Source organism: Arvicola amphibius, chromosome 8 (genome assembly GCF_903992535.2).
Source record: "Arvicola amphibius chromosome 8, mArvAmp1.2, whole genome shotgun sequence".
Taxonomy (NCBI): domain Eukaryota; kingdom Metazoa; phylum Chordata; class Mammalia; order Rodentia; family Cricetidae; genus Arvicola; species Arvicola amphibius.
Genome location: NC_052054.1, coordinates 79,308,353 through 79,450,832, shown reverse-complemented (window position 1 = coordinate 79,450,832; position 142,480 = coordinate 79,308,353). Strand labels below are relative to the sequence as shown.

The 142,480-nt window shown below is 45.2% G+C and overlaps 4 protein-coding genes across 10 annotated transcripts; 3 read left to right on the top strand and 1 right to left on the bottom strand.

Moving 5' to 3' along the window:
• Window positions 1-19,330: 19,330 nt before the first annotated feature.
• Window positions 19,331-32,444, bottom strand: Znf382 (zinc finger protein 382). 4 transcript variants are annotated; one of them, XM_038340706.1, is made up of 5 exons: window positions 32,313-32,444; window positions 29,067-29,140; window positions 24,811-24,937; window positions 23,898-23,990; window positions 19,331-21,254 (listed from the first exon to the last, which is right to left on the bottom strand). In XM_038340706.1, exons 1-5 carry the CDS (start codon window positions 32,353-32,355, stop codon window positions 19,861-19,863), a joined length of 1,731 nt encoding a protein of 576 aa, XP_038196634.1. In that variant the 5' UTR covers window positions 32,356-32,444; the 3' UTR covers window positions 19,331-19,860. The 4 variants fall into 4 exon arrangements, with proteins under 4 accessions (XP_038196634.1, XP_038196636.1, XP_038196638.1 ...); XM_038340708.1 differs by having other exon boundaries at window positions 19,331-21,251; XM_038340710.1 differs by having other exon boundaries at window positions 24,811-24,974; window positions 32,313-32,319.
• A 15,983-nt stretch (window positions 32,445-48,427) lies between these two features.
• Znf260 (zinc finger protein 260) lies at window positions 48,428-62,960 on the top strand. 2 transcript variants are annotated; one of them, XM_038340727.1, is made up of 3 exons: window positions 48,505-48,544; window positions 56,251-56,342; window positions 59,401-62,960. In XM_038340727.1, the coding sequence occupies exon 3, from the start codon at window positions 59,813-59,815 to the stop codon at window positions 61,025-61,027; it is 1,215 nt and encodes a 404-aa protein (XP_038196655.1). In that variant the 5' UTR covers window positions 48,505-48,544; window positions 56,251-56,342; window positions 59,401-59,812; the 3' UTR covers window positions 61,028-62,960. The 2 variants fall into 2 exon arrangements, with proteins under 2 accessions (XP_038196654.1, XP_038196655.1); XM_038340726.1 differs by lacking the exon at window positions 56,251-56,342 and having other exon boundaries at window positions 48,428-48,544.
• A 10,894-nt stretch (window positions 62,961-73,854) lies between these two features.
• Znf566 (zinc finger protein 566) lies at window positions 73,855-85,141 on the top strand. 3 transcript variants are annotated; one of them, XM_042055637.1, is made up of 5 exons: window positions 73,855-74,067; window positions 75,247-75,305; window positions 78,263-78,406; window positions 78,525-78,651; window positions 83,829-85,141. In XM_042055637.1, exons 3-5 carry the CDS (start codon window positions 78,362-78,364, stop codon window positions 84,851-84,853), a joined length of 1,197 nt encoding a protein of 398 aa, XP_041911571.1. In that variant the 5' UTR covers window positions 73,855-74,067; window positions 75,247-75,305; window positions 78,263-78,361; the 3' UTR covers window positions 84,854-85,141. The 3 variants fall into 3 exon arrangements, with proteins under 3 accessions (XP_041911571.1, XP_041911572.1, XP_038196647.1); XM_042055638.1 differs by lacking the exons at window positions 78,263-78,406; window positions 78,525-78,651 and adding an exon at window positions 78,715-78,950; XM_038340719.1 differs by lacking the exon at window positions 78,263-78,406.
• Window positions 85,142-91,989: 6,848 nt separating this feature from the next.
• LOC119821592 lies at window positions 91,990-133,698 on the top strand. Its single transcript, XM_042055609.1, has 10 exons — window positions 91,990-93,070; window positions 95,820-95,946; window positions 100,926-101,015; window positions 104,403-105,775; window positions 108,082-108,209; window positions 118,862-119,000; window positions 120,543-120,599; window positions 125,481-125,607; window positions 127,028-127,129; window positions 130,634-133,698. The coding sequence occupies exons 1-10, from the start codon at window positions 93,062-93,064 to the stop codon at window positions 131,995-131,997; spliced, it is 3,516 nt and encodes a 1,171-aa protein (XP_041911543.1). The 5' UTR covers window positions 91,990-93,061; the 3' UTR covers window positions 131,998-133,698.
• Window positions 133,699-142,480: the final 8,782 nt, after the last annotated feature.

Sequence of the window (142,480 nt, the reverse complement as noted above, 5' to 3'; positions counted from 1 at the left end):
TTGAAGGACACGGGTCCCTGCAGGGCAGAATTTGGAAGGGTGATTGGCACAGGTTAACTAGATATTGGAAACAGCCCTGGCTGTCCTAGAACTTTGTCTGTAGACCAGGGTGACTTCGAACTCACAGAGATTCATCTGCCTCTGCCTCCCAAGTGGTGGGATTAAACATGTGCTCCACCATCGCCTGGCTTGAAACACTTTTTAAAGACTTATTTTATTATGTGTATGGGTGTTTTGCCTGCCATGTATGTCTGTGCGCCATATGTGTGCCTGGTGCCCCTGGAGGTTAGAAGATGGTTGTAGGACACCATATGGACACTGGGAACTGAACCTGGGACCTCTGGAAGAGCAGCAAGTGCTTGAGCATCTGTCCAGCCCTGGGAAGGACTCTTATTCCTGTTCCTTTGCCAAAGAATGACAATTCTTTTCTTTGTCTTGATTTAAACGGTAAGCTACTGTGCTCCCGCAGTGACTCAGCAGGCAAAAGCACTACTTGTCAAGCCTGGTATGGGAGTTCAGTCCCTGGAACCCACGTGGTAGAAGGGGAAAACCAACTCCTCTCAGTTGCCCTGACATCCATGTGGATGCTGCGGTACTTGCATGTTCACATACGCACAGACACAGGTTAATATTAAGACTGTGACTTACTGTGAAGTTGCTCTTTGCCTGCAATGTGCACTTGTTCACTGGGAGCCAGAACCTAACGTGTGCTTTCTGGGCTCGGACATAGGAGAGAATATATAAATATAAACCCACAGTCGCTGCAGCACACACACGAGGCACGGTGTCTCACGAGACAGAAAAAAGACGCTGGCTTTACCAGTGATGTAAATTTTCTCCACTTCAGGATGAATGGTTTAGTCGGGCTCTGTCGGCACAGGTGTGCAACCCCAGCTATCTGCAAGGACGAGTCTCATCAGACTCACAAATGTGAGGCCTGCCCGATCCAGAGTGAATTCATAGCCAGCCTGGGCAAATTAATGAGGTGCTGCTCAAAATAACAGGAAGCGTGGCGGGGTTAGTAGCTGACAATGAAAGAATAAATCGCCTGAGAAAGGCGCTCAGCTAATCACTGTGAGACTTGGATACAGTACATAATACACAACTCCAGAAGGCTCTGGAAAGCCACTGAGCCACGCAGAAAGCAGGAAACGTTACTGCTTGACCGACAACTGCAATGACGAGAACTGTTCAGGAAGAAGCGTTCCTGAAACCCTGCAGGTCTCCAGTCAGAAACGGTTTACTTCCTACAGGTGAGACAGCAAGTCTTGAGGGCTGCCATAGTTTCAGGCCCGCCAGGGCTACATAGTGAGACCCTGTCTAAAATGACAACAAAAGTCTACACTCCATAGAGATGAGTTTTCTGAGTCAAACAGAGAAGAGTAGAGTATTCTGAACTACACTCCAGTATCGTGACCTGTGTACAGCTATTTCTTCTGCATTCAATCTCAAAATTACAACAGTTTTTCTTTTTTTTTTTTTTTTTTTTTTAAGATTTATTTATTTATTATGTATACAACATTCTGCCTCGATGTATGCCCGCATGCCAGAGGAGGGCGCCAGATCTCAGTACAGATGGTTGTGAGCCACCATGTGGTTGCTGGGAATTGAACTCAGGATCTCTGGAAGAGCAGTCAGCGCTCTTAACCTCTGAGCCATCTCTCCAGCCCAACAGTTTTTCTTTGTTTTGGAGACAGGGTCTCACTATGTAGCCTTATGTGACCCAACCTCCAGAGATCCATCTGCCTCTGCCTCTGCCTCTGCTTCTGTCTCTGGAAGACTGGAATTAAAGGCCTATGCCTCCATGCCTGGCTAGAATAACTTTAAAAGAATAAGTCTCATGCTGGGCGGTGGTAGCGCACGCCTTTAATCCCAGCACTCGGGAGGCAGAGGCAGGCGGATCTCTGTGAGTTCGAGACCAGCCTGGTCTACAAGAGCTAGTTCCAGGACAGGCTCCAAAGCCACAGAGAAACCCTGTCTCGAAAAACAAAAACAAAACAAAAGAATAAAAGAGTAAGTCTCTGATAGCATTAGTATCCTAGGAAAGATTTTACCGGAAGGCCACAAGCTTCTAGGGACTGTGAGCAACATGGAAGGAAGGCATGGAAGAAACAGGATTCCTGACTCCTCCTCAGGCCTCTACCCTTACATTTAAGACAAAATGCTTCTGCCACTTACTAGTAACATCCTATCGGTTTTACCGTTACCTTACTCAGGCATGTGGATAAGGCGAAAGGCTTCCACATCCTTAGAAACCTTGTAGTCATGGGTGTATATGTACCAGGGTGTCTATGACATGCGTGAGTCAGTTGTTCCTTCTACCACATGGGTTCTGGGAATCAAACTCAGGTCATCAGGCTTGGCAGAAAGTTCCTTAACCTGATGCGCCGTCTCAGTTAGGGTCTTCTGTAGCTCAGGCTGGCCTCAAATTTGCTATGTAACCAAGGATGACCTCGACCCTCTAATCTTCCTGTCTCTACCTCCTGGATGTATATGTCTGCACTACCAGCCACGGGGCTAGGAATCTCCTGTGTTCCTGCCCAGAGAGCATTCATGCATGCTAGCAAGCACTGTATCCTTTTAAGATTTACCTGTGACAGGTTTGTGTGTTCATAATTTTCACTGATAAAAACAAATACATTTTTGTCCCAGCACAGCTTGTGGGAGAGACCAAAGGGGACACACTTCCTGCAGAGAAAGCCTGATGAGACAGTTTAGACAGAAAAGGACAACATCCAAATATCCTCAGAAAACAAGTGGGCGTTGGCAGAGCAAAACTAGCAATTTCCCAAGGAACGGAAACCATTACCTCACCTGAGCCATGGTTTTGAGATCTGGGCTCCTCTTCAGGCAGTGATAGGATACAACCTAAAACAGCAAAGCCAACAAGGGTAAGGGTGGGTGAGAATTTACTTGAGAATTTACTCCCCTTGCAGCTGGCTCTCACCGCTTACATTAACCTAAAACCATCTCTCTGTGTTGGCTCATGTCTCCTTTGTACATCCTAAATGAATGTAATATATTGGAGCTAACGAGCTATTTCATTCCCACATCCAGAGATACAGGCTTCTGGAACACGATGGATCTGGGTAAGCTGCACCCCACCCCAAACAGCCACAGATATGGATAGCTTCTGCTTGCTCCCTGTCAAGGCCAAACCGTGATAACAATGTATGAGACACTGACACAGCGCACACCTGAGGAGCGCCGTGGACACAGACTTCCCTAGGATTATTGAGCAGGCACCAATTCTAGCTGTAATCTGAGTTCTCTACTTATTGGAGAAGAAAAGCTTAAGTTTATAAACAACTCGTTTCTTCCTGCAAATGTGCTCTTATAAATTCATTTACATTTTTCTATTGGGTTACTTTTATTTTGTAGATATGTATTCCTTTGCTTTTTGGGACACTGTCTTATGTAGCCCAAGACAGCCAGAAACTTGCTACGTAGATGAGGATGACCTGGAACTCCTGACCCAACTATCCCCTTTTCAAATGTATTTATTTTATGAGTATGAGGATTTTGTGTGCGTGTATATACATGCACCATGTGCATTCAGAAGACAGAAGATCACAGACAGTTGTGACTTTCCACGAGGGTGCTAGGAACAGAACTCAGGTCCTCAGCAAGAGCAAACACGTGCTCTTAACTCTGCAGCCACCAACTGCCTTTTTAACAGGATGATAACTTCTGCTTCAGTCACAGTGACATCCCAAAGACAGTAAATGAGGCAAATTTCAAGGGTCCTTCACTCAAACCCATAAACCCGATTTTCTCCTCTGTAAAGTTTTGTGTCCATTAATTTAACTCACAACAGGCTGGAAAGTTGAGAATAATACACTTTGTGTGGGTAACCTGCTGCTACTGCTGCTATTACTGTTTTTCAAGACAGGGTTTCTCTGTGTAACAGTCCTAGCTGTCCTGGAACTCGTTCTGTAGACCAGGCTGGTCTCGAACTCAGGTAAGTTGTTTATAGAATATAATTTTCCTGGGGGAATAAAAATGTGTGCTTCCTTTTCATAAGCAAAGGCCTTCCTGTAGATGCCACTAGGAACTAAAGTTGTGAGAGAATGTTTGAGAAAAATGTATGTGACCAGAAGGCAGTAATTCTCACCTTCACACTAGATGAAAACCCCAAGAGTGGTGGCTGCTTGGGCTGTGTTGAATCCTACCCAAGAGGACTCATGGGACAAACAGGAGCCGTCCAGACAAGGGGTCCTGCATGTCCAGGGCAAGAGGAGGCGGCAGTCAGAGAAGTGCTGTACACATGGAATGGAGGCCCAGAAGCAGCATCTCTTGGGAAACAAGAGAAGAGATATGCTAAATCACAGAGTTGCCAGCTATGCTGGCCTTCTATTGTTCTTTAATCTCTGATTTCCTTTTCCCAGCTCCCACTCCAGTTGGCCTGGAGACTTCTCACCTGTAGAAAACACAGAATGGAGATTGGAGCGTTGGGGGATGGGAGGATCATGTACCTTTCACGCTGTAGGCTTTCAAAAGCAAGAAGATTTTGCCTTAAAGAAATAAAACTAAGACCCGTGGTGGCACATGACGTTAATCCCAGTACTCGGGAGGCAGAGGCAGGCAGATCTCTGACTTTGAGGTTAGCCTGGTCTATAAAGCAAGTTCTAGGACAGTCAGGGCTACACAGAGAAGCCCTTACTAGAAAACTAACAAACAAACAAACAAATAAAGAGAAGAGTTTCAGTGGCTGGAGAGATGACACAGTGGTTGGTGCTCTTGCAGAGGACCTGAGTTCAGGTCACAGCACCCACAGCGGGCAGTTCACAACAGCCCGTACCTGCAGAGCCAGGGATCTGATGTTCTCTTCTGGCCTCTGAGGCCACACACTTATGCTCACACAAAAAGCTTAAGCAAGTTTGAGTATCTAAATGACTACCATGTGTTGGACGTTGGACCCTAGAGTCCAATCACGGAGGAGGAATCGCCCCAAGAGACCATCTCTCACACCACAGCTGATGTAAAAACATGAGGATTTTATTAATTCTATCATGACAGGGTCTTTCAGCATTCTAAAAGCCAGAAAGACCCTGAATAGCTGGTACAGGCTACTTTTAAAGGAAAAAGCCACAAAAGGAAGGGGGGTGTCTAGGGGTTGTTTTTCTGAGGAACTGAGTCAATATCCCCAGACCAAGACCCAGGAACTGAGTCAATATCTGTGGGTTATCTTGTCCTGATCCCAGGAACTGAGCTCTATTTGAAGACATTCACAAGGACTCAGGGGAATGATGGAAAGTTCCCACGTTTCAGTACGTGCATGTGTAGCTGTTAGGTCCTTGGTTCCCAGTGGAGGGGGGAGCACTACTGCTGAGAGGCCTCAAAATTGTCTTAAAGTTTTACACATGAAACTTATCTGCCCATAAATGCCCAATATTTTTAGTATCTTAGAATACCTGGCAGAGAGGGCAGAAGCAAGGGGACAGGGAGTTGAGTGTGACCAGGATGCATGATGCAGGATCCACTAAGATTCAATAAAAAGTTAAAAAAAAAAAAAAGCCTTGCAGAAATTATTGGGCTCTCCATGAATTCACATAGCAGTAGGAGAAAAAATAATTCACCTGAACTGAATTTTGAAGTGGCAGTGAAAGGGAGAGGGGTAAGGAGTTCCCTTCTTGTTTATCTGAAGCCCTGGGTGGACGTCCGCCATGTTAAGAAAGTGCTTTACCATACTGAGCTACATGACCTGCTGGCTTTTGTTTCTTTTTATTTTCGAGACAGGGTTTCTCGGTTAACAGTCCTGGCTGTCCTTTCTCTTTGTAGACCAGGCTGGCCTCGAACTCAGAGATCCTCCTGCCTCTGCCTCCCAAGTGCTGGGATGAAAGGCGTGCGCCACTACCACCTGTTTTCTTTCTTTCTTAAAAACCATGTTCTCAAAGGTGTTCCCGCTTATTTCAACATATTGGTCATCATTCAATATGATGTTTCTCAATATACAGTGCTACTCCCTCAAAATTTTATTTTCATGAAAAATAATTAAAACAAAAATCTCAGCACACACTTTTGATCCCAGCATTCTGGAGGCAGAAATAGGTGGACCTCTGCAAGGTCAAGGCCAACCATGGCTACATAGTTTGTCCCTGCCTTAAAAAAAAGTAAAATAAAATGCATAAATAGATCAGCCAGGCAGTGGTGGCACACGCCTTTAATACCAGCACTCGGGAGGCAGAGACAGGGGAATCTCTGAGTTCGAGGCCAGCCTGGTCTGCAGAGTGAGTTCAGGAACAGCCAGAGCTACACAGAGAAACTCTGTCTCAAAATAAAACAAATCTACCTATTATACTTGTTAAATTGCCCACCAAATTCTACAGGCAAATAAAACAGAAAATTAAAAATTCAGAAATATTCAGAAAATTAAAACAATGGCAAGTAGCCGAGACCGAGGTTTTCTCAATGGGCAACTTTAACAAGTCTTAATGGGCTTCGAACACAAACACTTCCAAATTAGACTTAATCCAAGTCGTATTGTTCGTTGTAGTCAACGTTCCAGAGGTCCCCAAGGCAGAGCCTTAACACGGAACATTTCCTCCCTACAATCAAACCCAAACATGGGCATTTCCCCCTCCCTTTCTGGTTAATAATCCGTAAAACATGACAGGAGCACAGAGGCGCACATGTGGAGTCTCGCGGGGAAGAATCCATGAAAGCCACGACTCCTGGCTTCGGGCGCGCGCCAGCCTCGCCCCCCTCCTGGGTGCGCGCTCCCGCTCGCCGCCTCTAAGGCCTGACGGTCTCGCCTCGTCCCTCCTAACCCAGGCTCGCGCTTTCCCCTTCAGCATCCCAGCCGGCCTCGCCCATCTCCCGCCCATTTCTCACGCACAGGGGACCCAGCCGCGCTCACCTCCGACCACTGGCGAGCCGTGCACGCTTGCGCGCTCCGGCGCGGTCGGTCTCTCCCAGGGGTCTCTGCGGTGCGTTTCTGGGGCCGCGGGCTGCAGACGCCTTCCCCACATCCGGGTGTTGAGGACTTTGAACTACATTTCCCACCGACCACCGGGCCACGTTTAAACTTTGCAGTTTTGGGGTCAGTATGACTCTGCTGTCGGTGCGCAGAGGTCTCCCAGGGTGTAGCGGAGCTGAATCTCAGGCTTGTCTGTGCGTGTGTTTGTGTGGTAAGGCCATGATTAGGTGCGTGGTTGGGCTCTGATGCGGGACCTTTTGAGCGACCGTGGTTACCTGTGATGGATTTGAAGTCATGCATCATAAGACGGTGGTGTCTTGAATTTGGTGTGATACTGACTGGGGAATGGGGCAGAGCTTCATTTCTGCAGTTCCAGTTTGTTTTGGAGTCTATTGGAACACTCCCTGAAGACTACAGACTTTAACAGTCGACTTCCAATGAAGCATGGTTTGATTGTCTTCCTCAGGGGACTCCTGGCCTCCACTGCCTGACTAAATACAGCCAGCTAGCTATCAGTAGAATGAGTGCCCGTCTTGATGCCAAGTTTTGGGGTCTTTTGTTGTTATTTGTTTGTTTGTTTGTTTTTTGAGTCCAGTCTCTCCATTATGTAGCTCCTGCAGTTCTAGAACTCCCTGTATAGACCAGGCTGGCCTCAAAGTCACTAAGATCCACATCTCTCTGCCTCCCAAGTGCTAGCATTAAAGTAATGAATCACATTCCTTGACCTTTCATTTTAAATATATCTTATATCTGTGCATTAAAAAATACGTCAATAAATACAGCGTGGTGGCTCATGCCTTTAATCCCAGCACTCGGGAGGCAGAGGCAGGCAGATCTCTGAGTTTGAGGACAGGCAAGGCTACTCAGAGAAACCCTGTCTCTGAAAAATCAAAAAACATACTGTCCATTACTAATTTGCTGCCTTTCAACTCCATCTACTTCCTTGCCTGCTTTGCATTATTGTTTTTAAAGATTTTATTTATTATGTATACAGTGTTCTACCTACATGTACTAGATCTCATTACAGATGGTTGGGAGCCACCATGTGGTTGCTGGGAATTGAACTTAAGACCTCTGGAAGAGAAGCCAATGCTCTTAGCCTCTAGGCTATCTCTCCAGCCCCTGCTTTGCAGTATTGAAACTGGGCTCCATAGGTATTCCTCTGTGCTAGCTGGGACACTGGTAAGTTTTTGTAGAATGGCGGAGAGATGGTGGTGGATGTGTCTCCTTCCTGTTTATTTGCACTCTTGCTCAGCTCCCCCAGTCTTCCTCAGGCAGCACAGCCTTTAGCAACTCACTCTGACATCCACTCAGTCTGTGCAGTAAGCTCTGAGAAAGTAGCGGCAAAGGATCTGAAGACGGCTTCTTCTCTCTGCTCACTGGGTTAGTTTCAAACAAGTCCTCTTCAAGGTTCCACAAACTGCATCCCCCAACTGCAGCAAATGCTGGAAACCAAGTGTTCAGACACATGGACCCGTCGGGTCCCATTTATATTCAAACCATAACGTGAGATCCTGAAGCGAGAGGCTTTGAAGGCAGCCTAGGTGAGTGAGTCGTCCTTGCCTCAAACTACATTAAAGAGAATCTCAGAGGTTATGCGCTGCCAGGATAGAATATGACTCTCTAGGATGCAGGATACACATTCAGCCAGATACTTTTTAAAACAAAAACTTTAAATTCTGTTTGTGTGTGCATATGTGTGGGAGCGTGCATGGAGGAGGTGTAGGTTCCAGGGATGCAACTCAAGACTTCAGGCTTGACAGCAAGGGCCTCAGCCATTTGAGTCATGTCACTGTCCCCAAGTGTGTCCCCAAGTGTGTTCATATTCCTATAACACTGTGTCACACATAATACTGCTGAGAACTAGAGTGAAAGCAGATCAGCCCCACCTAGTGTCATTCCTGGTGATGGAATGCACACTAATGGGCACGCACTGACTTGTAGGCCAGCCACTGGGCTCTTTTAAAAAATGCTCCACAGAACACACACCCCATCATGCTGTCTCACACAGGTGTGCTTCCCAGTCCCCCACCCCACACATGAAGCCTGCCACTCAAGGCTTATCAATCAGACAAGTGTTAAAACTGGGGCCAAGTGCAATGCCTTCCTTGTAGTGTGATGTCAGCTGACTCAAGGACAAGTGTGCTGGTTTAATCAAGAATGGCCCATATAGCCAGGCGATGGTGACGTACGCCTTTAATCGCAGCACTCGGGAGGTAGAGGCAGGCGGATCTCTATGAGTTCGAGACCAGCCTGGTCTACAGAGCTAGTTTCAGGACAGGCTCCAAAGCCACAGAGAAACCCTGTCTCGAAAAAAAAATAAAATAAAAATAAATTTAAAAAAAAGAATGGCCCATATAACTCGTACATTTCATATATTTGAATGCCTTACCAGGGAGGATTAGAAGGATTAGGAGTTGTGGCCTTGTTGGAGGAAGTGTGTCACTGGTGGCAGACTTTGAAATTTCAAAAGCCCATGCTTGACATCTCTCTGTCTGTCTGTCTCTGTGACCCTGTCTTTGTCTCTCTGCTTACAGATCCCAGATGTAGGTCTCAGTTACTTCTCCAGCCCACACCTGCCTGCTATCATGCTCTCTGCCATGCTGATAATGAGCTAAGCCTCTGACACCGTAAGCAATCTCACAAGTAAATGCTTTCTTTTATATGAGTTTCTGTGGCCATGGCATCTCCTCACAGCAATAGAATAGTGTGACTAAGACAAAAAGTCATTATCAAACCACATGGGTAAGGCCAGAATGTGTGGACATGCATGTACAGGATGTATACCCAATACTCCAGAGGCAGTGGCAGGAGGATCATAAGTTCAAGTCTATCTTGGGCTACATTATGTAATCAGATATTTCTGTTCCAACCACCTGTTGCCAAATACCTGGCAGCTACTTCCCAAATTATCGCACAGAGGCTTATATTAATTAAAAGTTTCAGCCAATAGCTCAGGCATATTACTAACTAGCTCTTACATTTTAAGTTAACTCATATTCCTTATTTAAGCTCTGTCATGTGGCAGTACCTTTATTAGCATGGCACGTTCATCTTCTGCTTCCTCGGCGACTGGCTGGTGACTCCTGACTCCTCCCTTCTCCTTCTCATCATCTTTAGTTTGGTGGCTACTGGCCCATCAGTGTTTATTAAACCAATCCAAGTGACAAATCTTTACAGTGCATAAGCTTATGCCACAGCATTCCATGGCCAGTTCCAGGTCAACCAAGCCTACATTGAGGAAATTCAACCTAGAGAAAAGAACAAAACATTCAGAAATCTTTTATTTTGTCAGGGTATGAGAGTGTATAGGGACACAAATAAGAAGGTCCTACTGAGAGAGAAACTAGACAAAATATCTAAAGTTTGTTTTAGAAGACTTACAAACAATGTAATTTATTTTTATGTGTCTATTTGTATTTTATACATGCATACATTTTTATATCTGACTAGAAGAATATGAAGCCATCCCACAACCTCAGAAGATGCCCTGTGCATCCTTTCTGTACCAAGATCCTTCCCTTGTGCCAAGCACTTAACAACTTCTCACTAATCCCCAGGTCTTCAATTTTGCCCTTTTCAGAATGTCATGTAAGTGAAATCACACAATTTGTAACTTTTTAGAGGGCTTCATTTGTAGTAGGAGTCTAGTAGATTCACTGTATCCAGGGTAGACATAAAATGTAACTGTTGTTTCTGACCATATCCAGGGTAACAATCTCATGAATCAGTGTTTGTTGAAAGTAGCCGGACCTTGAAGAACTCATGTAGAGAACAGTGATTGTTTTCTGTGATTTATAGAGTTGGTTTTCTGAAGGCACTATTTATTCATATCTTTGGTCGCAAGACTATCCAGGCACACTTGAAGGTCTTGTATTATTGGGGGCTGCAAACAGCACAGAATAAGGACTAAAGGTTGTAAGGATGTGGTGACTTCTTCAGATAACATACAGAATAAATCAATGGGGCTGTTGACACAAGGAACTTGTACCCCCAACACAACCTTGGTGCACAGCTAATAAACATGCTTCTGAGCAGAGGTCCGGGTTCAGTTCTCAGAAACTGTTCCTCCCTGCTGCCAGAGAGCCTAGGTTACACTCTGGGGTGAGTCTCCTGCTTTGAATGGCCCATACAACACAAAACACCTGACATTCATTCTTCAGCTTGAGACCGTCGAAGCTGATCGATCAGTATTGTTGAATATTTGAGAACTTCAGTATTCTCGTTGCGCTGCTCCATTTTACTCATGTGCTACAACAGAAACACCCACTGAATCGCGCTTGGATCCTTCCCGATTTTGAGTAATTATAAGTGACATTGTCTTTCAGCACTTTCTTTTGTGAAGATGTTTTCATTTATCGAGGCATAAAAAATAAAAGTGAAATTTCAGGGCCACAAGGGAAGTCTGTGTTTCAGCTTTTTAAGAGACTAACAAATTCGTTTCCTGGGTGTCCTGATCATTCTGCAGTTCTTTTAGCAATATGAACAAAGTTATGCCATGACCCTAGCAGCATCTTGCACTGTTCATCCACGGAGGGAGGTGGAGGGTGAAAAGTCCAAGATTATACATTGGTTGCAAGTGACTGAACATCCCAGAGGTATATGTTGGAGACAAAAACAGGGGGTCATAATATTTGTTGTTCTTATTTCTTGTGAAGTGTGGCATTGTAAATCTGTCCATTTGAAACTGCATTAGAAAAGCATCAGCTCACATGATAGGTTCATGTTTAAGGTGCACTGTGCACTGACAGACTGGGGACAGAGAGACATGTTTGTTCTTTTTTTTTGTTTTTTCCAAGACGGTTTCTCTGTAGCTTTGGAGCCTGTCCTGGAACTAGCTCTTGTAGATTAGGCTTGCCTTGAACTCACAGAGATCCGCCTGCCTCTGCTTCCCGAGTGCTGGAATTAAAGATGTGCGCCACCACCACTTGGCTATGTTTGTTCACACATAGCAATTGAGAATGGAGTTAGTTTATAGATAGACTGCAAAACTCTTGTAATGTCTTCATGCTGGAAGCCCCTTCAAAACCAGTTTGATATCAGTGGACTTCAACTCATTACCTGGCTTGGTTGTGGAATTAGAGACGAGAGGATTTGTGCAGAGACTTCCGCTTTGAGCACTCACGTAGCAAAGCTTCATACAGCTTTCAGTCTAGAGACAGCTGTCTGTAGAATGATGACCCAAAGCGCTAAGAACAGCGGGCGGCTTGCGTCTGGATGCTGTGCAGCTGCTGCCCATACCCCATCTTCTCATGCTCTTTGCTTTTAATTAAAACGTGACATGGGTATGTTTCGTGGGATCTTATGTGTCTTTTAATTTAATTTAATTTAAGATTTAGCATATCTTTACAAAGGCTGCTGAGTGACCTTACAAACCTGGTGTGGTGACACACATCTATAATCACAACACTTGGGAAGGGCCGGCAGGAGGATTAGGAGTTCAAGACCACCCTGAGTTATATGACATAGTGAGTTGGAAGTCACCATGTCTGAAACAAACATGTGGGAGGAGGAGGAGGGATCTCTAAAAGCCTGAGAGAAAGAAAAATAAGACACAGCCATGTGGGCTGGCCAGTGTCCAGTCTGGGGGTATATGCAAGCTGCTATGTGTTCTCATGTGCAAAGACTGACCGTTATCTTCCCCTGCAAACCCTGCCTTCTGCTCTGTAAACCCCTTGAGGCACACAAGTGGCCCGGTGCCACCCCTGAGGACCTCCATATGCCAGGTTCCAGCCACAGAACACTCTCACTGTCCTAAGGGCTGCACCCAGCACACGCCATACAGAGTAAAAAGCCCAAGCTCTGGACTTGAAATCCCACCAATCCCTACCTGGAAAGTTCCTCCCCAAGAAATCCTATATAAACCCTGTCTTCTTCACAGTTCTCTGGTTTCTTGCCTAAGCAGAGGTAGCCATCCTCCCTGGTTTTCCCTCCCAATAAATCTCTCGTGTGAGGTTTGTTGTTCAGTGTGACTTTGGCTCCCTCCGGTCAGGATACCTTTCCCCTCAGTGTTGCAACACTCACATTGGTGTTATGACTTGGATAAGCTCTCCTGGTATCTGAGTTCCCCCTTGGGGCGTAAGCTACACCGGGACTCTATCCCTCATCTCCAGTCCACCTGTGACAGGCTCACCTTCTGGCTCTCCAATCGCTGGTACCCCCTCCACCAACAGCAATTAGGTAAGTTTCCCCTTTGGTCAATGTAAATGTTTCGCTGAATCCAGGGAAGTGACTGTTGAGTAGCCAGAACCCCTGTGGTACCCTTGGAGGTGGAGGTACCCCCAGCCACAGTTTTTAAGGCTATGACTGGCCCTCTTCACCCGACCCCATCATCCCGATCTTGAAGCTCAGTCTTGTCATTTCCTTAGGCCCAACTGGGCTACTGTGCGCCTTCCTGCCCCTTCTCTCACCGTCCCTTCAGCGCTGCCTGTGATCACACAGCTCCTCCTGGTCGTTTCGTGACTCCGTTCTCTAATCCTTTCCTTTTGATGAGACCCCCCCCCCTCCTCCGCCCCACTTCTGGAGCTTGGTTTTCATCCTTGCCTTCTGGCCTCCACAGAACCCCTGGTACCAGTCACTGAGTCTCTCCTCCGGCTTAGCCAGGCTGTAAGCATCGCAGCTCAGATGGAAAGGTGTCCTGGCAGTCGGAAGCCAAGTGCAGCCGCTTACAGCTGTGCTCCAGGGAAAGATTTCCCCAATGGAACAACTCTGCTCTGGCGGGGGAGGGCTTCCTCAGGGAAGTTGTTCCAGTTCTGCTCAGTCGTCCCTCCCTCCACCCTCTCTCCATTGTAGCAACTCTGATCCAACAGGTGAAGGTTTCACCAGTAAAAGTGACCCAGTTCTGCTCTGGCTCCAGAGAAATCTCTGCTCTGTTCCTTTGCATGAAAAAAAGTCTCACCCAAACGTCATTCAAGAGATTTATTGGGAGGGAAGAATCCAGAAGGGTGGCCCTGCCAGGGTGGAAAAAGGCAACTCCCAACTGAGCCGGTCTAGGGCTTATAAAGGGCTTCTTAGGGGCAGAGTTTTTCCAGGGTGAAGATTTTCAGGGTGGAAATTGGTTGGATTCAATTCCTGAGTTTGGACAAGCTCAGAGATTAGTTTGGATTTCATGCTCAGGGGTTGGTTTGTTTTCCTGCTGAATTGGTCAGGGGCAGAATGTGTTTCTTTGGCTCTGGTTTCAGGGTCAGGGTGTATTTCTTTGGCTGTCCCTTTTACGCTACAAACTTGACACACGCTGGACTCATCAGAGAGGAAGGAGCCTCAGTTGAGGAAATGCCTCCATGAGATCCAGCTGTAAGGCATTTTCTCAATTAGTGATCAATGGGGGAGGGCCCAGTCCACAGTGGGTGGTGCCATCCCTGGGCACCTGGGTCCTGGATTCTATAAAAAGCAGGCTGAGAAAGCCATGGGAAGCAAGTCAGTAAGCAGCATCCCTCCATGGCCTCTGCACCGGCTCCTGCCTCTAGGATACTGCCTTTTGTGAGTTTCTGTCCTGACTTCCTTTAACGATGAACAGCAATGTGGAGCTGTAAGTCAAATAAACCCTTTCCTCCCTAATTTGCTTTTTGGTCACAGTGTTTCATTGCAGCAATAGAAACCTTAGCTAAGACAGGACCTTTACAAACAGTGCAAGTGATTGGGGAAATGGAGACTCCCCATCCCCTATTTCTCTTTTTCCCCACTCCAAGCCCAAGTTTTTTGTTTGTTTGGTCTTCCCCCTGGTCCCCACAGGGTGCAAATGTCCTGTCTTTTAAGTTACTGTTGATGGATCTGTAAGTTTGTTGTGAGGTAGAAGCTGGGAGTGGGACGTAGCAGGAGGGGAGAAAGCAAAGGAGTAGGCCAGCCTCAGAGTGCACAAACCCCGAACACAGGCCTCGCTGGCTGGTGCCACTCTCAGCTCCCTCCTGCAGCATCCTACAGTCAGGGCTCCATGATTTCCTAAGCCTTCTTTGATCTCAGCTTCCTGGATTCAGGTTTACAGGTGTCTTAGCTATGAGTGGCATTAGACTGTTGTTTTGTGCTGTCCCACTTCAATTAAAAGCTGATTCTGGATTACCTTCCTCTAAACCCAAGCAAGCTTATTTAAAGATTTCCTCCAAAAGCTCTGTCCCATATCAGGCAAGCCACCTGACTATGTGACAGAGAAAGGAGAGAAAACAAAATGAAGGGACAGACTAGTCCCACTGGGGACCATTGCTCCTCATCTGATACTGTTTTGGTTTTGGTTTAACTCTCTAAAACTTTTGCCAACAGGTGACTAAGAGCATCCCTACCCTTAGGGCCAAATAGACTCACTGGCCGTCATAGTGCTACAAACCCAGCAAGGATGAGATTTACTAACAGCAGAGACAGGTGGTCTTTGTCTCTTCCTTGGGGAGGAATGTTGCCGCTATGTTAACCAATCGGGTACAGCAAAAGACAAGATCCAACAATCCAGATGGATCTCCAAACCATAAGAGCTCGATGCCTCTGGCTAGTGGATCATTAACAATCCAATATGGAATTGGATACTACCTTCTTAACCCCTTGTCTCCTCTTTTCCTATTTTTTTTCTTTTTGGCTTTTAGAGACAGGGTTTCTCTGTGTATCCCTGACTGTCCTGGAACTTGATCTGAGGACCAGGCTGGCCTCAAACTCACAGAGATCCACTTGTCTCTGCCTTCCGAGTGCTGGGATTAATGGTGTGTGCCTCCACAACCCGGTTCTATCCTCTTGATATTTTCCTGTTGGCTTAGTGGCTGCACATGAATTGAAAGACCCCTAAAACCCTTACCCCCCCCCCAAAAAAAAATAAGCTAGCAGCAGTAACGCCATTTCGCAGGGCTTTCACAAACGGGGCAGATGAAGGTTAGGGCCCTTAAGCACCAAAAAGATATCTGTGGTCAGCCATCTGGCCCTAAACGGGGAATGGAAAGTCCCTGGGACCCGTTCCACACCCTAGATAGGGCCAAGTCAGCTATTATCTGAGTTCCCTGCATGTCTCCAAGGTGAACCCACCACCCTATTTGAATCCACCAATGACAACCCTGTAACCAGGCATCTGCTTCTGTTCGCGCGCTTTTGCTTCCCCTACCCTATAAAAAGGGGGGTCCCCTTGCCTAGCGGCGCGCAAGTCTTCCGAACGACTTTGTCGCCCGCAGGTACCTGTGACTACCTAATAAACCTCTTGCAGTTTGCATCCGTGGTCTCGGCTAGATCCTTGGGTCCCGGGGTCTCCTCCGGAGGGAAGGTCCTCTTCGGGGGTCTTTCAGAATTATTGATATTTTAATTATCATCTGCTGCCCTACAGTCCCTCACTCAGTTCCCTACCGGCCATTTAGGTGGCAGCCTGGCAGGGCTTTTGGTTCTGCTGCTTGGGTTCGGCAGTGGCAACGGTGTGCCACAATGTGTCTATTTATCAATAAGACTCAGATGTCAAAGGATGCGGTGAAAACCTGCTAGCTCAGAGAGGCTGAGTAGTAACTAGCTGACCTTGTAATTTGGTCAGACGCACCACAGAGTCACGTCTCTTGTCCCAGAACCAAGAGGAAGCTCAAACTCCAGTCCCCGCCCTTTCCTTCCTGTGTGTCTTCTCTATCCACGGTGCTGACTTCTCTATGGCTGATTCTGGTCGGCTAGTCGCTGGCTCAAGGTATAAAGCTACTGGGCAGTCTCAGGAGTATCAGAGTGTGATCAAAATATCCCACAACACCTCCTTTTCTTAATTCTACTAGTTCATCAACTTCTTGTCTAGATTTTTAGACGACTGATCCAAAAGATTTTTAACCAGACTTTTAACCAATTGCTATTAAACGATTACCAGCCCCAACTAAGAAGGCAGAGGCCTGTGGCTCCCAGTTATACCCTGATGGTGAAGGTCAAGTGTGGCCAAAGGACTTTGATGTCCATTTAACAGGAAGTAGTCTAATGATATCACCCCTTCCCAACACTTCAGTGTGCCGGAGACAGCAAAGCATAGCTCCTCCCCTCCATGAGTCATTACTGAGATGCAGGAAACAATTCCCTCCAGGCAACCCAGTGGCAGCTAAATGAGCTTGTTACTTGAGGACCAAGGAGAAAACACCTATCTGCCCCAGGACCGCTTCTGTGGTGTCTGCATACACATTTGGCAATGTTACAGCTGATTCTGGTTAAAGCAATTCTACTAGTGTGCTTGTTCTTCATGTTCTTTTTCTCCTTCCACACCAGTGGCTTCTGAAAATATGGATGTGCTGTACCATATGAGTCTTCCTGATCTGATAGAACGGGCAGGCATTGAAGCTGTAAAGCAGGTCATGGGGAAAAAAATCTGACTGATGAAAGAATTGGGGAAATTTGGGAAAAAATGCAGAAAGTGTTCTTTGCCTGATTATGAAACTTGGCAAAAGAATTGTATTGAAACAGGAAGGAACTTGGCTATGATGAATAAAGTTTCTGAAGAACCTAGGGCTTTAGGGCTGACTGCCTATGGCCTTATAAATTAAAACTGGAATCGTGAGGAACAACAATGGGAAAGGTACGACAATGGAGTAAAACCCACTGAACTACGCTTCTGTAACTGTAAGTAGTTAGCCTCTGAGGTGAAAGCCTCAGAAGTTGTTTTATGATTAACTCAGCTAAGAATTAAGAATATAGTGGCTGGCATGGGGCTTGGGAACTGGGAAAATGTCATAATGAAAATGATGTTCTAGTCTCAAGGGATCTTTGTATTTTTTGTGAACTGCTTTGCCCAGGTAATGATTAACCTGTGACAAGAAAAAAGAATAAATTTCCTTGTGTAAAATTTACAATAAAAGACTGAGGTTCGAGGCTGGAGAGATGGCTCAGCAGTTAAGAGCACTGGCTGCTCTTCCAGAGGACCCAAGTTCAATACCCAGCACCCACATGACAGCTAACAACTGTCTGTAACTCCATTTCCAGGGCACCTGATACCTTCACACCAATGCACATGAAATAAACAAAACAAACAAACAAAAAGACTGAGGTTTGAAGCTCAGGGTCAGAGAGAGAGAGAAGCTCCCCTGCAGCTGATGGCCTGTCAGCTTGCATCAGAATCCTGTGTTCGTGTACTCGCTTTGCCTTCCAATTTCCCAGATTTCAGACCCCCTTCTCTGCTCAGGCTGGTCCCTGGCATTAGTGAGAATGTAAGCCCCTTGAGGCATGAGTGGCCAGGCCCTGCCCCTGAGAACCTCCAGCCACCAGGTTCCACCCACACAGCACTCTGACAGCCCTTACTCAGCCCCTGCGCTAGAGTGAAAATCCCAAGATCAGGACGTGAAATCCCACCAATCCCTGAGCTTGCTGCAAGCTCTGGCCTTGAAATCCCACCACTTCCCAGGTGCTGGGGAGATAGGTCAGCTGGTACAGGGTTTGCCATGCAAGCATAGGACCGAGTTCCATGCCTGAAGCCATGTGAAAATACCAGGTGCAGAGGCGCAAGCTTGTAACCCTGGGGGTTGGGAGGTGAAGACACGTAGGGCCAGGCAGCCTAGCTACTTGCTAAACTCCTATCTGTTGAGACCCTTCTCCATAAAACAAGCTAAAAACAAGCTAGCTTCTGAGAACGGAGGCTGTTCTCTGGAATATACCACAGGCACACACTCTCACACACACTTCAACATTTGAATATGAGCCATATGATACAAGCTGTATTTTTCTACCCACCTCTAATTTCAACTATCTTGTAGATTTTCCTGTGTTGACGGAAGGGAATGCTGAATGTGTCTCTTTCTCTATCTAGTACATTTCAAATTAATGTATTAACGTGGTTAAAGGCAGCCCAAGTTTATTACATACCGGGCTATGGACTATTGTGGCCTTTGTCCACACATCTATTCCCACTTTCCACCATGGTATAGTTAGAATTACCTTCTCACATGACATCTGGGGGGTCAGTGAGTCACTGCTTTGCCTGCTCACCTGTGTATGCAGCCTCATGAATGCCCCGCGCCTGCAGAAGCCAGAGGAGAGCACTGGACCCTCTGAGCTGCAGTTGGAGCTGTTGTGAGTCACCAAGTGGGTGCTGGGAACGAAACTTGAGTCCTCTGCAAGCCTTTCAACCACTGAATGGCCCCTCGAGTCCAGAATCCTGTCGTCTGAACCTCTGTCATACTGGGGATATTTGAAGTTATTTTTCTTCTGAGTAAAATAATCTCATGATATGAAAGTTCAGAATTATTTGGTAGTATCTACTAAAGCTGACCGAATCCTAAGACACAGCAATTCCATCCCATGAATATACACAGAAAAGTGCATACGTGTACATTTTTATTATGACCCTAAGCAGTAAACAAAGTAGAAGTCCATCGATAGCAGAATGGGTAAAAATGATATGCTTATATAATGGAATTCTATACAGAATTAAAATAAATGACCTTCTGCCGCATGCACTCATGACTGGACTCAGAGACGATGAGTGAATGGAGCCGAGTGAACAATCTGTTTTATATCAAGGTTTATAATGTGTAAACCCCAATTACAATGTTACACGTTGAACTGTGGTTAACGTTGAGGAGTTAACAATTTTTACTTCATCCAGACAAGCTGATTTTGGACAGTGGTCTATTACTGATTTACAAGAAAAGCATGTACTTCATGAGATGGGAAATAAGCAAATTTGAATGGTTACAGCTGCTCATCAGAGGTCAGTTTAATCTGCTGAACTCAGGAAGACAAAAACGAAGCCTTTATTTTCCATTTTTGGTCATTTAATTTATCCAGTGGTATTTATATTGTGACAGGTTAACAAGCAGCAAATGTAAGGAATCGAACTTGAAAGCACCCAGTACCAAAAAAATCTGCAGGGCTTGGTGGCGCACGCCTTTAATCCCAGCACTCGGGAGGCAGAGGCAAGCGGCTCGCTGAGCCTGGTCTACGTACCAAGTTCTGGGCCAGCCAAGGCTACATCGTGAGACTCTGTCTCAAAAACATAAAAAACAAATAGAAAAATAAAATCACAGCACTCATTGAATGTTCTCTGCCCTGTGAGTTTTCTGGTGGGCAATGAGGTTTGACTTACAACTGAAGAATTTCCCACACGCCTTACACTCGTAGGGTTTCTCTCCTGTGTGGGTTTTCTGATGGCGGATGAGGTTGGATTTCCTACTGAAGGCCTTTCCACACTGGGAGCAGCCGTTGGCCTTCTCTCCTGTGTGTATTCTGTAGTGCACCGTGAGGATGGCCTTCTGGCGGAAGGACTTCCCACAGTCAGTGCAGATGTAGGGCTTCTCCCCGGTGTGGATTCTCTGATGGAGGGTGAGAGTCGTCTTCTGGCAGAAGGACTTGCCGCAGTCGGTGCAGATGTACGGCTTCTCTCCGGTGTGCGTCCTCTGGTGGACGGTGAGGGTTGTCTTCTGGATGAAGGCCTTCCCACACTCTGTGCACTGGTAGGGCTTCTCCCCTGTGTGAGTTCTCTGGTGGTCGACGAGGTAGGACTTCTTCCTAAAGGCACTGCCACACTGAGCGCATTCGTAGGCTTTCTCGCCCGTGTGTGTTTTGTGGTGTCTGGTGAGGGTTGCCTTCTGGCGGAAGGACTTCCCACAGTCCAAACAAAGATAGGGTTTCCCCTCTATATGTGTCTTTTCATGAAGCGTCAGGGCTGTCTTCTGGCGGAAGGCTTTCCCACACTGGCTGCACATATAGGGCTTCTCTCCCGTGTGGATGCGCTGGTGCTCGATGAGGTAGGACTTTCTCCTAAAGCTGTTCCCACAGTAAGGACACTGGAAGGGCTTCTCCATTTGAGATCTGGGGTGCATAATAAAAACGGACTTTCTGCAAAAGAATTTCCCGTATTTGTTGTACGCAGAGGATTTCTTTTCCAGAAGATTATGTGGATGAATACCAAGGTTTGGCTTTTCTACAAAAGCCATTTCGTCTCTACTGTAGTTGAGGCTTCCGTCTCCTCTGTGAGCTCTGTTATTTGGAAACACCATTCCTCTCGTAAAGAAGGAACTGTCATAGTCATTACATCCAAATGGCTGCTCTGGAAGCTGGGTGTTCTGCTGCGGAGCCGGCTGTTTGAAACTCAGGGCCCTTTCCGCTGGTGTGTGCAGAGTGGCTGCAGGGTGAGCTTTCTCACGCCTGCAATTCGGGATCGATTTCTCCCACCCACTGCCACCCAGCTTCTCCCTTACAGGGGTTACGTCTCTATTAACAAATTCTGAAATATTTTTCAAAACTTTCCCATCAGGGTTATATTCAAGTAGTGTTTTGGAAATAATATGGTTCTTGTCTAGTGTAAGCATTTTTCCATAAATGCTACTTCTCTCCTTAATTAGTTTCTTGTGGTTGATGATTACAATGGATTTAGAATGCTTGTCTTGGCAGTCTTTGAACTTCACCAAAACATCTTCATCTTCTAGAAGAGAATATAATTAATTAGCAATACTTTAAGTCTATATATGTACATATAAAAGCAATGGATATACAATGCATGTGTATATATACATATATATAATAAATGTATATATACATATATATAATAAATCTCTTTGTTTTTGAGACGAGGTCTCATGTAGATGTTGATCTTGAACTTGACATGTAGCCAAGGGCTTTGATTTCTGATTCTACACACACACACACAGTGCATACATGGCAAGCTAAGATTAAAGATGTGTCGCTACAAGAGTGAAGGCAAGCACATCAGGACACCAGTACAAAACTGATGGAATGAGAGTCTCGTAACTGGGCATGGTGGCATCTGCCTCTATGTAAGGAAAGGTGGGTGATTCTAGTCTTCATTCTAGGTTCTGTTACGAGAAGGGGTAAACTCCCTGGCTCCCTTGATCTGGAAGCATTTTTTTCCTAGCTCTTTCTAACTCTGCCTTAGGGTCACCACTGCCGAGACGAAACACCATGCCTGAAGCAGCCAGGGTTGGAGAGGGTTGGTTCAGCTTACACTCCCACAGCACTGTTCCTCACCAAAGGACGTCAGGACGGGAACTCACACAGGGCAGGAACCCGGAGGCAGGGGCTGATGCGGAGGCCGTGGCAGAGTGCTGCTTACTGGCTTGCTCAGCCTGCTTTCTTATAGAACCCGGACCAGGGATGGCACCACCCACCACGGGCTGGGCCCGCTCCCATCAGTCCCTAATTAAGAAAAGCCTTTCAGGCTTGAGTACAGCCCAATCTTATGGAGATATTTTCTTAATTGCAGCTCCCTCCTCGCTGGTGACTCTAGTTTGTGTCAAGTCGACATTACACTATCCGGCACAGTCTCAAACTTGCTATGTAGCCAGAGATGGCCTTGAAGTTAGTTTTTAGAATTATACTTATTTACTTTTGTGTGCACATGCACCTGAGTGCGTATTTGCACATGGAAATCAGAGGACAATTTGTGGGAACTGGTCCTCTCCTCCCACCATGGAGCCCTGGGAGATGAATTCAGGTCCTCAGGCTTGGCAGTCCCTGCACGACCTCGCCCACCCCCTTTCTACTGCTTCCTCCTTCCCCATCCTCTGTCTTGTCTTCAGTTCCCTCGACTCCACCGCTATGTCCCCCTTCACTTCTCTGCCTTTTCATACCGCTATTCATCCATGCGAGAACCCTCTCTACTCCAGCTGCTCCAGGTGACTTCAGGCTCCCTAACCCTGCGGGGGACACTTAAAGAACTCAGGATCCCCAACAGAATTCTTGTGCTGAGGAGAAACAGCTCTTCAGAAACAGTTTTCAAAGCGGTGGGTCCTAGAGAAGACGGCCACATCCGGCTCCTAGGATCGCACGGTGAAAGGAACCGTGCTGGTCCGGCATGTGAGTGCCCTGGGTTCCCTCCCTAGCACCTGACAGACGCTTTCCACGTAACAGAGCAGATATCTGCCATCCAGGAAGGATGGGCACAGTTCTGCACTGTGCTGGTCCCTGCCACCATCTTCAGAGCGAAAGCTGTGAGGTCACTGTGTTGTTCTCCTCTACGTTTCTGCTGCCAGTGTTTGCATCATCCTCACACACATGAGCACGCATGCACACACACACACCCCCCAAAGGAAATGAAAACACTAGTTTGAAAACAGAAATAAAATGTTTTTACTTCAAAAGTGTATTTTATGGGGGTGGAGTAGGTGTGCACATGTTTGTGTGGGTGTAAGTGAGCACATGCGTGTGTGTGTCTGAGTGTAGGCCAGAGGCTGGAACTGGTGTCTTTCTGAGTTGCTTTCTATCTCATTTTGTAAGGCAAACAAACAAAATCCACAAAAGACTTAAACATCAAAAACCATGTATGACTCTTTCAACTATGAAGTTAGATAGAAGAAAATGGTCTAGAATGGATAAAACTAATTCTAGTAAAATTCAAAACTTAGTGGGAAGAAATGCATCATAAGAGATTTGATGGGAATGACTGAGTTAATAGAAATACTCTTTATCTTGGCTGGGGCTCGGAATACATGGTCTACACATCTGTCGGATGAAGATCTATGTGGCAGTCCTCTATTCTATTCTATGTCTAACATACCTACATAATAATGAATTCTTGCTAAAATAGCAGGAGTCAATATTTCTCCCTTCCTCCCTCCCTTTCTTTTTAATGGCTCTTTGAGACAGGGTTTCTCTGTGTAGCCCTGGCTGTTTTGGAACTCACTCTGTAGACCAGGCTAGCCTCAAACTCAGAGAGATCTGCCTGGCCCTGCCTCCCGAGTGAGGGGTTAAAGGTGAGTGTCACCCCCACCTGGCAGGGTTTCAGTTTTGTGACATGACAATGTCTGCAGTCTGACACAATGTGGATGTAGTGCACGCCACTGAACCGTGTGCTTGAGTCGCTAAAGACAGCAAACTGCACCTTACTGCAGTTCTGAAGTTGATACTCCCGACATTCAAAGCCGTCAGATGCTGAGATCAGCTCCTAGAGGATCTCTTGTTTGGGCTTTAGCAGTTGTGCGACCACTCCCACTAGACCCGTTTTCCTGTGAAGCATCAGAGACCAAACCCAGCTCCTGGGTGTCTTAGGTGCGCCAGCACCGAGCTATGTCTTCATCCATCCCACACAAGTTTTCTATCTACGACTTACCTAGACAGCTTTGATTTGGAAAAACTCTCTCTGCCCATAGCTCTTCTCCTTGTTCCAACTTGCGGATCATATCAGGCTTTGTTATGTGAAATCCTGATGATGAAGAAAGGAAGGAAAGGAAGGAGAGAGGGAGGGAGGGAGAGAGGGAGGGAGAGAGGGAGGGAGGGAGGGAGGGAGGGAGGGAAGGAAGACAAAGAGAAAAGTGAGACTTGATCTAAACTACTGAGAAAAACACAACCTCAGGGTGGTACATGGTGTATAAATTAATGTCCTACCAGTTAATAATCATATATTCTGGGACTGGAGAGATGGCTCAGCAGATAAAAATACTGGCTGCTCTTCCAGAGGACCCAGGTTCAATTCTCAGCACCCACGTGGCAGCTCACAACCTTCTTTAACTCCAGTTCCAGGGGATCTGACACATCTTCTGGCCTCTGCAGGCATCAAGCACACACATGGTTCACACTTATACATCCAGGCAAAACACTCATATACATTAAATAAAAGTCTTTAAAAATTGTCTATTGGAAAAGCCGGGCGGTGGTGGCGCACGCCTTTAATCCCAGCACTCGGGAGGCAGAGGCAGGCGGATCTCTGTGAGTTCGAGGCCAGCCTGGTCTACAAGAGCTAGTTCCAGGACAGGCTCCAAAGCCATAGAGAAACCCTGTCTCGAAAAATCAAAAAAAAAAAAATTGTCTATTGGGCCAGGCATGGTGGTGCATACCTTTAATCCCAGCAGAGGCAGGAGGATCTACATAACATCGAGAGACCCTGACTCAAAAACAAAATAGTATATTTTGCTAACTAAAAGAGAGTCACTCTGGGCGGAGGAGATGTCTGTTAGTGATGTGCTTGCTGCTCAAGCATGAGGGCCTGATTCTGGGATTCCTGAAAGGGCATGAGAGGCACTCACCCACAGAGACGAAGTGGCAATAGTTCTCCAGCATCACATCCCTGTAGAGGGCCTTCTGAGCAGAGTCCAGGTGCTGCCACTCCTCCTGGGTGAAGTCCACGGTCACATCCTTGAAGGACACGGGTCCCTGTAAGGGCACACTGTAGCAGTTCATCCTGAAGTTACTGGAAATGGGGTAGAATTAAATGCTGGGGGCTAGTCTGGGGATGATCACTGGTGAACTAGTTTTAAAAATTCTATCTTTTAAAAAGATTTGTTTATTTTGAGGTGTTTTTTATGTTTATTTTATGTATAGAAGTATTTACCGGGATATAGTATGTGTACCACATAGATGCAGTGTCTGAGGAGGCCAGAAGAGGGTGTTAGGTCCCCTGGAACTGGTGTAGACCAGGCTGGCCCTGCCTCTCTGCCTCTGAGGCTGGGATTAAAGGTGTGTGCCACCACCCTGACATCAGCAACCAGTACTCTTAATCCCTGGACCACCTCTCCAGCCCCTTCATTGTTCATTGTGCTGTTTGTGCCTCTCTCTCTCTCTCTCTCTCTCTCTCTCTCTCTCTCTCTCGCACACACACACACACTGTCTCTCACACACACTCACACAGAGACACATCTACACACACACACAAACACACACACTTTCTAAAAGTACATCCAGTAATATTGACTTTTATCTCATGTTAAAAATACAAATAATCTTAGACCAGCCAGTTTTGTCCCGAATATGCTAGTTTACTGGTGGACCGACAGATAAGACCCTGATTCTGTTCATGAGAAGTTACAGAGAGAAGCATAGAAGAAACATCCACCCAACAGGCGTCAAACACACAAGGAGGGGAAATGCACACAGAAAATGCATCACAGAGCAAAGAAAATGTCATGTTGCAGTCTGAAGCTTCATTGAGCACACATAATTCTGTACTTAGATTAAGTCTGTATTATAGGAGTAAAAGGCACTAGGTTTTAAAAACTCATGGGACGCATCTAATCTCAGCACTCGGAAGGCAGAAGCAGGTAGATCTCTATGAGTTCAAAATCAGCCTGGTCTACAGAGTGAGCTACAAGACAAGCCAGTCAAATTTACATAGTCATACTGTCTCAAAAAAACAAAATTTAAATAAATAAAAATTCACAGGAAAAAGAAGATCACTTAGTTAAAAAACAGCAAAAGGGACAGCATCTTAGGAAAGAGTTTTGGAGATGAAAAAGGCAAAGGCTACAGGAAAGCAGGCCATGAGTGCGTCACGGAGTAATACTGGACCACTTTCCTTGAAAGCACTGACCTTAAAAATGAGAGATGGCTCAGTGGTCAAGAGTACTCGCTGCTTTTTCAGAGGATCTGGGTTTGGTTCCCAGCACCTACATTAGGAAGTTCCCAGCTGTCATTAAATGCAGTTCCAGACACTCCAGTACCTTCCGCTGCCCTCCAAGAGCACATACGGTGCACACGCATGACTCACACATGCAAACACACACACACACACAAATTAAAATAACCAAAATTTTAAAATGGACTCAACAGGGCACTGTGGCACATTTAACCCCAGCACTTGGATGGCAGAGTCATCTGTGTGTTAAAACCCAGTCTGGTCTAACAGAGCGAGTTCCAGGACAGCCAATGCTACATGAAAGTTCCTGTCTCAAAAAACTACAAAAACTCTTAATAGTAAAAAATGGACTTGATCACATTTCCAAGATATTCATTGTTATTGATAAACCATCAGCAGGCATGAGTGGCAGTTAACACAGTTAATCACGACCACTCTTGAATGTACACTGTTAGTATTTTTTTCCTTTCCAATACATGATCTTGTATAGTCTACTGGAGTGCACACAGGCCTGACCACAAAGTGGACTGGAGAGATCTCTCTTCTAGAAGACTGGTTTGGGTCCCAGCACCCACATCTGGAGGCTCACAACTACCTCTAATCCCAGCCCACGGGGATTTGCTGGCCTCTTCTGGCTTTAACAGGTACCCGCATTAATGTATACACACACACACACACACACACACACACAAATATAAACTGAACATTAAGAAACATAATAATGTTATGTGGTAACATTCCTTAAAAACAAAGAAAGACACAAACCAGAGTCTGTTTTTTTTTTCTTTTTTTCTTTTTTTTTTTTTTTTTGGTTTTTCGAGACAGGGTTTCTCTGCAGCTTTTTTAGAGCCTGTCCTGGAACTAGCTCTTGTAGACCAGGCTGGCCTCGAACTCACAGAGATCCGCCTGCCTCTGCCTCCTGAGTGCTGGGATTAAAGGCGTGCGCCACCACCGCCCGGCGCTACAAACCAGAGTCTGACTCAGGATTTCCCGCCTCGTTTTCCCTGAAGCTGGCTGGAGGTGTGTGCCACCATGCTGGAGTTAGTATTCCTCAGGTCTGGATGCTGAGGATGCGCTAAGTGGGAGGACCATTAGGTAACCACTGCTGGAGATTATGTGCAGAGATCAGTGGGCTGATGAAGGACCACTGGTTTCCACATGGTGGGGTTTGAGAGAAGTGGTTACAGCCGTCTGCAGAATGAAGAGGACAGGCGCAGTCCTTGGGATCTCTGCATAGGTAGTAAGTATGTGAGAGCTGGGGGTGGGGAAGTGGGATAGGAGCTGTGTAATGGTGCATGTCTACAATCCCGGGACTCAGGAAGCAGATGCAGGATGCTGCAAGTTCAAGGCCAGCCTCGGCTATGCAGTGAGTTCCAGATCACTAGGACTATACAATGAAACCCTGTCTCAAAACAAACAACAAAAAAGAAAGCAAAGCAAAGCAAACCAGGAAACAGGAAATAACAAGCTGGATCACAGGTCATAAAGGAACTGACGAGCATGGAATGGATAGGTGCTGACTGCTATGGGGTCGTTTGTTTCTGAGACAGGGTCTCACGTATTCCAGGTGAGCCTCAGACCTGTCATGTAGCTGAGGATGAACTACGGATCCTCCTCTCTCCACCTTCAGAATGTTAAGATTGTAGAGCCGTGCCACCATGCCCAGGTGCTGTGGTGCTGTGGACTGAGCCCGGAGCGCCATGCCCAGGTGCTGTGGTGCTGTGGACTGAGCCCGGAGCGCCATGCACACTAAGCAAACACTGCCAACTGAGCTACACTCCCAGTCCCTGCATGTTGAACACATGGTTCCGATGTTCTGTCCAGACAGACGTCTAGCACGGACAGAGGGGTCTGATAGTCACAGAATCTGTGAATCCAAAGCGATTCTGACTGTGTATACAGAAAAAGAGGATGCAAAAAAGTGAACCAATTAAAACTTGGGGAAAACCAACACTTTAAAGGTTGGGAGAGGAGGAATATTATGAAAGAAGATAGAAAACAGGACAAGGACAAGGTACCGCCTTTGTTTCAAGGACAAACGACTTCAAGAGTGACTAGCAATACATTTTCTTCTCCTGCAAGCGAATGCAAAATTTTAGGAGACAGATAAAAGACACTAATAAACCAGTAATAGCATTGACTACCGGCGGGTGGTGGTGATGCACACCTTTAATCCCAGAGCTCAAAAGGCAGAGGCAGGTGGATCTCTGTGAGCTCAAGGCAGTCTGGTCTACAGAGAGAGTTCCAGGATAGTTAACATTAAAATCTTAAAATCATGTCTTTTACAAGCCTCACTTTGGAACCCTGCCACGAATCAGGATCCTCTTACCTGTCTCCCTCATGCTGGGATCACGTGCATCACCATGGCCAGCTTTGTAACCTCCGTTTTCTGTACCACTTCATATTCAAATGTCTACCCAGAAACCCTCACATACAGGTCATCTTCCCATAAACTAACCACGTGATCTAACAATTTTACCCCCACCCATATCTGCTTCTTGGGCACTCACAACTTAGATCTCAAGTCAGTGTCAAGATAAAATGGGTTCACTCAAGTACAATAATTTATTTCTCTCAAAATCAATACACTTCCATCACAGCAGTACTGCTGCAGGAGATGGACAAAGAGACAGCGAGCCATGTGACGAGCCAGTCTGCAAACAGTGGCCACAAACAGAAGGCATCCCCCTAGGGAAGTCCATCTGACTGGAATTGGGGAGGCAGGTGAGCCATCTAAAGGGGACTATTTGAGAAGACAACCCCCCAGCACTATAGACGGCGTCACATGTCTCTCCAGCCCAGACCTTAACTAGAGACCCTGGCCCTAACTGAAAATGTTTCATGGTAGCAAATCCTAACATCCAGGCAGCAGAAACGACATTGTTAAGCAAATGTTTTATTTCCTGAAACAAAAGAAAGGAAATATCTCACCTTAGACATGGCTTTGAGATTCGTGAGAGCTGAACCTCGTCGCCTGGGCTCCTCTTTTGGAAAAGGAAAGAGTCCTATGAAGACAAAGATGGAGGTACGTGAGGAGCCAGGAAAAAAGCACGCTCAAATTAGATCTCCTGGAATAACTCGATTAGATCCGCATACATTTCCAGTGTTTCTGCACATGCCTTCTCGGAGTGCACTTCCAAAGCTCAGGACAAAGGTCTATGTAGGAGTAAACAAGTCCTGCATTCTCTCCCAAACCAGAAACCTCGTCTTGCTGAGCTAGGAAGGATTCCGTGGAAGCTGCTGCAGCTTGCAAATGCAACGTTCTCTTCTACCTCTCCCCCCCCTCAATTTCCCAGGGCACACAGGTTTACTGCCCAGGTCTGGGGCTGTGACTCGGGGCACAGCACTTGACAGCACAAGCAGGACTCTGAGTATTGTGCTTGGCCCAAGCCACAACTTCTTCACGTTCTGTCCGTCGACCTGCGCCATCACCAGCAGTACCTGACATTACCTTCCCAAGCCACGATGGATGCAGGTAAAAAGCCCCGAATCTTTATCAGATCTGTACTGCCATCTGAAGGGATCTATTTCTTACTGTGATCAGCTTCCTTTACTACGTTTACCATTTCCCCATCTTGTAATGATGTCTGGTTTGTATACCTCTGCCACGGGTATTTCCTAATTGTTGGCTCCACTTTCTGATTTTTTCCCTTGTGTTCTATCACTGAACTATACTCTCAGATACTATTTTCTGCTTAAGATGCAAATCGTTTTATTAGTTTCGTGTCTTTGGCTTTCATTGTGAACATCTCCTCCTGTAAACTGTTTAGCCATGTTTCATAGTGTATAACTGATGTCTCCTCAATCATTTAAAAAAAAATTTTCAAAACACGGTTACTCTGTGTAGCCTTGGCTGTCCTGGAACTCACTCTGTGGACCAGGCCTGCCTCTGTCTCCCAAGTGCTGGGATTAAAGGTCTGCATCACCACTGCCTGGCAAGTAAATGCCACCTTCATCACATATTATACTTCTTTACATGCTTCAAAAGATCGGATCATGTTGTGTGATCTTTTACTCTTCTGACTTTTGGGGGGCTCACCACCCAGTTCCCAAATAAATCTTACATGGAGGCTTATTCTTAGTTATGACTGCCCGGCCTTAGCTTTGTTTCTTTGAAGCGTGTTTGGAGGTTCTAGCAGGGGAGACGGTTATTCGTGTACCCTTGACCAAAGACTGGTCCTCCTCTTCTGCCGAGTGTGCAACTCCAGGAGGGACACACATGGAGTGGCGATGGAGGAAGGGGACACCCGCCTAGCCAGCCAGATCAGCTGAATCAACCCTGGTGATCAATGGGGTGACAGATGTCGCAGCCAGGTCACCCTCACATCCAGCCTGGCTTGTTTCTTGCCAGCTTTTCTTAACTAATTAACCCATCTACCTTTTGCTTCTGCTTTTACCTTTCTCTTACTTCTGTGTATCTTATTTGCACTCTTACTCCGTGGCTGGCCCCGACATCCTCTTCTCCTTGTTCTCTTTTGCTCCTGATTCTCGATGTTTATTTATCCTCTCTGCCTCCAGCCCCGCCTATCTTCGCTGCTGCCTCGCTACTGGCCGTTCGTCTCTTTGTTAGGCCCATCATGTGTTTTAGACAGGCACAGCAGCACAGCTTCACCGAGTTGAACAAATGCCGCGTAAACAAAAGTCACACACCTGAAAATAATATTCCCCAACATGGTCGTGTGTTACATTTCCCCACAGACAGAAAATATCTGGATTTTCTATTCCCATTTTATCTCCTTATTGATTTCCTTGTGTCGTACTGTTTCAGAAGCATAGTTAGCGGCTGGAGAATGGCTCAGTGGTTGAGAGCACTTGCTGCTCTTGCAGAGGCCTCAGGCTCAGTTCCCAGAACCCACATGGTAGCTGAAAGACACTGGTAACTCTAGCTCCAGTGGGGATAACCTCTTAAGACCGCCGTGGGCATCAGGCACACATGGAGCAATACATTCGTGCAGGCAAAACACTCATGTACATGAAAACAAATCTTTAAAAAGCATGGTTATATAAGCATATATTCTTAAACAAACAATACTTATTACTAATACTTAATTCTAGAAGTAAATACTGTACAACATGTTTTAGTAGTATAGATATGGACACAGAAAGGAAATTGGCCACTCTCGCCAGTTTGCAGGCTCCTATTTGGCTAAGTATGGAGCGCTGTCTGCTCAGTGGAATTCTGGTTGGCAGAGGTACTTTCATGACTAGGACAAGGCTGGTCTTAAAAGTAAAAGTGTGCTAACTATTTTTATAGTTTTCAGCAGAAGAATCCACTTACACAAATACTCGGAAAAGTGGTAGCTACGAGCAGGAAGTGCTACCCCTCCTGCAGGCTCCCAAGCAACACCGTTCATTTTAACATCATGCTGGGCTTCGCCACTGTGGATTATGAAAATCTTACCTATTCCTTTCCAACATGAACGCCATCGTATTTGCTAAGCTCCTACTTAGAAATTCGTGAGGCAGGCTTGCTGGCTACTAATCTGATAATTGAATAGTACATAACTTCCAGGCTTGGTGGTGCACACATCACCTGGAAGCCCAACAGCTGAATACATAAGGAATCTCTGTCTTAAAAAAAAAAAATTACACGGGTGGTCATACAGCATACCACAATCATTGAAATATTAAGGGTACTACTGACATAAAACCATGAGAAACAACAGAAGAATACACACATGCGCTTAGTGATCGCCTTTCAAACATCCTTCAGAAACCCACCGAACTACAGCTTCGCATGTCATTCATGACCACAGAACGTGGTACAATTCCAGGCAAAGTCACTCACAATCACGTTCACAGATCACTTTCAATTATCCTGTCTCAAGTACGAGTCACACCTAATCTAAAAATAGAGGCGTGGCGCAGTAACCCTAAGCAAATCTCCATCATCCGTTTCACACATCCAAGGACACCGCACTCGTTTCCCCACCAAAAAAAGGGGGGGGGACAAACCCCAACATGCGCCCCACATCCTCACAGGCAACGCTCGTGCTGCCCAGGGTCCTGCTCCCAGCCACTGAGCTTCCTTGCACTTAAACACGCCAAGTACCCCTGCGCCTCGGGTCACCAGCAGTCATCCTCAGGGTCACGCCCACGGACCACGCCCGAGGCCCTGTGCTGTGGCTCAGAGTGTCCGGGTCCCGCTTCCTTCCCCCCCCCCCCCCCCCAAATTACCAGGCCCGGCTCGGCCTCCCGGTCTCCTCCCCGGCCTCCCCATCTGGATTTGCTCTCTCTGTCGCTCTCGGGATCCGGAGCATCCACTGCGGTGCGCAGCTTCTTCAGACGCCCCGGGAGCCAGCAGCCTCACCTCCCTGCCGCGGCTCAGCCGTCTGCGCCTGCGCACGCATCCCGGGGGTTCGCACTCCCAGGAGCCTCTGGGGCAGCCCGTTAAATGCTGGGCGCCCCTCTCTCTCTCTCTCTCTCTCTCTCTCTCTCCTCTTCCTCCTCCCTCTGTCTCTCTCTGTCTCTGTCTCTCTCCCTCTCTCTCCCTCCCCCCCTCCCTCTCCCTCCCTCCCTCCCCTCTCCCCCTCTCCCCCTCTCCCCTCTCCTCTCCCTCTCCCTCTCCCTCTCCCTCTCCCTCTCCTCTCCCTCTCCCTCTCCCTCTCTCTCTCTCTCTCTCTCTCTCTCTCTCTCTCCCTGCGCTTGAACCGCTGTCTTCTTGGCTGGTCCTGAATGGCTTCCACCCAGCCCTCAGGCCGGCCCTGGGAGCTCGGCTTCCGGGTCCCCTTCCTCTGTCGTGATCATCTTTTTTCTCTTTCTTTTCCCTGTGTGCTGAGTTGAGCTGACCAGGGTCCGAGTGGAAGTGGTTCTTCCCAGTTCCTGGAACTTGGGACCCTGTGTGGGCTGCTGCTCGTGGGAGTGCGTGGCTGCCTCGGTGTGGGGTGTGCCCAGTGGGAGCGTGTGACTGGCTCTGATTAGGTGACTGAATGGGACCGAGCTCTTTGTGATAATGTCATACTGTGACCACTTGGTCTCGTGACAGCGCTATGCATTGATCAATTTGGGCCCAATGTAGCCCCCATCTCCATTCTTAGTATGGTAGAATTTATTTTAACAGTTCTAAGCTGAAAATTATGGGCAGGAGGTCCTCTTGAGACTGTGGAAGAGACTGCGAGGTGTGGACTGTGTTGCGTTCTCATTTCGGTCTGTACACATTGTCTCCCCCATCGGTAAAACACAGAAAACATTCCAGTGTTTCTGGGGGGCAGTTGGAGTGCAGGCATGCCATCGAGAAGTGCCGTGGTTTCTTGGACTGTGTGCACTGGGGTTTCTGTCACTGCCTCTGTCATTTCACCAGGTAGCCACACAGAATGCAGAGAAATGGCTATTAAAAGGGACGTTGATATTTGGAACCCATAATAAAGGTTCAGACTGAAATACCACAGCCTGTGTTCAGTATGGAGCTCTTAGAATGGGGATTTTCCCCCAAGGTAAAGTGTAAGGAAAGATGGAGTCTTGAGGTTTCAAGAAGAGGATTCCAATGACCGTTTTAGAAGTCCTGTGGTATTTATTAATAATTTTCCAATGATTTATTCCAATATGGTGTATTGATTGGTCATTCAGTGGAAAAAAGCAATGATAAAACTACATTGATTCTTTTAGACCAAACAATATTTAATCTGAAAGGGGTATATAATCCTAATTGTATGTTTTTTGAAAGGAAAATCTTACTATCAGAAATGTATTATATCGATGAAGTATAATTTCTTAAAAATATACAAGATTTTGTAGCTTAATTTAATTTGTTTTTAGTACTGTACTCTGTCATATTTCTAACCTATTCCCTCTAAGTGTTCATTAATAGATTTCTTTCCCAATTCTTTAGAAAAAACACTTTAAATGTATATAGGTTTTACTATGATTTTTAGAGGGGGTGTAATTAATAATCTCACTGAGGAAAATATTCCACGCACAAATTGACCTACATATTTATACTTTTAGCATTATAAATGTCATTAGGCACTGAAGTGCTTGCTGCACAGGTGTGAGAACCTGAGTTTATCCTAACACCCACGTAAGAAACCTAGCATGGGATGGTACAGGCTTGTAATTTCAGTGCTGAAGAGGCAGGCAGGAACATCTTTGGGGTTCACTAGTCAGCGAGCCTAGCTGAGTCAGCAAGCCCCAGACGTCATGAAGGTGAATAGCTCCAGACATGGGACACTCAAGGATGCCAGCCAGCAGGCATACACAGATGTGAGCACACACACAGAGAGAGAGAGACAGAAACAGAGAGAGACTTGTTTTGAGATAGGTCTTGCTATAGAGCTCTGAATGACCTGGAACTCACTTGTAGACTAGTTAGGCTGGCCTTGAACTTGCAGGGATGTGCCTGCCCTGCCTCCCAGGCCATAAGATTAAAGGCATGCACCACCATTCCTGGCACATTTTTAAGAGGCAAAAAAAAAATTTTTTTTGGAGATGGGGTCTCACTGTGTAGTCCTGGCTGACTGACGACGATCTGCCTGCCTCTGCCTCTGGAGTGCTGGGATTAAAGGGAAGTGCCACTATACCTGGCAGGAATATTCATTATCAATGATTTGGTATACATTGCCATTTTTTGTTTCCCCAACCTCCAAAATTCATGTGAATTACTTAAACGGTACCTCCATAACTCTCAGTTGTAACTGGTTTTATTATATTTCAGTGCATGTCAGGAGAAAAATGGAGCACTAATAACATTCAAATGAACCTTTTCAGTATTTACATCTTTGGGAATTATGTGTCAATTATTCATAATTACTAGGAGAACAGGCAGACGGTTATGTGAAACCGTTATATGCTTTTAAATATTGTTTCAAAGATTAAATGACATCCACAAAATAATATTAATCTCCTCAAACCAAATTTCTTAGGAGATATAATAGTGTCAGCAGCATTGTTGGTGCAGGAGAGATGGTTCAGCGGTTAAGGGCACTGGCTGCTCTTCCAGAGGACCTGGATTGGATTCCCAGCACCCACATGGCAGCTCACAGCTGTCTGTAACTCCAGTTCCAAGGACTCTGATGCCCTCTTTGGTCTCTGCAGGCACCAGAAACACAAGTAATACAGAGATATACCTCAAACCAAGCACCCATACTCATAAAAACAAATACAACTTAAAGAAAAATTACATGTTAGCCTGGCAGTGGTGGTGCACATCTTTAGTTCCAGTACTTGGGAGGCAGAGGCAGATGGATCTCTGTGAGTTAGGCTAGCCAGAACTAAATAGTAAGACCCTGTCTCAAACAAAAAGACAACCACACTGTCAAGGTGGATTAATAATTTCTGTTAATAAGATGTTAGTTATTATAAATATGCATAAATATGAATTGAACAGGGAATAAGATTGTTAATATTTTCTTTCATTTTTATTTGTTAATTTTGAGAGAAGGTTGTGTAGCCCAGGCTGGCCTCAAACTGTCTTTGTAGCAGAGGCTAACTCCTGATCCTGTAGCATCTTATCCCAGTGCTGGGATTATAGGTGTATGCCACCATGTCTCTGTTACTATTTTAAATTTGTTACCTAGTCAGCACCTTTGGGGGTTTGTTTTGTGTTTTGTGTATTTGTTTTGTTTTATTGTTTTCCCCTCAAGACAGGGTTACTCTGTGTAGCCTTGATTGTCCTGGAACTTGCTTTGTAGACCAGGCTGACCTACAACTCAGATATCAACCTGCCTCTGTCTCCTAAGTACTGGAACTAAAGGGTGAGCCACCATACCTTGTGTTAAGCAGCATTTTTTTAATCTGTTGTTTTAAAAAAAAATGGGTTTTATTTAGGTTAAAATGTGGAAAAATCACAAATATATTGGTGTGTTTGGGTTATCTATTTTTTTCCTGTCTTTTACTACATATTTTTGGATGGCCTGGAACTTACTATGTCTACCAGGCTGACTTCAAGCAAGTGATCTTCCTTCTGTTGTGGGGTATCCCTCAGAGAAGACTGCTCAGACATGGGTTTAAACCAATAGAAGTTCTTACTAGCTCACCTGTGAACTACACTGGGTATTCGGGATCCCCGTGGAGCCCTGAGTCTTTCTCAGGGTGAGCTTTTAAGTACATAACCCATGTCCTGGGCTGACAGACTTCAGTTAACAAGAACAGTTTGCCAAAAGCAGAACTGCAGAAGCCAAACCACAAGACTAGTACATTTAGAACCTTTCCCAGATTTATAGACTTTGATGGATTAGCTCTTTGTTTTCATTTTGGCAAGGGGTGCTGTGTACATACTGAGTTTTACAGCTGAATGGAGTCAGTTGTGCTAAGGTCTGGGTCCTGTTACACTACAGCTTCTGACTTTTTTTTAAAAAAGATTTCTTTGTGTATTTTATGTATACGGGTGTTTTGTATGTGTGTACTTCTGCACACCAGAAGAGAGCATCAGAAGCAATGGCAGTGCAGTTATAGATGTCTGTGAGCTGCAATATGGGTGCTAGAAACTGAACTCAAAACTCCTGAAGAGCAGACGGTGCTCTTGACGGCTGAGTCATCTTCCTGCCCTCCAGCTCCCGAGTACTGATCCTATAGGTGTGCACCACCTACCAGGAAAGACTGTCTAATCTGCATTAGGAGGATCTCGTCAATGCACTAAAGTTATGACTCATTTTATTTGGATTATATGTTGTGGAATATATAATCCTTTTGTACATCATGAAGATGTGCTGCTCTCATTGTTAATAAAAGCTGATTGGCTGACAGCTAGGCAGGATTGTTGATGCAGAGAGAATGCTGGGGAGAAGGGCAGAGTAGGGGGAGACATCATGAGATTGTTGGAGCAGAGAGAATGTTGGGGAGAAAGTCAGAGTGTGGGGGAGACGTTATGAGATTGTTGATGCAGAGAGAATGCTGGGGAGAAGGGCAGAGAGTAGGGGGAGACGCCTTGAGATTGTTGGAGCAGAGAGAATGCTGGGGAGAGGGGCAGAGTGTGGGGGAGACACCATGAGATACAGTGTGAGAAGGATGGACAGTACACAGATGAGGTAAACAAGCCTTGGGGCAGCACAAAGATTAATAGAAATGGATTAATTTAAATTATAAGATCTAGCTAAAAACAAGCCTAAGCTATCAACCAAGCATTTATAATTAATAATAAGCCTCAGTGTGAATATTTGGGAACTAGTTGTCAGGATAGTAAAGTCTGCCTACAATTATACTCTTTAAAAAAACAAATAGTGCTTGCTAATAAACTTGCCAGGGTATCACCTAGGTTTTGGGACCACTGATTTAATGGGTTGTCCTTATTCCCAAGACTCACACTATGACACTGGTGTCATTCTCAGAGCTCTTTCTCTAAATTTCATAATAGTTACTGTTCACTTACATTTCGAGTTGCTTCCAGTTTGCCTTTTCTGTTTCCTGTGAGTTCTAGTTTGACGACATGTATTTTCCTCTTTACCAACCTGGAGCGCAGGTACGAAACAAAGCGATCATCACAGTGTTGCAAGCAAAGTCCACCAAAGAGTACACATGAACACCTTTTAAAGCTCAATAGAAAGTCTGTATTGCTGAATGGTGGCTGCCAGGGAATTGTGAATCCTTGAATCTTACAGCTCTTTGTATTTAATGCACAAAACCACATGCTGGTTGTCAAACTTCAGTTAGCAAGAAGCAGAACTACAGAAGCCAGAAAGCAAGGTCAATACATTTAAGGACTTTCCTGGAACTATGGATCAGGTCTTTGATGGATTAGGTTTTTGCCACCACTTTGGCAAAAGTTGGGCCTATGTGCTGGGTTTGAAGGTCAGAACGGTGTCCTTAACATGGCATTGGTTGTGACACTTGAAAGGGACACTATTGGAAGCAGTGACTCCTTGTTGGAAACTGAGGACAATAGCAAACTTCTTGGTCTCAAAAGCTCCATATTCAGAAATGACCGCCAAGCTAAAGAAGACTGGCATACACAGACCTGAAGGGGATGTCTGAATCAAACGGAATCAACTCTGATCGAAAGGCCACCTCCAGAGTCATGCATCCCTCAGAGGCGTGATAGCTAGAATGGCCATGAGTCTTCAGCTCTGACTTAAGCTGTGATAGGTTTTAGAAAAGGTGTAACAGCGAGAAAATGAACACCGAGAAATCTTTGACGTAGGTAACTCTGTAGGGTAAAAGGGACAGGTGGAGCAGGAAACCAACCAATCACTGAGCACCTTGACTCCGAACCCAGAGTCAGAGAAAGAAACACACCATGGATCTGAGACCTGGGCCATGGAGAAAAACATTTTTATCCCTGAACCTAGTACTGAAGACATGTGCCCGGGCTCTGACACTAGTGTCAAAGAAACACACTTTGTCCCTAGAATCAGAGCCCGTGAAAGAAACATGCCCTGGTCCTAAGATGAGAGTCAAAAAGCTAAAAAGGAACAATGAAAGAAACACAGTTTGGTTATTAAGTCAGAGCCATCTCTGCCCCGACCAGTTAAATTGACCAATCCCTGAGCAGGGAAAAACCAACCAATCCCCTTCTCCCTGGGAAAACTCCGCCCCTAAGAAGTCCTATATAAGCATCTCCACCAGTTCAGTTAGAGACTACCATTTATTCCTCCCTAGCAGAGGCAGCCACCCTCCTGAACTCCTCCTTCCCAAATACATCTCTTTCTCAAAAGAGTCTTGGGTCATGACCTTTATTGGCCCCAGCAGAGCAAACTAGAAGAACCTGGCTGGGTCATCTCTTAGGGGACTGAGCTGTAAAACCTTGCAGAGAGGGTCCCTAGGGGGTCTCAGCAAGGCAGAGCGGAACAGAACCTTGCTAGGATGCTCTTTAAGGGGGCTGAGCAAGGCCAGACAGGAAAAAGTAACAACTTTTCCCCCAGAGCCGGAGGAGATTGCTACATTTCTGCATGGGCTTCCTATTTAGCAGAGCATTAACAAAGAAGAAACATCTTGAGCCAGAGAACGGAGAAGATAGCTCGGCTAGGAGGTTCTCTTAAGGGTACAGAGCATAACTCAGCTATAGTGGCTCTCCAGGAGAAGAGCAGGATCCCTATGTCCTGCAGGGAGACCATTCCCCACTGCACCCCAGCTTCAGGTAGCCTGGCTTACTGATAGTCAGGACACTTTCCTCCAGAGTTGAGCTGTCCTATTGCAGCTCCAGCCTCCAGAGCTGTCCTATTGCGGCTCCACCCCTCCAGAGCTGTCCTATTGTGATTCTACCCCTCCAGAGCTGTCCTATTGTGGCTCCACTCCCCAGAACTGTCCTATTGCGGCTCTAAGTATAGACTGGCTTTCCGATAAGTCAGGATATCCCTGCATCACTACTGTAACATGTGCTACACCTGAACAGTCACACTGGCATGAAACCTTGTAAGTACATAGAATGTTGTAATGCATTTAGTTGTTGATAATATTACTGTACACTGTAAAATTCATAGTGACGAGGTCTATAAAGTAAGGAAAACAGAAGAAAATTCTCCTCAAAGAACTCATGATGGTGAGTGGGAAACTGTATGGTTGTACATTCTATGTGAAATCGTTGTTTTAAGATTTATTTTATGCATTAACTTATTGCCTGCATATGTGTCTGTGTACAGAAGCCAGAAGAGGGCACTGGAATTATAGACAGTTGTGTCTTACCATATAGGTGCTGGAATTCAAACCTACCTGGGTCCTCTACTAGAGCAGCCAGTACTATTAACCAATGAATCATTTCTCTAGCCCTGGGAAATTCTTTAGATATATGCACAACTTGCTTGACATTAGAAAGTCCATATGGATGACAAACGTCACAAATAAGTAACATGTGACAGGGACTTTAGACGTCACCCATTCCTTACTAAGCATCAGAGAACTCATACTGCTATATAAATGTGTGCAGTGTTAGAGGCTTTTAGAATTAGCTTCCAGCCTGTTGAATACCAGATTTACACTGGTGGATATCAAATCTCAAAGCCTGGGGCAAATGGTTGAGATGTCTACAAAACATGCAGAAGTGAACCTGGCTTCCAGAGTCTCCCAGCAACCCACAGCCCCTACCTTTTACAGTCAGGGTCCTCCTGGATTGATTTCCCCACACCCTGCCCTGAATTTCTCCAGCCCAGGGCCTAGGATGCCCTTTCCCCACCTGCTCCTCTGTGTCTGGCTGGTGACTCCTGACTCTGACCTTTTCTTTCCTATCATCCTTAGTCTGCTTGCCCTGCCTATACTCCCCATCTGACTACTGGCCAACCAGTGTTTTATTAAGCCAATCCAAGTGACAATCTTTACAGTGTACAGGAGGATTATTATATAGCAAGCTACAGATATAGGATTGTTACTAATTGTCCATTTCTAAAATACTTGGAATATAGGTTTGCCTAATTATTACCAAATTAAAATTTTATTATGAGTTTCAGATCTATGTGTTTTTGTTTGTTTGGGGGGTTATTGTTTTGAGGCAAGGTCTCATGTAATGCACACTGACCTCAAACTCTGTGAAGCTGAGGATTACTTTAAATGATTGTGATGGTGAACATTATGTCTTAGATTTACGTTACTGTGTTTTAAGAAGTCTATAAAACAAAACTGCCTCCGGTCTGAAGCTCCACTGGCACAAGGACAGTTGGCCTCCCAAATGGTAAGGGCCATTCTTGTCTTGTACAATTTTAAGGAACGTGTTAAAGAAACTGTCATTTGGGCTGGAGAGATGGCTCAGAGGTTAAGAGCACTGGCTGCTCTTCTGGAGGTCCTGAGTCCAATTCCCAGCAACCACAAGGTGGCTCACAACCATCTGTACTGAGATCTGGCGCCCTCCTCTGGCGTGCCGGCATACATCGAGGCAGAATGTTGTATACATAATAAATAAATAAATCTTAAAAAAAAGAAACTGTCATTTATGTAAGATAATGGTCACAGTGTTAACAATTTAACTGCATTTGCTCCTGTAAACAAAAGCTTGCTAGGTCAATATAAACCAGAACACCCGCAAGACCTATGGCTGATATGGTTGCTAAGGGCTTGTGATTGTACTTAAGTATGATTGCACTTTGCTGAAGACAAGTGCTTTGTAGGTAAATATAATGTAACCTTCTGATTGCAGGATGCATGCCTTTAGGTAAATGAAATGCAATCTTATGTTTCTTTGCCTTTATAAACCCCTGACTCTGTGTGTCTCCATGCTACATTGTGGGACTTTTTATGGCTCCATGCTATATCCTGGGAATCCCAAATGTAGCCACAGCTGGTCAAAATTATTACTGGTCAGACTAGTGAATCTCTGAAGCACCCCAGACCCATAACATCATGATCTTTCTACTTCTACCTCCCAAGTCCAAGTGTAGGATTACAGGTAGCTACCACCATGCCAAATGACATGTGTTATTTATAGGAACTAGCCTGGCTAGTTTTTATGTCAACTTGGCACAACAGTAGAGTCATCAGAGAGGAGGGATCTTCTTTTGTGGGATATATGTACACTTTATGAAAATGTATTACTGTGATTGGTGTAATAAAAAGCTGAATGGCCAAGAGCCAGCAAGAAGTTAGGCAGGACTTCTGGGGAAAGAGAGGACTCTGGGAAAAAGAAGGATGGAGTTGCCAGCCAGACATGGAAGAAGCAACATAGGCAGTATGGAGAGATGAGGTAAGGTGCCATATGGCAAGATGTAGATTAAAATAAATGAGTTAATTTAAGTTATAAGAGCTAATAGGTGGGCTAGAGAGATGGCTCGGAGGCTAAAAGCACTGGCTGCTCTTCCGGAGGTGCTGAGTTCAATTTGTAGCAACCACATGGTGGCTCACAACCATCTGTAATAAGATCTTGTGTCCTCTTCTGTACTGCAGGATACATGCAGGAAGAACTCTGTATACATAATAAATAAAATATTTATTTATTTTTTTAAATATTTATTTATTTATTATGTATACAATATTCTGTCTGCATGTATTCCTGAAAGCCAGAAGAGGGCACCAGACCTCATTACAGATGGTTGTGAGCCACCATGTGGTTGCTGGGAATTGAACTCAGGACTTTTGGAAGAGCAGGCAATACTTTTAACCGCTGAGCCATCTCTCCAGCCCCTAAATAAAATATTTAAAAACAAACAAACAAACAAACAAAAAAGAGATAATGGGACAAGTCTAAGCTAAGACCAAGCTTTCATAATTAATAATAAGTCTCCAGATCATTATTTGTGAGTTGGCAGCCCAAAGAAAAATCTGACTACATAATGCATCCAATGTGGAGGCTCGAATATTCAAACATAGGCCCTGAGGAAGCTAAGAAAAGTTGTGGGCAAGGAGCTGGATGTGTATTCCTAATCCTGCAGTCTCTTAGGCAGGTGGGTGCTCTGTGGAGTATAAAGACCCAGCTCCTAATTGGTGCCTGCAGGATGTAGCCAGGTGCCAGCACCATGGCCAGCACCATGCGCTAACCTGAGCCATGCAGCAGCTGATGTACTTATTCATAAATGGTTTTTAAACATAAAGCAAAGAAAACCAGCCTACAATTCACAATCCCAGAGAACCTAGACAACAATGATGACTCTAAGAGAGACATACCTGGTTCTGACTTACATGGGAAATAGAAAAAGAAAAGATCTCCTGGAGCAAGGGGACCATGGGAGAGAGTTGAAGGGGAGGGGAGAGGAAGGAAGGGGAGCAGGAAAAAAATGTATAGCTTAGTAAAAAAAAAAAAAAAGAAAGAAAGAAAGAAAGAAAGAAAGAAAGAAAGAAAGAAAGAAAGATTTTTCGTGGCCGAAGAATGCTGCAGGTGCTTAGTACAGTTATTGTAAGCAGACATTTCTCCCCCACCTGTCAGCTTCCAAATAACCAACTCAGAGGATGAATATGAATTATAAATGCATGTTGATAGCTCAGGCTTGTTACTAGCTAACTCTTACACTTAACCCATATTTCTTGTCTATGCTTTGCCATGTGACTTGGCACCTTTTCTCAGCCTGGCATGCCCATCTGGCTTCTCTGTGTATGCTGATGACTTTCTTAGACTCTGTCCTTCTTCATCCTAAAATTTTCCTAGTCTGGCTCTCTCACCTAATCTTATCCTGCCTGGTTATAGACCAGTGAGCTTCTTTATTAAACCAATCACAGTGACATATATTCACACAGTGTAAAGGAATATTCCACATATATTTAAATATATTTAAATGTCGCATGGGACATTTAAAAATGTGCTTATACCTGGTCTACAAGAGCTAGTTCCAGGACAGGCTCTAGAAACTACAGGGAAACCCTGTCTCGAAAAACAAAAAAAAAAAAACTAAAAAAAAAATGTGCTTATATACTGGATAAAAGAAAATAGGTATAGACAGTCATAGAAAAAAATAGTTTAAAAACCTTAAAGTCTTTAAAGAAAGAATAAGGTATGTAAAAAGAGTAAATCATATAAAGATGAGAAATGCACAGCCAGTATAGATCCTGTGTGGTGCTTTGTTGACTTTGAATTTTTTGAAAGCTAATGAACAGAGAATGACAGCTGCCAAGAGATAATGGACTGTAGAAGGGACTGCTGAATTAAACCAGCCTATATACTTTAGGGATGGCTTGGCTTTGAAATAGAAGTTGGGAAATGTGTTGCACTGGGAGAATGGTTAAACCTTTATTTCCACAGGAAATAAAAAGCTATGGATTCCTTCAAAATTAATAAAGATCAGATTTGACCAGGGGAGACCTCCTGAAAATCTAGACTACAGTTATAAAAAAAGAAACGACACTGGCTGGTGGTGGCACATGCCTTTAATCCCAGCACTCGGGAGGCAGAGGCAGGTGGGTGGATCTCTGTGAGTTTGAGGCCAGCCTGATCTACACGAGGTAGTTTCAGGACAGGCTCCAAAGCTACAAAGAAATCCTATCTCAAAAAACCAAAAGAAGAAGAAGAAGAAGAAGAAGAAGAAGAAGAAGAAGAAGAAGAAGAAGAAGAAGAAGAAGAAGAAGAAAGACTAGAGTTCAGGTGATGTATAAGCTGATCCCTCTGCTATGATGACAGCTCTGAGAATGGATGAAATATGATAAATCTTGTTGGCCAGAGTCCTCATGACTCATTATCACATGTCATCCTTTCATATGACATGGAGAGAAGTTTGATTGTACAGCCCAAGCTAACTTATAAAGTTGACAAATGTCTTTTACCTGCTTAAACATAAAACAAAACAATCATCTTAGCTGACTTGTACACACCGCACATTCCATACCTTTGTTAATGCAAATATGTATGTTGTCTTTAAAAGTTTGTGTGTTTTCAGAAAAAAGGACCAGACACGAATACAGACAGTAGCCCAGGTGATCTGGCCTCTCAGAATGCCTCTGTTGTAGTTTCCTCAAAATTTTTCATCCAGAACGACTTCAAAGCTGCTGGCCGAGATGGTCCAGCCTCACAGACTATCCAGCACATGCTTCAGATAAGCTCTATATTTTCCCATCACACAGAGACTAAACATAAAGATAACACAGCCAGCTCTCCCAGGACTTGACCATTATCCCAATTTTCTCAGGGTCCCCTGAAGATGCCATCACCTCTGGACCTCAGGATGCAGTCTAGAGAGCACGATGCCCACATTTACAAGAGGTGGGGTGGGTACTTTTTGTACTTTAATGAATTATGGATGTTTAAAATCATTGCTTATTGGGGTTGATTGCAAGTTGTTGTTTGTCATGGTCAGGAAAAAAACTGAATAAAGTAGATTAGATTCAGGGATCCCTTTCTGAAGGGAAAAAGTATATAATGTACAAATTATAGGATAAAAGGGTAGGTTATTAAATCTACTTTTAAACTAAAAAACAACTATTAGTCTTGAATATTTTACATTGGTATGGATTTTTAAATATGGATACAAATTTAAGGGGTTTTTGCTAAACTGTATATATGTTTCTATTCTTGTTTATTGTATCTATGGAGCTCATTTAAAAATGTAATGTATAATTAAGAAATATAATTAAGAAATTATTTATTTATTTATTTATTTGGTTTTTCGAGACAGGGTTTCTCTGTAGCTTTGGAGCCTGTCCTGGAGCTAGCTCTTGTAGACCAGGCTGGTCTCGAACTCACAGAGATCCGCCTGCCTCTGCCTCCCGAGTGCTGGGATTAAAGGCGTGCGCCACCACCGCCCAGCGGATTTAGTTATTTATAATAATTAAATTTGTGGCCATGTTAGGTATGTTTTCAAGGTCAAGCAGAGATACATTTTAAAGATGGTCTTCAAACACTTCAAAGACCAAGAGAATATGACATTTAAAATGTTTTAATAACGTAAGTCTTTTCATGACAGTGAGATGTGTCTGTTCATGGCAGTACCAACTGACTTCAAAAAAAGGATGATGGTTATCATAGAACCATCTTACAGAGTTTGCTTTCAGTGTGTCAAAGTTAGCTTTTTGGGCAAGAAACTGCCCTTTGCCTCAACTGCTGACAATTGTGTCCAAATTGGATAAGCAGGACACAAAATAAGATGACTGCCAAATTTTGCCAAGACAAGGTAGGTGGAACCCAAGTTATCTCCATAAAGAGAACTGGGACTTAATTGGATCCTTAGACTTTTGATTGAGGTGGGAACAGATCTACTTCTCTATTCCTGGAGCACAAAGTCTGGCAATTAGCCACACCTGTTGACAATCACCTTGAGAGAGCAGAACTCTCTAAATCAACATCTAGATGGGGCCTTTGTTTGAGGTAAAAGCACAATAATCTTGTAAGTTCCAACTCTCTGACCTTTGGTCAACATGGAAATAGGCTCATAATTTCGGGCCTCCACAGCTTTCCCCCCTAACTTCCTGCCCAGCTACTGGCCTGTCAGCTTTCTATTAACCAATGAGAATAACACATATTCATAGTGTACAAAACGTTTGTTCCACAGCATTCCCCCTTTTTGTCTAATTAAAAAGAAGGTTTTAATCGTAATATAGTAAAATTATATACAACAAAAACAGTTATTAAGTAAGAATTACAGTAACAATATCTAACCATTTGCATTTGGCAAAATTAGAGAAAATACTTAATTATCTATCTTGTCTTGGTGAGTCTAAAGTTTGTATCTAATTTACTTTCTATTTAACTAAGGAAAACTATAATTAAAACTATTTAGTCTTCAACTCCATCAAAGGCCCCTCCAAGGGTGAAATGTTACCTAATGACAGGAACCTCAATTTGCATGGACAGTCACCCAAAGTTCCTCTGCAACATTGGGGCTTCCAACTCTGGCCAACAGGGTTAGCATATTTTACAGACTTTCCTGTGAAGCAGGGAATTCCGAAGGGCTTTCCTATTTTATCTTGGCAAGGTCTGGAAGTCACCTTTCTTGTGTCCGTTGATTTAGTTTGGACAGTAACTGTCAGCAATTAAGGAAAGGGCAGTTTCTTTGCCTACATGGATAGCTTTTGCCATAAAGAAAGCAACTGAATTCCTGCCCAGCTACCAGCCTGTCAGCTTTTTAATTAACTAATGAGAGTAATTAATATTTACAGTGAAGAACAGGATTGTTCCACAACAACATACAGTGATATTAACAGAACCAAAAGAGCCATTAACTATGTTGATACTTAATTTTTTTTTTGGTCAGCTATGTAATTCTTTAGAGGAATGTTTCCAGTACATATTTGTTAGCATTTAACACAAGGGGAAAACAAAAACTCCTTTCTCTCCCAACTTTTAAGGAAGAAACAAAAATAGTTTATAAGATTGGTGGAGTTGTGCATCCCTTTAATCCCAGTGGGGAGGCAGAGTCAGGTGGAGCTCTGTGATTTCATGACCAGCCTGGTCTACAGTGTGACTTACAGGACTGTCAGGGCTGTGTAATGTTTTCTGGAGACTTCCACTTTCAAAATGTCCAAAGAGTGCTGGGTTACAGTCCCATGGAACTTCATTGAAGAACTCTGGGTCCCCATCTCAACAATCTCAGGAAACATCTAGAACCAGGCCTTGACAACTCCGATGGTCACATTGATGTAGATCTCTACAGAGCCTGCTGGGTGATGGCATCACAGAGTTCAGTGGAATATCCTGGTCTGCACTCTCTCTGAGGTTCGCATGAGGTGCTTGTGGAGATGGTCAGTCAAGCTCATGGCCATCTTGGACATGTCTTGTTGGCAATAAAGGCTGCCTGATTATCAAGATCTCAGCTTTGCCTCCAAGATCCCACCCATTCATGTGAATCAGGAGCTCACTCAACATGAATGTGCTTTCTGTTCTTATTAAACACTGCTTCCACCAGCCAAGCCTTCAGGAACACTGCTTTCCAACTCATCATATACTTAGTGTGGAAACAATTGGGCAACTTGCTATGGTCTCTGAGAATCTCAAAGTCCTTTCTTGGTGGTGAAACTGCAGGAATGAACATATGAAGTATCTTGGGAGTGACCATACTGCATGAGCCTGGCTATAGGAAGTCAATGCAACAGCAAGCCCAACTCTCTCTTTCTTTCTCTTTCTTTGTCTCTCTTTCTCTCCCCTTATAAGACTCCTGTCCCCAGAGGCAGGTCTCTCCTCTTCCTTTCCCCCTTTTCCCATTCACGTTCTCCCCCCCCCCCCCCAAAAAAAAACCTCCCCTGAGCTCTGTTGCATGGTGTCTTTCTCTCTCTCACTGGTTTTTGTAAACTATAACAGCTACTGTCGTGTTTTCCTCGATAAATCTCAAGTGAGGTGTGTTGTGCGGTAGGACTTTGTGGTATTCCTTGACTGGGGACTGCCCGGAAACCTCTTCCTCAGAACCATATTCTAGGGATGCTGCGGGACTTGTGGACATCATCTGCTTTGAGGTGTTCACAGGCACCTGGTTTTCAGACATAACACTAAGGTTACACATTAAGAAACACTCAACAGGATTCCACTATACACCTGCATACTGCTTTTTACATTGTTACGCACAGCCACAATCCCCATTCACAACCCTAGGACCTTCGGTTATATAAAAAAAAAAAAATCACAATTTCACAACATCTTTCTCCTGCCTCTTTCGCCTTAACCCAATTTTCAGTCTCAATTCCCACCTGGCGTTAGTTTGTGTGTCTAGAGTTAACACCAGAGTCTGGTACAACTTTATGGAGAGCTACTAAGTACAAGCCAGAGGCGTGGGGAGGCGCGGTAGCTTCTGGGAAATGTAGTTCTGCACTGTACCACGTCACCAAGATGGCTCCCGCCTCTGTTTTTACGAGAGGGTTACGTGTTATTTGGAATCTCGCCCTGCAGACGTGTAAAGCCTAGTCAGTGAGTTTGAGCTGCCCTTATTATACACGATGGCACACCACCGTCCTTCCTGGTAACAGTAAAAACCGTAGTGTTTGGGTCCCGGTCTCTTATTCCCTACCACTACCTAGACGAGCTGGGAAAAGTTCGCGGGAAAAATTGACTAGATCCCCGAGACTTCTGGGAAATGTAGTCCACAGTCAAAAGAAGGAAGTGGAGAAAGATCCGCTAGTTCAGAGCTCTGTTGGGCAGAGACCTCTGGGCGTGCTGGCAGGAGTGCGCACGCGCAGGCTCCGTGGCTCGCCATCGTCGCCTTTGTCTGCCGGTGAGTTTGATTTGGGGGTCTGTAGGGCCGTCGTTTTCCTGGGCCCGGTCGATCAAAAGAAGCTGTAGGTTAGGGTTTGCTGCTCCTGCAAGGGCGAGGATGCCCGAAGGGGTGAGAATCGCTTACTCTGACAGCGGAGCTGGGAACTTGGGCGGATGGGGGCTGGGGAGAGCCAGGGTGGGTTTGCGGGTGGGGTGAGCTTACGTGTGAGGGTGTTCTTTGGTTGGTTTCAAGTTAGAGAGAAACTAAATTCAAGTTAGTGAGAATACATGAATGGGAATCCACTTGTCACATTTTAAGAATAACGCGTTGTTCTGGAAAACAGGAAAGGGAAAAAATTGAGTCGTTTTAAAGTTTTTTTTTTAATAAAACATGTCAGTACAAAATGAAACCAACGTTCCTTTGAAAAATCTTTGTTTTGTAACGAAGATTTCCAAAAACTTGCTTTTGGGTGCCTACACATCAGGAGGAATTAACTTAGTACTTGGAGAAACTTAGGTCGAGCTTTTTTGAGTAGCCTTTGAGTTTACGGTATAACCCTTGGGAGGTACTTTCCACTGGTACAGATTTGGAATAGCTTTAGGAAGGTTGTCCCCACCCTCGACAGAGAGGTCCAGAAGATATTTAGTACTCAAATACTCAAAGGGCTAGGCTCTTTGCCAAATTAAAACTCTTAAATTTGTTCAGATGTTCCCCATACCGAGTAGCTTTTGTTAAAATACAGTTTTTCTTCTGAATTTTAAAAAAGTATTTTGTCTTTTTTTTTTTTTTTTTTGAAAGAGGGTTTCTCTGCATAGCCCTGGTTGACCTGGAACTCACTTTGTTGACTAGGCAGGCCTCTGCTTCCCAAGTTTTGGGATGAAATGCCCGCGCCACCTTGCCTTGCATGTCACAATTATTTATTTTGAGACAGAATTTCTCTGTGTAGCCTTGCTATCCTGGAACTAGCTCTGTAAACCAGGCTGGCCTCGAACTCAGAGATTTGCCTGCTTCTGCCTTCCAGGTGCTGGGATTAAAGGCGTGCGTCACCACTAGCCGGCTTGTCGCACTTTTCCCCCCTTGGTTTTTTTCACACAGGGTTTCTCTGTGTAACAGTCCTGGGTGTCCTGGAACTGCTCTGTAGACTAGGCTGGCTTTGAACTCACAGAGATCTGCCTGTCTCTGCCTCCTGACTACTGGGGTTAAAGGCGTGGGCCACCACCACCTAGCTTTCGCATTTATTTTTAAAACATGTTTTTCTTTATTTATTAAAGATTTTATTTTTAAAGAGGTGTGTGTGTGTGTGTGTGTGTGTACACGTGTACTTGTGGGCGCGTGGCAGTGCTGATGGAAGCGGGAAGAGGCCATCAGATCTCCTGTGCTCCTGACTGCTGAGCGGGTTCTCCCGCCCATTAGCACATTTTTCTGTAAGTGAAAGGGCTAGTTTCAGGACAGGCTCCAAAGCCACAGAGAAACCCTGTCTCGAAAAACAACAACATCAACAACAAAAAAAAACAAAAAAAAAATTTTTTTTTTAGCCGGTTGGTGCTGGCTCACAACTTTAATCCCAGCACTTGGAGGCAGAGGCAAGTGATGGAGGACTCTCATTGGTTAATAAAGAAACTGCCTTGGCTTTTTGATAGGGCAGGATTTAGATAGATGGAGTAGACAGAACAGAATGCTGGGAAGAAGGGAAATTAGTCAGATGCCATGCCTCTCCTCTCTGGGACAGATGCCATGGAGCCAGCCGCCAGGTCAGACATGCTGAATCTTTCCCGGTAAGACACCACCTTGTGGTGCTACACACATTACTAAATATGGGTTAAAGCAAGATGTGAGAATTAGCTAGTAAGAGACTGAAACTAATGGGCCAGACAGTGTTTAAATGAATACAGTTTGTGTGTTGTTATTTCAGGTGTAAAGCTAGCCGTGTGGGATCTGGGCGGGATGAAAAGCAGGCCTGCTCAGCTCATCACTACAGGCAAGCAGATCTCTGTGAGTTCGAGGCCAGCCTGGTCTACAAGAGCTAGCTCCAGGACAGGCTCCAAAGCTACAGAGAAGTCTTGTCTCAAAAAAAAAAAAATAATAATAATAATAAAAAGAGTCAGTGTCAACAATTGGATATATGAAGAAAAAAGTCATTCAAACTAGCAGGGAAGACATAGCTTGTTTTTCGTGTGTGTTGTGTACATCTGCATGTGGGTGTGTGCATAAGTACTCATGAGTGCACACGTACATGTATGCATGCGTACGCACATGTATGCATGCGTGTGCATATGCATATGGGCGCTATAGGGTAGAGGTAGATGCCAGGCGTCTTGCTCTCTACCTTATTGTGTGAGTCAGGGTCTCTTACTAAGTCAGGCTGTCTCACTGAGTGAGCCTCGCTCTCCCACTGAGCCTGGAGCACATTGACAGCAGCCTGGCTGGTCAGTAAGCTTTGGGATCCACTTGTCTCTGCCCCCTCTTCCATCTGTAGACTCAGGACCTAGTGCCTTTCCTGACCATCTCTCCAGCCCCAACTTGTTCTAAATTACCCTCTGATACCGTCAAGCCTAGGATTGTGGGATTTACCTTTTTTTTTTTTAACCCCTAAGTACTCCCATCTACTGTGGTTTTCTCAGAAACAGATTACAGAGGTCTCTTTTTAAGGAGTCTTTTTCTAATTTTTTTAAACTTTCTTTTTATATATTCTTTGTGTCTTTCATATCACGCATCTCAATCCTGTTCATCTCTGTGCCCCTTCATATCTGCCTTCTGCCCTTGCAACCTCCCCCAATAGAATAAAATTTAAGAAATAAAAAGGAAAAAAAATCTCGTTATGGAAGCCGCACTGTGACACAGTGAATCACATAAGTAAACCTGTTGGTCCATATAGCTTTACTTGGAAGTGTTTATTGCAGAGAATCATTGGTCTGGCTCAAAGCCTCTGATTTTTTCTACACTATCAGTGCTGGGCCCTCACCGGGACTCCTCTTGGATATCCTGTTGTTGCCCAGTGTCATGGAGATCCTGCAGCTTTGGGTCTGGAGGACCGACTCCTTCATGTGCCTCCACAGATAATAGATGAGGTGGGTGTTGGGGTGGGCCAGCTCATAGTCCTGGTTCTGGGCCTGGGTGGTTGCTGATTGGTCAACCCACCAGCTGTCCCCTGTCCTCACCACCAGGGTGAGCTCTCCAGCTTTGACCCAGCTAGTTCACCCCTTGGCAGCAATGAGCAAGGGGCGAGGCCAGTTTTCCTGTTTCCAGGCTCAGGGTCAGCTCTCCCACACCTGGACCACCAGGCCAGCTCTGTGTTGCCCAGGCAAGGTGCAGGGGCCACTGTCCTGAGTGCTGCAGCTGGTGAGGGCAGGCACAGCTCTTCTGCTCTTATGACCCCAGGGTCATCTCTCCCACCTGCCACGGGGTAAGGGTGGGGGGCAATCTTTCACCTGCCCACACCACCAGATGGCAGATGAGGGGCAAGGCTGGGTCTCCCATGCTCATGTTCTCTGGGTAATTCACTGGTACCCGTCAGTAGCTCTTTGCTGCCCAGGTGAAGTGCAGGGTCCACCTTCATGAGTGCTGCAGCTGGTAAGGGGAAGGGTCACCTCCCTTGTCCTCTCCACCACATGGCAGACAAGGGGATGTGACCAGCTGTTCCAATCACTCACTCAGGCAGTTCTACAGTGATGCTCAGGTGAGGGACAGGACCCACTTTCCCGAGTACTGCAGCTGGTTAGGGGGAGGGTCGGCTCCCTCGTCTGCCGCATGTATCGAGGGGTAAAGGGGCATCTCTCCCCGCCCGTGCTCTACATGACAGGTGAGTAGTGGGGACAACTCTCCCATGCCCACAACTTAGAGGTGGACTCACCCACACCTCCACCAACAGGGTGGGCTCTTTTGTGTTGCCCAGGTGAGGTGCAGGGCCTGCTTTCTCCTGAGCGGTGCAGCTGGTGAGAGGCAGGGGCAGCTCTCCTACCTGCCTCAGGCATAGAGGGGTGGGAGGTGGGGCATCTCTTCCTGGCCCATGCCATTATATGGCAGATGAGGGGCAGGGCCAGATCGCTCATGCTCCAGTTCTCAGGGCCAGCTCATCCATGCCTACATGCAGGGTCAATCTCTTGTGCTGCCCAGGAGAGGTGTAGGACCCTTTCTCCTGAGTGCTTCAGCCAGTGAGTGGCGGGACCAACTTGTACAGCCCTATTCTCTTGGCCTTTGGTGGTATCGGGAGTCATGGGCATCAACAGAGACCGCAGCTGCGTCCGAGACATGATCCCAGACATGGGCCTGACATTGGCAATGAAGCCATCCATCTCTGCCCACTCCTCACTTCTTTTGCCTCTTCAGATATGCCTCTCTCTGTCCACAGGACATGAACCATTCTGCCTTTCTCTCTCTCTCCCCCACACCACACTATACATTTGCTCACTGTAATAGTGCCACCTACCTGGTGTCACAGGTGCTGGGTGGGCCCGTGCTTTCTCCTTGGAGCCCAGGACAGACAGACCCAAGCCCACGTGTGGGTCTCCTTGTCTTGCTCAGTCCGTCATGGTGACGGGCAGGACCATGCTTCCTCATCACAAGGAGACCGTAATAGTTGCCATCTGCCTGGCATCTCCTGGTTGGTGAGAAGGTGTTGCTGGAGACCCCTCGTGGACTAGGGCTAGAAAGCCTGGGTTGCATGTGACTGAGTTCTGCCTGCCCCAGCCATATGGTGTGGGGCAGATGTGTGGCTGGGGTCCTCTCGTGCAGGCTCGGGCTCTACATTTTTAATCTGTACGTCCAGCGGTCTAGTGAATGGCTCCATTTGGAGGTTTCAGAAGACCTTCAACCTGACTGTCCTAAAACTCAGTATGTAGACCAGGCTGGCCTGGAACTTGGAGTGTAAGAGAACAAGCCTTGTGTTGCCATACACCACTACAAGGAGAATTCCTCGTAACACAGGATCGATAAATGTTTGCTAAATTCAGGTTGTGCATATAATTACAGAAGCCTAAATTACATTTAATTTCTCCAAGAGTTACTAAACCTAGGTAAAATACTAGACCTGAGAAGGTTTTAAGAGCTGAGTTGTTAGTATTATCCAAATAATTTCCTGTATATTTTGTTTGTATTGTTCATGATTGATAATGACTTTTTCTTTTCTTTCTTTTGTTTTTGTTTTTTGAGACAGGGTTTCTCTGTAGTTTTGGAACCTGTCCTGGAACTAGCTCTTGTAGACCAGGCTGGCCTCAAACTCAGAGATCCGCCTGCCTCTGCCTCGCGAGTGCTGGGATTAAAGGCGTGCGCCACCACCGCCTGCCTAAATTGATGACTTTTAAAAGAAACCGTGTTTTTGTTTTGCTTTTGTTCTTGTTGGGAGTGAACCCCTAACCTTCTCAAGGCAAAACCCTTGTGTGTGTGTGTGTGTGTGTGTGTGTGTGTGTGTGTGTGTGTGTGTGTGTGAGTGTGTGTGTGTGTGTGAGTGTGTGTGTGCGTGTGTGTGTGTGTGTGTGTGTGTGTGTGTGTTTGGGTATTTTGCCTGATTGGATAGGTGAGTACAACATGCACTTGTCTGGTGTCTTTTGGAGGTCAGAAAAAGATGTCACATTCCGTGCATCTGGAATTACAGATGATTGTGAGCTACCATATGGGTTCTGGGACCCTTGCAAGAGCAGGAAGTAGTCTTAACCACTGAGCTTCCTCAGCAGAAGAAGGTCATCTGCAGCCTTTTCTCCCTCTCTCCCTCTCTCCCTCCCTCCCTCCCTTCCTTCCTCCTTTTCTCCTTTCTTTTCTTTCTTTTGAGATTTTAAAACTGATTTTTATTTTATATGTATGGTTGTAGTTGTTTTTTTTATTCTTTGGGGGCCTGTCACCCAGCTCCCAAATAAATATGAATGCCTGGCCTTAGCTTGGCTTATTTCTAGCCAGCTTTTCTTAACTTAGATTATCCCATCTACCTGTTGCCTTTAGGTCTTTACCTTTCTCTATTCTATATCTTTCTTCCCACTTACTCTGTAGCTGGTTGTGTCCTGGGTCGCTGGCCCCTGCCATCCTCCTCTCCTTTTCCTTTTCTCTCTCCTCCTCCTCATCTACTTCTATTCAGTCTGCCTTGCTGCCCTGCCCATTCTGTCTCCTGTCCAGCTATTGGCTGTTCAGCTTCTTACCAAACCAATCAATCAGGTGTTTTAGGCAGGCAAAGTAACACAGCTTCATAGAGGTAAACAAATGTAGCATAACATAATACAACACATCTTTGCATCATTAAATAAATATTTCACAGTATAAATGGTTATAACATATCTTAAACTAATATTCCACAACATACGGGTTTTTGCCTATATGTATCATATGCATACAGTACGCACAGAGGCCAGAAGAGGACACTCAATCTTATAGACCTGGAGTCCTGATGGTTTGTGAGCTGTCCTGCAGGTGCTGGGAACCGAACCTGGGTCCTCCGAAAGAGCAGCCATTGTTCTTAACTCCTGAGCCATCTTTCAAACCCCCTTTCTTTTTTGGACTCAAGATGGGGTCTCACTATGTAATTCTGGCTGTCTGGAACTCACTTTGTAGACCAAGCTGGCCTCAAATTTATAGAAATGTGCCTGCCTCTGACTCCTGATTAAAAGTGTGTGCTACTACTCTCAGCTCCTCTTTAACTTTTTAAAGACAGTTTTTCATGTTGCACAGGCTGGAACTCACTACTTGAACTTCTGCTCCTCCAGCCTCTGTCGCCAGAGTGCCTATACCAGTTTATAGTCTCTCTTTCTTTTTCCAAATGTGTGTGTGTTGTGCATGTGTTTTTTATATATGTTGACACATACTGGTGGTGGAAGCGCATGTACACATGAGTGTGCATGCATGTGGGTGGGTCTTACACTGATGTTAGAATCGCCCTCCGTCTGTTTTGTTTGTTTGTTTTTTTTGAGACAGGGTTTCTCTGTAGCTTTGGAGCCTGTCCTAGAACTCACTCTGTAGACCAGGCTGACCTTGAACTCGCAGAGATCCGCCTGCCTCTGCCCCCGCAGTCCTGGGATTAAAGGTGTACGCCCATGACTGCCCGGCTCCCCCCATCTACTTTTCTCTTTTTAAGGCATTTTCTCTCGGCCACACTCAGCGCCTATGGCTCGTGCTACTCGCCACCTTGCTCTCGGGGTTCCTTCTCTGCCCTCTGACAGTGGATCCTAGGGAGGCGAACACCTCTCTTCATGCTTGCTGTTACAGATACTTTAATCACTGAGCCATTTCTCTGGGCTTCTGTTTACTTTTTTGAGACAGGTAGCCAAGTCTTTCCTCAAACTCTCCATCTTCCTGCCTCGATTTCCAAGTTGCTAGTACGGAAACACATGCTCCCACTCCTGCCTTAAACCCGTTGCGGGGAAAATGATAAGACAGCAGTTTGCCTTCAGGTGGGAGTGAGGCCACCTGTGACACCTGCCCAGACGTCATGGTGAGATGGCAGTTTGGGCAACCTCAGAAAAGTCGGTGTCATAGTTTCTCTGTATAACTTAAATTCTGAAAATGAAATACCTTGTGTTACCCTCGTCCGAAGTACATTTTGGTTTTAAGCAGAATTTTGGGTTTATCCTGAAATGTGCCAACGCTCTTTCCCTTTGCTCGTGGGCCTGACCGCATCGAGGCTCCTAGACGCACGGAACTTGGTTGTTTTCGCAGGCCAGCAGAGCGGAAGTTTGCCTGCCCTTCAAACCTCTTGAGAGTTCTGAGGCCTCAGCCTGACTTGTGGCTGCTTCTTTGATTTCCAGAGATATCAGCGTCCTGAAGGGCTTTCTCTTTGCAAGTTTAGAGTGTACACTTCAAACAGAAACGGTGGGTGGCTGAGAAGTTGAGTCTGCAGGTGAGTGTGTACTGTTCATGTCCTGGTGCAGCAAGGCTTTGCAACCGCCTGTGGGTTTTTAGTGTTTTTTTTTTTTTTTCTATCAGCTCAGCCTCATTAGGAGGGATGATTGCTCAAAGTCCTTTAGACAAGTCAGTGATCCAGGCGGTCCAGACTCTCTGCTTTCCTTTCCTCACCCTCTACAGGATTGGTTGCTCTTCTAAGTTCTCCGTTGCATGCCTGCCCCCCTCCTTCATTTCCAGACCTAATTTTATTTATCAGTCGATCTCATTTGGCCCTTATTTATTACAATCTTAAACATATACGGCATTGTTTTTTCTTTTAACTTTTTATAATATTAGCTATAATGTTTATTTGTTTATCTTCAGTGGAAGGGGTCTATCTTAGTCATTGTTCTCTTGTGTGAAGAGGCATCATGACCAAGGCAACTCTGTACAAGAAAGTGCAGTTGTGGGCTTGCTTACAGCATCAGGGCTAGTCTGTCATCCCATGTGGGGCCACATAGAGGCACGGGGTGTTCACGCTGCTGGAGCAGTAGCTGAGAGCCGTGTTCTGTCTCCAATCTGTGCACTGGGCCTGCTATGGAGCGTTTGAAACCTCAAAGTCCACTCCCCGTCACACTCCTCCTCCAAGAAGGCCACACCTCCTAATCCTTCCCAAACGGTGCTGCCCCCTGAGTGACTAAGCATTCGAATTTATGGGCCTATGAGGGCCATTCCCATTCCAGCCACCACAGGATTAAACCCAGTCTTCCTTAAGTTTGGAATCTTCAGTTGGCAACGTGCTGAGAATACTTTTTTCTTGATATTTACCTTCTAGGTCTTTCCACTGATAAGAGCTGTATTATGGGAGTAGGGATGTAGCTCAGTTTGTGGGTTTCTTGCTTACAGGGACCTTTGAAGTCCTGCCTTTTGTCCCCGGCAGCGTGTAAATCATACACATTGGCACATGCCCGCCTTTGGTCCTCAGCACCCTGTAAATCATGCAAATTGGCACATGCCTGGCACAGGCAGGAGAAGTGGAAGCTGTCAGTCATCCTCAGCTACATGGTGATTTCGGGGCCATCCTAGTTTGCATGAGACCCTCAAAAAGAAACGTGTCAGTTGTTAAGAGCAGGTTTTGCTCGTTCTCAGCACCCTCACTGCATGGCTTACAAAGCCTGTAACTACCTTCCGGGGATTTGATGCTTCTAACCTCCGAAGGAACCAGCACTCATATGCTCATATGTACCCCACATACACAGATACACAGATAAAAGTTAAGTCTTTAAAAAACTGAATAGATAAGAGCAAGAGTTGAGGGTATCAGCTATTCATTTACATTCATAAATATCTACTCTTCCCAAATTATAGTTTATAGTTATCTAGTTATAATTTTTTCTTTTTTTTAATAACTTATTTTATTTATTTATTATTTTTGGGTTTTTTGAGACAGGGTTTCTCTGTAGCTTTGGAGCCTGTCCTGAAACTAGCTCTTGTAGGCCAGGCTGGCCTTGAACTCACAGAGATCCGCCTGCCTCTGCCTCCTGAGTCCTGGGATTAAAGGCGTGAGCCACTACCACCTGGCTTTGGTTATAATTTTTGGCAGGAGGTCTCTGTCTGTAGTCCAGGCTCCCTGGAGTTAGCTCAAGCTAACTTTGGACATGGCTGGCTTTTAAACATGTGGCACTCCTTCCGCCCTTGTCTCCCATTGCTGAGGCTGCATATGTGACTGTATACTCTTTTGTTGAGATCTGTCTCAGATTAAATTTGTCTCTGCCTGACACCTTATTTGCAGTCTTTCTAGTCAAGCTAGTTCAGTGCTCTCTGAGCCTTCAGTTTCCTAAATGCTCTTTGCCCTCTGGTGTTTAGTGTTTATCCCTCCATGCCCTTAGTCCTTTTTATTACCATTTTAGTGGGATTTCAAGAAAACATAGAGAAAAATGCATTTAAAAAATATTGTTAGCCAGGAATGGTGGTGCACGCCTTTAACCCAGCACACTGGAGGCAGAGGCAGGCGGATCTCTGCATTCAGAGGCCAGCCTGGTCTACAAACTGAGTTCCAGGACGGCCAGGATTGTTATACAGAGAAACCCTAACTCGAAAAACAAAGCAAAACAATGTTTGTTTATTTATTACACATTATATGTATATTTATTACATATATCTATCATTTATTTTTTCACCCTGTGATCGTGTGTATTATCAGTCTTAAGTGTTCATCGTGGTGGTTGTCTAGGCTTTTAATGTTTTCTCTTATTTTACTTATTAATGATGTGTGCATTGAAAAACAGTTAAAACTGCACGTATCTGGAAATGTTACTGTATTTCTGCTTTCATATGAAAAGACTAGACTTCAAGAGTTTAGTTTTGCCGGGTGGTGGTGGCGCACGCCTTTAATCCTAGCACTCGGGAGGCAGAGGCAGACGGATCTCTGAGTTCGAGGCCAGCCTGGTCTACAAGAGCTAGTTCCAGGACAGGCTCTAGAAACTACAGGGAAACCCTGTCTCGAAAAACCAAAAAAAAAAAAAGAGTTTAGTTTTTTTGGTCTTTGAGTTAGTTTTCTGCCTTTCTTCCTCTCCCTCCCGTTTTCTCTCCCCCCTTTCCTTCCTTTCGTCTCTCCTTCCTTTTCTTTCTTCCTTCCTTGCTTTTTTTTTTTCTCCCCAAGACAGCCCTGGCTCATCCTAGAACTCACTCTGTAGACCAGGCTGGCCTCAGATTCAGAATCTGCCTGCCTCTGCCTCCCAAGTGCTGGGATTAATGGCATGTGCCACCACCTTCTGAGTGTTAGCCTTGTGTTAAGGAAGAGTCTCATCTGTAGCCAGGCTGGTCTGGAATTCACTGTCTAATCCATGTTGGTCCTAACTGTCAGTGTCCCGAGCTCTGGGTTATGTGACCTACCATGTGTGACTTAAATAGGCTTTTTTGTAATAGCACATTTCTGCAGTTTTATTAGTAAAAATGGGAGAATTCACAGTTTGTTAAGGATGTAATTTATTATTGGATACTTACTACATTCTAGACACCAACAGTTTTACTCTTGCTAATTCTTTTAGTAACTTTTTGTTGTTGTCTTTTAGAAGCAGCCTCTGGTGTTTCTGCACAGATAAGGACACAGGATGAAAGACTTGCGAGTTAAGTCTCATATTTCTCTATAGAAACAGACTAAAAATTTTTTTTGGAAGACCTAGTATACAGAGTACTTTCCTCTGGGCACAGACATTGCATGTGGGGCTCAGCTGAAGAAAATGTGAAGTGTAATTTATCCACATTCACAATTTACTTGTGCAAGTGAGAGCAACTGTAAGAAAGAACCATTAACATAAAGGCGGTGCTGTATTTCTGTCCCTTGTCACCCCATCTCAGGCCACTCATGTAAAAAGTCTCTCGTTATATATCCAGCTTCACTAGATCCTTGTGTATCTAGTGAGTGTGAAAAAGCTTTCATCCTGTCTCAGTAGATGCTAGGAGAAAACCCTTGTGCGTAACAGAATGTTGGAAAGTCTTCATCCTGAGTCCGAGCTTCTGCATGATGAACCTGATTCTGGAGAGAAACTTTATGAATGTAATGAATGCAGAAAAACCTTTAGCCTAAAACAAAGCTTTGTAGAGCATAAGAAAACACACAGTGGAGAGAACTCACATGAGTGTACAGAATGCGGCAAGGCGTTTTCTCGAGTCTCATCACTTACTCTACATATGAGAAGTCACGCACGGAGGAAGTCATATAAATGTGGAAAAGCCTTCAGCCAGAGAGGAAACCTCCTTTCTCCTCAGAAGCAACATGCTGAAGAGAACCCCAATGACTGTGAGAAGACCTCCACTCAGATGACAGCCCCCCTCAGAAATCAGAGACGCACCGGGAGCAAACAGTTTGCGTGTAAGGAGTGTGGGAAAGCCTTCAGTGGCAAAGCGTATCTCAAAGACCATGAGAAAATTCATACAGGAGAGAAGCCATTTGAATGTGATCAGTGTGGAAGAGCCTTCAGCCAGAAGCAGTACCTCCTGAAACATCAGAACATCCATAGTGGAAAGAAACCTTTTAAATGTAATGAGTGTGGTAAGGCTTTTAGCCAGAAAGAGAACCTCATTATCCACCAGAGAATCCACACTGGAGAGAAACCCTACGAATGCAAAGGCTGTGGGAAGGCCTTCATTCAGAAATCAAGCCTCATTAGACACCAGAGAAGTCATACTGGAGAGAAACCTTACACATGTAAGGAGTGTGGAAAAGCCTTCAGTGGCAAATCCAACCTCACCGAGCATGAGAAAATCCATATCGGAGAGAAGCCGTACAAATGTAACGAATGTGGGACGATTTTCCGGCAGAAGCAGTATCTCATCAAACATCACAACATCCATACGGGCGAAAAACCCTACGAATGTAATAAGTGTGGAAAAGCCTTTTCTCGGATTACGTCACTCATAGTACACGTGAGAATTCATACAGGTGATAAACCCTATGAGTGTAAAATCTGTGGGAAAGCCTTCTGTCAGAGCTCCTCTCTCACAGTGCATATGAGGAGCCATACGGGTGAGAAGCCCTACGGCTGTAATGAGTGTGGGAAGGCCTTTTCTCAGTTCTCAACTCTTGCTTTACACATGAGAATCCATACTGGTGAAAAACCTTACCAGTGTAGTGAGTGTGGGAAGGCTTTCAGCCAGAAGTCACACCACATTAGACACCAGAGAATTCATATTCATTAAAGCTCTATAAATGCCTTATATTTAGGAACGCTTGAGCAGAATGTATGGTTGGTAATATATCAAAAGATTTATCTTACATTAAAGTTACACAAATGTAGGAAATCCTTCTATAGTGACTCAAAACTTAAATGTAAAGATATTTAATAAGATGTATCACAGTATTATATACTTCACAGGCTCTCACAATAAAAGTTATTAGTATAATTTTTTTGTTTGTTTTTTTTTCTCTGTAGCTTTGGGGCCTGTCCTGGAACTCACTTAATGGTAGACCAGGCTGGCCTTAAATTCACAGAGATCCATCTGTCTCTGCTTCCCAAGTGCTGGGATTAAAGTTGTGTACCACCAACCACCCAGCTAAGTACTATAATTTTGATACCCTTCTCAATGAACTTAGAGTCCAGTGATTCCAAGTATTATAGTCTCAGAAAGTTTATCAAATGTATTAAGATAATATGAGCAATATAAGTTTTGAAATTAAGAGGTAAAAATATTTTTGACATATGCTTTTCTATATGGGTCATTTGTAAAAATCACTTTTCAAAAAAGGCATTTTGGGACAGGGTCTCCCTGTGTTGATAGCCCAGGGTGACCTTAAACTCACTACATAGCCCAAGGTGGCCTCAAGTCGCTGGTTATTTGGTTACTCAGCCTCCCAGTACTGCAATTACAGATATCCATCACCATGCCAACTCACAAGTCTTTGTTAATAGAAATGAATAAAGTTGAGGCCATGACAGAATATTGAATCTAGAAATATGAATGAATTCATGGAGGATTGGTATTTGATTCTGGCAGTATCCCAGATCAGTACAAAAACCATGGATGACTTAAAAAATAATCTCAGGATAATCAGCTTTTGTGTGGGAAAATAATAGGTCTCTGAAGTCTTCATTTATTAAAGTATTTCTTAGGATCCAGTGTCTTTGCAGAAAGGAAAGCCTTGTTTAAGAACTTTCTAGGTGGATGGTTTTTAATACTTGAGTAGGAAAGAAATTCTAGAATCTTGAGCATTTAGACTTATTCTCAAGAAACTGATGCTCACGTAGGGAGCTGTGCACCAGTCAGTCTTCTCACTGCAGCATAAGTTACGGTAGCAAAAATCAGGTACAGGTATTTGTTTATGAAGTAGATAAATAAAATATGACAATCATACAGTAGAATATTCCAGCAGCTAGGCACAACTGGTTAAATTTATGTATTAACAGCAAAAGAAAAAGAAAAATCAGCATGAAGAAAATTGAATTGATAGTTATATTGTGATGATTCTTGTGTAAATTTGAATAAAACCAACTTGTCAACTCTGGTACTAAGCATTGCTTATGGGAAACACTTTTCTCTAAAACTAGGATTGGGAGGATATGTATTCAGTTCCCAAAAAGTGGCCATTGCTGTTACCGTGCGAATGGAGTTCTATAGAAGCGGAATGTGACAAAGCGGGGTAATTATAGCTACTCCAGGTTTATAGCTAAAAATCTGCTTTTCATTAAAAATAAAGGTTCCAAAGAAATGTAACAAATTGATAGTTCTACGTTGTGGCAACATATATTCTGTGCCATTTTTCTTAAAAAGCTAGCTATGAATGAGATACATATTATTACAAGAGTCCCCATGGTATGTGTGGGTACATCCCACGGTACCTGGTGGATACCTGAAGTATATAGTATTAACTGTTAGGTTTTCCTATGTACATACATGCCTGTGGTAAAGCTTATTAGTACCACAGGAGTCTAACGGCAACTTTTTACACAGCATTGTAACCGCAGCTTCTGACTTTCCCCCCTATTGAGAACATTCATGTCTTCACGGAAGCACAGCTTCCTTGCGCATCAATATTCTTGGGCTTTGGAGCCATTGTTGAGTGAAGGAAGTGTTGTGTAGTTTCTGTCCACTGATTGGATCCAGACAAATAAAATTTGGAGAAGTCCTGCCCTGATCTGGTTGTTTTCTTGTGCTATGGGTTTGATCCTTTTGCTGGGGCCTGGATTTTTTGGTGCTCTAGACCATGCCAAGAGACTGGTGATTCTGTCCTTAGATGTGGTGAGTGGGAAGTGGCGTCATGGTTACCATTACTGACTGGAGCAGGAAAAACCAGAAACCTATAGAATGTCATCAACTTTCATTCTCCCATTTGTCTGACTATATTAAAACTAGAATTTGACCTTTATGTGCCCCCTCCCATCCCTTATCTCTCGTATCTTCCTCATCTCTCTTACACACAAGGCTAACTTTGAATTCATAGCAGTTCTGCCTCAGTCTCGGATTACAAGGGTCAGCCATAATGCTAGACCTCACACTTGGTCCTATGTCTTAGGTGTAAGGTAACTCAAGAGAAGGGCTAACATACCTCCAGCTTTGTCTGAACCCTAGTGTTTCATGTAGCGTGACGTGCTCTAAACTGGCCTCGTGCTTTATTCCATTCCCTGAATAGTAACTTCCATGGGTGATTTTCCTTAGGATTGGAAAAAAAAATCCAAAGAAACTACAGCCTGATCTAGAAGAACAAACGAGAAATCCCTTTACCCAGTTTCTAAAACAAGCTGGGTTGAATACCGAACTTTTGAGAGCTCAAATCTTAGGAGAACGGTGGTTGATGGCCGCTAGAGAAGGCGGAGATTGGGACTACTCTGAAAACGAGTAGTAAGTGGACTCTTCCTGCCCGATCCAAACTACCAGTCTGGCTGTTACACTCAAATTCACTCTCCTTCTATTGGGGATAGAGCGTGATGGTTGTTCTGAGACAGCCTTGGCTGACCTTGAGCTCACAGATCCATCTGCTTCTGTCTCCTGAATGCTGGAATTAAGGACATGTACCACTGTGTTTGGCCCACGTTTTCTTCTAGGGAAAGGTGTGGGGGACAGGGTCTTTCATAACCTAGGTTGTTCTTGAAGCTGCTACATAGCCAGGAATAACCTTGAACATTGCATCCTCTGTCTGCTCCTCCCAAGTTCTGGGATTTCAGACATGCCCTAGTAAGCCCAGATGCTAGGTAAGTACCATACAGACTGACCAGCATTCCAGCTGTCAAACCCATGTCCACGTTCGTTCAGGCCCCTTAGGTGTACTCACATGAAGAAACCCATGTGGGCCTAACTCACCTTGCCTAGAGGGGCCATATTTGGGAGAATGTTCTGCTTTGCAATGTAGCTAAAGACAGACATGATGTCACACACAAGGGGTGAGCTTGCAGCCTCAAATTCTTTTCAGCCAATATTAGTCCATTCATGAGGGCAGAGCTGTTGCAAGAAGGGCTGCTTGTTTGTCCCGGCCGCCCAGAACTGAAATAACCACATGGAAGCTGTATTAATTAAAACACTGCTTGGCCCATTAGCTCTAGCTTTTTATTGGCTAACTCATATTAATTGAATCATTTCTATTAATTTGTATATCACCACATGGCAATGGCTTACTGGGTAAAGTTCCTAGCATCTGTCTCAGGCAGGTCCATGGCATCTCTCTGACTCCACCCTTCTTCCTCCCAGCATTCATTTCCGTCTTCCCCGCCCACATAAGTTCTGCCCTATCAACAGGCCAAGGCAGTTTATTCATTAACCAAGAAAAGCAACACACAGACAGAAGGACCTCCCACACCACAGAGCTCTCCTGGTATGTCTGGGTGTCGTCCCTTACCCCAGCAGACAGGCTCAGTATGTAATCTTGGCTGACCTAGAACTTCCTTTGTCCAGGCTTGCCTGAGACTCATAGAGATCTGCCTGTCTCTGCCTCCTGAGTGCTGGGATATAAGGCGCATATCACCGTGCCTGGCTACGCTTGCTTTTGCAAACTAAAATAACACATTTGTAAGGGGGTACGTTAAATCACAGCAAAGTGCAACTGATTTTGTAGCCTGCAAATTTGGCAATTTATTTCATTTTTTAAAGATTTGTTTGTTTGTTTGTTTGTTTATTATGTATACAACATTCTGCCTCCATGTATGCCCACACACCTGAAGAGGGCACCTGATCTCATTACAGATGGCTGTGAGCCACCATGTGGTTGCCGGGAATTGAACTCAGGACCTCTGGAAGAGCAGCCAGTGCTCTCAACCACTGGGCCATCTCTCCAGCCCCCAATTTATTCATTGTTTACATGGATTTTTAAAAATATTTTTAAGGTTTATTTGTTTTACACGTATGAGTGTTTTGTCTACATATATGTTTGTGCGGGTCAAAACTCAGAAGAGGACTTCAGATTTCTAGATTTTGGAACTGGTGTTATAGACAGTTTCAAGCTCCAATATGTGTTTCGGGAATCAGATCCATGTCCTCAACAAGAGCAACAAGAGTTCTTAAGTAACCACTGAGCCATCTCTCCAGCTACACAGTGGTTCTTTTGTTTGTTTTCAGACAGACTCAGTAACCAGGGTAGCCTACAATTCACAGTTCTCAAGCCCCAGGCTCTCTAGTGTTGAGCCACGTACTGCCACACTGAGCTAGATAGAAAGCACTTCCTTAATACTTGATAACTGTGTGCTTGAGGGTGAAAATACTAGAAAAGTCTGCAGTGGAGTAATTTTATGAATTACTGGGATTGGTCAAATAAAAGCCTTCAGTTTTCCTATACCTCCTGGATGTGTATTGGTTAGACACCTCTATAGATCCAGAGGCTCTGGCAAATCTCAAGGCCTTTGTTACTCAGTTGGTCCCTGAAAGTCATAGAACTATACAAAAGATGAATGGGTTTGCAGGAAAGAACAGGTCACAAGTATTAGAAATAGCCCAGAAAATGGTTGATGTCAGAGATCTTTACACAAGGACCAATGTCAGGGTCCAGCCCTGACATAAATCATTTCTCGTGCCAGAGTGGAGGTGTGGGAATGAAAACTCACATAACTTTATCAGGACGGAGTTTTTAGGGACCCTTTATGAAATCCTGAGTTCACATCCTGAAAATTTCCCGCGTTTATTCTCCAAACAGCTTTTATACCAAAACATAAGTTGAGGGGGGAATTCATTAGCATTCTGTTTCCTAGGTAGCGGGGAGAATGACTTAGGTCACATCTACAACTATGCCTGCTCTGTCACATAGACTGAAAAACACATCTTCCCCAGGCTATATCCTAAATTACAATAGAAGGGGCAGAATGACATCGGCATATCCTGACAGTTTGCTTAGGATGGCGTCAGGCTTTCTCACTATGTAAAGCTAGGTGACCACCTTCTCTGTGGCAGGTGCAAATTGTGCTTTGCCAGGTTGCTCAGAATCCTGGCTGCCATACAATGTAGAAATATGGGCCTGTATAATCCAGCCCATACAGACCAATGCACCTAATAAAAAAAAATGGGTCATTGGAAAAATGAATGCCCATGATAGAAACAGGTAGATAACCTCCTCCCACACCCAAGCCAATCCTAGCAAAATCAAACATTCAGTTGTCTAGCTTCAGAGGAATAAATAATTCAGTAGCCACACCTTTGGTCAAACAGCCTGCTGTTCATCCTTGAGCAAGAATAGGTTTGACTTCTCTAACCTTTAGTCAAGATGCAAGGGATCCAAAAGTGGGCCCTCGCACATAGTGCAGCTAACATCTGGAGCTATGCCCATTTGTGTCTAGCAATACCCCATAGCTTGGAAGCAGGGAAGGGGTTTGGTTTCACATTAGCCACCTCCTTGAAGTAGGCATACTTACTCCTTGTCAGTCAGTCTGTAATACCCCTTGCTTGCCTGTCTGAAAGTCTGGATGGAATTCAAGACTATAGATTAGTACTCAAAAGATGCATCCTTTTCCATCCCCCTGTTAAAATTGAGTCAGCCCATCTGATTTGAATGGGCTGAGCCTGAGCTGAAGCTATTGGGACAGCTAACCTGGACCAGACTGCCTGGGTTCAAAACCTCTCCCACCATCTTCAATGAAGCCCTCAGGATTTATCTCTTTTTCAGTAAGTACCCAAATGTAGCCTGGCTTCAATATGTGAATAATTTATTATTGTTAGCTAAAAATGAGGACTGTTTGGGAACTTAAGGCCTTTTGGGAACTTTAGTTCAGTTAGGCTGGACTTCTAAAAGAGAAATTCAGATTTGCTTGTTCTAGGTTATCTACTTGGGATATGAACTGAGACAAGGGAAAAGACTGCATACTGGTTCTAATGCAAATCCCAGCTCCAACTGTCGGGGTCCAACCCCAACATAAATTGTCTCTCTGGACCTGCCTGGAGACATGGGAATAACTGAGACACAGTTCACACAGCAACATCGGAAGGGAGTCTCAGGGTTCATTCACATCCTGAAGATCACCCATGTTTATTTTCAAAACAGCTTTTATATCCAAAGGTAAACTGAGGGGGAAGTCATTAGCATTCTGTTTCTGGGGTAGCAGGACTAAAGTCACACCCATAACTATGGCTGCTCTGTCACTAACTTGGGTTAACACATTTTCCCAGGCAATCTCCATAATTACAAAGAAGGGAGCAGAACAGCACTAGCATATCCTGACCCTGGGGACAGCCTGTCTGTAGGTGCGAGGTGACCACTCAGGCGTGAGCTGTGGCTTGAGAGCCCGGCTGCCATACAATGTACAAATATGTGGCCTGTAGAATATTGCCCACAATCCACTCTCTCTTAATAAATTTAAAATATAAACCTGTGCTTCTGCGACAGAACAGAATATCACGTCTGCCTTGGGCAAAGACTTCCCCCTTTACCCCAAATCACCCATCATTGGAAGTCAGGCATATTTTATTTTATGTGACCTCCTGTCTTAGGTTTTTAGATGGGGAGAAACTTCAAACCCATCATTGACTGCTGATCTCTGTGAAGAAAAGAGATTAGGGGAGAGAGATACCTTTGGGCTCTGTGTCTTGGAGCCATATTTTCTTGTTAGGATAAATTATAATGCTTTATGAATAATCATGCTCCTAAAGGCTATAGTCTCCTATTTAAAGGAGAGGAGAATCACCTGAGTTGAAATGTTTTTTCAGCTAATTTAGAGCACCTCTTAAATTTTTTACATTGTATCAAAATCTAAAATTCTTAACATATGCATTAAATCCCAACATTTTCAGGGTATGTCAAACTTTTCTCAGAATCTTATAAGCAGTTACAAACATCATCAGGTCAATACCAACTTTTCTCAACATCTTATATGCAGTTACAAATATCAGGTCAATACCATAACAATGAATTGACAATTAAACATATCACAACTTTCTTAAATCCACATTAATCAATGGACAAGAAAAGCTTTTCTGATGGGTAAGAGTAAGTGACATTTCTGTTATCAAATACCAGTTCCAGTCTCTAGCAGTCGTTAAACCCTTAGGCTGCCCCCTTCTAAACGGGTCTCAGTCATTTCTTATTTTGAGTCTTTCTTTCCCTGCGGGGAAAGCTTAGGTCTTAGTTCCCAGGTCCAATATTTTAATCAAAATGAATTCTGCATCCCAGAGACTAAAACAGTCAAATGTTCAGTCTGCATCTCAGCTCCAAAGCAAAGAGGATTCAAACTGCAGAAAATTGTAGTCATTGTGGTCAGGTCACCTCGGCAGGTCCTCTTGGGCTGTGTCCAGAATGTCTGGGGGCAGCTCAGGTTCTTGCAGTGCAGAATGGCATCTTGCAGTACAAAGTGGCGGCAGTGACAGCAGGGTCAGGACCATGGGTTTCTCCTCCATCTCCTTTCATTTTGTCTCTCCTGCTGGGACATTATCAGCTATGATGTCATCAAGTCTAGTATTCTTTTGCTGACGACACCGTACCAGTCGCTCTGGAAGTCATCTCACTTGATCTTCATCCTGAGAAAAAACACAGACATGCCCTTGACCCTATATTAATATAGGTCTGGCTCTGTCCATATTCCAGTGAAAGGGTCTCTCTATCTTGCTTTGGCAAAGGTGGTCTTTGTACTATTATGCCAAAATCTGTCTGCTGCTGATCACTCATGGACATCCATATTACAAAAAATTTAGCGTAAATAGTGCATGATTTAAGGCATTATGTAACATCTGAGGATACAATTCTGCTTTTATCTTTTAAAGTTGTGTTTTCAAGGAGCTAAGTGCATTCTCCACAATTCCTTGCCCTTGAGAATTATAAGGAATACCGGTCTTATGTATGATATTCCATTGGGCACAAAATCTTTGAAATGCTCTCTTAACATATCTGGACGTAGTCTGTCTTTATTACTTTTGGGGTTTCCATGCATGAGAAGCATTTCAAGCAATGAGTTATTACATGCTTAGCAGCTTCTCCAGTTTGTGTAGTGGCCATCATGTACCCTGAATATGTATCAATTGTCACATGCACATATTCTCAATTTTCCAAATTCACTAACATGAGTAACATCCATTTGCCATGTAAGATTAGGAAGCAGTTCTTGGGGATTAACCCCCAAATGAGGTACAGGTAAATATTGAGTCCAGTTTCTGGAGGCCAGCTGGCTGCCAACTGAACTGGCCATAGTGTGGGGGCCAGAAAATGTGAGCCGGTTTCCATGTTGATCAAAAGTCAGAGAGCTGAGACTTTCCTCTAGTTCCTTCAAGGTCCCATCTAGATGTTGATTTAGAGAGCTCTGCTCACTCAAGGTGATTGTCTAAAGGTGTGCCTAATTGCCAGACCTTGTGCTCCAGGAATAGAGAAGTAGATCTGTTCCTACCTCAAGCAAAAGTCTAAGGATCACCTAAATTCCAGCTCCCTTTATGGAGCCAACTTGGGATTCCATCCAGGGAGTGGTTTGCCTATAGAATGTTTTGGTCTAGGGCATAAATGTGACTTGTTTTGTTCTAGCAACAGAATGTTTTATGAATGTAGTCCGCAACTTTCTATTGGTATGTTCATTTCCTTGTATCATGTTAATGTAGTCTTTTGTCTTTACTCCTATCTTTTGGGGTCAGGCTGTTTTAAGCAGTTGGAAATTAAAGGCAAGAGAAATTTTCAGTACTCACTGGAATGCCCTCCCGATACTCTCCTATATGTTTCTCCATTTTACTGTTTACATTCATGTCTTCATATTCTTTACTATATTTCTAAATCCCCACACCCTTACCCTGGCGAGAGGTACTTTTGCTCTGGCTGGTCGACGACAAATGCCATCCAATGGGGTGCGGTCAGCGACACCATAGTTCACTGGCTAGAACACCAAAAAGACAAAAGCCCTTAAACTCAAGGTAACAGCTATGTAGATCCAGTTGCTAAAGAAATGCACTTGGGGACCCCAAACCCAGGCTGTCCTAGAACTATCTGCTTTCTTTGAGCTAGCTCCGATTCCTCAGTGAAGATGTTCCTGAAGAGATCAAGTCATATTCTGACTCGAGGGCTCAATGAGCAGTGAATCTTGCCTGATGGAAGAATCTGCATGAAAAAGGAATTGAGCCAAAATTGGCTAACTGCTTTGTGTCACGCTATGTATTTGTCACCCAAGATCTCAGAAGTCATCTTTCCTCACTTCTGGCTACTTGGACACTGAGGAAAAACTTCAGAGCATTTCAGACCGCTGTCTGACCTGTTCCAGGTAAAAGCAAAGAAGGACATAGTTCCCCAGGACAATGGAGTCAAGGTACTGTATTTGGTGAATTTTGGGAATTGGACTTCACTGAAGTCAAGCCAGGATTGTATGGCTATAAATATCTGCTGGTCTTTGTCATTACTGTCACAGGCAGGGTAGATGTCCTTCTGTCCTGAATGGAAATGGTCCAAGTGGTAGCTAAGAAATGATAATGAAATTATCCCCAGATTTGGCCTCCCCATCTCTCTGGGGTTCAACAATGGCCTGGCCTTCACAGTCAAGTTATCTTAATTGCTTTCTAAGACTCTTAACATAAATCGGAAACTTTGCTGTACGTATCATCCTCAGAGCACTGGAAAGAGAGAGGATGACTATCACTTTAAAGGAGATCTTAACTAAATATCCTCTTGAGACCAGTGGTAACTGGGAGGACCTCTCACCTTACGCACTTCTTAGAAAAGTTCACCCCGTATGAAATAGTGTATAGGTAACAACCTCCCATGATCCCTCGGTACATGCTGCCTAGGGCCTCATGGCTGATTTTAGCTCTCTGTTAGCTGTGGTAATGGAGCTGAATGGCTGGTCAGTACTGCTGAACAAGTATGTCCAGACATCACCCCAGTGTCTTAGCCACTGTTCTGTTATCGTGGAGAGACCACAGCAGTGGCTTCTAAAAGAGAGTTTTTAATTGAGGGCTTGTTTACAGCTTCAGAGGGAGCATGGCAGCAGGCAGGAAGGCAAGGCACTACAGGCGGAGGGGGGCTGGTATGGGCTGTCAATAACACACCTCCTCCACTAAGGCCACACCTGCTAACCCTTCCCAAGCAGTTCTGTGAGCACCTGCCTTTGTAAACTCCATTTTAAAGAAGGAGCTTCATCTTAAGCCACATAATGAGCTGGTGGGTGGGTGAGCTCAGCTCCAGAAATGGGCTTCCCAGTGGTTAGTGCTTGGCATTTGAAGTGAATTGCAGATGGACGTTGTTCTGTGCCCATCTGTCTTCTGTCTTCTTTGGAGGAAGTAGAGCGCTGCTGCTAGAAGCCAACCTGTCTTTTTTGTTGTTGTTGTTATGAAAAGTTTTTTAATAACTAAATAGAGAGCTGAGTCTGAGCTTGACTGTACTGACTCTCTCTCTCTCTCTCTCTCTCTCTCTCTCTCTCTCTCTCTCTCTTTCTGTTTCTCTCTCTCTCTCCTCTCTCTAAGGATTTATTTATTGTGCATACAGTATTCTGTACTGCATGTATGCCTTCAGGCCAGAAGAGGGCACCAGATCTCATTAAAGATGGTTGTGAGCCACCATGTGGTTGCTGGGAATTGAACTTGGGACCTTTAGAAGAGCAGGCAGTGCTCTTAACCACTGAGCCATCTCTCCAGCCCCTGTATTGGCTCTTAACAGGTAAGGTTTACACTCGTAAAAAGACAGAAAGAAGAAAAAATTCCTTGCAATAGAAGGTTAACGGCAGAACTGATAATAGTAGAGAATATCTTAATATATTTTAAATGAGGGTTGGATTAAATATAAAGTATTTTTGTAAGAGACTTAAAAGTATGTACCAGTAGGCCTGGCGATGGTGGCGCACGCCTTTAATCCCAGCACTCGGGAGGCAGAGGCAGGCGGATCTCTGTGAGTTCGAGACCAGCCTGGTCTACAGAGCTAGTTCCAGGACAGGCTCCAAAGCCACAGAGAAACCCTGTCTTGAAAAACCAAAAAAAAAAAAAAAAAAAAAAAAAAGTACATACCAGTTTAAAACATGAGATTTATTGTTTTGTAGTCTGAAATCAGATGCAATGAACAATTATAACATTAAGCATAGGTGCATTTAAGTTACATGTATGAACACACACACACACAGAGTGAACAGGAATTGGGCAAAGTGGATAGTCTTGGTGGGCCCTATCAAAAGCATGCCACTGCACAAAACACATGGAACAGAGTCAGCAAGAGGAATCCCAGGGCTCCTGGCCACGCTTTCTGCACCCACCATGCTGGGGTGCTAGAAAGGTGTTGGTCCAAACTTACATTTGAGTATTAAAAAATGCTCATGTACTTTGCTTCGTAAATCTGGCTCAGTGAATTCATTTGGGGACCAGAAACCTGGGCATAACAGTCCCACTAACTGGCGACTGAACACTCAAACACATGAGCCTATGGGAGCCGTTCTCACTCACTCCACTACAGCTAGCAATCCCAAAGTCACTTATCGCTAACGGACCTGGCTAGTAGAATACTTATCTTTGGGATATTTTGGAGGCAAAACATCCCAAAGCTCAGTAAGCTCAGTTCTATTTTGTGTGACTTCATGGCTCCCAGCAAGTTTATTAGTAAATAGTTTATAACATCAATTTCTTTCCTTCGACTTTCTTCTCCATCAGCAGGACTGTGGTGGCTGATTTGGGAAGTGCTGGACCAAGAATGTTTTCAAGTGATCTTTGAGGCTAGCGGAGAAGTGAGGTAAGCCGTGTTATTCCTGCTTTCTGAAGCGAAAACCTTCATCATATAGATATTTAGGGATTTAACGTTAATGCCATTTAAACTGTCGGTTTCAGATCAACTGATTCGTTATCTTTTAGATCAGGTCTTTCTATTAGTTACGAAAATAACTTTAACAAATACTTTCTCCAAGTGTTTCGCTGTACTTCGGGGATACCGTGTTAGCTACGGATGACCTTGAGCTTCTGATCCTGCCCCATCACCTGAGATCTAGAAGTACAGGCTTTTGGGGATTCAAGCCCGGTTCCTGATATTCACCATTTAAACCTAGAGGATCTGCTTGGTGTCTCTCATTAAGTCTTCACTGCAGCACTGAAGTTTAATATGCCAAATTCATTCCCAGAACAAGCCATCTATCTGTCCGCCCAGGAAATCTGTTCCCGCACACTTCTTGGGCCCCTAGCACCCCAGAGGTGGCCAAACAAAGACAGCTCTCTGAGGAATTGAGAACACTGTTGAATAGCCAATCAGTCTTTTTTTCTTCTATTGCACTGAACTACACTTCCCAGCAATCTCAGCCGTGCGAATACCCTTGCTATTCAAATCACAAACACTCCGCCTCCACCGCTCCCTGCCCTTTTTCTGTTGCTGTTCATCGCCTACAGATAATACCGAAGGGACAGAAAATAAAAAAAAAAAAAAAATTCTAGCTTTTTGAAGTTGGTTTTAAATGCACTTTTGGAGGCTGACTCAGGGTTGTATGAATCCTGCGGGATGCGTTTCGATGAGGGGTGTAGTCCTTTCGGCCACGCCTCAAACGAACGCGCACAGAAACCCCTCCCGTCGGGAATCATCTTGTCCGCGGAGTTGTCTCTGACTACGTTTCCCAGAAACTTCCTCGGTTTCTCGCGGTAAAGCCTGGCTCTGGGCGGGACTTCAGATCTTTGCTGGCTTTTGCTGAGTTGCAACGAAGGGTTGCAAGGTTTGGGAAGCTTGGTAGGCCTGAGGTGCTGGACCTGGGAGGAGGGCGGGGCGAGCACGGAGCTGGAGCTTTGTGCGGCGGAGGAGTTGAGGTCGGAATTGCGCGGCTAGTTTGTGAGGCGTGACCGTGCGGTGCTAAGAGGCTGCAGTTGTGATGAGCATCTGTTTCTGATAACACCGTGGCGAGCACCATCCCTTGGTGAGTGAGAGCCGGCGGGCTGGGGACCACGTGCGGTATTGTGTGGAGGTGGAGCGCTTGTGGCTGGTTGAGTGTTCGGTCCCTGCAGTGGCGTGCGATGTGCGATGCTGTGTCCATGTGCTGCACAGGACAGGCAGAATTACCTTTCAGTCTGTGCTCCTGGTAAAAGTACCGTTGTACCTATGCTACCTTTTGAGTCGCCGAGTATGTGGTTCTCTTGGCATCGCGTAGGTAGGATTCCTGTAGTTGAATGTTGCTTTTGTGGGTCTGTGGGTTTTGTGTGTGAAGTTTCGGATGTGTATCTCTGCGTGCGTTATATTCCAGCTTTTCCTCATTTTAGAACTTCATGTGAGTGCTAGCACGCTCTCTTTTGTCTTTTGTTACGTTTATTTGTACACCTGTGGAGAAACTCATCCGTGTTAAGTAGGATAGCGGCTTATTGAGTTGTTTTGCCGCTTGGTGTACCAGGATCTGAAGTATTTTGCATGTATTCATCTTGTAGTAGTAGATATTTGAGTATTTCTCATTTTTAATCCTATAAACATAGTACCGTGACTGTTTTAATTTTTAATTTATGTTTTGGAGGCAAGGTCTCACTGTGTAGCCCTGGCTGGCATCAAACTCACAGATCCACCTGCCTCTGCCTCCCGAGTGCCAGCGCTACACCCAGACTTATAGTTACTTTTTTACAATAAGATACAGGACTTCAATTTCTACCAGTGCAAGTGTTGATGGAGTCATGTATTCCACTCTACTAACTGATGCAAAATATTCGAGAGCGGATCCACAAATAGATGCTTGCAGGATAAACGCTCCAAATCCTTACTGAAAAAAGAAAACGTTTAAAATGTGATTTAAGAAAAAGATTTATATTTAAGCCTGGCGCTCTGGTGCTCTGGAGGCAGAGGCAGGTGGATCTTTGTGAGTTCGAGGCCAGCCTGGTCTGCACAATGAGGTCTTGTCACCGTGAGACCTTGTCTCACAAAACCAGAGGTGGGGGGAGGAGAGAGCGAGAGAGGGGCCGGTAGAGGTAGAGAGGTCAGTCTCTATGTGGGCCTGAAGTTGGGGGTGTTGCCCTCTCTTCCCACTTAGACTCCTCAGTGTGTGGGGTAAGCACAGGGAATGATTGTTTTGGGAACTGTGTCAATGCCGTCTCAGTATTTTCTTTGCCTCTGCCAGTTCTACTCTGTTCCTGAAGAGCAGCACAGAGGAGCTGCGACTGTCAAACCATGGCTCAGGTGAGGTGTAACCTTTTTGTATGCAAATTGAGTCAATGTTGTCTCTAGTGCAATAAATGCCCGATTTCTCCCTTTTGATGCTGTTTTGGTTGGTGTTAAAGCCTTTCAGTTATAAACTATGCAGTCTCACCCTTGCTCTGTCTTGAGCAGCTTCTCAGCCTTCCTGACCCCGGTGTGCTGACTCCTGACCTTGAAATTATTTTCCTTGTTACTTTGTAGCTATAATTTTGTTACTGTTATGAATCATAATCATGGTTTCCTGGTGCTCTGAGGCAACCTCTATAGACAGGGTTGTTCTCCCCCTTCCCCCCCAGGGGTCGTGACCCCACAGGTTGAGAACTGCTGCTCTAAAGGAAAGGATCTCTAATAGACTAAATTAGTAAAAGCTTTGGCGGTCCAGCTGGGCTCACAACCAAAACATGCTGGTGTACACCTTTATTTCCAGCACTCAGGAGGCAGAGGCAGGAAGAGTTCAAGGCTAGCCTGGTCAGACCAACCAGGGCTACATGGCGAGATGTTATCCCAAACTAGCAAAAACAAAAAAAGAAGAAAGAAAATAAGTGTGATCGTTTTGCTCAGTTCCAGCTGTAGAACATGTCTCCTGGTTTATGAGCCTTCTAGGTTTGGAAGGATGACTGCTGGATGGTCAAAGCTGACATTCTGGTGAGCGCCCATGAAAACTTAACTGTCTGTAATATCACTGAGTTCCCCCCTTGAGCTTTTTATTATAATGTTATTTTAATCTTATGTGTGTGTTTTGCCTGCAAGTATGCCTGTGTGCCACATGAATGCAGTACCTTTAGAGGTCAGAAGAGGGTGTCAGATCCCCTGGGGCTGTATGTATAGATGGTGTGAGCCCCAGTGTTGGTGTGGGGGAAATGGACTCTGGGTCCTCTGGAAGAGCAACCAGTGCTCTCACCTGCTGAGCATCTCTCCAGCCCAGTACCGTTGCATTAAGCAGCATCCTTCTCCATCGTTTTCCTAAGGCTCAGTGACAAGGGTTATTGGCAGTTCAGCAGGAGTGGTTATCATTAACACTGTTGCCAGAATTAAGGTTGCCTTTTGTGGGTGTTTGGGGACAGAGTTTCTAGGCTGGCTTTCAACTCATGAGCTGAGGACATGTGCCACCGTGCCCAGTCTATATAGCTCTAGGGATGGTACCCAGGGTTTCATGCCTTTTAGACAGGTGTTTTACTGAGTGAACTACACCCCCGCTCAAGGAAACTTTCTGAAGATTAATATCAACCTAAATGTCTAAAGGGAAATGAGAAGTTGTCATTTATGCCTGCTGGGGTAGCTCATGCCTGATTCCCAGCTCTTAGGACAATGGCAGATTTGAGGCCAGCTTGTACTACAGTGAGTTCAAGGCTACCCTTGGGTACATAGTGAGCCCCTGTCTTGGAAAGCCAAGAACTAGGAGGGTGGTGGGGGCACACACGTTTAATCCCAGTACTCGGAAGGCAGAGGCAGGCAGATCTCTGAGTCCGAGGCCAACCTGGCCTACAGAGTAATTTCCAGGATGGCCAGGGTTACACAGAGAAACTGTCTTGGGGGTGCGGGGAGCCAAGAACCGGGAAGTAGCTCATTGGTAAAATACTTTGTCTAGCATGAAAAAGTCCTCAGTTCCTGGATTTCATCCCAAGCACCAAAGGCAAGCATGTGAGCAAAAAACTGGTATTTATTATCTTTAAGATAGAATATTATTTAATCTGAAATAAATATGCCTATAAAGACACTTATTATAACAAGTGCCCCCCCCCCCTTAATGTGCCTCTTTTTATACCAAGTTGGCCTTGAACTCACAGAGATGCTCCTCCCTCTGCCTCCCGAGTGCTGGGATGAAAGGCGTGCGCCACCATGCTCAGCATTCTACTTCCCACTGTGAATTTGGCTCCTTTAAATGGCTTATTGAGGATGGATGAGTAAACCTGGCTTGGTGCACAGTCTATGACCCCCGAGTTCAATGACATCATTGGCACACATCAGTGAGTTTTTTTCCTTTCTTTAGTTTTGTTTTTTTGAGACAGGATTTCTCTATTTAAAAATCTTGGCTGTCCTGAAATTTACTCTATAGACCAGGTTGATCTTAAACTCACAGAGATCTGCCTGCCTTTGCCTCCCGGATGCTGGAAACCCGCAGGCCAGCTAGGTTTCTTTCTTTCTTTCTTTTTTTTAAATATACACGAGTATTTGCCTTCCTGTCTGTATCAGCACTGTGTGCATATAGCATCTGTAGAGGCCAGAAGAGGGTGTTGGATCCCCTCTAGCTGGAGTTCTAGATGGTTGTGGGTGATCAGACCAAAGTCAGGTCCTCTGCTAAGTGCAGCAAGTGCCCTTAAATACACTGAGCCATCTCTCTAGCCCCAGTCAGTGTGTTTCTGTCTGGTCAAACACATCAGCTTCTTTGACATAGAGATGCCCTTCCCATCCCTTTGTGCTCTTGCTCCAGTATGAACTGGTTCCTCTCTAGCCTGCCATCACTTTCCTGAAACTTTTATCTTTCCTCTGGATTTTCCTCTGCTATTCTTCTGCTGAATTTTAACTGTTTGTGACATCCTGCGGTTCTCTTTGGTGTACCCCCTATTCCGTGTACCCATCCTCCAGCAGCTTAACAGTTTCTGGCATCCTGTGGTTCTCTCTGGTGTACCCCCTATTCTATGTCTCCATCCTCCAGTAGTTTTCTCGGAACTTGTCCTTGAGGCCTTGTGCATCTAGGAACGTACACTCAGAGCAGAAAATAGTTGAGTTATAGAATCCTAGGTCAGAATTGCTCTGTTCCTTTGTTCAGAAACCCATTACCCCTGCTTCTCGATGCCTTTATATAACCTGCTGTATCTGGATGCTTCTAATGTCCCAGCTTTCTCTTCTATCGTGAAATTATACTCTTGGCTGTTTGAGAAGAGACCACGTGGTGAGAATACCACAAGGTTTTGTATAAATCTTTTCCTTTGATACAGACAGATGTCCTCCGAGCTGGGTTCTGTGCCTTCCCAGCTTCCTGTGGTAATGGAGGAATTCACTGATCCCAGATGGCTTGATCCGGAGAAAACAGTATCATGGAAGCACAGTGGTTTGGGCCCAGGCCTTCCCTAGGATTCCAGGTGTCCACACTCACTGCTCTTAGCTTGTTCCATCTTATCCCTTTTCTGTTATTTTTCCTGCACAAAACATTTCTCTTTTTCCTTTTATTAATCAAGTAATATGTGATTATTGTTCCAGGTGTCAGTGCTATTCCGTGATGTGTACATAGACTTCTCTCAGGAGGAGTGGGAGTGTCTGACCGAGGAGCAGAGGGATCTGTACAGAGATGTGATGTTGGAGAACTACAGCAACCTGCTTTCGATGGGTAAAGACATCCATACTAACTCTGATTTGCCCATTGATAGGTCTGTTTCCTCCCTTCCTCCAGGTGTCAGATGCTCACTTGCCTTTGAAGAAGCCACTGCAAGCTGGGCGTGGTGGCACATGTCTTTAATCACAGCACTCTGAAGGCAGAGGCAGGCAGAGCTCTGTGAGTTCCAGGACAGCCATGGCTACACGGAGAAACACTGTCTCGAAAAAAAGAAAGAAAAGATGAGAAGGCCAAGGACCTGGAAGGCTGTTTGCTGGTGTCCACAGACCTTTCCCTCCATGGGGCGCCTGCTGGTGTCTGAGGCCGGGGAGAGGGGACTGCGGGCACTGTGGCCTGAGCTGAGCGGCAGTCTGGAGTCTAACGCGTCTCAGCCGCCTCCTTGCATAACTGTTGTCTGACTGCTGGAATATGCACTTTCCTGCACTGTCCCAGATCGCCCTCCCTTTCCTCTCTCCTTCCCCTCCATTTCTCTTCTATATCGTACATCTTCTCTATTTTACATCTCCCCATCACTCCCTCCTGGAGATTAGCCCAGCGCCTGTGGATTAATTGTCTTTGTTAGATTTCTATTGCTCTGAAGAAACACCATAACCATGGCAACTTGTATAAAAGAAAACCTTTAATTGTGGTGGCAGCTTACAGTTCAGAGATTCAGTCCATCGTGGGGGGGGAGCATGGTGGCGGGGAGTATGGGGGTGTGCAGGCGGATGTGGTGCTGGAGTTGAGACTCCTACATCTTGATCAGTAGGTAACAGGAAGTGAACTGAGACACTGGGTGACTTGAGCATGTATGAGACCTCAGAGCCCACCTCCACAGTGACACACTTCCACCAATAAGGCCACACCTACTCCTACAAAGTCACACCTCCTAGTAGTGCCACACTCTAGGAGATTATGGGGGCCAGTTACATTCAAACTACCGCAACCACTGACCTAAAGTTCTACTGGACTTGCTTTTTTTTTTAAAAAAAAAAAAATTATTTATTATGTATACAATATTCTGTCTATGTGTATGCCTGAAGGCCAGAAGAGGGCACTGGACCTCATTACAGATGGTTGTGAGACACCATGTGGTTGTTGGGAATTGAACTCAGGACCTTTGGAAGAGCAGGCAATGCTTTTAACCACTGAGCCATCTCTCCAGCCCTGGACTTGCTTTTTAACTAGGTTTTTTATTTGTTTTTATTCAGAAGTTCCACACCCTCCTTGATTCATCCTTTTCATTTTGTTTTATTTTTGCTTGTTGTTTGTTGAAACCAGGGTTTCTCTGTGTAGCCCTCACTTTCCTGGAGCTCACTCTGTGGACCAGGCTGGCCCTGAACTCACAGAAATCTGCCTGCCTCTGCTTCCCAAGTGCTGGCACTAAAGGTGTGCGCCACTCTGCCCAGCCATGCTGCACATTTTCATTAACCATTCATCATGTGGAGGACATTGAGGTTTCTATCTCCTAGCTGCTGTCAGTGCAGCAGCAATGGAAATGAGTTTTAGAATCGGATTTTCTTGTTGGTTGTGTCTGGCCCATATGTGTATGTGAGCCTGGTCCTCAAGCATGCTAAGTGAACACGATCGAAGTCCGCCCTGACCCTCACTTGACTCTCACTTTCTTTTCTTTTGCCTTTTTGTTTCTCAAGATAGGGTTTCTCTGTGTAGTCCTCAATGTTCTGGAACTCATTCTGTCTACCAGGCTGGCCTTGAACTCAGAGATTTGCCTCCTGAGTTCAGGGATTAAAAGCCTTCCCCCCCCCCCCCCTGTTTATTTGAGGCAAAGTCAGGCCAACCTTGAAGTCACTGTAAGTCAGGCAGGTCTTAGGCTCCACGTCCTTCTGAGAAGGTGGGATGAGGACCTGTGCCCGCAGGTTTGCCAGTGTGTGCTGCTTCTGTGCTCCACCCCGGCGTTTCTGCAGACAAGCACGGTCATTTTGCTCATGTCCATAGGGGGGTTGTATTTAGTGTCACACCTTCATTTGTATTCTTAACACCTGTTCCTGAATACCTTGCTTTATTTGATCACTGACATGACTGAGAATTAACTATGTATATATGTATGCATATTTTTATATATGTGTGTATATTTTTTGAGGTAGGGTCTTTCTGTGTATTGCTGCCTCTCCTGTAACTCTGTGTAGATCAGTAGTCTATAGAGTTCACAGTGTGTGTGTGTGTGTATGTGCCATGTGCATGTGCGTGTGTGCGTGTGTGCCATGTGCATGCTGTGCCCATGAAGGCCAGAAGAGATCACCAGATCCTTGGAAATGGAGTTATTCCTGACTTAGATAAGAATTTTATTCCATGGTAGTATTGAGTCCCTACTACATATCGTGTAGTTCACATAGACTTTCCTGTGTAATTATCCTATCATCTCTTATTGTCTCATCTTGTTTTATTGAGACCGGGTCTTGTTTTATAACCCAGTTTTGCATGGAACTCATGGTGTAGTTCAGGCTGGCTTGAACTCACAGCAACTCTTTTTTCAGCTTCAGGAGTCCTGCAATTGCAAGTGTGAGTCACCACACCTGGCTTTCTCATTTATTTTATTTATTGATTAAAAATTTTTTTAAAGTGTTTGTATGACTGTTTTGTGTAAATGAGTGTTTCCTGTCCTGCCTACCAGGTCCCAAATAACCATTTGGAAATATAATAATATTGCTTATGTTTGCTTGCTTGATAGCTCAGGCTTATTCCTAACTAGCTCTTACTTTTAAATTAACCCATTTCTATTAATCTGTGTATTGCCACATGGCTCATGGCTTTACCTGTCCTCTAGCATCTTGTTTCTTGGCTGGCTGGCTTGCATCTCTCCACATTTCACCCTTCTTCATCTGAGTCCTTAGTTTGATTGTCCTGCCTAACTTTATCCTGCCTTCTTTTAGGTCAGTCAGCTTTATTATTAGCCAGTGAGAGTAATACATATTCACAGTGTACAAAAGGATTATCCCACAGGACTTTTGCCTCCCATGTATGTATATGTACCATGTACATGCCTAGTGCCCAAAGAGATCAGAAGAGAACATTGGATTCCCCTGGGACTGAAGTTACAGGGAGTGTGAGTCACCATGTATGTACTGGGAATTGAATCTGGGTCCTCTGCAAGACTGCTGAGCCTACTTTCTGTACCCTCTATTGATTTTTTTTTTTTAATTTATTGAGGCAGGATTTCTCTTTATAGCCCTGGCTGTCCTAGAGCTAGCTTTGTAGACCAGGCTTTTTTTTTTTTTTTTTTTAAGAGATTGGGAGGGCATCCAGGAAATATTGAGATTCCTTCCCCTCACGTTTATTTCTCATAGGCTTTATAAACCTCAATCCAAAAGGGGAAAAAAAGGGCAAGACTTCTTTACCATAATACAAGGAACAAACAAAGTAATTATCTTCATAATACCCCAAACACAAAAGGACCATACCCTAGGTCAAGACATCCTGTTAGTGGCCACAGCCTGGGTCAAACCTCCTGTCATAACCTTGGAGGAACAAGAGTAGGCCTGAACTCTCTGACTTTTAGTCAAGGTGGAACAAACCACATCTGTGGGCTCCCACAGATTCCCCCCTTTTAAATTTATTAAAGCCTGAGCTTCTGCTACAGGACAGACAACTGTGCCTGTCTTAGGTTGTCTTCTCCCACCTTCCAGACTCACCCATCATCCATCCATACATTCTGTCATGCACACTCTGTCTTAGATTGCCTGGAGGGAAAAAGACCTTACCTGCCATTGACTATCAACCTCTGTTCATAAAGGATTAAGGGAGAGTGCATAGCTAGAGGCCATGCACCTCTGAGCCAAATTTCCATTGATACAGTTCACAAGTAATTAGATAATTGAAGGCAAGCAAATAATGCTTTGTGATACACATGCACCTATGGCCACAATATCTCCTAATAAAGGAGTAAAGGATGATCAAGATGGGATGGCCTTTTTAAGTTGGTCTAGTATGCCTTTAACAGTTTTAGCTGCATCAAAGTCCAAATTTGTCTTATTAAATATATCAGATTAAATCTAAGGACTCATTGGCATCATGTCAGATTTTCTCAGATAAGCTGTAACCTTTTTCTTTTTTTCTGTTTATTTATTATTTTTTAATTTTAATTGATTTTTATTGAGCTCTACATTTTTCTGTGCTCTCCTCCCTGCCTTTCCACTTCCCTTCAGCCCTCTCCCAAGGTCCCCATGCTTCCAATTTACTCAGGAGATCTTGTCTTTTTCTACTTCTCATGTAGATTAGATCTATGTATGTCTTTCTTAGTGTCCGCATTGTTGTCTAGGTTCTTTGGGATGGTGATTTGTAAGCTGGTTTTCTTTGCTTTATGTTTAAAAACCACTTATGAGTTGAGTACTTGTGACAGTTGTCTTTTTGAGTCTGGGTTACCTCACTCAAAATGATGTTTTCTATCTTCATCCATTTGGACCAGGCTGTTCTTGAACTCAGATTTTTGCTGGGGGATATTCGATTACACTGTGAATTCCAAGTTTGCATTTGTGTTAATTAAATAAAATTAACCTTGGGTCAGGAGGCTGAGTTAGCACCTAGTTGGCTGAAAGTAATCATAGAGCCTCAGAGGGCATCCAGGAGAGATAGAGAGACACAGGAAGTAGTAGAGGTGGATTTGGAGTGGCATGGTTTTTTTTTTAATGTTTGTTTGTTTGACTGGCATCAGAAATGCCAGTAAGGAGAGAAGGTCAGCTAGTTGCTACTCAGCCTCTCTGAGCTAGCAGGTTTTCACCCAGCCTTTGACTCTCAAGTCTTATTTATTATAAATAGAATAGTAGAGATTTAAAGCTACTTTTAGCAGCAGTGACAGATCTGGTGCCTATGGGAACAGAATTCTCACCTGGGTTCTCTGCAAGAACAGCAAGTGTTTCTAACTACTGAGCCATGTTTCCAGCCTCAGAGTGTTTTTTTGTATTTTTGTTTGTTTGTTTGTTTGTTTTTTAAATTCTTAATACAGATTCTCATAAAACCCAAACTGGTGTCAAACTCAGGATGACTTTGAACTCCCAACACCTCTGTCTTCGTTTCCTAAGTGCTGTGGTTATCAGTGTATACCATCTCACCTAGCTGACCATCATCTAGTTTCAAAAGATCAGTGTAATTCTCCCATGCTAATATTATATCTAATTGAATTTTCATGTCTCCCAAACAATAAAAATGTGAGTGATCACTTGCATATTTTCTTTTAGTTTTGGAATCAAGATGTGAAGCCCAGAAGCTGTTTTTGAAGAAGGAACTTTGTGAGATAGAGTCAGCACAGTGGGAGATAATGAGAAAACTCACAAGACAGGACCTTCAGTGCTCCAGTCTCCGTGGTGCCTGGGAATGGAATGGCCAGTGTGCGAGACAGCCTGGATCGCAGGAGAGACAGTTCAGTGAACTGATACTCAATCACGAAGACACGCCCACTCTCCATCAGTATCCGTCCTTCCGGCTGCAGCACAGTGTTAAGAATAAAGAGAAGTATTGTGCGAGTAAAGAAAATAGGAAGCACTATAAACACAGCTCACAGTTTACCACCCATCAAATCATTCGCACCGTTGAGAAGCCGTATGAATGTAAGGACTGTGGCAAGACCTTCAGACACCCCTCAGGACTTACCCATCATAACAAAATTCACACTGGAAAGAAACCCTTTGAATGTAAGGAATGTGGAAAAACGTTTATTTGTGGCTCCGACTTGACACGACATCACAGAATTCATACGGGTGAGAAGCCCTATGAGTGTAAGGACTGTGGAAAAGCCTTCAGTAGTGGTTCAAATTTTACTCGCCATCAGAGAATTCACACTGGCGAGAAGCCCTATGAATGTAAAGAATGCGGGAAGGCTTTTAGTAGTGGTTCGAATTTTACTCAGCATCAGAGAATTCACACTGGAGAGAAGCCCTATGAATGTAAGGAGTGTGGGAATGCCTTTAGTCAGAGCTCACAGCTTATTAAACATCAAAGAATCCACACTGGTGAGAAGCCCTATGAGTGTAAGGAGTGTGAAAAGGCTTTCCGGTCTGGTTCTGACCTCACTAGACACCAGAGGATTCACACTGGAGAGAAGCCCTATGCGTGCGGGATCTGTGGGAAAGCCTACTCTCAGAGCTCACAGCTCATCAGTCACCACAGACTCCACGCGGGGAAGAGAGCCCGTAAATACGAGGACTGTGCAAAGAGCTTCAGCTATGATTCACAACTTACTCAGCATCAAAACTTGTACTGGTGATGAAAACACACAAGATGTGTGTGAAGACCCAAGACGATCAGAGAATCTACCTTTAAAGTCCCTCTAGACTAAAGAATGTAGAAACAGTTTACTTGTTGACCTCAGCTTGCTCATCTGAAGAAACTCATATTGGAGAGATAGCCTATGAATATAGTATATTCTGGAAGCCTTTTAGTAACTTCCTGTTTATTTTGACTCTGATTATTCAGGCTGCACATAATTAAAAACAATGCTTTGACCTTAAACATCAGAATTCATATAGAAATGTAATCTTACGGTTTTCATTGTTTCCTTAGTGGTTTTTTTTTTTAAATAATTGTTACACTAACATTTCAGTCCATCTACACATGGCTATAAAGTTCTAGCAGCAGCATCGTTGACAAAATACCTCGAGTTTTACAGTTAGTGACGGAAGTGCCATGCTTAATTTTAAAGGTGGTTCTTTGGCTTTTTATAAAACATGCTCTTGTAGACATGTTTATGAACAACCTTTACCATGACAGATGGGAGCTGCAGGAGTTACTGATTGTGTTGACAAAACACCTTACAGAAGCAACCTGAAGGGGTTGTCACCGAGGTAGGAACACAGCCGCAGGACAGCAGCTGCCTGAGACTTTACAGAGACCTCGGCCCAGGCCAGGCTGAGAGTCACAACATTGATGAGAACTTCAGAGGGAGGGAAGCAGGTGCTCCAGGAAGAGAGGGGAAAGGTCACCTGGTAGGAGGGGTGTGGGTGTCTCGAGGGGAGTCCCAGGCTTATAGTGAGTCCTTACGGGATCTTGGTGGCTCTCAACGTACATCTGAAAAGATTGCTAAGAGAACAGCTCCTTTCTAACGTTGCCCCCAAAGTGTCATTTGTAACAAGATAGTTAAAGGATTTTGTAGCTGGGCATGATTGTTCGTACATTCAATCCCAGCCCTCAGGAGGCAAAGGCAGGTGGGTCTGAGTTTGAGGCCAGCTTGGTCTACAAAGTGAGTTCCAGGATGGCCAGGGTTACACAGGGAAACCCTGTCTCAGCAAAAACAAAACAAAAGAATCTTCCTCAGTAAATGTGGTGGTTTATGAGGAGAATCACTTAGATATGGGAGAAAGTCTAGGAACATGAGGTTATGCCTTATTTGTAACCCAAGTGAGCGTAGCCTCGTTGCTTCTGACACCCTTGACGGGGCCAGCTTCTGGAGAAATATCAGCTGGCACCAAGGCCGAGCAGCTTTCCTTACTTCTAAAGTTTTATTAGTTTATTTTATTTTGTGTGCCTGGTGTTTTGTCTGCACATATGTATGTGTGTACCAGCTGTGTCCCTGGTGCCCTTGAGGCCTGAAGAAAGCATTGGAGCCCCTGAAACAGTTTCCAAATGGTAGTTTAGAGTAGCTCAGTGCACTGAGCCATCTCTTGGCCTGAAAGCAGTTTATTTGCTGACTTTGACAAGTCTTTTGGAAAGCACATATTTTTATGGGCTGTTAGGTCCTTCTCAGTGGAGTCTGAAGTCTGCCTTTGTGAGTGTCAAAAGCAGATCAGGGGCTGGAGAGATGGATCAGCGGTTAAGAGCACTGGCTGCTCTTCCAGAGGTCCTGAGTTCAATTCCCAGCAACCACATGGTGGCCCATCTGTAATGAAATTTGGTGTCCTCTTCTGGCGTGCAGGCATACATGCAGACAACACCATATACATAATAAATACATCTTTTTTGAAAAGTAAGAAAAAAAGCAGATCAGTGTCTCTGGAGTAGGGTGTCTCTCCTCTTTTATCCTGTGCCACTAAGGTTCCCTATCTTTCTGTCCTGCTGTCAGTGTGGTTAGCAGTTTGGCAGGACAGGAATGACAAAGAGGTTTGCGAGGCTTCTGGTCACACTGAGTCTGCAGTTAGGAAGTGGAAAGATGAATGCAAGTGCTTAGCTTGCTTTAAAAAATTATTTTTTTTTTAGATTTATGTGTGTGTTTTACCTGCATGTATATATACACTACTCGTGCTATGGGTGATTGTGAGCCCCCACGTGGTTGTTAGGAATAACCTGGGTCCTCTGTAAGAACAGCAAGTGCTCTTAAGTATTGAACCATCTCCCACCCACAGGTCTTCCCCCAACACCCACATACCTTTTTTTTTTTTTTTATTTCATGGTGTGTCTTTCTACTTGAGTTAAAATGTGTTGATCGAGGTTTCTGTCCCGCCTGGTCCTGCAGTCATTCAGTCCCAAAGAAATACACAAAGGTCTGTATAAGTCATATAAAGTAGTTGGGCTATTAGCTCAGGCTTCTTATTAATTAATTCTTATATCTTAACTCATAATTCTTGTCTGTGTTAGCCACATGGCTTGGTACCTTTCATCAGCGAGGCATTCTCATCTGTGTCCTTGTCTGGGTGATGACTGCAGACTGACTCTTTCCCCTTCTCAGAATTCTGTTCTAGTCGTCCCATCTCTACTTTCTGCCTGGCTACTGGCCAATCAGTGTTTTATTAAAAATAATACAAGTGACAGGATAAAAGACCATTGTCCCACAGCATTCTGGAAATATTTTATTCTACCCCCCAGACTCCCAGAGATGTCTTGTGATTCTAAATCTCAAGTTGACAATCAAGGATAGTGGCCCTTCATGGTGGCACATGGGAGGCAGAGGCCAGCCTGGTCTACAGAGTAAGTTCCAGGACAGCCAGGACTACATATAGAAACTGTCTTGAAAAACCAAAAAGACTCAGCAATCACAGGACTCTGACGTTGACAATGTTTCATTGTGCTTCTGATAAGCCACTTAAGTGCCTCCCAGTGGCCGTCGTTGGTGCTCTGTCGTGATATGTGCTAAAATACATGCCCCCAATGGGCATTCTCCCTGGCACTTCTTTGTTTTATGTGTATGAGTGTCTTCGTGTATGTGTGTGTATATACATGGTGGCCCAGGAGATCAGAAGAGGGCATTGAATCCCCTAGAACTGTAGTTATAGATGGTTATGGGCCACCATATTTTGTTGAGACTAAACTTGGATTTTCTGTAGGAACAACCAGTGTTCTTAACCAATAAGCCGTTTCTTCAACTCCATTACTTATATGTTAGTGTGTTTGCTTGTTTGTTTATTTCGGAGGCAGGGTTTTTCTACGTACCCCCAGCTATCCTGGAACTGACTATGTAGACCAGGCTGGCCTCAACCTCACACACAGGGATATGCCTGCCTCTGCCACCTGATTATGAGTGCAGGGATTGAAGGCCTGTGCCACAGTGCCTGGTCCCACATTTTATTTTCTCAGTTTTAGTTTGTGTGCCACAGCCTTGCTGTGGAGGTCATGGGTGAGTTTTGACCTCCACTATCTGGTTCCCAGGGAATGAACAGCAAGCTCCACTGAGCCATCTCCCTGGCTTAAATGCTTTTAATTTCAACTGTAGAAATAAGACTGTTTTCCTTATGGAATGTTTAAACATTAATAAGACAAACACCCTTTGACTGCAGCCTGCACCCATTTCCCAAAGAGTAGTCATAATCGGTTGTTTAATTAGATGACAAGTTTTCTGTTTCAGATTAGGAGTCTTATTTCATGCATGTGTGTATGTGCTATAGCACCTTACATGTATGGAGGTCAAAGCATAACTTGTAGGAGTTGGTTCTCTTCCAGAATGTGAGTCCTGGGGATTGACAGCAAATACTTTTAATCTCATGCCTCATGTTGTCAACTGGCTGGTTTCAAGCTCTTGGCCTCAATTGATCTTCCCACCTCTGCCTCCATAGTAGCTGGGACTAAAGGCATGAATCAATTTGCTCATCTTGAGCTATCTATTTGGCAGGTGGGTTGGTTGGTTTGTTGAGATAGGGTCTCATGCCCCCTAGTCTGGCCTCAAACTCAGCATTCCTGCCCAAGTGCTGAGATTACAGGCGCATGCTCAGCTAGGACCCTTAGGGCTTTTGGTTGTGTTGTTTGTTGGTTTGCTTTTGGTTTTTGAGACAGGTTTCCCTATGGAGTCCTAACTGTCCTGTAATGTTGGTGGATGGCGTTAGTTTGTTCCCAACTGCCCTGACCCAAAATATTCACACAGAAACTGTATTAATTACAACACTGCTTGGCTAATAACTCTAGTGTATTCCTAGCAAGCTCTTACATCTTAAATCAACCCATTCCTATTATTTTATATTTTACCATGACACTGTGGCCCACCTGTAAGGTTCTGGCTGACGGCTCTCATCTTTCCCCTCTGGTGGCTACATGGCTTCTCTCTGACTCTACATTCTTTCTCCCAGCATTCAGTTTAGTTTTCCCTGCTTAGCTCTACTCTGCCCTGCGGTAGACCCAAATAGTTTCTTTATTCTTTAACCAATAAAATCAACACACATACAGAAAGACTTCCTACTGTAACTCTCTGTAGCCCATGCTAGCCTTGAACTCAGAGATCTACCTACCACTGCCTCCCAAGTGCTGGGATTATGACCCTTCATTGTTTTAAAGTTTTTTAGTGAATACTATCAAATGGGAATGATTATACCCCTACCCCAATATTTCATTAAGATTAAGTTAGTTGAGATTTATGGTGTTTCTAGGCAGGAATAGTGCACACATTTAATCCCGCACTTGGGAGGCAGAGGCAGCGGATCTCTGTGAGTTCAAGGCCAGCCTGGTCTACAGAACGAGTGCCAGGACAGGCTCCAAAGCTACACAGAGAAACCCTGTCTCAAAAACAAAAAAACAAAAACAAAAATTTGAATTATCAGAATACACTTATGTTGCCTTAGTTTCTTGTTTCGCTTTAACAAAGAAAAAAAAGTCCCTGGTCAAGCAATAAAGGTACTGGGCTGGAGAGATGGCTCAGTGGTTAAAAGCACTGACTGCCCTTCCAGAGGACCCGAGTTCAATTCCCAGCACCCACATGGCAGCTCATAGCTGTCTGTAACTCCAATTCCAGGAGTTACTCTCACCCAGACATACATGCAGGCAAAATACCAATGCACATAAAAAATAAAAAAGCCGGGCGGTGGTGATGCACACCTTTAACCACAGCCCTCAGGAGGCAGAAGCAGGTGGATCTGTGAGTTTGAGGCCAGCCTGGTCTACAGAGTGAGTTCCAGGACAAGAAACTGAAAGAAAGGAAGACATGGGCCTGATTCCTTGATCCTGGGCTGTCTGCTCTAGCCATAGTGCCTCTTATTTATCTTATTTTCTCTTAGTCTAGAGTTACTCAATTCTTCGAACAAGTCCCTCCTCAGAGCCTAGGAAAACTTACTGCTCTTGCAGTGGACCCGGGATTCTGTTCCCAGCACCCACAGGGTGGCTCACAAACATCCATGATGACCTTCCTGGGCACCAGGAACGCAGGCGTTGCACGTGCATACATTTGGCAAAACAGACATATACATAGAACAAATCTTTTTAAAAAATCTTCAAGGATCGGGGCAGAAGCAAACTTCTACATGACAGGCATTTCCTTTAAAATCTTATTCTAAAACACGTTCACTTGCAGTCATCTCCACAAAAAGCCTATGCTTTTACCAAATAACACAATTTCCCAGGAGGAAACCAGCCTTTTCCTCAAATAAGCAAAGCTGAGGTCCCCTCTCCTCCCATAGTCCTGCAACCCTAACTAAGCTCACAGTGCATGCAGCCCTGGGACTCCGGCGGCGCGCTCGGCGCCTGCGCACTGGGTGCGAGCGGCTGTCCCTCCCAGCAGCCCCCGCGCGCAGCCCTTTAGGCCCTCGGGGTCTGGGGACGTCGCTGGTCAGGGCTCAAGCGAGCAGGCGTCACCTCGGCGGCGTAGGGCGGGGCAGCTGAGCGGCGCAGGCGTCTGGGTCCTGGTTCCCTGGATTTAGTGAAGGCTCTGCGTGCAGCGGGGTAAGAGAGCACGGGGAGGGACTGGGCTCAGTCGCTGGCTGCGTGGGGACGACAGGCGAGCTGTGCCTGCTGGGCGTGACAGGGTGGCACCCGGCTGAGGGCGGCCAGGAGACCGCACCGTGATGGCATTTGTGTGAGTGAATGGGATGCAGGGCGGCTTGTGCGAGCCAGGTTGCAGAGGCCGTGGAGTGGGCGATTCTGACCCCAGGGTCGGCTGCTGTGTAGCACGTCAGTCCCGGAGATGAATGGTCCCCAACCACTCACCTGGGCGCCACACAAAAGACTCGCGGCAAACAAAGCAAAGCGCTCCCGATCGTGGGAAAAGAATGGTAGATCTGAATGACACCCCCACCCTCGCTGGCACCCTGGGGTTCCCCCTCCCCCCCGATGTATCACAGAAACTCGGACACAGAACACACGGAGCAGGCTGTTTGGGGTTCCAACCCTGGCCATTCGCCACACTGGCCTTTCTGAGATACCAGGAAAGGACAACACTTCTCACTCCTCCTGTGTGTGAGTGACAGATGGGAGTGACAGGACTGGTTGTGTCCTGTGCTTTGATTTGACCAAGCTGAACAAGGCTCGGAGAAAAGTTTGGATATTAGGATTCTCACCTACCCTAGTCCTGCTGAAGTCTTTTTAAAGCACTCACGAGAATGAAAGAAATACATTACTGTTGACTGTTTTAAGGTAAGGTTAAGGGAATTGGATGCCACCTCTTTGATCTGTGAAACACATTTTTCTATTTTAATGGATAAGAAGGTCTATTTCTTGGAAACAGGGCCTGACTCCTTACACTATATGTCTGTAAGACACAGATCCATTTTCCAATGCTTAATACTTAAAACTTCCCTCAAAGGGAAACTTTTATTTTTATAACTAGTAATTTATTTTATTTATTTACTTAGGTTTTTTGAGACAGGGATTCTCTTAGCCCTGGCAGTCCTGGAACTCACTCTGTAGGCCGGGCTTGCCTCGCACTCACAGAGGTCCACCTGCCTTTGCCTCCTGGGTGCGAGTGTTATTAAAGATGTGTGCCACCACTGCCCGGCTGATATGGATCATTTTTAAATGACAGGTTTCTTTTTATCCTGTAGATGCTGAATTACGTATTTAGTCTCTTTCCTATTGAAGGATTTTTTTTTTTTTTTGGTTTTTCGAGACAGGGTTTTCCTGTAGTTTCTAGAGCCTGTCCTGGAACTAGCTCTTGTAGACCAGGCTGGCCTGCCTCTGCCTCCCTAGTGCAGGGATTAAAGGAGTGCGCCACCACCGCCTGGCTTGAAGGATTTTTTTTACAGCCTTTTTTTTTTCTGTATGGACAGTGTATTTCAATGTATCCCCCTCATTTATTTATTTATATGTATGAATGTGTGTTTGCGTGTGCATATCATAGAATGTGTGTAGAGGTCAGGGGACAACTCGTGGGAGTCAGTCTTTTTCTCGTGTGAGCATAGGGATCAAACTTAAGTTATCATCCATCTTGGTGGCAAGTATCGTTAGCAGCTGAGCCGCTTGTCATCTTGTTTTGGTGTACATCTTTGGTGACCATATATATGTGTGTGTGTGTGTATATATATATATATATATATATATATTCAATTATACATATAATACATATGCATATATAACTGTTTTCTTTAGTCCTCAGAGTGGAATTTCTGAGTCAGAGGGTTTGTATGGATTAAACACTGCATGCACATTTTTTAAAATTCTGTCTTTGGCTTGCTGGTTAGAATGTCCGCTTCCTCATATTCTTCAGAACGCGAGTGTTGATGCTGGTAGAGGGAATTTTATATCCTGGTAGATTGACATCATTTTTGTTTTCTAGTGAACCTCAAGTACCGAGTCTCTGTTGCTGCAGTAGGGAATTCTGGGTTTCACAAGTTGGGGCTCGGACTGGATGAGAGCCGGCTTTGTGGTGCGAGTGAGGGCTCCATATGTAGCCATGCCTTTCCCCAACTTCCAGTTTCTACAAGTCTGATTTCATGTCTTTCATTGTTTCTGATCTGTTAAATGAATAGGATATTATACTAAATATAAAACTGAAGATACAGTATACTGTATGAAACATCAAAAATTAGGGATGGCGCATGCCAGTTATCTCTTCAGGTGGAGACAGGAGGAAGTAGGCTTGGCTGTGGACAGGCTGAGAACAGTCTCCCAGGGCCATGGCTGCCAGTCTTGGTACTTGGATTTTCTTTCTTACGTCTGGTGACTCCAGGTGTGCATTGGAAACTTTGCAGGAGACTGGGTAAGGTGTTGTGGCCCTAGCTGGAGAGATCGTCTGGGGACTTCTGGGGCCAGTCTCATCTCACCGACTTGCTTTCCTCCCCCAGCTCTGGCCCCTGTGGACTCTGCTTCTTCTGAGAATACATTTCAAGGAAGACTGTTGAATTTCTAAACCATGGCCCGTGTAAGTTAACTGTTCATATTCTTTTTCTGGAAACACTGTCATGTTAAGGTCCTGTGAATACCTCTCTTTTTGAAATTTCTCTTTTTGTGTATGGGTGTTTATATATGCACCATGTATGAGTGTGTGTGTGTGTGTGTGTGTGTGTGTGTGTGTATGTATGTATGTACATATGTACCACATGAGTGCCAGGATCTAAGGAGGCCAAAAGAAGGTGTCAGATCCCTGGAATTGCAGTTAAAGTTCTAAGCCATAATATAGGTGTTGGGAGCCTAACCCAGGTCCTCTGTGAGAACAGTGAGTGCTCTTGACTGAGCTGTCTCTCCAGACACATCAGAACATTTCTTTATTGTGAAACTTACTATGAGAACCCCATCCAGGACCTCCCAGTTGTTTCAAATCCACTGAGGGAAGAACACGGGCGTTATCTTTTCTAGCCGTTCATGTGCTCACTGAACAAGTCATTCGACATCTATAAACTGGGAGAGGATGGGACCCTTTAACTACTCATAGGAAGACTCTTGAACTTTTCTAGACTTGAATTTTCTAAATATGTAAAGTTTGTCATTGTTACTGGGCATTGGTAGTGCACACCTTTAATCCCAGCACTCAGGAAGTAGGGGCAGGTGGGTTTCTTGAGTTCGGGGTCAGTCTGGTCTACAGAGGACAGCAAGGGATACACAGAGAAACCCTATCTTGAGAGACCAATAAACAAACGAATAAGCATGCTATTGTCTGGCTTCAGCTAAGACATGTGAGATCTTGTAGGTTTAGGGCTGGGCAGGGATGTGTCTGACACTTGCTTTCAGGAGATTTAGGATCTTTACTAGGAAGCCCCAAGAGCTCAGGAGCAGTGTAACATTTGCAGTAAGATAGGAAAGGCTAGGATTACCACATGACCTCCACTTCTCAGCTTCTGTGCGGCTGCTTGAATCTGAACCCAGGTCCTCATGCATGTGTAGTGAGCACATTACCCACCGAGCTGGTTCCCTAGTCCCTGTTTTTTCTTGAAGACAATATTGGAGCTAGGGACAGTGGCACCTTTAACCTTTAACACCTTTAACTCTAGCACTGGGGAGGTTGAGTCAGTGGAATGACTGCAAGTCCCAGGTGATCCAGGCTACAATGTGAGATTCTGCCTCTAAAACAAACAAATGAACAAAAAAAAACCAAACAACAACAACAACAAAAAAAACCAAAAAATGGAGCCAGTGAGGCAGCTCAGTGGGCCAAAGGCCCTTACTGCGGGGTGATAGAAACCTAGTGAACCGAGAATTTGACTCCAGTAACCTACAGAGGTAGAAGGCAAAAACTGACTCCACAAAGCTGTCGTCTCACTACCACATGCATGCCTGCATTAGCATACACACACACACACACACACACACACACACACACACAGAGAGAGAGAGAGAGAGAGAGAGAGAGAGAGAGAGAGAGAGAGGTTATTGCTCTGTAGCCCAGGCTGCCTTGCGTTCATGGTCCTGCCTCACTTGTTATGATTATTGTTGTCCCTCTGCTAGTCTCTCACTCTTGACTCCCCACCTGCAGGGTGTCTGTTATATCTGTGCTAGGAGCTCTCTGTTGCTGTGGTAAACATGGTGACTAACAAGCAACAGAGGGAGGGAAGGATTTGTTTGTTTGTTTGTGTGTTTCATCTTACAGCTTATTGTCCATCATGAAGGAAGTCAGGACAGGAACTCAAGGCAAGAACCTGCAGACAGGAACTGAAGCAGAGACCATGGAGAAACGTTGCTTACTGACTTGTTCTTTCTGACTTGCTCAGCTATTTTTTCCTTTTTTAAAAATTTATTTATTATGTATATAGTGTTCTGGGCACCAGATCTCATTATAGATGGGTGTGAGCCATCGTGTGGTTACTGGGAGTTGAACTCGGGACCTCCAGAACAGCAGTCAGTTCTCTTAACCTCTGAACCATCTCTCCAGCCCCTTCTTTTCTTTTTTACTTTTGCTTTGTTTTTGTTTTTTGTGACAGAGTTTCTCTGTGTAATAGCTGTCTTGGAACTTGTTCTGTGGATGAGGCTGGCCTCAAACTCACAGAGATCCGCCTGCCCCTGCCTCCCAAGTGATGGAATTAAAGACATTCACCACCACTGCCTGGCTCAGCTATCTTTCTTATACAACAAACCAGAGCCACCTGGCCAGGGTGTACCACCCACAGTGGGCACTCCCATATCAATCAAGAGAATGTCTTGTAGACGTGCCCACAAGCCAGTGTGATGGAGGCAGTTTCTTAAGTGAGGTTCTCTTCCCAGATGACTGTAGCTTGTGTAATCTGACAAAAACCAACCAGCACATTCTCATTGTTCTGCTCGACCAGATTTTGATTTCCAGACACGTTTGGGTTATTGAGGTATGTCAGAGTATGTAGCAGCCGAAAGTGATGGTTCATAACAAGGGAGAGGATGGAAGTTGGGGGAGAAAAGGAGGAAGAGAAAAGCAGCAGCAGGACCCTCATTTTCCTGTTGTATAGTCTCCCAGCTCAAGCCTGTTTCCTATAATGGCCCACTTCCGAGCTGTGATGGACCACGCTTTTAATACCAACACACGGGAGGCAGAGGCAGGTGGCTTTCTATAAGGCCAGTCTGGGCTGCACAGTGGGCACGTTCTATAGGGAGAACTGTCTCAGAGCCAGCAAATGCCCACTTCCCTCAGCATCTCTTCCATGTCTTCTCGTTGGGCTTTAGATAATTTTTGTCGCTTTAGCTGTGGCATCTGCTTTGTCATTCAGGTATCAGTGATGTTCAGTGATGTATCCATAGCCTTCTCTCGGGAGGAGTGGGAGTACCTGGACCTAGCACAGAGGGATCTGTACAAAGACGTGATGATGGAGAACTACCGCAATGTGGCCTCTCTGGGTAAGCCTGTCCGTCTGACATTTTGATTGTATGCGCTAACATCCGTTCTCTCTGGAAATTTCCAGAATAACTTTCCAAGACAACATTTGCTTTTCTTTTTTTTTTTTTTTTTTTTTTTTTTTTTTTTTTCGAGACAGGGTTTCTCTGCAGCTTTTTATTTATTTATTTTTTTTATTTTTTTTATTTTTTTTTTTTTAGAGCCTGTCCTGGAACTAGCTCTTGTAGACCAGGCTGGCCTCGAACTCACAGAGATCCGCCTGCCTCTGCCTCCCGAGTGCTGGGATTAAAGGCGTGCGCCACCACCGCCCGGCACATTTGCTTTTCTTTTACATTTGTTTGTTTGTTTGTTTATTGTGTGTGGGGTAAGAGAGGGGCATGCACATGCTGTAGCGCGTGTGCAGCACACGACGCTGTAGCGCATGTGCAGAGGTCAGAGGACAACATTTGAAAGCTGGTTCTCTTCTTCCACTGTGTGTGTTCTGGAAGTGGACTTAGGTTGGCAGCAAGCGCCCTTGCCCCTGTGCCATCTCCCCTGTATTGCTTCCTGTTTTAAGGAGATAGTTGGAACGTTTGGTCGGGAGTGAGTACTTTCATTCAGTACATTCGCTTTCCCCATGCTTATGCGACCTTTGGGCCCTTTACATGGCAGAGCGTCTTAAAAGCTCTTATTTACTTATTTGAGACATGGTCATATTGTAGGGCAGGGTGGTTTGTAACTCACCACCTCCCTCCAGCCTCAGCCTCCTGAGTGGCGGGATAGCTGATGTGAGCTACTTCAGGGGCTAGACTTCAATGTAGTCTTATCACTATCAAACAAGACATTTTGCTTTTTAAATATTTATTTTTTGTTTACGCACATGGGGAAGGGGCCACAGCTGTGCAGTGACATGTGGAGGTCAGAGGACAAATTGCAGTAGTGGGCTCTCTGTAGATGGAGCTTTCCTATCCTGGCCACCTGTAATGGATTAAATAAAACGCTGCAGGGCTCCGAGTGGCAGCAGTGGGCAGCGGGCCATGAGACCACCCCACAGGTCCCCGAGTGGCAGCAGTGGGCAGCGGGCCATGAGACCACCCCACAGGTCCCCGAGTGGCAGCAGTGGGCAGCGGGCCATGAGACCACCCCACAGGTCCCCGAGTGGCAGCAGTGGGCAGCGGGCCATGAGACCACCCCATAGGTTCCCGAGTGGCAGCAGTGGGCAGCGGGCCATGAGACCACCCCACTGGTCCCCAAGTGGCAGTGGGCAGCGGGCCATGAGACCACCCCATAGGTTCCCGAGTGGCAGTGGGCAGCAGGCCATGAGACCACCCTGCAGGTCCCCGAGTGGCAGCAGGCAGTGAGCAGAAGGCCATGAGACCACCCCACTGGTCCCCAAGTGGCAGCAGGCAGTGAGCAGAAGGCCATGAGACCACCCCACTGGTCCCCAAGTGGCAGCAGGCAGTGAGCAGAAGGCCATGAGACCACCCCATAGGTTCCCGAGTGGCAGCAGTGGGTAGCGGGCCATGAGACCACCCCGCAGGTCCCCAAGTGGCAGTGGACAGCAGACCATGAGACCACCCCGCAGGTCCCCAAGTGGTGGCAGTGGGCAGCAGGCCATGAGACCACCCCGCAGGGCCCTGAGTGGCAGTGGGCAGAGGGCCATGAGACCACCCCGCAGGTCCCCCATTGGCAGTGGGCAGAGGGCCATGAGACCACCCTGCAGGGCCCCGAGTGGCAGTGGGCAGTGGGCAGCAGGTCCCGAGACCAGGGCAGGCCATGGAAGCAGCCAGTCCCAGGCAGGGGACTATGGGCCATGAGAGCCAGCGGGTCCTAGGCAGGGAGACACATGGAGGGTGAGAGACCTGGGTGGTGCAGCCAGTGCCATGTGGAGCCGCATGCCAGGCGGGTGAGAGACAGCCGGATAGGCACACCATGCAGAGTGAGGTTGGATATTTATTTAGTGGGTTATGAAGGGGTAAGGGAAAAGAGAGTAGGGGAGAAGAGAGAGAGAGAGAGAGAGAGAGAGAGAGAGAGAGAGAGAGAGAGAGAGAGAGAGAGAGAGAGAGAGAGAGAGAAATGGGTGTGGGGAGCAGAGGAGCCATGGCAACAGCTACTTCTTTGGGAGACAAACGGAAAGGAAGAGAGCTCAGGCCTGAAGCAGAAGGAAGATCTGCCTGCCTCAGCAGTGGACAGGGGAGGGAGTGGGCAGGGCTTGTCTCTTAAAGGGACAGGAAAGACCATTACACCACCTGCTCCCTGACCTGGTAGCTGCTTCCAAATTACCACACAGAGACTAAATATTATTTATAAATGCTTGACCGATAGCTCAGGCTTGTTAGTACCTAACTCCTTACACTTAAAGTAATCCATATTTCGTATCTGTGCTACACCACGCGGCTCATTTTCTACACATTCTGCTCGCTCAGTGACTAGCTGGCATCTCTCTTCACTCTCCACCTTCCTTCTTCCCATCGTTCTCAGTTTGGCTTTTCCGCCTAACTTCCTGCCCAGCTGCTGGCCTGTCAGCTCTTTATAACAATGCAAGTAACACATATTCACAGTGTACAGAGGATTATTCCACAGCACCCCCCCTTCTACCATGTGGGTCCTGGGGGCTCTGAACTTGGGTCACCAGTCTTGGTGGCAAATACTTTTCCTGCTGAACCATCCCCCTGGCCACCACTTTGTTTCTGAACTCCAAATTGCTTTATATGTTTTATTGTTGGTATACCTATAAGGAAAATAGCTGTGCATTGTTTCGTAGTTTTTCTCTAGCAAATGAACATGTATAGTTTATATAGTATGTGAAGTCACCAGGATCTATTTAGAGCTCAAGGTAAACTAGTTGATTACCTTTGGTTTTTTGTTTGTTTGTTTGTTTGTTTGTTTTGGGGGGTGGTTTGAAACAGGGTATCTCTGTGTAGCCCTGGATGTCCTGGAACTTGCTCTATAGACCAGGCTGGCCTGAAACTCACAGAGATTCACCTGCCTCTGCCACCCAAGTGCTGGGATTAAAGGTGTGCACTACCACTACCTGGCTTGTTCATTACCTTTGCTAATGAACCATCAGTTTTATCACCTTTCATGGCTGAAATTTAGAAATCTAAGAACATCATAAGAACAGTAGTATATGAGGTCGGGGTGGCGGTTCAGCTGGACAAGTGCACATTAAGAATGAGCGCCCAAGTTCAGCTCTCCAGAGCCCATGTGAAGGACCGTGATGGCCTTACACTTCTGTTTTTGTTTTTGTTTTTTTTCTTTTTTTGGTTTTTCGAGACAGGGTTTCTCTGCAGCTTTTTAAGAGCCTGTCCTGGAACTAGCTCTTGTAGACCAGGCTGGCCTCGAACTCACAGAGATCCACCTGCCTCTGCCTCCTGAGTGCTGGGATTAAAGGCATGCGCCACCACCGCCTGGCGGCCTTACACTTCTGTAAGTCTTGGGTCGAGGCAGAGATAGGAGGTCCCTGAAGCTCACTGGCCAGTCAGCCTAGCCAATTCAGTGATATTTGGGTTTAATGAAGGACCTTATTTCGAAAAATAAGTTGGAAGGCTAGAAAGATCGTTCAGTGGTTAGAACCAGTAGAAACATAAAACCCAACAACCTGAGTTCAGTTCCTGGATCTTATGTAACAACTGGATGCAGTGGTGTGAATCTGTTCCCTCCTTTGGTGAGATGGGAGGTGGAAACAGGAGGATCACCTGGAAGCTTATCAACCCGTCTAGAGTATGCAGCCTAGCAGAGACGAGAGAGGCCCTGCCTCATCCAGGGAAGGAAAGGACGAACTCTTGGAAGTTGTACTCTGACCACACACACACCTTGTTATTGTCATGACTGCACTCACACATGAACATCACACACACACACACACAAATAAGGCAGAGAGCTATTGAAGGAAGACAACTGATGTCAATCGCTGGTCTCCACAAGCGTATGCACAAACACGCACACACACCTGCACAAAGGCACACATCCACACCAACCAGTGCATACCCACATCACACCCACATAACACAACAAACATGTACAAACACCCACACAAAGGGAAATAAAGAAATAGCAGTAAATGTCTCTTGGGAAACTAATTGTTTTCCCCTCAGTAAAGTAACAGTATTAATAGCTAATGAGATATGCATAGTTCAGCTAGGTAGTGCTTAGGTACTGCCATAAAATAGACATTTATTATTAGTAGTATTAGTATTAGTATTAGTATTATTGAAATAGCTTCTCTCTATGTATCCCAGACTGACTTCAAAGTCAATTCAACATCCTCTTCAGCCACCCAAGTGCAGGTATTATAGGCGTGAGCCACTGCACCCAGCTGTAGTAGACATTTTTTAAATTATAAACTAGTTGGCCTAGTAGCTCAGGCTTTTCTTATTAACTAATTCTTACATCTTATATTAGCCCATTATTCCTGTCTATGTTAGCCACATGGCTCGGTACCTTATTCAGCGAGGCAGTCACATCTTGCTTCCTCTGTGTCTGGGTAATGGCTGCAGACTAGTAGACAATTTTTTAATGATTTATGATTTATTTTTCCATATGTGTTTGTGTGTTTTAGTATGTGCCTGTGAATTCAGTGTCTGAGGAGGCCAGAAGAGGGTGGCAGGTTCCCCTGGAGCTGGGCTACAGGCTGATGTGTGCTGTGGGTGCTGGAAACTGAACTCAGGCCCACTGCAAGAGCAATGTGTGCTCTTAACCACTGAGCCATCTCACCAGCCCCCATAGTAGACACTCCTACTGTCATTTTTACAGATAAACAGAATTAAGCATAGGAGTAGCTTGCCTCCTGCCTCACAAGGGTTCTTTCCCTTCCTCTCTAACCTGCATTTATTAGATAACCTTCATGTGAATGTTCCTAAACCAGCTTACCTTCTTTAAGGACTTTATCAGTTGTCATGGTAACCTATGTTTTGTAACAAATTTCACTAAAATGAACCAAAGAAATTTTGAATTTTCTTTTTATTTCCTCATTACCTCATTTTTCTTTTCTTCTCAATAGGATGCTTCATTTCTAAACCAGATGTGATTTCCTTGCTGGAGCAAGGGAAAGAGCCCTGGAAGGTTGTGAGGAAAAGAAAACAAAATTCAGGTAAGTGGGGGTCTGTCAGGCTTGGGGAACACACTCAACTAGCTGAAAAAGAGGCACGGCTGGAGAGATGGCTTAGAAGTTAAGAGCACTGGCTGCTCTTCCAGAGGGCCTGAGTTCAATTCCCAGCAACCACATGGTGGCCCACAGTCATCCCTGATAGGATCTGATGCCCTCTTCTGGTCTAGCCTGTGGACATACATGCAGGCAGAACACTGTATACATGATAAATAAATAAATGTTTAAAAAAGAAAGAAAGAGAAAGAGGCGTGATAGGTAGTCAGGACAGTGTCCTATAGATCCTCCTCGACATTAGAGAGACGCCGTTGCTATAAATACACAGAGAATAGAGTGGCAGGCAGTGTCAGAGTGCTGTGAGGAGTGCCGGGACCTAGGGAAGCTCTGCCGTGTTTGGTAGGCTTCGCTGTCTGTGGAGGAGCCTGCCTTCTCGCTCGAGACAAGTGTTCTACTTTATAGCTACATCATCGGCCCAGGAAGGTTTTTAACTTTATGGCCGCCTTTCCTCACAGAATTCAGTTTTTTAAAGGAGTTATTTATTTTTTCAATGTATATGAGTATTTGACCTACATGTATGTGTGTGCATCACATGCATATCTGGCGCCTGGGAGTCAGGAGAGGGATTTTCCTCTGATTTCTCCTCTTGGCTTGCTGTCCTCTGGTCTGCAGGTATTATGACCTTGTCTGTGAGTCCTCCACGTTCAGAGATGTGTGAGAGCTTTTGCCTTCGTTTCCTAAGTACACCATCCCCGAAGAGTTCCTAAGCATCTTAGTCAGATATAGCCCTGTTTCACAGTGCGGAAATGCAGCCACGATATTCTCAGGAAATCCGGAAAGGTCTCTCTGGTGAGGGACTGAAGCAGGGGACTAGAGTGGGGAGGAGTGCACAAAGCTGTGACACAGGGACTGAGGAAAAGTGACCAGCTCTGCAACAGAGGACACAGGCGCTGAAGAGAACCCAGCCGAGATAACAATATAAGAAGCCGAGGCAGGGTTTCTCTGTGTTGCTCTGGCTGTCCTGGAACCTGCTCTGTAGACCAGGCTGGCTCTGAAATCACAGACATCCGCCTGCCTCTGCCCTGAGTGCTGGGATTACAGGTCTGCACCGCCACTGACCAGCATAAGAAGCCTTTTGAATTGTGGCTTGCCTAGTGTTGGTGAGGCCCTGAGTCCAACCTCAAGTTCCACAGGAAAGGAAGAAAAAAATGACATAGGGCAGATGCAAAGTGAGGAAGGCATAAGAACTCCCGTCTGTGCACAAATAATAAAAACTCAGAGGCAGATATTGGGGTTCAACCTGAAGATCAGAAAAGCAAAGGGACTAAGCCAGTAGAGAGCTCTTACCTCTATGAAATCTTCAGACTGAAAGAGAGCGAGTTCCTGTCTCATTCCCGTTTATATTCCCCTCTAGTGCTGGGATTGAAGGCGTGCACCACCACTGCCTGGCCTATATGGCTGACTAGTGTGGCTGTTTTGCGTTCTGATCTTCAGGCAAGCTTTATTTATTAAAATACAAATGAAATATCACTACACCTGAGCCTTGTGCAAGCTTAGCTGCATGAAGAGAATAATTAACCATCTGTAGTAAACTGTGAGAGATTAGAGGCAAAGTTGTACTTAGAATGAGTAATGATTATGATAAAGAAGTGAGCCAAGCTCTACTATGCTATGAGCTCATGACTTAGTAGGGAGTGAGTCAAGATTGTGCCGACTTTAAAGAGCTTTCAGGTAAGGGAAAGCTGAGGCTCGAGTAGCTGTTGCGGCTGTGTGAGGCCCTGCGTCTATCTCCAGCGCCTTTTTATAAAGTCAGAGAAGGGAAGCCAGTAACACCTGTAAGAATGTAAAACTGTCAGTCACGGAGAGCTGTGGAATGAGAGAGAGCTCGGCTCTGCTGCAAACAGGAGGCCCTGAGTCTTAGCATCTATTTAAAAGCCAGTGTGTGTGTTCTCCATGCCTGGAAGGAGAGGCAGAGAATCCCAGGATTATTGGCCGGCCAGTCTAGGTGAACTGAGAAGTTCCAGGTTCAGAGACTATCTCCAGAAATAAGGTAGAGGACCTGGAGCCATGGCTCCATAATTAAGTGGGCTGTTGCTCCTGTGGAGGGCCTAGGTTCAGTTCCTAGAGCCCACCTAAGGGATCACGAACATCTGTAACTCCAGTGCCAGGGGATTCAACACCTGCCTCTGACCTCTGCATGTGCACATTGCACAAGAATCAAGCTGGCAAAACATGCACAAAAAATAAGTAAATAAATCTACTCTGTAGGAGCAGCCGGTGCGCTTAACCACTGGACCATCTCTCCAGCCTCCCAAATGTTTAGTAAAAATTAGAATCTGATCTGGGTGATGACTCAGTGGTTAAAGTGCTTGCTGCACACATGTGTTCAGTTCCTCAGAACCCGTGTAAATGCCAGTCAGGTGTGGAGGTCCACTGCTAAGTCCAGACTTGGACAGCACAGACAGGATCTACTAGAGCAGTGCTCCTCAGCCTTCCTGTGTTGCGACCCTTTAATACAGTTCCTCGTGCTATGGTCTCCCCTAACCATAAAGTTATTTTGTTGCTACTTTATGGTTGTAATTTTGCTACTGTTATGAGTGGTAATGTAAATATCTGATATGCAGGATATCTGATGTGACCCCCCCCCCAAGGGGTTGCGACCCACATGTTGAGAAGCACTGCCCTAGAGCACGCTAGCTAGCAAGACTGCTCTGGGTTTGACTGAAAGACCCAGCCTCAATGAATAAAATGCATGGTAGATTGAGGATGATTCCTGCCATCAATCTCAGGCCTCAATGTACCCCCCATGTGTACCCACACACATGCAAAACATGTATCTGCACACAAGTGCACATCATACATACAAACACACACACATGATAAGTGGGAACAAAAATTATAGTTTTATCCAAGTGATTTTGGTAGTATTTAAACAGTATTGAGATTTTTTGTTTGTTCATTTTTGTTTTTATGAGACAGGTTCTTATACTATGTAACCCTGGCTGTCCTGGAACTAACTCAGTATGTAGATGAGGCTGGCCTCTAGTTCACATAGATTCACCTCTCTTCTTCCCTATAGAAGACTGGGATTAAAGACGTTTGACACTACACCCAGGTTTAAACAGTATTTGTAGTGAGCCACCCAGTGACTCTGATCCACACCTCAGTTCATGAACCAGTGCTAATAAATGTTTGCTTAATTACCACTGCCTTTTCTTATACAAGTTCTCGTTTTCCTAGTATTCTCTTTTGCTCCCCAAATTATATAACACTAATTTGAGTTTGATTGAACATGACCTTCTTTGTCTTCTATTTCTACTGCAGAGAGTTTATTTCTTGAGAAAAAGAAAACAGCATGTGTCTGCTTTCTTGCAGATTTGAAAACTAAGGATGAGCCCAGTCAGTCACTGTCAGGAAACAGCATTTATGAAGTGAGTTTATCCCAGTGGAAGATAGTGGAAAGAATCGGGAACAGTGGCCTGAAGGGCCTTATTTTAAAAAGTGAATGGGAGTCCAAAAGGAAACATGAAAGCCAAGAGGGATCTCAGGAGGGCTGTCTCAGACAAGTGAAAGTCACATCTGAAAAAGTGGCCTCCTACCAGAAGCGTATGTCTGCTGCTCCACGTCAGAGAATCCATTTCCTGGAGAAGCCCTATGGGTGTGAAGAATGCGGGAAGACCTTTAGAGCCCGCCAGCAACTTACTTTCCACCGTAGAATCCACACTGGCGAGAAGCCCTACGTGTGTAAGGAATGCGGGATGGCGTTTAGGCAGACTGCACACCTCAGCAGACATCAGAGGCTTCATTCTGGTGAAAAGCCGTACGCGTGTAAGGAGTGTGGGGAAGCCTTCATATATGGCCCCGACCTTCGAGCTCATCAAAAACTCCACGCCGGTGAGAAGCCCTATGCGTGTAAGGAGTGTGGGAAGGCCTTCAGGGTACGAGGACAGCTCACCCTCCATCAGAGGATCCACACTGGCGAGAAGCCCTATGTGTGTACAGAGTGTGGCAAGGCCTTCAGGCAGTACGCGCACCTTACTCGACACCAGAAGCTGAACATCGCTGACAGACTCTACGAGTGTAAAGAGTGCGGGAAAGACTTTTTGTGCGGCTCCGGCCTTAGAGTCCATTACAAACTTCACACTGGCGAGAAGCCCTATGAGTGCAAGGACTGCGGAAAGGCCTTTAGAGTTCGACAGCAGCTAACACTGCATCAGAGGATCCACACTGGCGAGAAGCCCTACGCGTGTAATGAGTGTGGGAAGACCTTTAGTCGGGGTTACCATCTTATTCTACACCACAGAATCCACACGGGCGAGAAGCCGTATGAGTGCAAGGAGTGCTGGAAGGCCTTTAGCCGCTACTCCCAGCTCATCTCGCATCAGAGCGTTCATATCGGTGTGAAACCCTACAGCTGCAAAGAGTGTGGGAAAGCCTTCCGACTGCTCTCGCAGCTCACCCAGCACCAGAGCGTCCACGCCGGCGAGAAGCCCTACGCCTGTAAGGAGTGTGGGAAGGCCTTTAGGTTGCGCCAGAAACTTACTCTGCACCAGAGCATCCACACCGGGGAGAAGCCCTTTGAGTGTAAGGAGTGTAGGAAGGCCTTTCGCCTCAACTCTTCTCTTATCCAGCATCTGAGAATCCATTCCGGAGAGAAGCCCTACGAGTGTAAGGAGTGTGGGAAGGCCTTCCGACAGCACTCACACCTGACCCACCATCAGAAGATCCACAGTGCCAAGTGCAGCAAAGTCTGACATTCTCTGACAGTTCCAGCTGATCTCTCTTGCTGATACATGTAACACACCTGGCATGCGAGGCTTTATACCATTAAAGGAATGTGTTCATTTAATGTGTTCTGTTGTATTCTGTCTATTCCCAACTGTAATGCTTTAACACACTTCTTCTCCACTTAGTTAACCTACGTATGAACAGCTATGGGGGAAATAACACAGTCTAGCCCATCATTTCAGTTATTCTAAAACAGTTCCTGTGCTTTGGCTTTTTTCACTTGTGAAGTGATATAAAACTGGCAAAAATGGCTGCAAGCTCTTCGAAACTCCACCAAGTTGTGCAATCCTCATCCTTCTCCTGAAATGCGGGCAGATGCCAGTTTGTCCAGGAAAACATAGTAGAAGCATGTCTGTACCACTGTCAGGGCCCGTGCTTTATTATGAGGGTTGTTCCATCTCAGAATATTCTCTCAAGCCCTGAACTGTCATATTTGAAAATGTGGCTGAAGGGACCATGAGAAGAGGCCCTGAGACCACAGACATGCAGGGCCTTTGCTGACGCTGGGCTTCTGCATATGACCCTAAGATACTAGACGTCAGCTAGGAATAGGTGGGATCTTCCAGACCAGCCACCATCCGAAGTCCACTAAGTGCCCTCAGTTGACACCATGCAGAACAGAAGAGTCAGGTGGTCACAAAATCATAAAATAATACAGTGGTCATTATTTAGAGCCACTGAATTTATTATAGTGACTTACTCTTGAGAATTCATATGAGAGACTACAGGTGTGATGAACGTAGAAACGCCTTCCAACATTTGTCCCTCCTTGAGCTTAGATATCTGATTCTTGTTAGGTGTTTGGTTTTGTTGTTTTATGGAGTCTTACTGTGTAACCCAAACTAGCTCAGACCTTGAACTCCAAGTCCTCCTGCCTCAAGTCTCCTGATTGCTGGCATTAACAGGTGTACATCATCACTTCCAGTGTGTGTGTGTGTGTGTGTGTGTGTGTGTGTGTTTGGTGGTGGTGGTGGAGTGCTGAGGGTTCAACCCAGGGCCTCTCACTGAATAGCTCCACCATCCACTCATTACAATATTCAGAGAGTATGAACTTTGCAATTTGCTAATAATAAAACAGTCCACATTCTGTAGTCTCAGTCAATATTTAATAAAGACAACATAAAAAACTAATAATGTACAATATAATTCCTATTTTAAAAAAATCACTGTACTGTAGCATTTTTTAATCTACCAAGTGTTTTAACTAGTGAGACTCCCCTAATACTGACTCCTATGCCCTTTATTTTATGTGCATTGGTGTGAAAAAGTCAGATTCCCTGGAACTGGATTTTCAGATGGTTGTGAGCTGCCATGTGGGTGCTGAGAATTGAACCCAGGTCCTCTGAAAGAGCAGTCAGTGCTCTTAATCACTGAGCCATCTCTCCAGCCCCTAAATGTGTCTTTAAAAAAAAAAGATTGGTTTTAGGGGTAGGCATACAGTTCAGTGGTAAAGGACTGGCAAGTGTCTCTAAGGCCGTGGGACCCACCCAAACTCTGCACAACAACCCCACACAAACCAAAAAGGTGATTTTCAATCAGAAAAGTCACTTTCCCTTTCTAAGTGCGCATCTATTTAAGCTTGTATTTTTTCCTCTTTCCATTGTGTGTGTATAGTGTGCATGTGTGGGTATGCATGTTTTGTATGTATGAGAGGATCTCTATGCATGTGGAAGCCTGGGGTTGATGCCAGGAATCATCCTCAGTGGCTCTTCCACCTTATTCAGTGAGGCAAGGTGTCTCATTCAAAGCCAGGGCTCACTAGCGTGGCTGTTCTTGTGAGCCAGCTTGCTGTAGGGATCCTCTGTCTGCCTTCCAAGGCCGGAACTACAGGTGGTACACCATGCCTGCTCAGCCTCTTCACAGGGTCTAGGGATCTGAACTCCAGGTCTCAAGCCTGTGGCAAACACTTAACCACTGAGCCGTCTCCACAACCCTAAACCATTTACTGATCAATGTTGTACTTAATCAACATCTGAAAAATGCCTGGTTAAATATCAGTATGTTTCTTGCTCTGTACAAATTTTCTAGAGTGTTTAACAAAAAGCAAGATTCTCCTTTTGTTGTTTTTTGTTTTTTATTTTGAGATAGGGTTTCTTGGTATAACAGCTCTGGTTGTCCTGGAACTCGCTCTGTAGACCAGGGTGACCTCGAACTCACAGAGATCCTCTTGCTTCTGCCTCCCAAGCACTGGGATTAAAGGTGTGCGCCATTACTGTCCAGCCAAGCAAGATAATCTTTATCAATTTGCATTCTTTCTCAATCTCAGTGGATGCTGCCATTGAAGTGGACAGCACCATTCTGCTGCCAGCTTACAGTATCTTCAACCAGCAAAACTGCTCCTTCTGTCCCCGTTCCTGGAATGTGTGGTGGTCGTATTTTGAGACAGGGTATTAGGTAACTCAGGCTGGCCTTGAACTCCTGATACTCCTGCCTCCATTTCCTGGACCTAGTAGGTGTTGTCATATTTTCTTGATTAATAATGTGTTAAATATGTTTAAATAGCTACTCCATGACTAAACAATGCAACTTGCTAATTTATGTCTTGCCCATGTTTCTGTTTCTGTTTTGTTTTGTCTCATTCTGTTTTTGAGGTGCGTCTCACTGATGTGGGAAGTCCTTCTGTATATGTGTTGCTTTTATTGGTTAATGGATAAAGAAACTGCTTTGGGCCTATAGCAGGGCAGAACAGAGCTAGGCATTGAAAACTAAACTGAATTCAAGGGGAAAGAAGGCAGAGTCAGCGAGAAGCCAGGTAGTCCTGCTGGAGACAGACGCTGGACGGAACTTTACCCAGTAAGCCACAGCCATGTGACGATACACAGATTAGTAGAAATGGGTTAACCAATGATATAGCAATACACTTAAGTGATTGGCCAAGCAGTGATTTAAATAATGTACTTTCTGAGTGTTTTTTCTTTTTCCGAGTCTGGGCAGCCGGGAACAAACACGCTCCCTCCTACAACATCTCACTATAACCGAGACTGGTTCACATTATTGGTGATCCTCTTGCCTCAGCGCTCAGCTGCCGGGATACGGATTTGAGCTACCACTCCCCTCTCCACGTTCCTTTATAAAAGAAATTCATGAGGCCAGGCATGGTGGCACACACCTTTAATCCCAGCACTCAGGAGGCAGAAGCAGGTAGATCTCTGAGCTCAAGGCCAGCCTGATCTACAAAGCAAGTTCTAGGACAGCCAGGGCTACACAGAGAAACCCTATCTCAAAATTTTGATTTAAAAAAGGAAAAAGAAATTCATCCCAGAATTGTAATTTTTTAAAATACTTATTTTCATTTTATGTGTATGAAGGTTTGCCTACATATATGTGCAGCACATACATCCCTGGTGCCTGTGGAGACCAGAAGAAGGCTTCAGGCTCTCTGGAGCTGAAGTTGTAGACAGTTGTAAACCGCCATATGTGTCCTCTCTATAAAGAGCAGTAAGTGCTCTCAATCACTAAGCCATCCCTCCAGCCTCAGAATTGTCTGTTCCTAAAAAATAAAGTCCCCCCGGACTGTTACACAGAGAAAGCCTGTCTCAAAAATAAAATAAAATAAAATAAAATAAAGTAAAGCCCAAGGCTGGGAATGGTGGTGAACTCTGGAAAGAAGCAAGAGGAAGTGAAGGCCAACTTTGGTGACATAGCAAGTCTGAGGAGAGCCAAGATTGTCTAAGACCCTGTCTCAAGTTTCAGATAGAATTTATCTAAGTTAGAGAATTTCTTCTGCTACGTCGTGACTCAAATCTGTACTTATGACTGTCACATTAATTAAAATGTACATTTGTAACCCGCCAGCGGGTCAGCTATTCAGGGTTCCTGAAGAGGTGCTACCTGCAAGAAATCATGGGCAAGAGAGAGAGAAACGAGACCAAGCAAGATTCTATTGTCAAGGTCTCAGTTTATTAGCATAATGGTTACAGCTTATATAGCCCTTGAATGAGGAACTCAGCTTGGGGAGGGGTTAGGGGGTAGCAAAGGTCACCAGCTAGCAAACCTGGTGTAAGCAGAAACAATCTTTTTGTGGCTCTGTTGACAAACAGCTCTCAAAGTAGTTGGGATGTGGGGGCTCTCTGCAAACATTCTTAGGACAATGGTCCCTGCTATCAAGATAGTTGAGATGTGAGGCAGGTTCTGTTAGCAAACAGCTCTCAAGGTAGTGGGGCTTTCTGCAAACATTCTTAGGACAATGGCCCCTGCTATCATCTTTTAGGACTATGGTCCCTGTCATACATTTAAAATTTAAATATAGGTACAGTTATAACTTTTATTATGAAAAATATTTAGAGAGCTTAGCACTCCTCTTAATACATCTCCTACCCCCCACCCACCCCCCCACCCCCGGACATGGTTTCCTGGGTTATCAACTTTGTCAACTGCAAAAAGATAAAATTGTGTATATTTTTTCCTGGATACTTATACTGATTTTTAAAATTTGTTACAAGAGAAAGAACCTCCAAAACAAGCCTTAGTACTTGTGGTGCTAGGAGGCATTCAGTCCTGCTCCCAATTTCAAGGAAATAACCATGTGCTATTCTTGATTGAGTAAATGGATTTCCTTTGGGTTTGTTCCACACCATTCCTAAGGAACCCTTTTATTAGAAATTCCAAGTCAGTATTGCCAGGTGCCCCCTGGCACCTTGATGTGCTCTCTCCTAGGCTGTGTCAATGTGCTGCTTTGTACTACAGAGGTTAAAACAGTGTTGGTGCAGAAATGAGTAAGCAGACAACTGGAACAACAGAACGAGAAAGGCCTATAGAGCTGTGGCCCATGATTTACAATGAAGGTTCCTCTGCAGTGTGTCTGGGAAGTGATGGGAAGTGCTTACATGCACATACATGTGTATTTATGTGTGTGTGCACCACATGCATACCTGGTGTGTATTTGGCAACAGATCACCTGAAGCTGGAGTTCCACATAGTTGTGAGCCTCTATGTGCTTGCTGGGAAACATACCTGGTCCTCAACCGCTGAGCCACCCTCAGCACCTTCCCTTCCTCTTTTGAGGCACTGTCTCACCGTGTAACTTTTGACCGTCCCGGAACTCAACTCTGTGCAACAGGCTATCCCGGAACTTGAACCCACTGAGATTCGCCTGCCTCTGCCTACAGAGTTCTGGGATTAAAGACCTGACCTTTTCAGTAAGTAGCATTGGGGAGGGTAAGTCACATGTCTTCATAGAACAAAAGTTATCAGTGTTTTCAATAAACAACAGTGGGTACTCAGGTCTGTGGGGATAAATTATCTTGATCCTTTCCTTACACTATGGACCAAACAATCCTGGTTGACTTAGTGATAGAGTCTCAACAGAAAGACACTCACATGGACTTTGTGGTGGCGTACAGGGGATTGAACTCGGGCTTCACACTCACTAGACAAGTGTTCTATCACTGAGTTACATCGCTAGGCCTTTATCTTTCATGTTAAGACAAAGTATGATAAGTCAGGCTAGCTATGATGACTATCCTTGGTTGTCAAGCTGGCTGCATCTGAAACTAACTGAAATGCATGCTGTTGGGTACACCTGTGAGGGATTTTCTTTCCTTAATTAAATAATTTGAAGTAGGAAGATCTGCTTTTAATCCAGATCTCTTGAGGTGGAAGGATCTGCTTCAATTTGTTTTTTTATTTATTGTTTTTAATTGAGCTGTATATTTTCCCTCACTCCCCTTTCTTCCTCTCTTCTCCCCTTCCACCCTCTCCCCTGCCCCCCATCTTCCCAATTTACTCAGGAGATCTTATTTTTTTCTCCTTCCTAGGAAGATCTATGTATGTCTCTCTTAGAGTTTTCTTTGTTGTCTAGGTTCTCTGGGGTTGTGGACTGTAGGCTGGTTATTCTTTGTTTTATGTCTAAAAGTCACTTATGAGTGAGTTTTTCTGGGGTGGGTTACCTGACTCAGTATGTTTTTTTCTAGTTCTGTCCCTTTGCCTGAAAATTTCATGATGTCATTTTTTTTCTGCTGAGTAGTACTCCATTGTGTAAATGTACCACATTTTCTTTATCCATTCTTCAACTGAGGGGCATCTAGGTTATTTCCAGGTTCTGGCTATTATGAATAATGCTGCTATGAACATAGTTGAGTAAATGTCCTTTTGGTATGAATGAGTATACTTTGGGTATATACCGAAGAGTGATATTGCTGGGTCTTAATGGTAGATTGATTCCCAATTTTCTGAGAATACACCATTCTCATTTCCAAAGTGGCTGTATGTTGAGAGCTATTGGGGGCTGTGGACCCCTGGACCCTGAATTCCCTGTGAGCAGCTTGGTTTTCCTGTGCTTGCAGCTGCTCTGAGCACGAGACCCTGATGGCAGGCAATGGGCTTTACAAATGGAGGCCCTCAGCAAGATCAGGAACTACGGATCCCTGAGAGATTGCCCATAATTATATAGAAAAAGGGCGTTCTTGGCATTCTTGTATCAAGGATGTCCCCGTGGCCCTGTCTGTCTGTCTCTGTCTGTGTTTGTGTGTTTTTAAATTTTCAGCTTAGTTCCCATAGCACACAGTGAGTAGAGCGCAGGGACAGAACCAGTGGAGTTTTACAAATGGAGGCCCTCAGGGAGATCCTCTGGAATGGTGAGGGTGGATTAAAGATGTATGTGTTATGTGTGTTTGAGTAAGTCTTTAAAGAGATAGAGTATAGACAGTCAGATTATAAGTCACAAAAGGATGGAATGTATACAGATGTATGTTATCGTGTTGTCTTTTGTGTTTTTGACTGGAGAAAGACATTTGATTCTGGGAACTGCTAAGAAAGGTATTTTTACTTTAAAATACGGGTATAAGGATTTGTTGCTTTGGAAAAGAGATTCTTCTTTTGTCTCCACAGAGGATGAGAACCTGTAGATTCATTCCAGGCTAATGTGGATTGATTCACCGAGACCCCCCGAAGTGTTGCTGTGAATACCCCAAAAGATACTTTGCCCAACTAACCGTAGGATGTAGTCTGGAGAGAGAGCTACACCCAAATTCCCTGTACCCTAAATGATAGCTCATTAAAGATTGTGGACCTGAGGAGCCGAGGGAGCTCAGGCCCCCACCGTGGTTCCAGAGAAGTGAGCCTGTTTCCTGGAGTCCCGCTCCACTTTCTGCACCATTTCAGACCCAGAGCAAGCGAGGCTTGGACCAGAAGGTGGCTGTAGAAAAGCTTTGCAAGGAGACAACGGTCTCTGGCTCTGTGCGCCCAAGATGCAGTGCAAGTGGCAGGATCTAAGGGACTCAGGCCCTGCTACACAGGAGAAGGTCCCTGAGCATGCCTGCCATTCCAGCTCCCAGACGCCAGTTATGGTGGGGCAGGCCAGTGGGATTTGCTGAAGTGGGCTGAGGCCGGGCAGTGAGAAAGCAGCTCCTGACCCAAGGTGGTGGTGCTGGAGCATGCTGAGACATTCAGCTTCACAGACTGGGTTCTTGGGCATTTCATTGGTAGATAGCATTTCATTGGTAGATAGCCGGACCACACTAAGCCATTCTAGTAAATAATATATATGATTTATAATTATATTAATTATATAAATCAATAAAACTAATAGAAATAATAAATCACACATATATTCATTTTATCAGTTCTGGTCTCCTAGAGAACCCTGACTAATACACTGACCTTGAATTCACTCTGTAGCCCACACAGGTCTTGTGTTAGGTCTCAAACTCAGATAGAAAAAAGGCTGAGCTCCCCATTAATATATAAGAGCAGACACTGTCCATCAGCTTCTCTCAGTATCCCCAGAACCTGTTACAGAGGCAGCTTGACTGGCATACCCCACCCTCTATCCCAAACTCTCCATCCCAGAGCTGGCCTTCCCTTCCCTTAGCTTCTCTGGTCCCTATATAACCTAGTCATTTTGGCTACATGGTCTCTTCATTTTATTTATTTTTTTACCTATTGGCTGCTGCTCTTGGCTCCCGTACTCCTGACCTCTTGGCTTCTGGCTCTCCCTGCTGCCTGTCCTCACTCAGTTCAGTTCGGTTTTCTAATCATGTTCACTCTGGATCCTTCAGATGTCTCTGCCTGTGCTCTCCCTCATATCTATAATAAGAACCTCAACCCCTTAGGAGCAGTCCTGTTGAAGCACAACTGATAAAAACTCAGACTGGCTCTTACCTCTACCTCAATCCAAAAATGGTGATCCTGCCTCCAGGAATCTCAGACTGAGACTGAGGTAGAGCCAGTGACTGGCTGTTTTGCAGTCCAGCCCCAACATAAGTTACCTTTTGGACCAGTGTGGAGGTGTGGCAATAACTGAGGCACAGTTCACACAGCAATATCAGGAGGGATTCTCAGGGTTCATTCAAATTCTGAAGATCACCCACATTTATTATCCAAACAGCTTTTATATCAAAAGGTAAACTGAGGGGGAAGTTCATTAGCATTCTGTTTCCTGGGTAGTGGGACTTAGGTCACTTCTACAATTATGATTACTCTGTCACATAGACTGAATTAACACCTCATCCCCAGGCAATCTTCCAAATTACAAAGCGGGAGCAGAGTGACATTAGCAGATCCTGACCCTTTGTTTAGGATGGTGTCAGTTTGTCCCAAAAGGCTAGGTGACCACCTTCTGTGTGGCAGGTGCAAATTGTGCCCTGAAATTCTGGCCACCATACAATGTAGAAATATGGGCCTGTATAATACGGCCCTAAGATCCATTCCCTCTTATTAATTTTAATAAAACCTGTGCTTCTGCAATAAGACAGATGACAACATCTGCCTTAGGCAAAGACTTCCCCGTTTACTCAAATTTACCCATCTTCAGAAAGAGGCATCTTAATTATGTGAGCTCCTGTCTTAGGCACCTGGGGAGAAGCTCTAAACCCCTGACTGCCGACCTCTGTGAACAAAAGAGATTAAGGGAGAGAGATACCTTTGGGCTCTGTGTCCTGGAGCCATACTTTCTAGTCAGCGGAGATCATAATATATTATCAATAATCATGCTCCTGAAGACTACAGTCTCCTAGTTAAAGGAGAGGAGGGTTGCCTGAGTTGAAATGTTTTTTCAGCTGGTCTAGAGCACCTCTTAACAATTTTATACTGTATCAAAATCTAGAACTCTTAACACATGCATTAAATCCAAACATTTACAGGCATGCCAAACTTTCCTCAACATCTTATAAGCAGTTACAAACATTTTCAGGTCAATACCATAATTCTAGAATAGGAATAAACAATAAATCCATAATTTAACATATCACAATTTTTAAAGATCCACATTAATCAAAAGACAAGAAAAGCTTTTCTGTTGGGTGAGAGTCCAATGACATTGCTCTTATCAAATACCAGTTCCATTATCCAAACAGTAGTTGAACCCTTAGGCTGCCCCCCCCAATTAAGTGAAGAGGGGTTTTAGTCATTTCCAGTTGAACCTCAATTTCTGTCTCTGAGGTCTTTCTTGTTCATTTTATTTTCAGTCTGTAAGCTTTGGAGCCTATGAAATGGTTTGGTAACAGGTAAAAGAAGAGGTTCATGTGAGGGTCCGAGGGCCACCTTATGTAGGGTGGATAGAAGAGGAAAGAAGGAATCCAAGAGTGTAAGAAGCTGGCCCTCCCTAGGAAGGACAGGATTTCAGGATTTCATCCTTTGTGGTGGGGACTGTGAGTGATTGGATTAAGTGTTTTCTAGCTAGGGTAATGGCCTTATAAATTTGAGCGATAGCTAATCCCAGATATGAAACCTGAGGAGTAGACAGCTGGATCTTAGAGGGTGAGATCCTATACCCCCAGCTGGAAAGATGAATAAGGGTGGGGATGTCTGCCTGGCTAATTTGCAGGGACGTACTACAAAGGAGAAGATCGTCTCCATATTGTATAAGCTTGCATTTAGGAAGAGACAAAGAAAATAAGGGAGAGGCCAGAGCCTGGCCAAATAAATGTGGGCTGTCCCCGAACCCTTGGTGTGGGACTGTCCAAGTAAGCTGGGTAGAAATGTGAGTGTCCAGGTCAGGACAAGAAAAAGCAAGGGTATTTTGTGATCCGGGGGTGGTGCCATGGCCCCTCACATGAACCTCTTCTTGCACCCATTACGAAGCCATTTCGTAAGCTCCAGTGCTTATAATGTCCTCATTTTATTCATTTTCATTCATCTTGAATTTGCAGTCTTCCTGCCTCAGCCTCCTGAAGTTGGGATTTGTGCCATGAGGTCTGGCACAAATACGAAGACGTTAGAGAAAAGCAGAATTATCCTTCTAGTCGCTGAGGCCTTGACTTCATCTCCAGCAATATCAACCAATAGAACAATACACTCACTGGCTGGAAGGAATGGCTAGAAAGAAGAGTGGGAAGAAAGAAAAGAGAGACCGCCTAGGAGCCTGGGCAACCTTTCCATGGGTAGACCGCACTGCGCCTCTTTTAGAGGATGTCTTTAAAAGGTAGCTTATTTTTATTTTATATGCATTGGCGTTTTGCCTGCACTTATGTCTGTGTGAGGATGTCAGGTTCCCTAGAACTGAAGTTACAGTTGTGAGCTGCCGTGTGGGTGCTGAGAATTGAACCCAGGTCCTCTGGAAGAGAGGGCAGTGCTCTTAACGCTGAGCTATCTCTTCAGCCCCTCGAGGATGTTTTACTGAGATCCCTGATATATGCCTACACCCCCTCACTGGGATGTGTATTTTGAGTACCTACTGTGTGCCTATCTCACATATTGAGCCTATGATGATGGGAGCCCAAGTTCTTAACCCTAGTAGTTCAAAAACACAAACCCCACCCACCCTGGAGAGCCAGGCTTGCTCCGTGGGGTGGGGGTTAGGGGATGTGCCAGCCCTTCCAGCTGGTCCTCGATCACACCCAGACGCCTCCACCCCCTCACGACCCCGACCACGCTTGCGTACTCCGAGGCGGGCGACCCAGTCTCTCCCACGTTGGACTACATTTCCCACCGGCCTCCGCGCGGCATCTTTCCGGCTGCCTAGTGCCTGGCTGTTGTGAGAGGTGAGTTGGTCGCCTGCACTGAGTAAATGGGAGAGGGGGAGGCGCGGATTTGGCTTTCCGTTAGTTTGAGAGACTTGGAGTCGGTGACGCTGAGTGGACACCGTGTGTTCCTCTGTGTCCTCCGTCCTCCCGCTGCAGGGCTCATAGGCCCAGCATGGCTCCGAGTTACGTGTGCGAGCCCCAGAGTGAAGGCTCCCCGAACAAAAAGACGGCACAGCCGCAGTGGCAGAGCGGCTTTGTCCGCGCGCCCTTAAGACTGCCCGGGGTGGCCGTCGCCTCTCAGGCTAGCCCCTCCGGTGGCGAGAAGTGTCTCTGTCCGCGGCTTTCCATTTCCAGCAGGCTGTGTGTGTGGAAGCGGTGGGAGTGACTGGTCGCGGGGGTGTGTCCCCTAGCCCCGCACTTTCCCGGTTCGTGATTCGTCCTTTATCCAGATCTTGTTCATCTTCGGGAAGGCGAGGGAGTCAAATGGATGGAGGAAACGTCGTTGCGTTACGTAGAAACCCAACATTACTGTTATATATGTGGAAAAAATTAGCCAAGTTACTTTCTTTTTCCTATGAATTGTAATCCTTATTTTTCCGAGCACGGGGACATTTACTACTCTTTACTGTGAAAGAGTGAAAATCAGCTTGGCCTGAAAAGAAGGGGCAGTTTGGTGTTAATTGGTCCAGGGAGAAGAGACGGATTCATGCAGTTAATAGAAACCATCACTCATAGGTTATGCCTTTGTTGTTAAATTCAGGCCCAGCCCTTCTTTGTGAGGTTACAGGGTTCTTTTTAAATTTATATTTCTTTTATTTATGTGTATATTTATGTGAGTACAGGTGCCGGTGGAGGCCAGAAGGTGTCCTGTTCCCAGGAACTGGAGTTACAGATGTTTGTGAGTCTCCCTGTGGGTTCTGGGATCCTCTGCAAGAGCAGCCAGTGCTCCTAACCGTTGAGCCATGTCTCCAGCCTCACAGGTTTCTTTTTAAAAATATTTATTTATTTATTATGTATACAATATTGTGTCTGTGTATGCCTGAAGGCCAGAAGAGGGCACCTCATTACAGATGGTTGTGAGCCACCATGTGGTTGCTGGGAATTGAACTTAGGACCTTTGGAAGAGCAGGCAATGCTCTTAACCGCTGAGCCATCTCTCCAGCCCTCACAGGTTTCTTTTTAAAATCTTTTTTTGTTGTTGTTATTTTCATTTTTATGTGTTGGGTGTTTTGCCTGCTTTTACGTCTGTGCAGGGAATTGTGTGACTGGTGTCTGAGGATGGTGTCGGATTCTGGAACTGGAGTTACAGAACGTTTGTGAGCAGTCTTGTGGGTGCAGGGAACTGGGGGTCCTCTGCGGAGCAGTCTGAGGTCTTATCTGCGGATCCATTTCTGCATTCCAGGATGCAGCTTTCTTACCCTTGAGGCTTGCTTTGCTAGTTTGTTTTTAATTATTGGGGAAGATTCATTTGCTAAACCACTTTCATTACCTTAAATAGCACTTTTGGTGTGTCTTTTTTTTTTTTTTGAAACAAGAGTCTCGGTTTGCATCCATACTGACCAGGAATTCACTATATAACCCAAGCTGACCTTGAATTTGTGGGTGATCCTCCTGCCCCAGCCTCCAGGCTGCAACACCAATACATGCCACTATGCCCAGACACGGGGGCATTTGATCTTCAGTTAATTTTCTCTTCTAATCCCATCTCAGCAATAGCAGCCGTTCAAACTCCTACATCACCAGTCCCCTTCAAAGCCTTTTGTCTGGGGGCTGGCTGTGTACCTCACTGGTAGAGAGCTATTCTAGCATACACGAAGTTGTGGGGGCAGGAGTGCCCCCCCCCCCGTCTCACCCTCCCATCCTAATTGCTCCAGTGCAGCTCCCGTCCTCAGTGTGTCAGTCACGATTTTATAACAGGCTACGGGCTTTTCCCTGTTCGCCTCCAGCTTTAACACCCGAAATGACCTCTTAATCTGGTGCTTTGGCCTTCTGCCTCAGTGACTAATGGGGCAGCTTCTGTCCCCTCCTCCCAGTGCTTATTCACACAAGGGATGAAAGACTGTTAAGCGCTGCCTGACATTTCCCTCCGGAGCTGCATTTCCCCAGCTGTGTTAGGATGGTCTGTGAGTAAAGATCATTGCCTAGCCAGCTCAGCTCCTCGTTTGGAGAGGAGATCCAGGCTGCCTCCAGCTCCGGCAGCCGCACACCTGGCATTGCACCAGGTGTCATTGATCTCTGCTGCCCTGAGTTAGAAGCAGGAAAGTCACAAAACAGTTTGGCCTGGGTGATGGTGGCGCACGCCTTTAATCCCAGCACTTGGGAGGCAGAGGCAGGCGGATCTCTGTGAGTTTGAGGCCAGCCTGGTCTACAGAGCTAGTTCTAGGACAGGCTCCGAAGCTACAGAGAAACTCTTGTCTCGAAAAACAAAACAAAACAACAACAAAAACCAACCAAACCAAAACAACAACAACAACAACAAAACCAGTTTGCTTGGTAACAGGGTGTTTCGCTTTTGGACCCCCCTCTTCTAGTGCTGGGCTCCAGTCCAAGGCCTTGTGTGTCGGAGGCAAGCACTCTACCCCCGAGTTGTCCTCCGCTTTTGAGTATCATGAGGAGAGGAAAGATGCAAGGGGACATGTTTTCTTTCTTTCTTTTTTTTTTTTTTCAAGACAGGGTTTCTCTGTAGTTTTGGAGCCTGTCCTGGAACTTGCTCTTGTAGAGCAGGTTGGCCTCGAACTCACAAAGATCCTCCTGCTTCTGCCTCCCGAGTGCTGGGATTAAAGGCCTGTGCCACCACCACCTGTCTGGGTCGTGTTTTCAGAGTGAGCTCATCGTAGGCCACTGATTCGTGTCTTAGGGAGGAATGTAGTAACAGTAGTGTGGGTTCTGCGGCTGAATTGCTGAGGTACTACGCTGAAACCTGCCGCTTTGTCCTGGTTTGGTTTATCCCTTCACGCTGTATGTAGGTCCCTCATGTGAAAGACGAGGCCTACTATATAGGGTAGCTCTGAGTAGATGAGTTAACCGAGGGCTGGGGATGGGGTTTGCTGTTGGCCTAAAGCCTTAGATGTCCTCAGTGTGACAGCTACAGCCCCTCTCCCCGAAACAAAAACAAAAACAAACTGTAAAACCCGTAGTTAGTACTTGGCAGTGTAGTTAAGGGTTTGGTATGGTCTGCTGTTACAATAATTCCAGCTTTCTTCCTCTCCTGTGTCCGGGAATCAGGAGTAGTGTGCCACATTTGCTTTATCCATGGACAAACAAGGACTGCCGGCCAGCTGGCCATGGTGGGACAGTTTTTCTTTGAGTTTATTTTATGTGTACAAGTGTTTTGCCTGAACCACGTGCATGACTGGTGCTTGAGGAAGTATGAAGAAGGTGTCAGGTTTCCTGGGACTGGCGTTATAGATGTTGTGAGCCACTGTGTGGGTGCTGGGAACTGAACCTGTGTCCTCTGCAAGAGCAAGTGCTCTTTTTATATTTATCAATATGTGTGTATGTGTGTGCGCGCGCGCGCGCGCGCACTTTGTGTTTATGATGCGGTGTTAGACCTCAGTCAGAATCCTTTAGGGGTCCCTGGGCTCCCCCACCGTGCCCTTCTCGTGTTGGGTTGCCTCAAGAACTTCTGTAGAAATCTCTGTTCTGGGGTGGGCTTGGGGACAGGTGCAGTGGTGAGGAATGATTCAGAAGCAAGAATGGCGGTGGGGGAGGGGAAAGTTGCTCTTACTAACTAACACTAATTAATTTGGGAACTTTTAGGCACATCTTGACTCACGGGTTCTCTTTATTCCAGCTTTGCTTGTCTGTACCCCACAGTTTTCCATAGAGAAACAGCGAAGGGCCGACCGGCTCCTGCAGTTCCAACACTATGGCCCTAGCCCAGGTAGGGTAATGTTTTTCTCCTTTCCCCTCAGATGTTCAAGTCTGCTGTCTGCCTCCCGAGTGCTGGAACTGCAGTGTGCACAGCACATTGGGCATCAGTTTCTAGATGGTTGTGGACATGTTGCTCTATGCCACACCCACCCCACTCTCATTGTGAGGGTTGGAGACACAGCCCATTGCTGTACACGCTTCCTCCAAGACTCAGCCTGCCCCCTGCACAGTTCCCTCCAGAGCCCCAGAGAGCCCAGGTAAAATGCCATGAGAAGAGCCCTCATGAGCGCTGCAGAGTTTCTCTAACATTTTCCAGTGGAGAGCTTTGGGGTTTAATAACTCAAATATTTTTCAATGTTTTATCTTTGTGTGTATGAGGGTACATGTGCACGTGTGGAGGTCAGAGGACATTGACTTTCTCTTTTGAACTTTATGTGGGCTCCAGGGATCAAACTCAGCTTTACCTACTGAGTCATATTGCCAGTACTGAGTTCTAGCTCTTAAATTCCAGGGGGAAATTTTGTCTTAGTATAGTGTTTAGTTTTTTTTTTTTTTGTTTGTTTTTTTTTTGTTTTTTTTTGTTTTTTTGAGACAGGGTTTCTCTGTGCAACTCTGGCTTTCCTGGAACTCTGTAGACCAGGTTGGCCTTGAACTCAGAGATCTACCTTTGCCTCCCAAGTGCTGGGATTAGAGGCATGTGTCCCTACTGCCCAGCTTTATTTTTTTTTAATTTTGTTTCATACAGAAAATATTTGTATTGCCAATATATATACAGTATGACATTTTATTTTCATTTTTAAAGCTGTGTTCATCTGTGCATATGTGCATGTGTGTATAGAGGCCAGAGGCTGACTCTGGTGTTTTCGTCAATTTGATTTCCAACTTATTTTTGAGACAGAGTATCCCTGGACATGGAGTTCACCCACTCAGCTGGACTGGCTGGCCAGCAAGCCCTAGGAGTCTTTCTGTCTCCATTCCCCCCATGCACGTACAGGCATGTAATTATCGGCACGTGCCTGGCTTTTTGCATGCCTGCTAGGAATCCCAAAGGCAGGTCTTTATGCTTCTGTGGCAAGTCCTTCACTGACTAAGCAATCTCTCTAGCCCCCAAAATGACACTTAACAACCTGTCCAGTGAAGTTTGTGTGAAAATTATACATGCTTAGCTGAATAAATCTTCAGAAATTGAGTTTCCTTTACTTCCAGATCAAGAAAGGAATGTATGAGCTCTTTAGCTCCCATCCAGACAGCCCAGATGAAGAGACAGTGCTCACTTCAAACACCCAGATTAATTTTACCTAATTTGAATTTATTTTTTCTTTTTGTTCTTTGTTTTTCTTCCTGTCTCCTTTCCCTCCGTCCCTACTTCTTTTTTCTTCTCCTCAGTTCTCTTTGACAGGTTCTTACTGTGTAATCCAAGCTGGTCTTGAACTTGAAATTTTCCTGTGTCCATTTCAGAAGACACCAACTCTGCCCAGCTTTAATTTTTAATTTTAAGATTTAAGTGGAATGATGTACTTCAATACATTTTTAAAACATTTATTTATTTTTTAATTCATTTTACATTCTAACCAAGGTTCTCTGTCCTATCCCTTCTACCACTCCCCCTTGCCTCCCTCCAGCCTATCCACCATGTACTCCTCCCCAAAGGTAAGGGCTCCCATGGGGAATTGACACTGTTTGACACATTAATTTGGGGCAGGACCAAACCCCTCCCCTCTGCATTAAGGCTGAGCATGGGATCCCCTAATAGGGAATGGGCTCCAATAAGCTAGCTCCTGCACCAGAGATAGATCCTGGTCCCACTGCCAGGGGCCCCTCAGGTAACCCAAGCTTCACAACTGACTCCCACATACGGAGGGCCTAGTGGACCAATGGAGGCTCCACAGCTGTCCGTCCAGAGTTCGTGAGTTTCCACGAGCTTGGTTCAGCTGTCTCTGTAGATTTCTCCCTCATGGTCTTCACCTCCCTTGCTCATATATTCCCTCTCCCCTCTCTTCGACTGGACTCCCTGAGTTCAGTCTGCTGCTTGGTTGTGGATCTCTATCTGGTTCCATGTATTACTGGAAGAAGATTCTCGCTTCTCTGGAGCTGTGGATTGTAGTCTGGTTATTCTTTGCTTTATATCATCTATCCACTTATGAGTACATACTGTGTTTGTCTTTCTGGGTCTGGGTTACCTCACTCAGGATTGTCTTTTCTAGTTCCATACATTTACCTGCCAATTTCATGTCATTTTTTTTAACCACTAAGTAATACTCCATTTTGAAAATGTACACATATCTATGATGATTGACAGTTTTTCTGGGTACAGTAGTCTGGGCTGGCATATGTGGTTTCTTAATGTCTACATAACACCTGTCAAGGATCTCCTGACTTTCACTGTTTCCATTGAAAGGTTGAGTGTAATTCTGATAGGTCTGCCTTTATATGTTACTTGGCCTTTTTTCTTTATAGCTCTTAATATTCTTTATTTATTCTGTATGTTAAGTGTTTTGATTATTATGTGGCAAGGGGACTTTTTTGGTTTGGTCTATTTGCTGTTCTGTAAGCTTCTTGAACTTTTATAAGGCATGTTCTTTAGGTTGAGAAAGTTTTCTTCTATGATTGTGTTGATTATAATTTTTGTGCCTTTGAGCTGTACTTCTTCTCCTTCTTCTATCCCTTTTATTCTTAGGTTGGTCTTTTCATGGTTTCCCAGAATTCCTGGATATTTTGTGTTAAGAATTTGTTGGATTTAACATTTTCTTTTATCGATAAATCTGTTTCCTCTATTGTATCTTCAATGCCTCAGATTCTGTCTTCCATCTCTTGTATTGTTGTTTATGCTTGTATTTATAGTTCCTGATCATTTACCCAAATTTTCTATTTCCAGAATTTTCTTGATTTGTATTTTCTTTATTGCCTCTACTTCAGTTTTTAAGTCTTTAACCATTTCCTTTACCTGTTTGATTGTTCCTTTTCTTTAAGGGATTTGTTGATTTCTTCCAATTTTTTGTTTGTCTTTTCCTCCATTTATTTAAGGAAATGTTCAATTCCTTTTTAAGGGCCTCAATCATCTTCATGAAGTTATTTTTTTTATTATTTTTTTTATTTTTTGGCTTTTCGAGACAGGGTATCTCTGTAGTTTTGGAACCTGTCCTGAAACTAGATCTTGTAGACCAGGCTGGCCTCAAACTCACAAAGATTCGCCTGCCTCTGCCTCCCACGTACTGGGATTAAAGGCATGCGCCACCACCGCCCAGCTTCATAAAGTTATTATTTTTTTTTTGTTTTTTTGTTTTTCAAGACAGGGTTTCTTTGCAGCTTTAGAGCCTGTCCTGGAGCTAGCTCTTGTAGACCAGGCTGGTCTCTAACTCACAGAGATCTGCCTGCCTCTGCCTCCCGATTTCATAAAGTTATTTTTAAGATCATTTTTTTCGGCTTCATCTGTATTGGGATGTTCAGGTCTTGCTGTTGTAGAACCGTCAATCTCTGGTGGTGCCGTATTGCCCTTTGTGTTGTTGAGTGTATCTTGTACTGTTGTCTACCCATCTGTTCCTCCAGTTGGTGCAGTTGATGGCTCTGTTACATTGGTCACTCCTCCAAATGCATATGGGCTCATGGCTCTGGTGGTCACTCAGTTGGTGCAGGTGGGTCTGTGGCCCTGGAGGATTAAGGCTGGCCTGAGCTCAACCCCTGGGACTCACATGGTGGAAAGAGAGAATGATGCTCGTAAGTTGTTCTCTGAGCAATACACATAAAATAAATAACTACATAGATGTAGAAGGGAGGAAATCACCTCCCTTTTGGTCTGGGGTGCTAGCTTCACAGTGTTTTCACGACTGGTGTCTTGTAACTCAGGGACAAAGCCATTCCCTGAGACTGTTGGGCAGGATGAGGAGGGTGCCTGTCATTCATAGTGTCAGATACTCTAAACAGGACCTAGGTGAGCTTTTGGAATTGTGCCAGGCTCAAAGATCTAATTTGTTTTGTTTTGTTTCATGGTCTTACTGTATAGCCATGACTGGCTGGCTTTAGACTCACTATTTAGACCAGACTGGCCTTGGAGTCATGGAAATCCACCCATTTCTGTCTTCCAAGTGCTGGAGTTAAAGGCATGCACCAATATCACGGGCTCAAATGTCTACATGTTAAAAAGAGATACTAGATCTATCTAATGTAGTCAAGTCAAGGACAAGTATTTACCAAAAATTTAAAACTAAAGAATTGACTGTAACAAAGAACAAATTTAAAATAGACTCTAACATTGTAGTGAACTTGAATCAGTCTTTCTCAGATATTTTTAGTGGATCTGGAATGAATTGTTTTCTTTTTGGAAGAAAATGTGGTCACTGTGTTTTTGTCAGTGAAGCTGAGTGTCGCTATTTCTGTAGAGCTCATAATGGGAGCACACAGTGTGCTATACAGTCTGGTTCATCCATGGCATTTGTAGTATTCATTTCCAGAATGAATGAAAAATCTTACCTTGGGCTAGCAAGATGGCTTAGGAGGCAGAGATGATGGTCTGAGTTCAGTTCCTGGGACCCACATGGTAGAAGGAACTGGGACTTATGGGTTGTCCTCTGACCTCCACACATGTGCTATGGTATGCCCAGGCACACTAGTGCGCCAGCACACACACACACACACACACACACACACACACACACACACACACTTTCTCTAAATAAAAATGAAAGAAACATGTATTTAAAACTCTAACTCTGTGTGTGGCCAGGACTATGTAGGAGCATGCTGTCACTCTGAGGCACTGACTTCTTGCTGTCCGTGTTCCTGTCGTGTTCAGCCCCATGCTGTTTGAGTGCTGTGTGCTCCTCCTTCAGTCTCCACTCTCTCCTAAAAAAGAGAAGACTTTTCTCATGCACTACCACGAGTTTGTTTTTTTCAGGGTTCAGTGACGTTCAGGGATGTGGCTGTGGATTTCTCACAGGAGGAGTGGGAGTTCCTGGACTCTGCTCAGAAGAGCCTGTACAGGGACGTGATGTGGGAGAACTACAGCAACTTCCTCTCTCTGGGTGAGCGCTCTGCCCGAGGGTCAGCTTTCCCTTCGCTCTTACTTTCTGCTTGCTAGATTGGAAATAGATTCTTCCATTTAACATCTAGCCGTTCTTGGTCTGGGGCACCTTCATTTCCTCAGACTGATTTCTGGCTTCCTTCATGTTCAGGTTTCCCAGGCATCTGGATTTGGTATGGCAGAAGTATTTCTAAGATACAGATTGTATTCCACATGAGAGCCCAGAATCGATGTAGACACTACCTGCTCCTCTCTAGTTTCAAAGGCAATGCATGTGGGATGGATACAAACTCGGGGAACATGCTCTTTTCTGGGTAACAACCTCTAACGGTCTACCTGCTTCACGTTTGAAAGTTAAAACCTGGGCTGGGGCTGTAGCTCAGTAGTCGAGCATTTGCCTAGGGCGTGTGAGGCCCTGGGTTTAATCCCAGTACCACAAAAATACTTAAAATCTCAGCATTTTCAGGGTCTGACTGTTTCTCATCCTCTCAGCCCGGTGAGCACAGTAAGAATCATAGCTAAGGCATGTGTGTGCTGTGCACTTAGTGCTTAGGTGCTTTTCCTGGTTATGTGGCCCATCAAGCCTCAGCCACTCCTGAGAGAGATGCTGCATCATTCTCTTCTCTGTGCTCAGGCACAAGAGGTTGGGGCCGTGGAGACAACTTAGTGGGTAAAGCACTTGTGCAAATGTGAGGACCTGATTCACGTCTGCAGAACGCATGTAACAGTGCGGTAGTACCTGTGTGGTCCTAGCATTACTGTGCTGAGGGAAGAGGCAAAGACGGGGGCCTGCTTGATGAGCACAGAAATGAGCAACAAAAGACCTTATTTCCAACAGTGGAAAGCTAGGAACTCTAAGGTTCTCTGATTGCATGTGTGCTATGGCATGCGTATGTCCACTCACACACAAATATACATGTGAGTGCATTGTGTGTGCACGCGCACACACACACACACACACACACACACACACACACACACACGCTACTGAGTGGCCTAGGAAGCAGGCAGGATGTGAAGTAGCCTGTCCGTAGTTGTGGTCTTCACAGTGTCTGCTCTGCAGAGCCAGGCTGAATCACATGAAGTTCGTCCTTAGTCACCTGGTGTTTAGTCTTTGTGGTCTCAAGGCCTCCCTAAAATGGTTACTCTGGAGCTCCGTAGTGTGGATTTAATGCTTTAGTTTATGAAGTGCCGTTTTGGAGACAGACAAGGTGGTGCTCCCGGTACTCAAGAGGCTGAGACAGGAAGATAGCCATCTGATGCTGGGCTGGACTGTATACTGAGTGCCAGGCTGACTGGGCTTCAGAGTGAGACCGTGTCTTCAAACAACACCATTTGACTTATAATTAATTTAAAATTTAGTGAAATCTGAAAGTAAGGATTTTCAGGTTTATAATTCGATTTGACATTTTTCTATTAAGCAGGACCTTCCATTTCTAAGAGAGCTATAATTCCCTTACTGGATGAAGACGGGAAGGAGCCTGAGGCAGTTGTGAAGGAAGGGAGAAGAAGCTATTGTCCTGGTGAGTGAGGGTGAGCTGGCGTGGGGGGCTGTTGCTACAGCTAGTTGCTCAGCCAGTGAGGTGGGGTCCTTGCTGAGAGATTTTTTTGGGGATTTCTCTTCCAAAGTCTTGGCCTCAAGCTTGAGACTTAAAGCTAATTCAGATAAAAAAAAAATTATGTGTGTATGCGAAAGAGGGGTGGGCATAGGCACGTGTGCCATGGCACGCGCACGCGTGGGCCAGGACCACTGCATGGAGCTGGTTCTCGCCTTCTTTCCCATGGGTCCTGGCATTCAGCTCAGGTTGGCAGGCTGGCGTGGCAGGCACTGTTCCCCGCTGAGCCTTTCTCTGGTCCAAATTCCCATTTTTAACCCTGAAGTAGCAAAATTGCCCTTTTTTGTTGTTGTTGGTGGTGGTTTTTAAAGTCAGGCTTTCTCTGTGTAGTACTGGCCATCCTGGAACTCGCTCTGTAGACCAGGCTGGTAACAATTGTATCAAACATACATTTTCACAAGAGTCACAAAAACCGGTTAATCTGACAAGGAGGTACCATATGTCTCAGAAGGAGTGTGGTTGTGAAGTTCCCCTGTGGCTGGGAACACAGCATTGGTAGCTATACTAACCTGTGGGCTTGATTTGCATTAGCATGTCGGGGACCAGCCACAACAAAAATACCTCTCGCCACGGTAAAAGCATGGGATTAGAAATATAGTAAAGAATATGAAGACACAAATGAAAATAATAAAACGGAGAAATAAATAGGATAGTACCAGGAGGGAATTTTCATGGGTACTGAAAATTTGCCTGCATTTAATTTCCAACTGTTTAAAAATACCCTTGACCCCAAAAGATAGGAATAAGACAAAAAAACTACATTAACATGGTATAAGGAAATGAACACACCAATAGAAAGTCACGGGCTGCATTCATAGTTCAACATTCTGTTACTAGAACAAAACAAGTTGCTTATACCCTGGACCAAAACACTCTGTAGGCAAACCCCTCCCTGGGTGGAATCCCAAATTATTTTCATAAAGGGAACTGGAACTTAGTTGGATCCTTAGACTTTTTTTTTTTTGAGGTGGGAACAAATCTACTTCTCTAATCCTAGAGCACAAGGTCTGGCAATTAGCCACACCCGTTGACAATCACCTTGAGAGCAGAACTCTGTGGTCAGCATCTAGGTGGGACTTTTGTCTGAGGTAGAAGCACAGTAACCTTGAAGAAACTAGAGGTAAGCCCAACTCTCTGACCTTTGGTCAGCGTGGAAATGGGTTCATAATTTTGGGCCTCCACATTAGCATCTAGGTGATTGAGTTAAATGAAATCTCTTCTGGGAGATGCCCAGGTGAGAATTTTTCTCTCTGAAGTGAGTTTTGGTGATTCAGGCCCTTTTCCTGTATAAACAGTTAATTTCCTGGGCTATGATCTTATGTTAGTTGACACCAAGGTGAAGGGTAATTACAGAATATTAGTAGCCTGTTAGGGTCAGAGCAGAAGATCAGTGGATTACACTTCCTGAGTCTGCTGTTAGAGCAGACATACTGCCTCCTGTGTGGGCTCCTTTCTTATCAAGGAGTACGGTCCTGTCAGTAAAGTGTGGGGGGAACTACTTTATGTAGATTCTGGCTGTGAGAACAAAGGCTTGACTAAATGAATCCTTTTCACTTCAAGGATTCATGGTGTAGGGGAGGTATCTGGTCGTCCTCCAGGAAAAGTCAGGTTTATCTACTGCTGGGGTACTATAGAAGGAGAAATGCCATGATTTCACAGGATTTCTGCAGAAAGGACAGGTGTCTCCGTAGCTTTGCAAGAACAGGTTAGTCCAAGTGGAATGTACGTACACACTTCCTGTGGATAGTCCAATAGGTCTGTCAGCTGTACTTTACTGCATAATTCTTTTTTTTTTTTTTTTTTTTTTTTTTTGGTTTTTCGAGACAGGGTTTCCCTGTAGTTTCTAGAGCCTGTCCTGGAACTAGCTCTTGTAGACCAGGCTGGCCTCGAACTCAAGAGATCCGCCTGCCTCTGCCTCCCGAGTGCTGGGATTAAAGGCGTGCGCCACCGCCGCCCGGCTTTACTGCATAATTCTTGTAGGCTCAACGCAATATGGAGGTGCATGCCTGAAATCTTAACATTCAGGGATGGAGGCTCGGCCCCTCACTAAGACAGGCTACATTTCATCCACCTTAATGGTAGCTTGCCTATCTGAAAGCTTCTTTTCATGTGTGTGTTGGGGAGAGGATGTTCCCATGGGAGGTTGTGTGTGTTTGGGGGCTCGTTCACATGTGTGCGCGTGTGGGGTACCTTCCTCAATGGCTTCTTCACTTTATTTTTTTGAAACAGAGCCTTGAACTGAACCTGGAACTCACTGATTGGCTAGACTGCCTGGCTAGCAAATCCCCAGGGTTCCTCCATCTCTGCCTACGTGGTGCTGGGATTAAGGATGCACACTTTTACCCCAGGCTTTTTATGTGTGTGTTGGGGATAGAAGTCCAGGTCTGCCTGCCTCAGAACAAGCACTTTACTGAGTCGTCGCCTCAGCTCCTCCTTCCTTCCTTTCCTTTTTTGAGTCAGGATCTCACTGTATAGCCCTGGCTGGCCCAGAACTCGCAGAGATCCACCTCCTTCTGTCTCCTGAGTACTGGAATTGAATGCCCCACCATACCTGTCAGAGATCCCTCTTTCCCTCCCTCCCTCTCTCCTTCCCTTCTTTTCCCCTTCCTCCCTCCCTCCTTCCTTCATCTTGGAGACAAGGACTCTTACATATCCCGGGCTAGACTTGAACTCACTATGCATCCTATGTAGCTTCTGGTCCTCTTCTTCCATCTCCTGAGTGCTGGGATTACAGTCAAGCACCACCACACCCAGTTTGGTCTTTACCTTTTTTCTTCTTTTTGAGATAGGATCCTATGTCACTCAGGTTGGCTTCTAACTCAGGGTCAAGTTCTCCCCCAGAATCCTTCTCCCTTATCCTCCCTGAAAGTTGGGAATATAAGCACACACATTACATTCTCCAGTTGAGTTTTCTTTTTTTAGTTTTAGAGATTATCTTACTTTGTAGCTTAAGCTGTTCTGAGACTTTGTATAGCCCAGGCTGACCTTAAGTTTGCAGCATCCAGCATTTGCCGCCTGAGTGCTGGGATTGTGGATGTGAGCCTACTTGGCTTTATTTCCACATGTGCTGTCTTAGCACCCAAAACAGGACTTCTGCTTAATTTTTATGCATTTTAATATTCATGAAGTGGCTTTGGCCACACTAAGCACCTCTACCCCTTGAGATAGCAACTGTAGTGTTGTTAGTGTTTTGCTGATAAATTGCACACAATGTATGTTCATGTGTGCTGTTTTCCCATGGATTTTTGGTGCAGGATTTTGTATAGAATATGGGTTTTGGGGTGTACCTGGGTAGTATTTTTTCAGAAATACCTGTTTACAGGAAGGCTAGTAGGTCCTTTAATTTGTCTGTAGAAGTTTTCCTCCTTCTGGAACAGGGATGCAGCATATTTCTTTCTTGTTTTCTTTCAGATTTGGTGTCCAGATTCAAGACCAATAGTTCATCTGCAGACAAGGATATTTATGGAATATATTCTTTACAATGGGAGTTGGTGGAGAAAATTAAAAGCCACAGCCCTCAAGGTTCTGGTCCTAGAGATGATTGGGAATATGAAAGCAGGGCTGACCGACAAAAGGAACCACAGGAAGGCTATTTGGGGCAGTTGAAAATTACCTCTGAGAAAGGCACATACAGAAAGCACCGTTTCCTTACTGAGTATCAGCAGGTTCAGAATGGAGAAAAGTTCTATGAATGTAAAGAGTGCAGGAAGACCTTTATCCGCCGCTCAACACTTAGTCAACACTTGAGAATCCACACTGGTGAGAAACCTTACAAATGCAAGGAATGTGGGCAGCCCTTCAGACAGCGTGCACACCTTATCCGACACCACAAACTCCACACCGGTGAGAAACCCCATGAGTGTAAGGAGTGTGGGAAGGCCTTCACAGTGCTCCAAGAACTCACTCAGCATCAGCGGCTCCATACTGGGGAAAAGCCGTATGAATGCAAGGAGTGTGGAAAGGCCTTCCGGGTGCATCAGCAGCTGGCTCGGCATCAGAGGATCCACACTGGGGAGAAGCCCTATGAGTGCAAGGAGTGTGGCAAGACCTTCAGGCAGTGTACACACCTTACCCGGCACCAGCGACTGCACACGTCCGAGAAGCTGTATGACTGTAAGGAGTGTGGGAAAGCCTTCGTGTGTGGCCCAGACCTTCGAGTCCATCAGAAGATCCACTTCGGCGAGAAGCCCTATGCCTGTAAGGACTGTGGCAAGTCCTTCAGGATATGCCAACAGCTAACTGTCCATCAGAGTATCCACACTGGGGAGAAACCCTATGAATGTAAGGAATGTGGGAAGGCCTTCAGGTTGAGGCAACAGCTTGTCCGCCATCAGAGAATCCATACCCGTGAGAAGCCCTACGAATGTCTAGAATGTTGGAAGACCTTCAGTAGTTATTCCCAGCTGATTTCACATCAGAGCATTCATGTGGGCGAGAGACCCTACGAGTGCGAAGAATGTGGGAAAGCCTTCAGACTGTACTCCCAGCTCACTCAACACCACAGCATCCACACGGGCGAGAAGCCCTACGAGTGCAAGGAGTGTCGGAAACCCTTCCGGCTGCTCTCCCAGCTCACTCAGCACCAGAGCATCCACACGGGCGAGAAGCCCTACGAGTGCAAGGACTGTGGGAAGGCTTTCCGGCTCTACTCATTTCTTTCTCAACACCAGCGGATCCACACCGGAGAGAAGCCCTACAAATGTACGGAGTGTAAGAAGGCATTCAGACAGCACTCACACCTGACCCAGCATCAGAAGATCCACAGTGGAACTTAAAACTTCAGTTCTGTGTTAGGTTGCAAAATGTCAGGAAACCCATTTTTGAGAATAATTTATTTCATGCTTATAAGTAAGCATAAGAAAGACTGTGTTGCTTTAAAAACCCTCCATTCTCACTTAAATGTTCCCTATCTTCAGGAAAGAATAATTTGATGAATGTGGGAAAATCATTAGCCTTATCTGTCACCATCCCCTTCTAACTACACTCTTCCCATTGTGATACCGGACAGGACACTAAATGTCAATGCCTCGTTTCCCTCACTGTCGGAATGGTGATGATAGTACCTATACGTGTTATTTATTGTTATGTAACAAATTACTAGAAAGCCGTAGTTTAAATAATATACATTTAGTATCTAAAGATTTATAGAAAGATCAAGATTCCAGGCAAGCTTTAGTTGGGTCTTTGAAGTTGTAACTGAGGCTGGCTTTCATCTGAAGGCTTAACTAGAGAAGCACCCACATGGAAGGTAGCAGGTTAGACCCCTGAGGCACCTGCACTCTTGAGAGTGGATGCATTGAAGCCCTCAGTTTCTGAAGGCCATCGGCAGAGAGACGAGTGAAGTTCCGTCCCAGTGTGGCTGCTGGTTGTTGTTGGTTGTTTTTTTAATTTTAGGTGGGGTTTCTTTGTACATCCCTGGCTGTCCTGGAACTCACTCTGTAGACCGGGCTGGCCTTGAACTCACAGAAATTCACCTGCTTGTGCTGGGATAAAAGGCATGTATCACCACCATCCAGCCTAGCTGCTGTTTTAATGAGATCGTGGAATCTAAGAAAGGTGGTTGCTAGCAGGATGGAAGTCAGCTAGTGAGACTGAAGTTATAATCTGTGTAACCCAGTCATAAACATCCCACCATTTTACCACCTTCTGCTGGTTAAAAATAAGTTCTCACACTCAAGATTGTATGAAGCTGAAGATTACAAGACAGGGACCAGTGATGGACGTTTAGAGCCCACATGCTGCACTGCATAAAAGAACTGATGAAGAGTGAAGTAGCTAAGACTTGACAGAGAGCAGTCATAGTAGCACGCATCCCTTGAGTGGTGTCCATGATCGCTGGCAGCACTGTCAGTCCACATGAAAGGGAGGTGCTCCTGTGTGAGTAGTACATGTAGAAATGCTTCTTCTTACATCTCTGCACTTACAAACCTCAGAGTAATCTCTTCAAGGTAAGATCTACGAGGTTATAGTAATTGGGAGATTTTTGTCACTTCATGATGAAGAGACTGAATCTCACAAATGTGGGTTGTTAAAACTTAACCGTTAAAGAATCAGAGAAAATGACATCTTCAAATTAAAAAAAAAAGATTATTTAGAATCCCTTCTCTGACAAGATTCAGGATGAACCACACAATCTCAAGGATAGCTTCAAAGACAACTAGCCACTTGGGGATTTGGCTTTTATTCGTACACATATGTAAAGGCTGGGACTGGGGAAGGGCTTGGTGGTTGAGGTGCATGCTGTATGAGCACGAGGACCCAAGTTTGGATCCCAGAACTCATGTTAAAAGCCAGGTAGATGTAATGGCTCACCTGTGGTTCAGGCTTCTGGAGATAGAACCTGGATGTCCAAAGCAAGTTGGCTAGTAAGACCATATTGGGCATATCACTGAGCTCTGGGTTGGATTAAGAGACCCTGCCCCAGTGCATACAGTGGAAGAGTGATCAAGAGTGGAAGATGGCTCCTCAGATAACCTAGGACCTCCACATGCACCTGTGTGCATGTCACTACATACGTGCCCACACACATGCAAATGCATACCTTATTCACACAAATACTAAAAAGTTTACAATCAGTATATCTTTTGTTACTTGGTTGCTGCATTTTCAGCCTGTGTTTCAAGCTGGACCTTTTGACATGACTCTGCTGGGACTTCGGTAATTACCGCGTTTATGACTGCACAGTCCAGTCTGCTGTAGATGATGGCAGGACACCAACTCGTCATTTTAGAAATTTTTATTTATTGAGACAGAGTCTTACCATGTAGACCAGGCTGGCCCAGAACTCACAGAGATCTGTCTGCCTCTGCCCCCAAGTGCTGAGATGAAAGCATATGCCACCATGCCTGGCTAACATCTTAAATTAGCAGAGGAAAGCAAAATGAACATTCATTTTTCTTTTCCATGTTGACTCTTTTCAGTGTCAACAAGTGTGCATCAAATTCAGGGTTTTTTTTTTCCTAATCAGATTTCACCAGTAAATGCAGAAAAACAGAGATAGAATGTGGGGAGGGTGTCACCATTTTCTAGACTCTAGGGGAATAGTGGGTTCAGAAAACGAACTTCAGTGAATACTGGATTTTTTGTTGTTTTTGTTTGTTTTTTTGAGTCAGGTTTTTCTATGTAGCCTTGACTGTCTTGGAGCTGCTCTGTAGACCAAGCTGGCCTTGAACTCACAGAATCCACCTGCTTCTGCCTCCTGAGTACTGGGGCTAAAGGCATGTGCCATCACCGCCTGGTTGAACACTAGAATTTTTATGTGAAAGATTGTGTGACCACTTCTGATCCCTTCATTGACTTTGACCCTAATAAAACTGTGACTGTCGGACATTAGCCACCTCCTGATAGGGTGCAGCAGTCCTGCCAAGGTGACCCAGCAGCTCACCTGCTGTAGGAGCCTGTTCCTACAAAGTCAGCTAAGGTACCTGGAATGGGGGTCCTTAAGGCCAAAGGATGTCAGATGAAAGAAACAGACATAAGATAACAGGATAGAATCGGGAGGTCTGTTTTGGCAGTCAGTTGGTCAAACAAGCAGCCCAACAGCTGAGATTTATTTTAGAACTTGCTTATATGCAAAGGCAGAACCAAGTACAGCACAGTCAGTATACAAACACAAGACCATTCCTGCCCTTGAGTGAGCAACCTCCTACCTAACCTGCACTTGCTGCTCGGAAGCAGCCTCACTTTCTACCTTGATATTCCTGAGGTCTGTGGGCAGCAGTATTCTTCCAAATCAGAAGTCTCTCACAGCCCTCAAGGGAAAAAGAGCAGACAAGCTTGAACTCAAATGACTTATAAATCAGAATGAACTCCAGATGGAAACCAAGTCACACATGGGCTCCTTAAACTTTTCAAATTCTTTAAATCAAGAGCTCCAGGAATGGATGGGCAGAGCAGATTCAGCACAAGGAAGTGTAACCCCACTTGGCAGGGTCAGCTATTCAGGGTCCTCTGAAGGGGCGCTAACCTGAAAGAACATGGGCTGGAGAGAGAAATGGAGACCAAGCAAGATTCTATTGTCAAGGTCTCGTTTATTAGGGTGATGGTTACAGCTTATATAACCCTTGAATGAGGAACTCAGATTGGGGTGGGGGGTAGGGGGTAGCAAAGGTCACCAGCTAGCAAACCTGGTATTCCTTGTGCAAGCAGAAACATTCTTTTTGTGATTCCCTTAACAAACAGTTCTCAAGATAGTTAGGATGTGAGGCAGGTTCTGTTAACAAACAGTTCTCAAGATAGTTAGGATGTGGGACTCTCTGCAAACATCCTTAGGACAATGGTCCCTGCTATCATCTTTTAGGACTATGGTCCCTAACAAGGAAGCATCCATTTTGACCAAAGTTGATAAAATTCTCAGAACAACTCACCGGAATTCTACAGCTTGTGTGGCATGAAGAAGAAAAGGGAAGGCACTATAAAAACAAAACTGAATTAAGTATGGGATGTCACTTTTAAATAGTTTGAAGAAAAGGCGTAAGAGCATGCTGGAAACAGGAGGAAGTGGCAAGTGTTAGAGATGCATTCTAAAACAAGATATACCAATGTGCATTACTGGAGAGCCAGGCGTGATGGTGCACACGTGATCCAGAGACACTGGGCTCAGGGGACTAGCGCAGCAGGATTGCTAGTTCAAGGGTAATCTGGGCCACATAGCAGGGCTAGGTCTAAAGTCAAATGGACAAAAATCTGGCCAAAGGAAGGGGGTTGACAAAGTCAGGCCTAGTGCTGCACAGCTTTAATCCCAGCACTCGGGAGGCAGAGGCAGGCAGATTGCTGGATTTGAGGCCAGCCTGGTCTACAGAGTGAGTCCCAGGACAGCCAGCACAACGAAGATAAATCCCTTCTCCAAAAAGTGGAGTTGGCAAATGAGTCTAGAGTGCCAGAGCATTGCTAGTGGCCGACTGTGGTTATTTGATCATGGAGGACCAGTGTTCCATTTCCACTTCAGTGTCTGGAATTCCAGTGTCCTCACAACCGGAACAAATAGGAAACTCTGAGATGCCTGCATATTTAAGCTGGCTAAAGGCCACCAAACTGACAAGGAGGCAGTTGACACCCTTTGATACACCAAGGGAGTTCTTTGTGAATTTGACACACAAAATAGGTGTTGACCATCAAGAACTGTGAAATAGATGAATTAAGTACTAAAGCAAGCAAAAGCTTTAGGAAATAATCCCTAACAAGATTTTCTTTTTTTTAAAAATATTTTTTATAGTTTATTTAACTTTTATTTTATGTGCCTTGGTGTGAAGGTGTCAGATCCCCTGTCAACTGGATCTTCAGACAGTTGTGAGCTGCCATGTGGGTGCTGGGAACTGAACTCAGGTCCTCTGGAAGAGCAGTCAGTGCTCTTAACCACTGAGCCATCTCTCCAGCCCCCTAACAAGATTTTCAAATGAGCTTTATTAAAACAAAGAAACACTAGTGAGGTGTGATGTCATATCTGTGACGCCAGCACTCAGAGGGCTGATGCAGGAGCTGTGGGAGCTTACGGTGAGCTACATAGCAAGACCCTGGCTCAAGCAACAGTAATGCTAATGATGAGACCATAAAAACTGCACTATGTCAGGAGATGGCTCCGTAAAGTGCATACTGCTAAAACATGATGACTTGGATCCCAGTAACCATGGGAAACCAGCTGTGGCTTTTTCTTCTGTTAGCAACCCCAGCACAGGGTGGCGATGGTGGTGTGCGTGGCACTGGGAGAACCTTAGACTCACCTGTAAGACTGTCTGGAATCACTAAAGATCCAGGTCCAGTGAAGACTTCAGGTTCAGCCTCAAAATGGTAAGGCAAGCTGCACATGCTGGCACACGCCTTTAATCCAGTCAGGGACCAGCCTCGACAAAAAAATACCTCTCGCCAGGAGGCATGGGGATTTAGAAATATAGTAAAGAATATGAAGACATGAATGAAAATAATAAAAAGGAGAAACATATGGGAGGGAATTCCAGTTGCTGTTCTTCTTTTTCGGCGTGGGGTGTATCGCGGAGCCGGAGGAAGGGAGACCCAGGACGCGACCACGTGCGTGGGAGGATTGTTTATTAAGGGAAGGGGGGTGCTCCACAGTGCGGGTCAAGGGAGGGAGGAAAAAAGGGAAGGGGATGGATTTAACACTGGTATATATAAGAATCTACGTAGGCGTGGTTGTCCGTTGTGGTGTTTCTGGGAAATGTAGTCTTCCAGTCCGGCGGGGTGAAACTGATCCTTCTGGGAGGTGTGGTCCTCATCCCATGAGAATCACATCTCCACCCTTTTTGGTTTATTAAAAATTTGGGGGGGAGTCTTAGTGGGTAGGGAATGGGGGCGTAGCCCGGTCTCATAGCTGCTTCCTGCTGACTTTGTGGGCGTCGAGGGATTTTTTTGGGGGGGTGTTCCATGTCCTGGTGTCCTGGTCCCATTTGTTGACGTCCTGGGATGGTTCCGGTGTGTCCTGGTAATGATGTCCTGCTTACTGACGTCCTGGGATGTCCTGGTGGTCCGTGTCCCGGGGATGGCTGATTGAAACCGCATCCGTTGGTGTCTTGAGGAACTGGGTTGTCGTTAGGTGTTGGAAAACAAGAATCGCATTAGGAAAGGAAAGATTAAAGGGGGGGTATATGAGGTGGAGGCTTAAGGATTCGAGGTAGTGGGGGGCTTTAGGGTTTTTTTGAGGCCAAGAGTGATAAAAAATTAAATGATACTTATTCCGTTTGAATACTTATTTTGTTCGTGTCCAATCCGTTCAGGTGTGTCAAGCTGGCTTCCTAGAACTTAAAGAAAATGCCTTAAAAGAGAAATAAGGTTTTTTGACCATATTTATCATCTGAATCCCTTGTCTCCGTGAGCGATGATGATTCCTGTAATGACAACTAAGTAGTTATTTAGAATTTAGAGGTCATACATAGGAAAAGGAAAAGAGGGTGTGTTAGTGTAATAAAGAGTTAAGTGTAGATGGAACCGTTATTTTTCTTGTACTGAAGTTGGTGTCCTCTGGAACTTGAGAGAGCAAGGTCCTGTCTGAGTTACTGTGAATGAGGAATCTTTTTGAGTTGGAGGAGTGAATGGTTTAAGGTGTGACAGGTGAATCCAGTGAGGAAGTCCTTCGAGCTTGGCAGCTGTGGGAGTTAGAAGAATTACTCTGAGGGGACCCTGCCATTTAGGGGAAAGGGGTGAGGGACGTTGACCTGGGGGAGAAAATAGTACCTGTTCTCCAATCTTAATTGGTGGTGGACATGGATTAGCACATGGTCGAGGTAATGAGTGATCAGTGAAATCCCACAGTAGCGAGCGTAAGTGGGTTAGTAATGGCGTGAGCAGGTGATCAGGTAGGGGGGAGGTTTTAGGTGGAAGGCCAGGGGTTAGAACCGGCCGTCCATACATGAGTTCAAAGGGTGAAATAAACAGTGGGCTCTTTGGTAGGGCCCTGAGTCTAAGAAGGGCCAAAGGTAAGAGCTTTACCCAGTCGAGATGCAGTTCCTGTGACAACTTAAGAAGGGTGTCCTTTAGAGAGCGATTGGCACGCTCTACCTTACCTGAAGACTGAGGATGGTACGGGATATGAAAATGCCAAGGAATGTCGAGAGCCTTGGACAGGTTTTGAGAAATCTGGGAGGTGAATTCAGGGCTGTTGTCTGATTGGAGAGAGGTTGGAATCCCAAACCGGGGGATGATTTCTCGGAGAAGAATATCGGAGACTGTCTGGGCTCTCTTGTTAGTAGTGGGGAAGGCTTCAACCCACCCGGACATTGTATCCACCAAAACCAGAAGATATTTAACTCTTTTGACTGTAGGCATATGAGTAAAGTCCAGCTGCCAGTCAGTTCCTGGAAGAGAGCCCCTAGCCTGATGGGTAGGAAAAGGGAAGCTATGGTATTTAGTCTTAGGATCTGACTTTTGACAGATCTGACAGGAGGTAGTCATGGCCTTTAGAAATCTTATATCCTCAGGAGTAGGTTGGAGATGAGCCTTAACAAAGTGGAGCAGGGCCTTATTATTAGGGTGAAAGAGCCTGTGTAGGTAGGACAGGATCTGCTGGGTGTTGGGTGTCTGTGGGAGTGTGGGCTGTACTGTAAGGACTCCCTGGGTAGACTGAGGTAGATCCGGGCTCTGGAGTGCTGCTGTCTTAGCTGCCCTGTCAGCCCGATTGTTTCCCTTGGAAACAGTAGAACTGTCGGACTGATGAGACCGGCAGTGAATAATTCCTATAGCTTTAGGGAGATGAGAGGCTTTTAATAAGTCCATGATATGATCAGAATTAGTTATGGATCCACCTTTTGTCGTAAGAAGCCCACGCTCCTTCCAGATAGCTGCGTGGGATAAGAGGATATGAAATGCATACTTAGAGTCTGTGTAAACATTTAAAATTTGTCCTTCCGCTAGCTGAAAGGCACGGGTGAGAGCTATTAGTTCAGCCTGCTGGTTGGTAGTATGAGCAGGGAGTACCTTTGCCTCAATTATCTCTGTATCTGATACTATAGCATAACCCGCTTTACGAGTCCCATCACATAAAAAGGAGTTGCCATCTGTGTACCAGGTGTAAGTGGCCTGGGACAGTTTTGCCCTCCTGTATATGTGAGGGGTGAGGTAGTAGATCCTCTAGGATTTCAATGCAGGAGTGGGATGGGGAGTCATCAACCTTAGGTCGAGGTAGAAGGTTTGAGATATTAAGAGGTGGGCAGCAATGAAACGTGAGACTGGCATCTTCCACCAGCGCTACCTGTAGGGAAAGAACTCGAGAAGGGGGTAGGGTTTGTAAGCCTTTGTAAGTTAGGAGATTGGACAAGTTATGGTGAGAGAAGACTGTGGTATGCGCTCCAAAGGTCAGTTTTTTTGACTCACGAATCAGAAGCTCAGCAGCTGCCAGCGCACGTATGCAGGGTGCCCAGCCCCGAGTGGTGAGGTCCATCTTCTTTGACAGGTATGCTACAGGTGCAAAAGAAGGTCCCAATTGATGTCCTAAGACCCCGAGAGCGTATCCCTCCTTCTCTGCTACATAAAGAGAAAAGGGACAAGTTAAATCCGGAAGATGAAGAGCTGGGGCTTGAATGAGAGCCCGTTGGAGTCTCTGGAAGGGTTTTATGATCGAATGGGGTAAGGGCTCACGCAGGGAGCCCAGAGCTGCTTCGTACAGGGGACGAGCTAAAAGGGAAAAGGAAGGGATCCAGGAACGCAGGAAATTGGCCACTCCCAGGAACGATAAGACCTCCTCTTTGGTCACAGGAACTGTAAGGGATTGAATTAGTTTTTTTCTGTCTAGAGTAATAGCCTTTTGTGTTGGGGTTATGGTTAAACCCAAATACGTTACCTCAGTGGTGGACAGCTGGGCCTTAGAGGATGAGACTCTCTAGCCCCTTTTGGATAGGAAGTTTAATAGGGCAGCAGTGTCCGTCTTGCTGATCTCCAAAGATGGGCTGCATAGGAGAATGTCATCTACATATTGAATTATTTTTGATTTATGGAGAGACAGTGAAAGCAGATCAGAGGCCAAAGCCTGGCCAAAGAGGTGTGGGCTGTCCCGGAATCCCTGGGGAAGGACGGTCCAGGTGAGCTGTGTGGAGAAATTAGTGTCCGGGTCAGTCCAGGTGAAGGCAAAGATGTTTTGAGATTGAGGGCTAAGGGGAATGGAGAAAAAGGCATCCTTAAGGTCTAGAACTGAAAAATGAGAGGTTCCTGGAGGAATATTGGATAAAAGTGTAAAGGGATTAGCAACCACTGGGTGAAGGGGAACAACAGCTGAGTTAATAAGCCGGAGATCCTGGACCAAACGATAAGTCCCGTTAGGTTTTTTAACAGCCAGTATAGGGGTGTTGAAAGGGGAGGAGGTGGTGCGGAGCAGTCTTTTCCTCAAAAGGTCAGAGATAATCGGTTTAAGTCCTCTACGGCTCTGGGAAGAGAGAGGGTACTGAGCTTGAGTAATATATCTGGTGGGGTCCTGTAATTGAATGACCACAGGGGAATGGTGTTTAGCAACGGCAGGATTTTGAGTGTCCCATACCAGAGGATCCACCAGGGAGGCTGGAAGAGGAAGAGAGGCATTAGTGTCAGAAGGCTGGGGAGCCAGGAGCAGCAGTAACTGTGTCGTTGGCGAGTCTGGAACAAAGTGAGTGGGGGGAGCAAAAGAAATGGAGGCTCCCAGTTTAGCTAAAAGATCTCTTCCCATTAAGGGCACGGGGCAGGTTGGCATGACTAAAAATGAATGAGTGAGAAAAATACCTCTAAACATGCAATTGAGTGGCAGAGTCTGCTGGGGCAAATAGGGCTGTCCCCCTACCCCGACAATAGGGGAATTTGAAGGAGAGGTTGGCCCCCAAAATTCCCTCAGAACCGAATACGTAGCTCTGGTATCCAAGAGAAATGAGATGAGCCTTCCCGATACAGTGAGAAGTACCCGTGGCTCCTGGCTGCAGATGACCGTGGCAGTCGGGGCGGAGCTCGGGTACCTTCAGTCATCCAAGGCCAGACCCAAGAGGTCCACTTGGGCATTCTCTGTGTCTGCATCACCGAGGACATGAGGACAATCTATAGACCAGTGACCTTCCCTGTGACACCTTGGGCAAGGTCCCTTGAGGCTGCGTTGGGGATTGGGGCATGCTCAGGCCCAGTGGCCCATCTTACCGCATTTGAAGCACAGACCTGGTGGATCACCCCTTCCGGGAGGCGGGGGTGGTGCCCGGTTGGGGCGGGACGAATAGCCCATCATGTCGGTCGGTTGAGCAGCTGCAGGTACCACGTGGCAGTGACCGTGGGCCTTGTCATTTCTTGAGTGATATACCTTAAAGGCTACCTCTAGAACTTCCGCCTGCGGGGTTAAAGGGCCATTCTCCAAACGCCTGAGTTTGGCTTTGATATCTGGATAACACTGATTAAAAAATGAGTCATTAGTATGTTTCTGCCTTCCGTACTCTCCGGGTCTAGGTTTGTGAACTGTAACAGGGCCTTTGTGAGACGGTCCAGAAATGAAGAAGGATTTTCCTTCGTATCCTGAATGACCTCTAAGAGTTTAGAATAATTTACCGGTTTGAGGGCAGCCTTACGTAGGCCTGCCAGGAGACATGTTATGAATTGGTCTCTGGCCAGGATATCCCCTGGGCTGTTATAATCCCAATGGGGGTCCTGTTCCAGAACCGCCTCTGCTCCAAGGGGATGTGATGCTAGAGTTTGGTGAACCTCGTCTGCGTATTGTCTTGCCTGTTCCCAAACCTGTCTGCATTCCTTGGGCAGGAGATTATTGGCTAATATGGTGTATACGTCATGGAATGTCATATTATAAGACTGTGT

Coding starts and splice junctions, on each gene's coding strand:
- LOC119821592 (XM_042055609.1), top strand. Junction 101,016..104,402: donor GAAAAGAAAACAAAATTCAG/GTAAGTGGGGGT, acceptor GCTTTCTTGCAG/ATTTGAAAACTAAGGATGAG. Junction 105,776..108,081: donor ACAGTGCCAAGTGCAGCAAA/GTCTGACATTCT, acceptor TCTCAATCTCAG/TGGATGCTGCCATTGAAGTG.
- Znf382 (XM_038340706.1), bottom strand. CDS start 32,355: ATGGGGAGGCCGGGGAGGAGACCGGGAGGCCGAGCCGGGCCTG. Junction 29,141..32,312: donor GGGAGGCCGAGCCGGGCCTG/GTAATTTGGGGG, acceptor TTGTCTTCATAG/GACTCTTTCCTTTTCCAAAA. Junction 24,938..29,066: donor ATCTCAAAGCCATGTCTAAG/GTGAGATATTTC, acceptor GTGCCCTTACAG/GGACCCGTGTCCTTCAAGGA.
- Znf260 (XM_038340726.1), top strand. CDS start 59,813: ATGTTGGAAAGTCTTCATCCTGAGTCCGAGCTTCTGCATGATGAACCT.
- Znf566 (XM_042055637.1), top strand. CDS start 78,362: ATGGAAGCACAGTGGTTTGGGCCCAGGCCTTCCCTAGGATTCCAG. Junction 78,407..78,524: donor GGCCTTCCCTAGGATTCCAG/GTGTCCACACTC, acceptor TTATTGTTCCAG/GTGTCAGTGCTATTCCGTGA. Junction 78,652..83,828: donor CAGCAACCTGCTTTCGATGG/GTAAAGACATCC, acceptor ATTTTCTTTTAG/TTTTGGAATCAAGATGTGAA.